Below are 144,119 nucleotides of genomic sequence, written 5' to 3' on the forward strand. Positions count from 1 at the left end.
TCTCCTATTTCCATCATACACTCAAACAACTAATTGTACTTCATTGACACGAGTGAGAGTTATGTGTTTTGTACACCTTTCATCATAAATTCTGAGCACTACTTTCTCTAGTTGTCTAAGAAGGACATGCAGAGAGCAGAGCGAAGCTGTGCTTTGTGTTTGAACTTTATTTGGCTGAAGCTTTATAATCCACATACTGGAGCTTGTTTGCACAGTTTGGCTTTAAATCAGTCCAACTCAGCGCTAATAATATTCTGTCTGAAGGGCATTGCTGTGTTTCCCAAGCAGGAGCTTTATCACTGCTCTATAGCCCAGTCCTGAATACTGACTGAGGCAAGGCTACCACAAACATGTCCCCACACTGCACTGTCTGGAACATTCAACCAGCATACAAAGACATTTGACTAAAAATGTTTTTAACATCAGCCTACTGTAGCAGACCTGGGTATTTGTGCTGAGCTTGATTTGGTTTGCCCGATACAATGGAAACAATGGAATAGTCCCCAAAGTGCAAACGCCAAGATAAATCAAGCGCATCTCCAATACTTTTAAGTATTTCACCTAGGCCAGGTCTGACCCAGGTCTGGCATCTTTCAGTGATGTTGATGCTCTACAGCAGTATTTTGAGAGATTGCATTTGTGGTAGAGTGCATGTCAGTGGAAGACTATCACATTTACGGTATGTGAAATAATCAAACTTTCTCAGTGGGGGGTTCAGCAAATGGGTCAGGGTGAGCACATGCTTGTATGTGTGTGTGTGTTTGTACGTCCGGCAATGAGTGTGCATGCGCATGCGTACCTTGTTTATCAAGTTCTCTCCCCTCTCTGTTTGTGTGTGTGTGTATGTGCATGTGTGCGCGCAAGTGTGCTGCATACGTGTGTGCCTAATATGTGTGTGAACTACATCCATGTCTGTGTGTGTGTGTGTGTGTGTATGTGTGGTGCTCTTATCACAGCGGCCAGCAGCTGCAGCGTGGCTGAGGCACTTATGTGGGGCAGCTGGACTGGATTAGCTGCCCACTCCCTCTCCCATTCTCTATGCTAGCCCATGGGTCCATGTTGGGCCCCACTCATGCTACCCCCGAGCCCTGCATTTGAGAGCCCAGACTCCCTGGAGGCCGACCAGGCTCGCCCCTGACATGAAGCTGCCTGCGAGGGCCCATTTAGCCGGCAACTGTCGCTCTTTCGGGTTACAGTACACTGATTAATCATGACACGTTTGCTATATCTAGCTTAGCTGTCAAAGAATGCACATCTTCACAGTTTCACATTGTACATCACTCTGTCGTTTAATGACATGTGCCACTCATTCTGACAACCCATTCATCCGTATAGCAGCATACTGTTGTAAACCATAACAATGTACAGTACAACGAACAGCACGTTGTACCATACATAACCCCCCCCCCTTTAAAACCTGGGACTGCTACCACACATAAAAATGTCCATAGGGCAAGAACCTAGAGTGATACCTGTAAGAAAGAAACATTAACCCTTTAACGGAAGAGATAAATAACGACTCTCCAAACTAGCCAGTTCAGTCCATTAACCTGGAGGTTGACTAAGACACCTAACAGCGTCTAAGCATGAAAGGAGGTTAAGTAGTCCCCCAAATGAGCAGGGCAAGTTCGTGCCCTCATAGGCCATTCTTCAGCCGCCGCCGCTTATGGCTCTGGCCCTTGGGGAGCCCACAAAGGCTGTGGCTTGGGTGGTATTGGTGGAGGAGGTCCATCAGGGGGCGTCTCTGGCCTGTATGTCAGTTTTGTGGGCATTTGTATTCCCTGAGGGGCAGAGACTTTTCTGAGGCGGCTGGCGTGCCAGTGAGATCCATTGCTCAGCATGAAGGTGGCGGGCCCCAGTTGTTGACTGACCTGCAACGGGTCCGACCAGAATGAGGCCATTTTGTTGCACCACTGAGGCCATCGGGCTCGGACCCAGTCTGACACTCGGATCCGCATCTTCCCCCTGTGTGCCTTGCCAAAACGCTGTTTCATTGCTCTTTGGTGCCTGGTCACTGCCTGCTTTTCTTGGGTGTGCCTAGTCACCGGTTCTGCTACTCTCTGTGTTCTGATTCTGTCCAGTGGCAGTTCCATCTCACGACCTAGCATGAGAGATGCCGGGGAGGCCTGTGTTGTTGTGTGTTTGCTTGCTCTATAGTGCATTAGCATTTGGTTCAAATCAGTTTGGAACGTGCACCCCTGGACCAGGTGCACTCTGATACCGTTCTTCAGCATTTGGTTGAAGCGTTTCACCCCTCCGTTAGCTTGTAGGTTGATTCCCTTGTTGCTGAGATAGGAGGAGAACTCGACAGAGGTTAGCTGGGGCCCATTGTGATGGTGAGGGGTAGGCCCCACCTTGTGAACAGACTGTCTGTGACAGTTCCGACAGGAACCACTTCTGGCCACTTAGAGTTGAGGTCATATGCCACCACCAAGAAGCGCTGATGGTGAGGGACTGCGTGCCCATGGATCTCGCCACAGACGTCCAGCTGGATGTGCTCACAGGGGCGGGACGGCCACACGAGAGGCTGCAAAGGGGGTGGGGCGGACTTTCCTGTTTTCACACTGAGGATGCATGCACACAATCCCAGACCAGGGCTTCAATGCGTGGACAATGCCTGGCCACCACACAAGGTCTCGACATCGCTGCTTGACCTTCACTATGCACAAGTGAACCTTGTGCGCCATTGATAGAACACGCGCACGCAGGCAACTTGGGACCACAGTGCAAAACCCTCAAGAGACAGACTTCTTCCCAGGAAGAAAGTTCGTGCTTCACCCTGGCGAAAGTCGTCAGCTCTTCTGACACACGTGCTGGCAATCCAGTGCGTATGAAGGTGCGCAGGGTAGACAGTGTGGGATCCAGTTCCGATGCTTGCTTCAGCTCATCCAGTGAGATGGCTGACTGAAGGGGAACGTAGAGCATTTGTACAAGCTCTGTTTTGTTGTCGCCTGACAAGACGGTCGGAATAGGAGCGTCAAAGGAGCATGAAAGGAGGTCTCCCACCACGTTATCCCTCTCCGGAGTGAACTTCAGCTGACAGTCATACTGTCTGAGGCGAGCAGCCAATCTGTGCAGCCAAAGTGGCTTGTGACCAGTTCCTGATGCTGAGAGTAGCATTGTGAGGGACTGGTGGTCGGTTCGGAGCGTGAACAGCCGGCCGTATAGGTAGAGGTGCCACCTTTCGCACGCCCAGACACAGGCCAGTGCTTCTCGTTCGCCCACTGAGTACTGTTGTTCAGTGGGGCTCAGGGCCCTTGAAGCGAAGGCGACGGGCCTTTCAATGCCATTCTGCAGCTGTGAGAGGACAGATCCTAATGCTCCAGCTGAGGCGTCACAGGTGACAATGGTGGGGCAGACGGGGTCAAAGTGAGCCAAGACTGGGGCTGTGGTAAGCTGGCTCCTCAGTGAGCGGACAGCGTCTGAGCAGGCTGCTGTCCAGGCCCATGGATCGTCCATCTTGAGGAGCTGGCGAAAGGGCGCTGTGGTCTGAGAGTAGTGGGGCAGAAACCGGAGGTAGTAGGCTGTCATGCCCAAGAATGAGGCCACTTGAGAGGCTGAGGTCGGTTCCGGGATGCGGAGGACGGCTTCAATGTTCGACATGAGTGGGGCAATGCCTTCGGCCGACAGGCGGAACCCCACAAACTCGACGGCTGGAGCTGCAAAGCTGCACTTTCCACCGTTCAGGGTCAGGTTGTTCCGCAGTAGAGCACTGAATACTCGGTGGAGTCAATGGTCATGGATGTGGAGGTCAGGGCTGTGGACCATGATGTCGTCCAGATAGACTGCCACCCCAGGGATTCCAGTGAGGATGGTGCTCATCACCTTCTGGAAGCAGCTGGGGCGGAGCTAAGTCCAAAAGGCATGCTTGTGTATCTGAACACAGCATGTGTGACAAAGGCTGTGAGGTCTCTGCTGGCTGGGTGGAGGGGCACCTGAAGATAACCCTGATGCAGGTCGAGCTTCATGAAGACTGTGGAGCCATGAAATTGTGCGGTCGTTGTAGTGAGCCTGCTCGGGCTGAAGCTACTTTGTGAGAATGGCTGGGGAGTTGTCTGTTAGCATAGTAGAGCATTTCAAAGCAGCTTCAACCCGGAGTGCTTTTTTAATAGCTCCATCAAGTTGTAAATTATTTTGTTTCCAAAAGCAGTTTCGCCCTTGTTTTTCACATAACGTCCCCTCTATCAGCTGATCCCTGATGACCTCGTCAAGAGCTAGCCTAATCCCTTAGATTAGCCACGTAGCTTTGAATGGACTCACCTGGGCGTTGGTGTCTTTTCCGTAGCCGGTAGCGTCGAGGAGCACTCGCTCTTTCCCGCCAAAGGGGTTCTGTAGGAGGCTGACTGCAGCGGTGAATGTAGGAGCCGATCCAAGCGCTCTGAAAATCCTCTGTCCCTCTGTACTGAGGCAGTGACGGAGCAGTGCTGTCATCTGCTTGTCGGAGATTGTAGAAAAGTCCATAGCTTCGAGATAAGTGTTAACTTTCAAGCCACTTATGCCACGGGACTGGAGGTTTGCCAGGCACGGCGAGGAATGGCGCTGGTGGTGGTAAGCTGAATTCAGCCATCTTCGCCGCCAATGTTATATCTAGCTTAGGTGTCAAAGAACGCACATCTGCACAGTTTCACATTTTACATTACTGTCGTTTAATGACATGTGCCACTCATTCTGACAACCCATTCATCCGTAAAGCAGCACAATGTTGTAAACCATAACAGCGTACAGTACGACGAACAGCACGTCGTACCATACATAACAACATTATGTCATGGTGCCATTGTTGACACATTGTACAGTTACAGTATCACAATCCAGACTTGTGGGGCTTATATGTAGCCAGTGTATAGCTACCTGGAAATGGGTGGCAATTATTTTTACTTTGATGCTATTTCCTTCATCCAGACTTGTGAAAGTTCTGTGAGTGAAGACATGGCGAGAAGGCATGGTCGTCGGAGCAAGCAGAGCAGGTGTGTCAGTACTATTTGGGATGTACATGCTTCGTGTATGTAGAAGTGCCACAGCAGGGGAACTTCAGTCAGCTTCCTTTGATTATTTAATTCTCCCTTTTGACATAATAAGGTGACTTATCTAAATTCGGGTACTGTACAGTCTACAGTATGAGATCTCCACTATGGCTCCGACTCCAAAGGGTTGCTTACAGGCATATAGCAATATGAGTCAAATCTGTGTCACTGAAAAGGTGCACTCAAATTAAGCCGGTCCAAGGTACCATATGCTCGCACAGTAATCACCAGCAAGAAAGCGAACGAACCAATAAACAGACTAAATAGAGATGTTGCAGGAATTTTCATCTCACAGAAGATGAAAGTAAGGGTCAAATGCACCCTTGATGGGTGTTGAAGAGCTCTGTTCCAGATAATATGCACTCTTCCATAATGTTTTCCACATTTTAATTGGAAAGCACCACGGCATCATCAAATTGAGCGTAATACAGCCACAGAATGTCAATAGTGTGCTTGACAGATAAAAAAGCCCCAGACTCCCATTTCATTTTTTCTTTCACCTTTATTTAACCAGGGAGGCAAGTTGAGAACAAGTTCTCATTTACATTTGCGACCTGGCCAAGATAAAGCAAAGCAGTTTGACACATACAACAACAGAGTTACACATGGAGTAAAACAAACATACAGTCAATAATACAGTAGAAAAATAAGTCTATATACAATGTGAGCAAATGAGGTGAGATAAGGGAGGTAAAGGCAAAGTATAAACAATATAGCAAGTAAAACACTGGAATGGTAGATTTGCAGTGGAAGAAAGTGCAAAGTAGTAGTAGTAATGGGGTGCAAAGGAGCAAAACAAATAAATAAATACAGTAGGGGAAGAGGGAGTTGTTTGGGCTAAATTAGAGATGGGCTATGTACAGGTGCAGTAATCTGTGAGCTGCTCTGACAGCTGGTGCTCAAAGCTAGTGAGGGAGATAAGTGTTTCCAGTTTGAGATTTTTGTAGTTCATTCCAGTCATTGGCAGCAGAGAACTGGAAGGAGAGGTGGCCGAAGGAGGAATTGGCTTTGGGGTTGACCAGTGAGATATACCTGCTGGAGCGCGTGCTACAGGTGGGTGCTGCTATGGTGACCAGCGAGCTGAGATAAGGGGGGACTTTACCTAGCAGGGTCTTGTAGATGACCTGGAGCCAGTGGGTTTGGCGACGAGTATGAAGCGAGGGCCAGCCAACGAGAGTGTACAGGTCACAGTGGTGGGTAGTATATGGAGCTTTGGTGACAAAGCGGATGGCACTGTGATAGACCGCATCCAATTGACTGAGTAGGGTATTGGAGGCTATTTTGTAAATGACATCGCCGAAGTCGAGGATCGGTAGGATGGTCAGTTTTACGAGGGTATGTTTGGCAGCATGAGTGAAGGATGCTTTGTTGCGAAATAGGAAGCAAATTCTAGATTTAACTTTCAGGGAGCGTTTGACAGTGATGAGCGGAGGTCGTTTGACCCCTGACCCATTACGGATGCAGGCAATGAGGCAGTGATCGCTGAGATCTTGGTTGACAACAGCAGAGGTGTATTTAGAGGGCAAGTTGGTTAGGATGATATCTATGAGGGTGCCCGTGTTTATGGCTTTGGGGTGGTACCTGGTAGGTTCATTGATAATTTGTGTGAGATTGAGGGCATCAAGCTTAGATTGTAGGATGGCTGGGGTGTTAAGCATGTCCCAGTTTAGATCACCTAGCAGCACGAGCTCTGAAGATGGATGGAGGGCAATCAGTTCACATATGGTGTCCAGAGCACAGCTGGGGGCAGAGGGTGGTCTATATAGCTGATGTAGCTGAGAAACCCTATGGCTTCACATTACACTCGGGTGGGAAGTCGAGATTTCCAGCCGCCATTAGAATACTTAATTGAGAAATTACTTTGTCTGAAGTTTCTCAAGTAATGAATTGCTTAATCTACATCTGTTTACTTTGAGCTATTCCTGCTTGAAAATAAAAAGTCTGTGTCTCAAACTCCATTAATCTTTTAATGATTCGTCCATCGCCAGTGCTTGCAGTGTTTATAATGTATTAAGGTGCGGGAATGATGTACAGAACCAGTCAAAAGTTTGGACACACCTACTCAAGGATTTTTCTTTATTTTTTCTATTTTCTACATTGTAGAATAATAGTGAAGACATCAACATTATGAAATAACACATATGGAATCATGTAGTAACCAAAAAAGGTGTTAAAGACATCCAAATATATTTTATATTTTAGATTCTTCAAAGTAGCCAACCTTTACCTTGATGACAGCTTTGCACACTCTTGGCATTCTCTCAACCAGCTTCATGAGGTAGTCACCTGGAATGCATTTCAACTAACAGGTGTGCCTTGTTAAAAGTTAATTTGTGGAATTTCTTTCCTTCTTAATGCGTTTGAGCCAATCCGTTGTGTTGTGACAAGGTATGGGTGGTATACAAAATATAGCCCTATTTGGTAAAAGACCAAGTCCATATTATGGCAAGAACAGCTCAAATAAGCAAAGGTCAGTCAGTCCGGAACATTTCAATAACTTTGAAAGATTCTTCAAGTGCAGTCGCAAAAACCATCAAGCGCTGTGATGAAACTGGCTCTCATGAGGACTGCCATAGGAAAGGAAGACCCAGACGTACCTCTGCTGTAGAGGACAAGTTAATTAAAGTTACCAGCCTCTGAAATTGCAGCCCAAATAGATGCTTCACAGAGTTCAAGTAACAGACACATCTCAACATCAACTGTTCAGAGGAGACTGCGTGAATCAGGCCTTCATGGGTGAATTGCTGCAAAAAACACTACTAAAGGACAGCAATAATAAGAAGAGACTTGCTCGTACCAAGAAATACGAGCAATGGACATTAGACCGGTGGAAATGTGTCCTTTGGTCTGATGAGTCCAAATCTGAGATTTTTGGTTCCAATCGCTGTGTCTTTGTGAGACGTGGAGTAGGTAAACAGATGATTTCCACATGTGTGGTTCCCACCGTGACGCATGGAGGAGGTGGTGTGATGGTGTGGGGGTGCGTTGCTGGTGACACTGTCTGTGATTTATTTAGAATTCAAGGCACACTTAACCAGCATGGCTACTGATACGCCATCCTATCTGTTTTGCACTTAGTGGGACTATCATTTGTTTTTCAACAGGACCTACAGGCTGTGTAAGTGCTATTTGACCAAGAAGAAGAGTGATGGTGCTGCATCAGATGACCTGGCATCCACAGTCACCCGACTTCAATCCAATTGAGATGGTTTGGGATGAGTTGGACCGCAGAGTGAAAGAAAAGCAGCCAATAAGTGCTCAGCATATGTGGAAACTTCTTCAAGACTGTTGGAAAAGCATTCCTCATGAAGCTGGTTGAGAGAATGCCAAAGCTGTCATCAAGGCAAAGGGTGGAAGAATTTAACATCTATTTTGATTTAACACTTTTTTGGTTACCACATGATTCCACATGATTCCATATTTCTTAGTTTTGATAATAATCCTACAATGTATAAAATAATAAAATAAAGAAAAACCCTTGAATGAGTAGGTGTCCAAACTTTTGACTAGTTCTGTATATTTTAGCAATTTTTATGCCAACATTCTATAAGAGTTGCTGGACCTCAAGCAGTAGAAAATGTGAGGTGCTGGTACTCAGTACAGGTGTGTTCCAGCCAAATTCAAGTAGTGTTGATCCCAGATATCTCCTCGCCTCATGTTTTGAAGGAGAAGGTCCCAGTTCCCTCCCCTTGGACCTTCTTGTCCTATGAGTTTTGAGAAGGAGGTAAGGAGAGAAAATGCAAGGTATCGAGGAGATATTAATTGAGAAACAGCCTTTGTTTCTGTTTCCACTTCTTGACCAGAAATGAGACTTTCTGAAAGCAACAGGGTGGTGCGGTGAGTGTACGGGGATGTCAGTTCATATCCACTTCTAATCCCCTGGATGTCTTCTCTCGGTCAGTATTGTTAATTGGGGGAGCTATGCCGACTGGAGTAAGCATAGTGTGTTGCCCAGGAGGAAGACTGTGCAAAGATCTGGGCTGGGCTCATTGGAGGAGAAGGTCAAAGGGGAGGGACCTCTGGCTTTCTCATCCAATGGGTTTTGAGAAGGATGCGAGGAGAGAGGATACGAGAAATATGCAATTGACATTCTCCATCTGTCTCTCACCCTCTTCTACATTCTGAGACAGACACCAATCACTGCAGAGTATTTCCACATGTTTGGTTCCAGATGCAAGCCAAAACCAGCACCTGTCTGAAATGTAAAGAGCCTGAACCAGGTTTAGCTAAACAGATGTGTGTGCTCTACCTAACTAGAGCCAGAATGACATTGTACAAAACAGTGAAAGCAACTGCCTTGATATCAACTAATTACTTACTAAAAAGTAAGTAAGTAAGTAGCCTTGCAAGATCCTTGGCGTGTGTGAGCCGGAACAGCTCATAGGAGCTCCTGTTTCTGTAGCGTGAGGCAGCTTGATGTACAAGTTCACCCTCTGGACAGGACACTAGTCTATTACTTAGTAAGCGTAATGTTAAAGATGATAGTGAAAATCCAACATAATCTTTCCAGTCCTCAAATGCAACCATTTCCGATCGTATTTGATTGTGTCGTATCCCGATCAGATGGTTTGTTTCTTCGTTTTCCAGATTTGTGTAGTTTACAAATGCTTTTTGATGATATTTAGTCAATATAAAAAGGCAAAACTCAATTAGAAATACCTGCATGTGTTTTCAGTTTTGTGACTCCTATTTCCGATTGAGATCCGCAGCCAAGGTACATTCAAGTGGTGTGAACTTTTGTTAGAACACATGCAGGGTGAAATTAGCAATCAAAACACACAGAACAGGCAATCAGTGGACCTTAGACAATCAGCCACTGATATTAGTCATTAAGCGCCTTAGCAACACATATCCTGCTTTAGGCTACTGCTGTTTGCTCAGATACCCAGGCTTCAATCTAATTTCCATGCGCTCTTATTCAAAGGCAAAACCTTAGTTAACATTAATCTTATTACAAAAATAGGAATAAACAGAGGGGGACAGGGTAGGCGGTCTTGCCTATGGGACTCATAGGCTGTGTTTACACAGGCAGCCTAAATCTGATCTTTTGCCGAATTATTGGTCAGATCAGAATTGGGCTGCCTGTGTAAAGCATGAATAGAAAAAGCCCAAACTATGTTTCAGCTGCTTGAAAGTCCATCCTTACCTCGCCTCCTCCTCCGTATCTGCCCTGACTGGAAAATACTTGACAGGAAAAAACAATATAGTTGAAGCTCTTTCACCTGGTCAGTTCTTTCACATCGGAATGTTGAAGGAGAGGAGGCAAGGGAGAGGACTGATTGGGACAGAGCCATGGAGCTGTTGGTGGAGAAAACAAAGCCGTTGCTAGACTGCCCCCTTCTGTTAGGAAAGTACACTGCTGACTTGCTCCAACAAACTATTACATTCAATGGTATGCTGAGTCAGTATATATGACATTTTATCCACTTTACTCCAGTTCAGAAAGATTTGTATTTCCTGTCACTTATACTGAACAAAAATATAAACGCAACATGAAACAATTTCAAAGATTTTACTGAGTTACAGTTTATATAAGGAAATCAGTCAATTTAAAAAAATAAATTAGGCCCTAATCTATGGATTTCACAAGACTGGGAATACAGACACGCATCTGATAAAAAAAAGGTATGGTCATGGATCAGGAAACCAGTCAGTATCTGGTATGACCACCATTTGCCTCATGCACATCTCCTTCACATAGAGTTGATCAGACTGTTTATTGTGGCCTATGGAATGTTGTCCCACTACTCTTCAATGACTTGCGGGAACTGGAACTAGCTGTCGTACACATCGATCCAGAGCATCTCAAACATGTTCAATGGGTGACATGTCTGGTGAGTATGCAGTCCTTGGAAGAACTGGGACGTTTTCAGCTTCCAGGAATTGTGTACAGATCCTTGTGACATGGGGCCGTGCATTATCATGCTGAAACATGAGGTGATGGCTGCGGATGAATGGCACAACAATGGGCCTCAGGATCTCATCACGGTATCTCCGTGCATTCAAATTGTCATTGTGGTGTATTTGAAATGTTATTATTCAGAATAACCAATCATATTTATTCCAAAGAGGGTTATGGTTTGAATGAACAAATAGTAATTGTGTTACTGCCCTCCAACGAGTCCCACCGTACCTTCTCCGCTATGGAATCTGGTTTCAGAGCTGGTCATGGGTGCACCTAAGCCACGCTCAAGGTCCTAAACGACATCATAACCGCCATCGATAAGAGACATTACTGTGCAGCCATATTCATCGACCTGGACAAGGCTTTCGACTCTGTCAATCACCACATTCTTATTGGCAGAGTCGACAGCCTTGGGTTCTCAAATGATTGCCTCGTCTGGTTCACCAACTACTTGTCAGATAGAGTTCAGTGTGTCAAATCAGAGGGCCTGTTGTCCTGACCTCTGGCAGTCTCTCTAGCCACAGGGTTCAATTCTCGGGCCGACTCTCTTCTCTGTATTCATCAATGATGTCGCTCTTGCTGCTGGTGATTCTCTGATCCACCTCTACGCAGACGACACCATTCTGTATACATCTGGCCATTGTTAACACTGTGTTAACAAACTTCCAAACGAGCTTCAAACCCATACAACACTCCTTCCGTGGCCTCCAACTGCTTTTAAATGCTAGTAAAACTAAGTGCATGCTCTTCAACCGATTGCTGCCCCGCACACTCCCGCCCGACTAGCATCACTACTCCGGACGGTTCTGACTTAGAATACGTGGACAACTACAAATACCTAGGTGTCTGGTTAGACTGTAAACTCTCCTTCCAGACTCACATTAAGCATCTCCAATCCAAAACTAAATCTAGAATCGGCTTCCTATATCACAACAAAGCATCATTCACTCATGCTGCCAAACATATCCTTGTAAAACTGACCATCCTACCGATCCTCGACTTTGGTGATGTCATCTATAAAATAGCCTCCAACACTCTACTCAACAAATTGGATGCAGTCTATCACAGTGCCATACGTTTTGTCACCAAAGCCCCATACACTACCCACCACTGAGACCTGTACGCTCTCGTTGGTTGGCCCTCGCTTCATACTCGTCGCCAAACCCACTGGCTACAGGTTATCTACAAGTCTCTGCTAGGTAAAGCCCCGCCTTATCTCAGCTCACTGGTCACCATAGCCGCACCCACTTATAGCACGTGCTCCAACAGGTATATCTCACTGGTCACCCCAAAGCCAATTCCTCGTTTTGTCGCCTTTCCTTCCAGTTCTCTGCTGCCAATGACTGGAACGAACAAAAAAAAAATCACTGAAGCTGGAGACTCATATCTCCCTCACTAGCTTTAAGCACCAGCTGTCAGAGCAGCTCACAGATCACTGCACCTGTACATAGCCCATCTGTAAACAGCCCATCTATCTACCTCATCCCCATACTGTATTTATTTATTTGTTGCTCCTTTGCACCCCAGTATCTCTACTTGCACAATCATCTTCTGCACATCTACCATTCCAGTGTTTAATTGCTATATTGTAATTACTTTGCCACCATGGCCTATTTATTGTCTTAACTAACTAATCTTACCACATTTGCACTCACTGTATATAGACTTTTTGTTTTCTTTTTTCTACTGTATTATTGACTGTATGTTTTGTTTATTCCATGTGTAACTCTGTGTTGTTGTATGTGTCGAATTGCTATGCTTTATCTTGGCCAGGTCGCAGTTGTAAATGAGAACTTGTTCTCAACTAGCCTACCTGGTTAAATAAAGGTGAAATAAAAATATACTTTTTTAAAGTGTGATTGGAGTAGGGTTAGCAGGGTTGAAGCAGCGAATATTCATGTCTATCTGTGTTACCCAGTTGTTGCATCTGGTGAGGTTAGCTTCAAGGAGTTAATGAAAGCGCCAAGAGACTTATTCAAATCAAATCATATTTGTCACATGCATCGAATACAACCTTACCGTGAAATGCTTACTTACAAGCCCTTAACCAACAATGCAGTTCAACAAAATATTTACAAAAATAAAGTAAAAATAAAAAAAGTTACACAATAAAATAACAATAACGAGGCAATATACAGGGGCTACCGGTACCGAGTCAATGTGTGGGTACAGATTAGTCGAGGTAATTTGTACATGTAGGTAGGGGTAAAGTGACTATGCATAGATAATAAAAACAGTGAGTAGCAGCAGTGTAAAAACAAAGGGGGTAAATGTGTGACTGGAGTCTTTAATAGTGTATAGGTCCTGGATGGCAGGAAGCTTGGCCCCGGTGATGTACTGGGACTGAATGCACTACCCTCTGTAGCGCCTTACAGTCAGATGCCGAGCAGTTGCCCTACCAGGCAGTGGTACAACTGGTCAGGATGCTCTCGATGGTGCAGCTGTAGAACATTTTGAGGATCTAGGGATCCATGACTTATCTTTTCAGTCTCCTGAGGGGGAACAGGTGTTGTTGTGCATTCTTCACGATTGTCTTGGTTTGTTTGGACCATGATAGCTTGTTGGTGATGTCGACACCAAGGAATTTGAAATGCTCGACCCGCTCCACTACAACTCTGTGAATCTGAATGGGGGTGTGTTCGGCCCTCCTTTTCCTGTAGTCCACAATCAGCTCCTTTGTATTGCTCATGTTGAGGGAGAGGTTGTTGTCCTGGAACGACACTGCCAGGTCTTTGACCTCCTCCCCGTAGGCTGTCTCATCGTTGTCAGTAATCAGGCCTACCACTGTTGTGTCATCAGCAAACTTAATGATGGTGTTGGAGTCGTGGGTGAACAGGGAGTACAGGAGGGGACTAAGCAAGCACCCCTGAGGGGCCCCATGTTGAGGATCAGTGTGGCAGAAGTGCTGTTGCCTACCCTTACCACCTGGGGGTGGACTGTCAGGAAGTCCAGGATCTAGTTGCAAAGGGAGGTGCTTAGTCCCAGGGTCCTAAGCTTAGTGATGAACTTTGTGGGCAGTATTGTGTTGAACGCTGAGCTATAGTCAGTGAACAGCATTCTCACATAGGTGTTATTTTTGTCCAGGTGGGATTTGGCAGTGTGGAGTGTCGGTTTCCGGGATGATGGTGTTCATGTGAGCCATGACCAGCCTTTCAAAGCACTTGATGTCTACCATTGTGAGTGCTACTGGGTGGTAGTCATTTTGGCAGGTTACCTTCGCTTTCTTGTGCACAGGGACTATGGTGGTCTCTTTGAAACATATAGGTATTATAGACTCGGTCAGGGAGAGGTTGAAAATGTCAGTGAAGACACTTGCCATGTCCTGTTAATCCGCCTGGCCCTGCGACCTTGTGAACGTTGACCTGTTTAAAGGTCTTGCTCACATCAGCTATGGAGAGCATGATCACACAGTCATCTAGAACAGCTGGTGCTCTCATGCATGATTCAGTGTTGCTTGCCTCGATTCGAGCATAAAAGGCATTTAGCTTTCCTGGTAGGCTCGCGTCACTGGGCTGCTCGCGGCTGGGTTTCCCTTTGTAGTCCGTAAAAGTTTGCAAGCCCTGCCACATCCAAGAAGCGTCAGAGTCTGTGTTGAAGGATTCAATCTTAGTCCTGTATTGACGCTTTGCCTGTTTGATGGTTTGTCTAAGGGCGTAGCGGGATTTCTTATAAGCTTCCGGATTAGTGTACCACTTCTTGAAAGCCGCAGCTCTAGCCTTTAGCTCGGTGCAGATGTTGCCTGTAATCCATGGCTTCTGGTTGGGATATGTACGTATGACCTGTGGGGACGACGTCGTCGGTGCACTTATTGATGAAGCCAATGACTGATGTGGTATACTCCTCAATGCAATTGGATGAATCCTGGGAACATATTCCAGTCTGTGCTAGCAAAACAGTCCTGTAGCGTAGCATCCGCGTCATCTGACCACTTCCGTATTGAGCGAATCACTGCTACTTCCTGCTTTAGTTTTTGCTTGTAAGCAAGAATCAGGAGGATAGAATTATGGTCAGATTTTCCAAATGGAGGGCGAGGGAGAGCTTTGTGAGTAAAGGTGGTGTAGAGTTGTTTTCCCTCTGGTTGCACATGTGACATGCTGGTAGAAATTAGGTAAAACGGATTTGTTTGCCTGTATTAATGTCCCCAGCCACTAGGAGCACCTCCTCTGGATGAGCATTTTCTTGTTTGCTTATAGCCTTCTACAGCTCGTTAAGTGCAGTCTTTGTGCCATCATCGGTTTGTAGTGCTAAGTAGACGGCTACGAAAAATATAATTGGTAGATAGTGTGGTCTACAGCTTATCATGAGGTACTCTACCTCAGGTAAGCAATTCCTCGAGGTGTCCTTAGTATCAGACATCGCACAAGAGCTGCTATTGACAAATAGACACACACCCTCTACCCTCATCTTACCAGACGTAGCTGTCCTGTCCTGCCGATGAATGGAAAACCCAGCCAGCTATATATTATCCATGTCGTCGTTCAGCCACGACTCGGTGAAACAAGATATTACCATTTTTAATGTCCAGTTGGTCGGATAGTCTCGAACGGAGATCATCCAGTTTATTCTCCAGTGATTGCACGTTGGCCAATAGAACAGATGGTAGAGGCGGGTTACCCACTCGCCGAGGAATTCTCACAAGGCACCCCGATCTCCGCCCCCTGTATTTCCCTATTTACTTCACGCGAATGATGGGGATTTGGGCCTGGTCTAAGGAGAAGAAGTATATCCTTCGCGTCGGACTCATTGAACAAAAATATCTATGTCCAGTTCAAGGTGAGTAATCGCTGTTCTGATATCCAGAAGTTATTTTAGGTCATAAGAGACGGTAGCAGCAACAGTATATACTAAATAAGTTACAAATAATGCGAAAAAAACACACAAAATAGCCCAGTTGGCCATTCACCACAGATCTACTGCTACAAGGAGTTCCAGTGCAGAGCATACCAGAAGACTGGACATTTGGAGAGGACCTGTCGGGGGAGAGCACCGACAGCAGCAGCAGCAGCTAACAGCTCACTTCCAAAGCAATGTTCTAAAACAGCGCACCCTAATCCAGTGAAGGGGACAGGCTACTTGATGACAGATCAAAATGAGAATACAGAACTTCTACTGCCGGAAGGGAACAGCATAGCCAAAAATAACCAGTCAGGAAGGGACTTGGGAATTTTCACTGTGTGTAGTGATCATGAGTACTGCGACTGTACATGGTCATGGTGAGATGTAACGGGATAACAATGGAGGTAGATACTGGGGCAGCCATGTGTATTATCTCAGAGAAGCTGTTCAACAGCAGGTTTAAAAAGTGTAAACAACAGCCATGTGATGTTTTTAGAAAATACTCAGCTCAGGCTATTCAGTTGTTGGGAAACTGGAGGTTGGGTGTGGGCATCAGGTGTTACCACTAACGCTACTGGTGTCAAAGGGAAACTGGATTCAGCACTTCAAACTAGACTGGTCAAGAGTGAACTATGTGTCATTCCCAGTTGAGCAGCTATGTGAAAAATATGCTGAGGTGTTTCGTGGTGAAATGGGTGTGGTAAAGGGAGTTAAAGCAAAAATCTAATTGTCAGAAAAAGCTGTGCCAAAGTTCTGTAAGGCTAGACCAGTGCCTTATGCACTCACAGAGGGGGTAGACAAACATCTGACAGAGCTAGAAAAACTAAGATTAATCACACCCATTGAATACAGTGAATGGGTAGCACCTATAGTGTGTGTTCCCAAGACCATCAGGGATGTCAGAATATGTCATGACTATAAGGTGACTGTCAATACATGGGTAGATGTTGTTCAGTATCCCCTACCCAAGACCCAGGACTTGTTTGCTACACTAGCAGGGGGTAAACAATTTACTAACCTAGATCTTACACAGGCTTACCAGCAGGTGGAGGTTGATCAAGAGTCAAAACTTTTCTTGACTACAAACACGCAGAAGGGTTTGTATTGGATGAACAGATTGCCTTATGGGATATCTAGTGCTCCTGCTATTTTCCAGCGCATCATGGACCAGGTTTTACAGGGTTTACCTGGGGTGGTGTGTTTTCTGGACAACATTATCATGGGAAAATCAGCAGTGGATCACTGGCAGAACGTAGAAGCAGTGTTTAAAGAGGCTACAGGAGTGTGGGTTAAAAGTAAACAGGAACAAGTGTGCATTTTTTCAGTCAAGTGTCACTTAGATCACAGGATAGATGAGCAGGGTCTGCACCAGGTGCAAGATAAGACAGAGGCCATAGCTAAGGCTCCAGTGCTAGCCAATGTGACAGAGCTCAGAGCATAACTAGCTATGCTTACCTACTATGGCAAGTTCATGGGGAATCTCTCCACTCTCACAAAAGCTATGACAGAGTTCTTACAGAAAGCTAAACCATGGCCTCCCGAGTAGTGCAGTGGTCTAAGGCACTGCATGACCTTCACCTCTCCCAAGCCTGTTTGGGAATTGCAGCAATGAGATAAGATCGTAATCACAAAAATTGGGGAGAAAAGTTGAAAAAAGAAAAAGAAAAGAAAGATAAACCTTGGGTGTGGTCAGAATAATGTCAGCAGGCATTTGAGAAAACTAAGACGCAGCTGTCTTCGTCTTTAGTGTTAGTACACTATGACCCACACTTGTCTGTAGTTTTGGCTTGTGATGCGCACCTTATGAGGTTGGTGCCATCATCGCTCATATGATGCCAGACGGTAGTGAAAGACCAATTGCATATGCTTCACGCACAATCAACAAGACAGAGGTGAAGTATGCTCAAATAGAGAATTCTTTTTTTTTGTGTAGCACCTGTGTGAACAGGAATTCAAGTCTGAAGATGCAGAAGTGGCAGAGAGGGAGGTGATGTCATGTTGGACACTCCTGACCCGTGTTGTCCCCAGTCTCGGCCTTGTTTGGCGCCCTCTGTGTCTTTGGACTCTGTTTCCGGTCAGGTGAGCCTGCTGCAAATCCTTGGCTTGCTGCCCTAGATTTACAAAGGCTACATTTATAGAGGAAAGTTTGTACTTCTTTTTAATCAATGCATCAAAACAAAGAATTGTTTTATACATTTAATTATATATATACAACTAACAAACAGTAGTTTAATATGAATAAACCATTCATTAATGCATTTTCAAATCACTAAGCATATCTTCATGTAGATTACTGATAAAGACACCAACAAACTAGCAGGCTAACTGTTCATATACACTGTGCCTTATGGAAAGTATTCAGACCCCTCGACTTTTTTCACATTTTGTTAGGTCACAGCCTTATTCTAAAACTGATTAAATAAAAAAAATCCCAAATTGTAAGTCAATAATTGGAAATTAAATACCATAAGAGTACCACTAGGTGGCAGTGAAGTATATTGTTGCTGTATTGATGCTGTGACTACAGCTTTTCAATAGTGAAGTGGTTTTCAGCGTCGTCCAAACTAACATTTTGGAGTTATATGTACTTATAAAGCACTCTTTTCCCAAAACAACTGTTTGAAAATATGTGGTTAGATAAGGCGGGGTCACTGGAAATAAAGTATAATGTAACTAAACAATGCATGTTATGTTAAGACTTGAACACATGCATAATAGTAGCCTATCAGGTAAAGGCAACATTTACACCGCAAACATCTCAAGCAATCTTATGTTAATGCTATGACTATAACAAATGAACCTTGTTACTTAGTTGATTTAGAATTGTATTGATCTGATGTTACATCTGTTCATTTTCTGATCATATTGTGTATGATTAAGGCAAACCTATTTACTTATCTATCAAACATTGTCTGCCTGGATTACAACACTTCCTTAAGCAGCAGACCATAAGGACGGATGGAGTTTTCCACAATAGCTCTCTCTTGAACAGGAGATGATCCCTCAGGCACATAAACCAGCCAGTAACTCTCTCTCCGACACTGTTGCCTTTTCTGGGGGTTGATCCTATTCTGTAGCACCACCTTGTAGGTTTTGTTATCTACTTTGGACGTGAATCTCTTGGAGACTTCTCAGCTACGTTAATGTCCGGTGTTGAGTACACTCCTCTTCCGACAGTAGCACCATCTCCATCTTTCCTGATGATGCCCTGGGATCCGTCCATAGCAGGTCCGTGGTAGGACACTGGCCAGGCCTCGTCTCCGGTCCCCAACCATCCATCTCCATCCCTGTATTTGTTCAACACCTTCAGGGCAATGCGGTTCCAGCCACAGGGTCGGACGTACTGCTCCTTTCCCCGAGTAAACACTGCTTCACCATCCTTAACATTTGTAAAGTCGTAGTCATACCGAGAATCAAGAAACTCTTTCAAGTTCACAGAAACAGTGGTTTGTGGAATGGATGCGGCGGATGGGGCATCTGGTAAAGCTAAGGCACCTTTTAAAGACAATGTCCCCAAACTTGGGTACTCCAACTCTAGAAGGCCCTCTTGTACGTGGAACTCCTTTAGTGCGACCACATTGACAAAGTCCTGTGGGGTTAGTGAAAGTGTTCCCGCGGTGGTTGATTCCACTTTGCAACCTGAGACAGCAGACAGAGCCTCCAAGATGAGATTTACGTTTGGCATGGTGAGAGTTAGAAATCTTGAAAACATTTACGGTAAGAAGACTTCACAGAGAGCAGAAAAATCCTTCCTGTGTGTGATCAGACACGAAGGCGTCTGCTCTTGTAATTTCACTTATACATAGAATGTGCTGTGAAATGTAATTTTTACTTTCACTTTCTGTTGCAGTGACTGGAAAAACAAGATTGCGTACGGTAAACGTACATTGACTGTACAAAACATTAGGAACACCTTCCTAATATTGACTTGCACCCCCTTTTGCCCTCAGAACAGCCTCAATTCGTTGGGATGTGGAATCTACGGGGTGTCGGTCGCGTTCCACAGGGATGCTGGCCCATGTTGACTCCAATGCTTCCCACAGTTGTGTCGGGTTGGCTGGATGTCCTTTGGGTGGTGGACCGTTCTTGATACACACGGGAAACTGTTGTCGTGAAAACCCCAGCAGAGTAGCAGTTCTAACCCGTTCAAATGCAGTTAAATATTTTGTCTTGTCCATTCACATTCTGAACTGCACACATACACAATCCATGTCTCAAGGCTTAGAAATCCTTCTTTAACCTGTCTCTTCCCCTTCATGTACACTTATTGAAGTGGATTTGGCAGGTGACCGCAATAAGGGATCGTGACTTTCGCCTGGATTCACCTGGTCGGTCTATGGCGTGGTCTCGTGTGGCTCAGTTGGTAGAGCATGGTGTTTGCAACGCCAGGGTTGTGGGTTCGATTCCCACGGGGGACCTAGTACGGGAAAGAATGTATGAAATGTATGCATTCACTACTGTAAGTCGCTCTGGATAAGCGCGTCTGCTAAATGACTAAAATTTTAAAATGTAAATGTAGAGAAGGAGGCTCTTGGAATCGTATTTGGGGTGATGAAGTTCCATGATTACCTCTATGGTCGCAAGTTTACATTACTGACAGACTATTGGCCTCTTGTAAAAACACTTGGACCAAAAACAGGAGTACCAGCCATAGCAGCAGCTAGACTACAGAGGTGGGTGCTTATATTGGCTGCATATTAGTATGACATAGAGTACAAGTCTTCTCAGCAACATGCAAATGGGTTGTCTAGGCTCCCTATGACAGAGCAGGGTTCAGAGAGCAATCTAAACTACAGTGTCATTTTTGGATGTACTACCTATTTCAACTAAAGACATAGCCCGGGAAATGACCACGGACCAGGTTCTAGCTAAGGTGGAGAGCTTCACGGTTACAGGGTGGCCTAACAACATTACAGACTCAGAAATAAAGCCTTTTTGGGTAAGAAGGGATGAGCTCACAGTGGAAAGTGATTGCGTATTATGGGGCCTGAGAGCTGTAGTGCCAGCGACTTTACAGAGTAATGAAGGAGTTACATGAGAACCACTGAGAAATGGTAAAAATGAAAGCTCTTGCAAGAAGCCATTCCATTTTTGGTGGCCCAGGTTAGACTTAGAGGACATGGTAAAGAGTTGTCAGATGTGTCCGTTTAATAGACATATGCTAAAAGCTGCACCAGTGCATCCTTGGAAATGGCCTGAGAACCACTGGCAGCGCATTCATATAGATTTCACACAAAAGGGGAAATTCCTAGTAGTGATAGATGCATACTCTCCCTGACCAGAAGTAAAGTGTATCGATAATACTTCAGCTACAGCCACTGTAGAGGCAGAGAGAGAAATGGGTACCTGGAGTGATGAAAAAGGTACTTGGTCCTATAACTTATCTTGTACAGATTAAGGGGAAACTGTCTCAGAAACATGATCAAATGATTGTGCAACATCATTGAAAGACTAATGTGTCAGATTGGAACATCTCTGGTTGGGACTGGGACATTGCAACTGTGCCAGACAAACATTCGGAGCCATAGATTGTGCCAGGCCTTGAGCCTGAGTGCCCAGACCTTCGTGAGAGGCCTAAGAGGTTGAGAAGGCCCCCTGAGAGATTGACCCTGTAACCAGGAGAGTGATCCTGCAACATTCTAAATGGGTTGTAGAATTGTTATTGTTAGACAGATGATGTTCAATAAAAATGTTGTTTTTGTGTTAAAGGGAAGTTGAGCATTTCTGGGGAGGAGTGTGGTGTATTGGAAACATTATTATTCAGAATAAATGATCATATTAATTCCAAAGAGCGTTATGGTTTGAATGAACAAATCGTCATTGGGTTAATGCCCCTCAAAGAGTGTGATTGGTTAATAAGGGGCAAGGGAGTCACCTGGGAAGGCAGAAGCAGCAAAGAGTGATGGCTAGTTGTGTTACCTGTGTGAATGTGAAATAAACATATGCGTTGTTTTACAAATTAGCAAAGCCTTGGAGTCATCAGTAAAGAACCCAGCACCTAAGATGCAACAGCCATTGATAAAATGCAATTGTGTTCATTGTCCGTAGCTCATGCCTACCCATACTATAACCCCATGCCACCATGGGGCACTCTGTTGATGTCAGCAAACCATTCGTCCACACAATGACAGACACGTGGTCTGAGGTTCTGAGGCCGGTTGAACGTACTGCCAAATTCTCTAAAATGACGTTGGATGCGGCTTATGGTAAAGAAATTAACATTCACTTCTCTGGCAACAGTTCTGGTGGACATCCTTGCAGTCGGCATGCCAATTGCATGTTCCCTCAAAACTTGAGACATCTGTAGCATTGTGTTGTGTTACAAAACTGCACATTTTAGAGTGCCCTTTTATTATCCCCAGCACAAGGTTCAGTCGTGTAATGATCACTATGTTTAACTAATCCGTTTCTTGATATGCCACACATGTCATGTGGATGGATTATCTTGGCAAAGGAGAAATGCTTACTGACAGGGATATACAAAAAATTGTGCACAAAATCTGATAGAAATAAGCATGTTGTGCGTATGAAACGTGTATGGGTTATTTTATTTCAGCTCATCAAACATGGGACAACATTTTACATGTTTTGTTCATATTTTTGTTCAGTGTAGTTCTGAAATAACCAACCTAACGACTTGGAATGGGCAGGGCAGGCCACGGTGTGTCATTTGTTTATTACAAGATTATGGAATTGTCAATCCCCTGAAGCATTCTTACATTTGAGGTCTGTAATAAGCACACTCTCGGCAGCAGGTGTCCATCATGGTAACCCAGGGGGCTGAGAGACGACATCCTTCACAGGTGCTCAGACACTCATATCAAGAAATGTCAGGTTTAATGCAGACCACCAAAGGTTGATATCAGCACATGGCAAACTGCACTTATTGGAAAAGAATATCCAGATAACCTCATTGAAATAAATTACGCATTTCTCTTGTGGTACTTTTCAGTCACCATATACAATGGTCAGCGGCCTTCCCACCCTTTATTCCTCTGCTGGCTTTTATTTGAAGCAAGCCTGGACGTTTAGATGATACCAAGACCAGATGCTGTGGGAAGTAGTGCTGGAGGGCTAGAAGGGCATAACTAATGATGTATATAAACCCTGGTATACTTTAAGGGCTTGTAAGTAAGCATTTCATGGTAGTCTACACTTGTTGTATTCTGCGCATGTGGCAAATAAAGTTTGATTTGATTTGATTTGAGATAAAGGAGAGAAGTGGCAGAGGAGAAAGGACAGAAGAGACAGGAGAGGAGTGATGGAGAGGAGAGGAGCGATAGAGACAGAGGACATAATTTAACATCCTTATGACTTTGCCCAATGACGGATGAGATCCACACCAATATATATGTAGACATCCGACTAGGTTTCTTTTATTACAGTATGGGTGATGTCATTTTATGTAATGGATGGGAAGGTTTTCTGTAAGGTTTTATAAACTAGACAATGCATACAATGTCTTCTAAAGCCTGATGACATCCAAGTTGTTACATAGGCCACAATGTCACAGCGCATGTGTTTTGTATGCATTGTCTATTTAAAAACATTATGGCAAACCATACAGCATGTAAAACGTCCTGATGTAATGTTTGTACTGACTCAAACCGTATGAGACTGCGTTGTGCAGGAGATGAGGCCTCCTTTGACCTGAGCGTTGTCATTAGCCCCGTGCTGAAGGAGGGCAGCCTCTCCTTCCAGCAGGTCCTGGATGCCTGTGTCTTCCTCCTGTTGCCGTCAAAGTTCTTCTTGGTGGGGATACACACAGACAGATAGATGTGTCATTAAAATGTATGAGAAGAATTTTACGTAAAAAGTCATCATTATACATATTGCACAGTAGGCTACTGATTCTTTAAAAAAGTTGTCACACTCTAATGAAGGAATTAGAAAATTCCATCCCTGTTTACGTGAGTAGCTAGTGGAGTGTGAAGGGTTGTCTTTCTTGAAGCTAAAGGTGCAGTAGTGGTGGCAGCATTGCTTCAGGGGTCAGGAGACTGGAACACACAGGAGGACCTCAGGTAAGTGGCATGTGAACATAAACAGTAGATGACACTCACGTATGGAAAAAAGTATGGAGAAAAAAACTCCCCTCTTGCAGGGCCCCCGTGTGGGTGGCGTCCTGCCATTGTCTCTGTTGCCTCCATTCTTATTGCAGATAAGATTCCAGCCAATTACAGGACAAAAGGTGGGTAGGGCTGCCACACTGCATCCAAGTCAGGTCACCTGAATATAATGAAAGCTACCAAAACACAGCACACCCAGTGGCAAACAATAACATTAACACTGGAGCAGTATTGATAATTCATAGTTCAATTCACACTCAATGTCCAATAACTACTCACTCTGTCATGTTGAATAGTTATGTTGCAGCTGTGACAGTCCCACCTAGATCCATACACTAAGTAGTCCTGCAGAAGGGAGAGGGAAAGGGCATTTGAAAGAAATTATAAATTGGTTTGAAGCCCACTCACCACATCAAGGCACAGGCCACAAGTGGGTTGTTAGTGGACAATGTTAGTTAAGAACATAAACGCGGTAAAGAGATCAATGGAACGCAGGATTCAGTCATTGGTGCACATTCAACAAATCAAATGTGACAACGTGGATATTACTTTTCTCCTCTAATTTTTAACATGTTTCCAGTTTGTCTCCTACTGACCTCAAGTCATGCTTGAGTGTTCTGGGAGATTCCATCACAGTGTAGTTCTGTTCAGGAACATAAGGAGGTGTCCTGCACGGCATAACCATGATAGATAAAGTCTGACACCATACCTTCCTCAGATACATCCACATTTTTGTCATTTAGCAGACACTCTTATCCAGAGCATGCATTATAATTATTGTTTTTTTTCTCCATACTGGTCCCCTGTGGGAATCGAACCCACAACCCTGGCGTTGCAAGGGTCATGCTCTACCAACTAGGGCCTTGTGACCACTTTTGTAGATGAGCTGGGAAGGAGAAAATGATGGGCACAGCAGTACGGGAGAGGCCGACTCTTCCCATGTCATCACGGAGAAAACACTCATCTTCAAAGTTATGGGCGCAGAGTTGAGTTACGGGTGGGTTCCCAATCCATCCACCTGACATTTTCTACCCACTGCTGCAGCTTTGGCCCGCAATGAAACAGAAACCTGTGGAAAAAGATGATGTATTTAATAGTAGGCTAGAAAAGGAAGTTGCATAGCAGTTTCTCTTTATACTAAACATCTCACAAAGGCCAGCAAATTAAACAGATAGTGAAATGGTTACCAGTACACTGAACAAAAATATAAACGCAACATGTAATGTGTTAGTCCCATGTTTCATAAGCTGAAATATAAGATACCAGAAATTTGCCAAATGCACAAAAATGGATTTCTCTCAAATTGTGGGCACACATTTCAAATCAAATCAAATTTTATTGGTCACATACACATGGTTAGCATATGTTAATGCTAGTGTAGCGAAATGCTTGTGCTTCTAGTTCCGACCATGCAGTAATATCTAACAAGTTATCTAACAATTTCACAACAACTACCTTATACACACAAGTGTAAAGGAATGAATAAGAATATGTACATAAAAATATATGGATGAGCGATGGCCGAACGGCATAGGCAGGATGCAGTAGATGGTACAGAGTACAGTGTATACATATGAGATGAGTAATGTAGGGTATGTAAACATTATATAAACTCTGGCATTGTTTAAAGTGATACATTTATTACATCCAATTTTTAATTATTAAAGTGGCTAGAGATTTGAGTCAGTATGTTGGCAGCAGCCACTCAATGTTAGTGATGGCTGTTTAACAGTCTGATGGCCTTGAGATAGAAGCTGTTTTTCAGTCTCTTGGTCCCAGCTTTGATGCACCTGTACTGACCTCACCTTCTGGATGATAGCCGGGTGAACAGGCAGTGGCTCGGGTGGTTGTTGTCCTTGATGATCTTCTTGGCCTCCCTGTGACATCGGGTGGTGTAGGTGTCTTGGAGGGCAGGTAGTTTGCCCCCGGTGATGCGTTGTGCAGACCTAACTACCCCTTGGAGAGCCTTGCGGTTGTGGGAGGAGCAGTTGCCGTACCAGGCGGTGATACAGCCCGACAGGATGCTCTCGATTGTGCATCTGTAAAAGTTTGTGAGTGTTTTTGGTGACAAGCCAAATTTCTTCAGCCTACTGAGGTTGAAGAGGTGCTGTTGCGCCTTCTTCACCACGCTGTCTGTGTGGGTAGACTATTTCAGTTTGTCCGTGATGTGTACACTGAGAAACTTATATCTTTCCACCCTCTCCACTACTGTGCCGTCGATGTGGATAGGGGGGTGCTCCCTCTGCTGTTTCCTGAAGTCCACGATCATCTCCTTTTTTTTGTTGAAATTGAGTGTGAGGTTATTTTCCTGACACCACACTCCGAGGGCCCTCACCTCCTCCCTGTAGGCCGTCTCGTTGTTGTTGGTAATCAAGCCTACCACTGTGGAGTCGTCTGCAAACTTGATGATTGAGTTGGAGGCGTGCATGGCCACGCAGTCATGGGTGAAGCGGGAGTACAGGAGAGGACTGAGAACACACCCTTGTGGGGCCCGGGTGTTGAGGATCAGCGGGGTGGAGATGTTGTTTCCTACCCTCACCACATGGGGGGCGGCCCGTCAGAAAGTCCAGGACCCAGTTGCACAGGGCGGGGTCGAGACCCAGGGTCTCAAGCTTAATGACGAGTTTGGATGGTATTGTGGCGTTAAATGCTGAGCTGTAGTCGATGAACAGCATTCTTACATAGGTATTCCTCTTGTCCAGATGGGTTAGGGCAGTGTGCAGTGTGGATGCGATTGCGTCGTCTGTGGACCTATTGGGGCGGTAAGCAAATTGGAGTGGGTCTAGGGTGTCAGGTAGGGTGGAGGTGATATGATCCTTGACTAGTCTCTCAAAGCACTTCATGATGACGGAAGTGAGTGCTACGGGGCAATAGTCATTCAGCTCAGTTACCTTAGCTTTCTTGGGAACAGGAACAATGGTGGCCCTTTTGAAGCATGTGGGAACAGCAGACTGGGATAGGGATTGATTAAATATGTCCATAAACACACCAGACAGCTGGTATGCGCATGCTCTGAGGACGCGGCTAGGGATGCCATCTGGTCCGGCAGTCTTGCGAGGGTTAACACATTTAACTTTTTAGTTACAGGGCAGCATTCGGAAATTCTGATGAATAACGTGCCCAGATTAAACTGCCTGCTACTCAGGCCCAGAAGGTAGGATATGCATATTAGATTAGTAGTAGATTTGGATAGAGAACACTCTGAAGTTTCTAAAAGTGTTTGAATGATGTCTGTGAGTATAACAGAACTCATATGGCAGGCAAAAACCTGAGACAAAATCCAACCAGGAGGTGGTTTGTAGATTTTCAGCTGATTGCCTTTCCAAACTACAGTATCTGTGGGGTCATTTTGCACTTCCTAAGGCTTCCACTAGATGTCAACAGTCTTTAGAACCTTGTTTCATGCTTCTACTGTTACTGGGGAGAGAATAAGAGCTGTCTCAAGCCTGAGACCAACGAGTTGTTTACTGTGCCGGCCCGCAGGCGCGCCGTTCCTTCTTTTTCCTCTGTAATGAATACGCTATTGTCCGGTTGGAATATTATCGAAGATTTATGTTTAAAAGATCCTAAGGATTGATTGTAAACATCGTTTGACACGTTTCTACGAACAGTAATGGAACTGTTTGACTTTTTGTCTCAGGTTTTGCGCTCGCGCATTATGCCTTTGGATTAGTGATCTGAACGCGCAAACAAAACGGAGGTATTTGGACATAAATATGTAGTTTATCGAACAAAACAAACATTTCTTGTGGAAGTGGGAGTCCTGGGAGTGTATTCCGACGAAGATCAGCAAAGGTAAGTGAAGATTTATAATACTATTTCTGAGTTTAGTTGACTCCAGAACTTGGCGGGTAACTGTATAGCTTGCTTTGATGGCTGAGCTCTGTACTCAGAATATTGAACAAAACGTTCACCGGACGTTTTGGGAGGCAAAACATTTCTGAACATCATGTGCCAATGTAAAATGGGGTTTATGGATGTAAATATGAACTTTATCAAACAAAACATACATTTATTGTGTAACATTGAGTCCTGGGAGTGTCATCTGATGAAGATCATCAAAGGTTAGTGATTCATTTTAGCTGTATTTCTGGTTTTTGTGACACCTCTCCTTGATTGGAAAATGGCTATGTGGTTTTTCTTGTTTAGGCGCTGTCCTAACATAATCTAATGTTATGCTTTCGCTGTAAAGCCTTTTTGAAATCGGACAATGTGGTTGGATTAACGAGAATATTATCTTTAAAATGGGATATAATAGTTGTATGTTTGAGAAATTTGAATTATTAGCATCCCACATGACCCAGAGAGGTTAAATGTTTTACTCACATTGCCTGCGGTGAAGGAGAGTCCACAGGTTTTAGTAGCGGGCCGTGTCGGTGGCACTGTATTGTCCTCAAAGCGAGCAAAGAAGTTGTTTAGTTTGTCTGGGAGCAAGACATCGGGGTCCGCAATGGGGCTGGTTTTCTTTTTGTAGTCTGTGATTGACTGTAGGCCCTGCCACATTCCTCTTGTGTCTGAGCCGTTGAATTGCGACTCTACTTTGTCTCTATACTGACGCTTAGCTTGTTTGATTGCCTTGCGGAGGGAATAGCTACACTGTTTGTATTCGGTCATGTTTCCGGTCACCTTGCCCTGATTAAAAGCAGTGGTTCGCGCTTTCAGTTTTGCGGGAATGTTGCCATCAATATTGTTCTCACTTTATATAAACAACATTGGTGATGATGTCAGATATTGTAAATTCCATTTATATGCAGATGACACAGTGATGTACTCTATTGCTCCAACAGCGGACCAAGCTGTAATGCAGTTGGAGTCTGATTTTAGGATACTACCAGGGGTCTCTTTTACAGCTTAAACTTGTTTTAAACGCTAAGAAAACAAATGTCATATTTTTTTCTAGGTCTAAACTCTCAGTTAGAAACACTTTTGTAATCACTAGCTTGGATGGTACTCAAATCAAACAGGTCTCTGCATATAAATATTTAGGGATATGGTTAGATGATAGGCTTTCTTTTAAAAAACATGTTACTGAATTGGGAAAAAAGCTCAAATTCAAGATAGGGTTCCTTTACAGAAACAGGGCTTGTCTGTCCTCTGTAAATAGAAAACAAATTGTGCAGGCTACTTTTATGTCCGTTTTAGATTATGGTGATATTATCTATATGCATGCATCGGCAAACACATTAAAACCACTGGATACTATTTACCATTGTGCACTCAGGTTTATCACGGGTGATAGTTACCAAACTCATCACTGTATCTTATATCAACATGTGGGTTGGGCCTCTCTATCTGTGAGGCGAGAGCAACATGCTCTCTTGTTTATTTATAAAGCACTTCTTTTAAAATTACCTCCTTATATTTCATCATTAATTTCCATTAGATATACTAATTTTAAAATCAGATCACAGATGTGGATTACATTAGAGAATCCTGCGGTCTCCACAGAGTTGGGTAGGACTGCCTTCAGTTCCTTTGCACCTTATTTATGGAACAAACTGCAGATCCAACTGAAGTTAGACACTCTGGTGTCCCTTGCCCATTTCAAAAATGTTATGGAGGATCAATATGATGTTGTCTGTGATTGTTTCTGTTGAATTGTGTCTTTGTTGTATGTTTGAAATGTTCTTGTCTGTATGCCTAAAACTGTACATGTCAACATTGTTTACACGGGGCACAGCCGTAAAAGAGATCCAGGTCTCAGTCTGTTTTCCCTCTTACATCTAGATGTGTCACTAGCGGAACGCCTCGCCAATATCCAATGATAGAGCGTGGCGCGAATTACAAACACCTCAGAAATCCCAAAACTTCAATTTCTCAAACATATGACTATTTTACACCCTTTTAAAGACAAGACTCTCCTTTATCTAACCACATTGTCCGATTTCAAAAAGGCTTTACAACGAAAGCAAAACATTAGATTATGTCAGGAGAGTACCCAGCCAGAAATAATCACACACCCATTTTTCAAGCTAGCATATAATGTCACAAAAACCAAAACCACAGCTAAATGCAGCACTAACCTTTGATGATCTTCATCAGATGACACTCCTATGACATTATGTTATGCAATACATGCATGTTTTGTTCAATCAAGTTCATATTTATATCAAAAACCAGCTTTTTACATTAGCATGTTTTGTTCAGAACTAGCATATCCACCGAAAACTTCCGGTGAATTTACTAAATTACTCACGATAAACGTTCACGTAACAATTATTTTAAGAATTATAGATACAGAACTCCTTTATGCAATCGCGGTGTCCGATTTTAAAATAGCTTTTCGGTGAAAGCACATTTTGCAATATTCTGAGTAGATAGCCCGGCCATCATGGCTAGCTATTTTGACACCCACCAAGTTTGGCACTCACCAAACTCAGATTTACTATAAGAAAAATTGGATTACCTTTGCTGTTCTTCGTCAGAATGTACTCCCAGGACTTCCACTTCCACACCCAATGTTGTTTTGGTTCCAAATAATCCATAGTTATATCCAAATAGCTGCGTTTTGTTCTTGCGTTCAAGACACTATCCGAAGGGTGACGCGCCGGTGCATATCGTGCCAAAAGATTTCAAAATATTCCATTACCGTACTTCAAAGCATGTCAAACGCTGTTTAAAATCCATTTTTATGCGATTTTTCTCGTAAAATAGCGATAATATTCCAACCGGGAGACCTTGTTTTCGTTCAATCACTGAAAATAGAAAATGGAGTCTTCACATACACGCGCGCACGCCAGTGTCATTGTTCTCAGAATTACCACTTTCCAAAACCCCTACTGTTTTTCGCCCAGGGACTGCAGAGTCATCATTCCCCATTCTGGCGCCTTCTGAGAGCCTATGGGAGCCTTAGAAAATGTCACGTTACAGCAGAGATCCTCTATTTTCGATAAAGAGGCTATAGAAGGACAAGAAATGGTCAGACAGGGCACTTCCCATATAGAATCTTCTCAGGTTTTGGCCTGCCATATGAGTTCTGTTATACTCACAGGCACCATTCAAACAGTTTTAGAAACTTTAGGGTGTTTTCTATCCAAATCAAATAATTATATGCATATTCTAGTTTCTGGGCAGGAGTAATAACCAGATTAAATCGGGTACGTTTTTTATCCGGCCGTGAAAATACTGCCCCCTATCCTAAACAGGTTAAAATAAAGATTTATAAAAAATAAAAATATATATATTTTTTTTAAATCCACGGTTTATGGTTGGAGAAGGTTTTAATAGTCGCTGTTGGTACAACATCACCGATGCACTTGCTAATAAACTCGCTCACCGAATCAGCGTATACATCAATGTTGTTGTTCGAAGCTATCCGGAACATATCCCAGTCCACGTGATGGAAGCAATCTTGAAGCGTGGAATCAGATTTGTCGGACCAGCGTTGAACAGACCTGAGCATGCGCGTTTCTGTTTTAGTTTCTGTCTATAGGCTGGGAGCAACAAAATGGAGTCATGATCAGATTTGCAGAAAGTAGGGCGAGGGATGGCTTTGTATGCGTCGCGGAAGTTAGAGCAACAATGATCCAGATATTTCCCAGCCCCGGTCGCGCATTCGATATGCTGATAAAATTTAGGGAGCCTTGTTTTCAGATTAGCCTTGTTAAAATCCCCAGCTACAATAAATGCAACCTCAGGATATGTGGTTTCCAGTTTGCATAGTCCAATGAAGTTCTTTCAGGGCCATCGAGGTGTCTGCTTGGGGGGGATGTGCACGACTGTGATTTTAATCGAAGATAATTCTCTTGGCAGATAATGCGGTCGGCATTTGATTGTAAAGAATTCTAGGTCAGGTGAACAAAAGGACTTGAGTTCCTGTATGTTGTTATGATCACACCACGACTCGTTAATCATAAGGCATACACCCCTGCCCTTCTTCTTACCATAGAGATGTTTGTTTCTGTCTGTGCGATGCGTGAAGAAACCAGGTGGCTGTACCGACCGCTACGTCTGCCCCTTCTGCGGTGCCATTGTTTTGGGTCGCCTGCTGGGATCCGATACATTGTCCTGGGTGGTGGACCAAACAGAGGATCCACTTCGGGAAAGTCGTATTTCTGGTCGTAATGTTGGTAAGTTGACGTTGCTCCTTTATCCAATAGTTCCTCCCGGCTGTATGTAATAGACTTAAGATTTCCTGGGGTAACAGTGTAAGAAATAATACATAAAAAAACAAAATACTGCATTGTTTCCTAAGAACGCGAAGCGAGGCGATCATCTCTGTCAGCGCTGGAATTTGTTTACATCCCTGTAAGTGAGTATTTCCCCTTTGTCAAGATAATCCATCAACCTGACAGGTGTGGCATATCAAGAAGCTGATTAAACAGCATGATCATTACACAGGTGCAGCAGAGGAATAAAGGCCAGTATGGCCGCTGACCATTTATCTCCATGGGATTATCTGGAAGTTCTTTTCCAATAAGTGCAGTTTGCCATGTGCTGATATCAACCTTTGGTGGTCTGCATTAAACTTGACATTTGTTGATATGAGTGTCTGAGCATCTGTGAAGGATGTCCTCTTTCCACCCCCTGGGTTACCATGAGGGCAGCCAGGCTGACTGGCCATCTGCTGCCAAGAGTGTGCTTATTACACGGAACCCAAACCGGCTGCGTGGGTGCGCCATCGTGCATAAATGTATTTTGTCCCCCACAGCAAACGCGATCACTACACGCAGGTTAAAATATCAAAACAAACTCTGAGCCAATGACATTAATTTGGGGACAGGTCGAAAAGCATTAAACATTTATGGCAATTTAGCTAGTTAGCTTGCACTTGTTAGCTAATTTGTCCTATTTAGCTAGCTTGCTGTTGCTAGCTAATTTGTCCTGAGATATAAACATTGAGTTGTTATTTTACCTGAAATGCACAAGGTCCTCTACTCCGCCAATTCATCCACACATAAAACGGTCAACCAAATCATTTCTGGTCATCGCTCTTCCTTCCAGGCTTTTCTTCTCTTGACTTTATATGGCGATTGGCAACTTTCATAAATTAGGTGCATTGACCTCGTTCGTCTTTCAGTCACCCACGTGGGTATAACCAATGAGGATATGGCACGTGGGTACCTGCTTCTATAAACCAATGAGGAGATGGGAGAGGCAGGACTTGCAGCACGATCTGCGTCAGAAATAGAACTGATTTCTATTTTAGCCCTTGGCAACGCAGACACTCGTTGGCGCGTGCGAGCAGTGTGGGTGCAATAATAGAATAACATAGATTTCTAAAATGATTTTGCAACGCTCAGTGTGGTCAGCCTGTTACAGACCTCTAATGTAGGAATGCTACAGGGGACTGACTATTCCATAACCTTTTAATGAACAAATGAAACACCGTGGCCTGCCCTGTCAATTCCAGGTCGTTATGTTGGTTATTTCAGAACTATACTGAACACAATATAAACACAACATGTAAAGTGTTGGTCCCATGTTTCATGAGCTGAAATAAAAGATCCCAGAAAGGTTTCATATGCACACATTTTTGTTTACATCCCTGTTATTAAGCATTTTTCCTTTGCCAAGATATGCCACACATGTCAGTTGGATGGATTATCAAGAAGCTGATTAATTAAACATAATGATCATTACACAGGTGCACCTTGTGCTGGGGCCAATAACAGGTCACTCTAAAATGTGCAGTTTTGTCACACAACACAATGCCACAGATGTCTCAAGTTTTGAGGGAGCATGCAATTGGCATGCTGACTGCAGGAATGTACACCAGGGCTGTTGCCAGAGAATGTAATGTTAATTTCTCTACCATAAGCCACTTCCAATGTTGTTTTAGAGAATTTAGCACTACGTTCAACCGGTCTCACAACCGCAGGCCACGTGTATGGCTTCGTATGGGAGAGCATTTTTTTATGTCAATGTTGTGAACAGAGTGCCCAATGGTGGCGGTGGGGTTATGGTATGGGCAGGGACAAACTATGGACAACGAATACAATTGCATTTTATCGATGGCAGTTTGAATGCAAAGAGATACCGTAATGAGATTCTGAGGCCTATTGTTGTGCTGTCATCTCATGTCATGTTTCAGCATGATAAAGCACGGCTCCATGTCGCAAAGATCTGTACACAATTCCTGGAAGCTGAAAATGTCCTAGTTTTTCCATGGCCTGTGTACTCACCAGACGTCACTCAGTGAGCATGACTGGAATGCTCTTGATCGACGTGTACAACAGAGTATTCCAGTTCCCGCCAATATCCAGCAACTTCGCACAGCCATTGAAGAGGATTGGGACAACATTCCACAGGCCACAATCAACAGCCTGATCAACTCTATACGAAAGAGATGTGTCATGCTGCATGAGGCAAATGGAGGTCACACCAGATACTGACTGGTTTTCTGTTCCACGGTACGGTATCTGCGAGCCCCACCCTGATCAAAGTTGCCCTCTTCATTTCGGCCCGCGAGACATTTTTTAAATGTATTAAATATTATTATATTTGAGTTACGATTTTGGCCTAAAATTACTCATTCCATGATATACAAACAACCTCCAATAGATGGCACTGTAGTCTAGCTGTAACCAGGGCCTCGGACTTGTACGACAGGGTGTCTGCCTGCTTGGAAAAAATGAATCTACCGTGGAGTAAACTGACAAACGTCACAACAGATGGATCCCCAACTCTAACCGGTAAGAACAATGGGCTACTAAAAAGATTACAAGACAAAGTAAAATATGAATGCCCGGACTCGGAGGAAATTATATTTTTCCATTTTATCATTCATCAGGAAGCCCTGTGTAAAAGTGTGTTGAAGCTCGAAAATGTTGTCAAAGTTGTCGTGAAAGTTGATAATATTATACAGGCAAGGGGGCTTAACCATGGTCAATTCATTCATCTGCTCAATGACACAGAGACCAGGACTTGTTATCTAACTAAAATGTGTGCTGGCTAAGCCTGGGAATATTGGTATGAGAGGGGAGATTGGTACGTTCCTGGATACGGTTGGTAAATCTGACGACTTCTCCGAGTTACAAGACGCAGAATGGCTGGTCAACTTGGCTTTCGGTGTGGACATACTGCGACATCTGAACGATCTAAACGTGAAGCGCCAGGGAAAGGGTGTTTTTGTGCATTAACTATATTCCAACGTGAAAGGGTTCAAGGTCAAACATATGTTGTTCTCCAGACAAATGAGCAACAGGTCTCTCGCTCATTTCCCGACACTGGCAGCACTGAAAATCTCCACACCGCGGTGCTACACTGACATACAGTAGCACATTGAGCGACTTGCGTGCTAAATTCTCCCGCCGCTTCTCAGACTTTGGCAAGATTGAGACTGAGCTGGAGCTTGTATCATGCCCCCTGTCTTTCGACAGCGAGAAAGCACCACTAGCCACACAACTAGAGCTCATCGACATTTTGTGGCTCACTGAATGAAACACAGTTTCCCAAAATGAAAATATTTTTTGTGCGTGAACAAACTTTCTCCATCATGAACTTCAACAAATCATGTCACAGGTCAAATTTAACAAATTACCACTTGTAAGCTGTTCTGAGGATCTCTACGTAAAAAAATACAAAAATTACACTTTGATGCCCTTTCCAAGAGAGGTGGACAGACCCATTCCTCACATTAAGACCGTAATCACCAAGAGTGGGGTAGGCCAGGCTTATGTTTTCTTTCCGTGTTTTCAATAGTTTTAGGCTATGTTTCACACCCTGATCTGTTTCACCTGTCTTTGTTCTTGTCTCTGCCCCCCTCCAGGTGTCGCACATCTTCCCCGTTATCCCCAGTGTACTTATACCTGTGTTCTCTGTTTGTCTGTTGCCAATTGGTTTTGTTTCGGCAAGCCTATCAGCGGTTTTTCTGTGCGCCTGTCTTTCTCTAGTTCCTGTTTTCTAGCTTTCCCGGTTTTGACCGTTCTGCCTGCCCTGACCCTGAGTCTGCCTGCCGTTCTGTACCTTGTCACACCCGCTAGTTCAGGATGATGGGAGACACTGTTTCTGGGTTACGAATTTGAAAAATATTTTAGAGCAGTTTTTCATGCATATGGCTGAAAAAAATTTTTTAGGCCCTATCCAGCATGCAGCTAGTTCAGTATGACAGGAGACACCGTTTCTGGGTTAGGAATTTGAAACATATTTTTGAACAGTTTTTCATGCACATGGCCGAAAATCTTTTTTCTGCCGCTATTTCAGCATGATGGGAGTCACCGTTTCTGGGTTACGAAATAGAAACATATTTTGAGCAGTTTTTCATGCATATGGCTGAAAATAATATTTTAGGCCTTATCCAATCTTTTTTTCTGCCGCTATTTCAGCATGAAACCGTTTCTGGGTTTCTGGGTTACGTCACCATTTCTGGGTTACGAAAAAGAAACATATTTTTGAGCAGTTTTTCATGCATATGGCCGAAAATCTTTTTTCTGCCGCTATTTCAGCATGATGGGAGTCACCGTTTCTGGGTTACGAAATAGAAACATATTTTGAGCAGTTTTTCATGCATATGGCTGAAAATAATATTTTAGGCCTTATCCAGCATGCAGCTAGTTCAGCATGATGGGAGACATCGTTTCTGGGTTAGGAATTTGACATATATTTTTGAAAAGTTTTTCATAAATATGGACAAATCATTTTTATACCCTGTCCAGCATTCCGCTAGTTCAGCAAGACGTGAGACACCGTTTCTGGGTTAGGAATTTGAAACATATTTTTGAACAGTTTTTCATGCACATGGCCGAAAATCTTTTTTCTGCCGCTATTTCAGCATGATGGGAGTCACCGTTTCTGGGTTACGAAATAGAAACATATTTTGAGCAGTTTGTCATGCATATGGCTGAAAATAATATTTTAGGCCTTATCCAGCATGCAGCTAGTTCAGCATGACGGGAGACATCGTTTCTGGGTTAGGAATTTGAAATATATTTTTGAAAAGTTTTTCATAAATATGGACAAATCATTTTTATACCGTGTCCAGCATGCCGCTAGTTCAGCATGACGTGAGACACCGTTTCTGGGATACGAATTTGAAACATATTTACATTTGTTATTCATAAATATTACCAAATCGTTTTTTAGGCCCTATCCAGCATGCCGCTAGTTCAGCATGACGGGAGACACCGTTTCTGCATGATGAATTTGAAAAATATTTTGAGCGGTTTTTCATGGACATGAACAATTTTTTTAGGGCCTATCCAGCATGCTGCATGACAGGAGACACCATTTCTGGGTTACGAATTTGAAACATATTTTTGAGCAGTTTTTCATGCACATGGCCGAAAATTATATTTTAGGCCCTATCCAGCATGCTGCTAGTTCAGCATGATGGGAGACACCGTTTCTGGGTTATGAATTTGAAACATCTGTTTGAACAGCGTTTCATGCACTTGGCCAGATTTCTTTTTTTTAGGCCCTATCCAGCATGCCACTAGTTCAGCATTACTGGAGACACCGTTTCTGGGTTATGAATTTGAAACATATTTTAAGCATTTCTTCATGGAAATGGCCCCCCAAATTTTGGGGGCGTATCCAGCATCCAGCTAGTTCAGCATGACGGGAGACAGCATTTAAGGGTTACGAATTAGATTTTTTTTTTAGCAATTTTTTATTAAACCGGAGCCATGGAGAAAAAAGGGAGAGAGAGAGAGAGAGAGACAAAAAGCAAGCAGCTGTAGGCTATTAGGGAGCAGAAGATGCTAGGTGTGTGTGTGTGTGTGTGTGTGTGTGTGTGTGTGTGTGTGTGTGTGTGTGTGTGTGTGAGAATGGGTGAGTAAGACACGGGATGCTCAGAACACCATGAGCCTCAGAGAAGGCATGGAGGGAGAGACTGCAACCACTGTTATCTCTCGCTAGACTAACTTCTTGCTAGTTATTTATCAATACCATGCAATTTTTTTTGACTATATCAAACAGAGAGAAGCTAGCTAACTAAGCTAATCGAGACTAGTCATAACATTACTGCACTTCTCACTGTCCTACAGTTTGCCTACACATAACACTCAGATTATAGCGTAAATAGCAGCCTACCTATTTTTTGGTCATTGTAGCCTTTCTTTCTCATTTCACTTTTAATTCTGTCATTTTAATACCATATTCCATTGATTAGATATCCCCTAACATTCTTGCTACACAAGCATAGCAGCAATGCAATTCTCTCTCTCTGCTGGAAATGCAAGGTTTGCATCATGCAGCCCTTATGTTTTGAAGACATTCCCAGGTTTATAGGCCTATCACAACTAAATACATTTTGGATTTTATTGGGATGGCTATACTGCATGGATTTATAAAATATTTTCAATTGTAGATGTTCCAAAGTTGCGCTAAACATGTTTATGTTAATTAACGGTCAATAACCTTGAGACCGGCAGTCCTAAATATTTCAAAAATCCTTCAGTAAACCTTAAACCTCAACTAAATGTTGTAATGAATAATGTGGAAATTGAGCAAGATAAGGAGACTAAACTGCTTGGTTTGTAAACTGTCATGGTCAAAAGATATTGTTGCAATGGTAGCTAAAATGGGGAGACACCGATCAAATCAAATCAAATCAAATTTATTTATATAGCCCTTCGTACATCAGCTGAAATCTCAAAGTGCTGTACAGAAACCCAGCCTAAAACCCCAAACATGATGTTTCATGTGAACATGAAGCCAATCCAGTGGTCTGAAAATTGGTGGGAGCTATGCTCCGTCTGCCCTGCTTGAATATTGTCTGTAGACCCCTTAAAAGCTCACACAGACACACAAACAGAGAGTGGAAATATTTGTATTATTTTTATATACTGACCAGTTTATTAGGTACACCACCCAGTTCACAAAAATGGATCGCTGCTACAGACAGTGGTTTGCTATATAAAGCAGGCAGACAGGCATCAAGGCATCCAGTTACTGTTCGATTGAAAGTTAGAAAAGACAAAACAAGTGACCTAAGCAACTTTGAGCGTGGTATGATCGTCGGTGCCAGGCACGCCGTATCCAGTATGTTGGAAACATCCACCCTCCTGGGCTTTTCATGCACAATGTCTAGGGTTTACCGAGAATGGTGTGACAAACAAAAAACATCCAGTCAGCGGCAGTCCTGTGGGCAAAAACAGCTTGTTGATGAGAGAGGTCGAAGGAGAATGGCAACAATCATGCAAGCTAAAAGGCTGGCCACAAACAGACAAATAATGGCATCTCGGAATGCACAACTCGTTGATCCTTGTCACGGATGGGCTAACGCAGCAGACGACCACACCGGGTTCCTCTCCTATCAGCTAAAATCAAGAAGCGGCTACAATAGGCAGGCGATCACCAACACTGGACAATTGAGGAGTGGAAAAACATGGTCCGATGAATCCCAGTTCCTTTTGCATCATGCTGATAGCAGAGGCAGGATTTGGCATAAGCAGCATGAGTCCTTGCATCCGTCCTGCCTGGTGTCAACAGTACAGGCTGGTGGCAGTGGTGTACTGGTGCGGGGAATGTTTTCCTGGCACATGTTAACCTAATTTTATTACCTTGTGCAATGCTCCCCTCATAAAAAATCCAGTTTGACAAAACAAACCATACAACTAATATCTATGCCAAACTCACTGAAGGCCAGCATCCCGGAGTCGCCTCTTCACTGTTGACGTTGAGACTGGTGTTTTGCAGGTACTATTTAATGAAGCTGCTGGTTGAGGACTTGTGAGGCGTCTCTTTCTCAAACTAGACACTAATGTACTTGTCCTCTTGCTCAGTTGTGCACCGGGGCCTCACACTCCTCTTTCTATTCTGGTTAGGGCTAGTTTGCGCTGTTCTGTGAAGGGAGTAGCACACAGAGAAGTACCAGATCTTCAGTTTCTTGGCAATTTCTCGCATGGAATAGCCTTCCTTTCTCAGAACAAGAATAGACTGATGAGTTTCAGAAAAGTCTTTGTTTCTGACCATTTTGCACCTGTAATCGAACCGACAAATGCTGATGCTCCAGCTACTCAACTAGTCTAAAGAAGGCCAGTTGTATTGCTTCTTTAAAAGAACAACAGTTTTAAGCTGTGCTAACATAATTGGAAAAGGATTTTCTAATGATCAATTAGCATTTTAAAATGATAAACTTGGATTAGCTAACACAACGTGCCATTGGAACACAGGAGTGATGGTTGCTGATAATGGGCCTCTGTACACCTATGTAGATATTCCATAAAAAAAATCTTCAGTTTCCAGCTACAATAGTCATTTACATCATTAACAATGTCTACAATGTATTTCTGATCAATTTGGTGTTATTTTAATGGACAAAAAATGTGCTTTTCTTTCAAAAACAAGGACATTTCTAAGTGACCCCAAACGTTTGAACAGTAATGTATATGCTTCAGTAAGATTGGCTTTTTAACGTTCATAGTAATGGTTATCAACTGTACTGCAGGGATGAAACGTAAGTCGCACAAAATAGAGGTTGTGGTGGCAGCTGCAGAGAAGTATTTGGGTGTACGAGATTTGATGTTTGAAGTGTTACAGGGTGTGTTGAGTGGTGGTGTTCCATTCTTTAGATAGGGTTAGATGGTAGGCTATTTGTTGATTTATTTTCCTTTTTTCAAGTAAAGTATAAATCAAATAACATTTTATTGGTCACATATTTAAGAGATGTTATTGCGGGTGTAGAGAAATGCCTGTGTTCCTAGCTCCAATAGTGTAGTAGTATCTAACAATTCACAACAATACACAAATCTAAAAAGTAAAAGAATGTAATTAAGAAATATATAAATATTAGGACGAGTACTGTTGGAGTGGCATTGACTAAAATACAGTAGAATAGAATACAGAATATACATGAGTAAAGCAGTATGTAAACATTATTAAAGTGACTAGTGTTCCATTATTAAAGTGGCCAGTGATTCCATGTCTATGTATATAGGGCAGCAGCCTCTAAGGTGCAGGGTTGAGTAACTGGGTGGTAGCCAGCTAGTGATGGCTATTTAACAGTCTGATGGCCTTGAGATAGAAGCTGTTTTTTAGTCTCTCTGTCCCAGCTTTGATGCACCTGTACTGACCTCGCCTTCTGGATGACTATGCATAGTCACTTCGCTCCCCACATACTTGTACAGATTACCTCAACTAGCCTGTACCCCTGCACACTGACTCGTACCGGTGCCCCTGTATATAGCCTCGTTATTGTTATTCTTATTGTGTTACGTTTTATTATGACTTTTTTATTTTAGCCTACTTGGTAAATATTTTCTTCTTCTTGAACTGCACTGTTGGTTAAGGGCTTGTAAGTAAGCATTTCACGGTAAAGTCTACACTTGTTGTATTCGGCGCATGTGGCAAATAAAGTTTGATTTGATAGCGGGGTGAATAGGCCGTGGCTTGAGAGTTTGATGTCCTTGATAAGTTATACTCCAGTCTAGTTGGCGGTAATGCAAAATTTATTGGATGCCAACCGCCAATAATTCTCATCGAAGAAGACAAATTCAGTTAGGTCCCTTCCAGTTTTGTTTGCTCCCGTTTAAGAAACGTTTTGCAACAGAATTGGCGTAATGAATAGGCTACGCCAGTTATTTTGGTTTCTGTATTTTACATTCAGCACACAAGAGCAGGCTGTAGTAGTAAATACAATGCTGGAAAAGTGTACAAGCGATTGTAGGCCTATTCTATCTACAAGAGCTAAAGAGGAATTATTAGAAATAATACTGCAGAAAATAGCTTATAGGCCTACCCAATTATTTTACACAGTGAAATATATCACATTTTTAAATCTGATTGATATGAAATGACATGCAGCCTAGGATAAACATATCGCTCGAAAACTGAGAACTCGTAGGCATAGTCTACACATAGTCCAGCCATCCTCATGGACTGTTGTCATCCTCATTCGGTAGCAACTCCTCCAACACCTGTTTTAATACATTCACTTTTCTTCACATTGAGAAACCATCTCCTTTCGACTCCAAAATTCCATGGAACTTTTTTTTCCCCGAGCTGTGGTACTTGCGTAATTGTTTAACTCCATGCTTGTTGTTGTGATAAACCAGTTTTTTTGTGATAGACAAAACAATTACAAAAAAATTACTTCAGGTCGGAATCATGCCAGTAAAATTCAGGTCAGAAAGTCAGAGCTCGAGAAAGATGCCTGAGTTTCCGACTTTGAATTCCAAGTTGGATGACCATTCAAAATGATTTTCGCAGTTGCGCACATTTTACCCGAGTTCCCACTTGTTTTGAATGCACATAAGTCCGAGATTTCCAAGTTCTCAGTTGTTTTGAATTGCTGCATTTCTACCACTGTTCTTGTTGCGCGCTAGCTCCCTATATCTTCACGACAAGCGCCATTTGATTGGCCAGATACTCTACACACCAAGAACAAAGAGGGACTGATCGAACAGCCAATGAAAAAGTAAAATTCAAAATGCTGGCAAATACTGACATTTAATCAATTACAAATTGCATGGCCATCCCTTGGACAAAAACATAATAAATACTAAACCCTCCCCCTGAATGAAATTGAAAAACCATGACCCTGCCCCATTTTCCTCCAGGAAACAATCTCTGTACATTTTGACTGGTCCCTTACTCAGTCCTGCCCCCCCCCCCCCTTATCAAAATGAGCATCCCCAAAATTTGGTAGGGAAAACTGTACCAAGAGATGACCTACCTTTTCACAATGTAGTTACAATACAATATGTTAAATACACAGTCGAGATCCTTTATTAAAGGCTTTACATTTGTCAGTCCATTTTGTAGACTAAGCAAGGCCTAGTATCAATTCAGACGGCGAAATTTAAAGGCCACATTTGCAGAGACTGCATTCACGGCAAATGTTGCATACATCGGCTCAATCGGAAATCATAATTATCGCACGATAATGTGGATCTTCTGTTGTCCGGATTTAATCTAGCCCTAAGTGTGGCAATGCCCCTCTTGTCCCTATGAAAGGGTCAACCCAGTAAGGTTTTCCACAGACTGCTGGGGCATGCTTGGCATTTAAATGCATTAAAGGTATTAATGGAAACAACTGTCATTTAACACACAGCGCTTTGTTCAAGTTAATGCAGCTTACTTGGCTCTGATTAGATAACAGTGTCATGCTCTACAGAAGTAAAGTGAGCGAGTAGTGTCTGTAAAACATTAACATTGTCCCATTTGACCTATGTTGATACCTGACATACTGTATTCATTCCTCTGAAACTTTTTTCTTAGCTATCAGTTCTACACAAATACAGTGGTATCACATTCTACAATAGCAACATATCAGTACTACTGAATATAAGTTTGCTATATCCAATCGATGAAATAGAAGGCATTAGCTGCAAAGCATAAATTGCTTAATCCCAGGAATCCCAGGACCCTGGGAATATTTTGGCAAGAAAAACAAGCAGACCAGAAGTGAAATCAAAATGTCAAGCTGACACCCAAGAATGGTGAAAGAGACTGAAAAAGATGGGATTACCAACATATCTACAGTACCCCGTGCTTCATGATAGTCAACATTAGTCTTTATTATTATTGTAAATCAGACTCAACTCTCCAAAAGTTCCCTGGCCAACCCAACTCTTTGGAAGCGTGGTTTGGGCAGAGGCGGGAGGGGTTCCACTGGTTACACTCAAGTTTAAAAGACATGTCATCCACTCAATCATCTCAAAACTTTCATAGGTCTGCATTAAAATGTTGACTATCTCACAGGTTCTCTTCAATCTGAAGCTACCAGACTTGAAGTAGCATACATTTTGATTAAAATAAGTGATTGGTTATCATCATAATTTAGATACATGTGTAAATAGGAGAAATGCACCACAGACTTAATAGTGGGGGTGATTTTTTTATGGGATTCACTGGCATAGTCACGAGCTAATGGTTCAAAATGAATAAAAAACAGTAAGAGTAATAAAACTTAATATAAAAAGGTTGATATCGTGTAATATTTTTCGGTAAAAAACAACGAATTTGCCAGCAAATAATGAGGTTAAGAGCCAACGGAAAAGCAAGGACAAAAACTAGGACAAAGATACACACACATTCTCTCATAGAAACCATACACTCTCACGTACACATAGACACTTCCTGGATGAGGGATGACAGTTTCCTGTGTGGAAGGACTCGGTGATGTGGCACGCTGTGAATGGCCATGGGGGGACTGAAGGTCGAATAATGGTTGATTGAACATAGCCCCATATCCCTCTCTTCCATCCAATCTGTCTTTCTCCCTCGCTCTGTCTGTCTAGTCTTCTCCTGCTTTCATTCCTCTGACAGATCCCTCATTCCGCATCTGAAAAAAGCAGAGGAAAAACCATACATTATATCCCTGCAACATGTAAAAATGCATCCAATCACACATTTTCCAGACATTCCATGAAAGCAACATACATTTTTGTTAAAATATGATTTTAAGCCATAGCAAAACACATTTAGTGTACAGTCTTGTATGACAACTACTGCAATAGCTTATACAGTATGTTGAGAGGGGCTAGGGTCAACTTGTCGTATCCGGTGTGCCGTGTGATCGTAAGCATGCTCCCAGCAATTCTCCTCTTTTCTCTCTCTGTCTCCCCTTCCCGGAGGGCCTGAGACCCTAGGACGGCAGCTGACGACACCCTGGCCCGATAATTGCTGGCTGTGCCTGTCCCCAGTCCACCTGGTCGTGCTGCCAATCCTGTGCTGTTGATCTGACAGCAGTTGTGGACTGCCTGGCCTGACCACACTGGACATGCTCGTAAGGTAGCCTTGCGAGGTGGCAAGTACAGTAGCATAGTGGTTAGAGATGCAAGCCAGCAACAGGAGGGTTGCCAGTTCTAATCCCAAGTCCGATGGGAAAAATCGGTCAGGAAGTGAGCTGTTAACCAGGGGGTTGTTGGTATCAAATCCTAGATGATATCACATGTCATTGTGCCCTTGAGCAAGACACTTAGGACTCTATTCAATCCACATCGCAGAAGTTTATCTTTACAGTGTGATTGCCTTTAAATTTCAATGTTTCTGCTTTAGAGGAGACTGCATTCACGGTAAATGCTGCATATGTCGGCTCAATCGGAAATTCCCTTTAAAATGATATTGCGGAATGTGTAACGCTTCAGCTTTACAGATTGAATAGAGCCCTTTGTATTTATTCTGGAACCCCATTAGCTGCTGCCAAGGCAGTTACTCTTCCTGGGGTCTGGCAAAATTAAAGCAGTTATACAATTTTAAAAACATTACATTCATAACAGATTTCACAACACACTAAGTGTGTGCCCTAAGGCCCCTACTCCACTACCACATATCTACAACACAAAATCCATGTGTACGTGTGTATGTTATCGTGTGTGTATGCATGTGTTTCACAGTCCCCGCTGTTCCATAAGGTGTATTTTTATTTTATCTGCTTCTACTGCTTGCATCAGTTACCTGATGTGGAATAGAGTTCCATGTAGTCATGGCTCCATGTAGTACTGTGCACCTCCCATAGTCTGTTTTGGACTTGGGGACTGTGAAGAGACCTCTGATGGCATGTCTTGTGGGGTATGCACGGGTGTCTGAGCTGTGTGCCAGTAGTCAATACCTCTCACAAATACAAGTAGCGATGAAGTCAATCTCTCCTCCACTTTGAGCCAGGAGAGATTGACATGCATATTATTAATGTTTGCGCTCTGTGTGAATCCAAGGGCCAGCCGTGCTGCCCTGTTCTGAGCCAATTGAGTTGTGGCATCTGACCACACAACTCAACAGTAGCCCAGATGCGACAAAACTAGAGCCTGTAGGACCTGCCTTGTTGATAGTGCTGTTAAGGTGGTAGAGCAGCACTTTATTATGGACAGACTTCTCCCCATCTTAGCTACTGTTGTGTCAATATGTTTTGACCATGACAGTTTACAATCCAGGGTTACTCCAAGCAGTTGTCACCTCAACTTGCTCAATTTCCACATTATTTATTACAAGATTTAGTGAATGATTTGTCCCAAATACAATGCTTTTAGTTTTAGAAATATTTTAGGACTTACTTATTCCTTGCCCCCCATTCTGAAACTAACTGCAGCTCTTTGTTAAGTGTTGCAGTCATTTCAGTCGCTCAAGTAGCTGACATTTATAGTTTTATTTATTTATTTTACCTTTATTTAACTAGGCAAGCCAGTTAAGAACAAATTCTTATTTTCAATGACGGCCTAGGAACAGTGGGTTAACTGCCTTGTTCAGGTGCAGAACAACAGATTTTTACCTTGTCACCTCTGGGATTCTATCTATTCCATACTCACTTTACGGAATTCAAAATTACAATTCCCTTAACCCCCTACAACAACTACTCAATGAGCTCTGTGGTATTGCAGCCCCCTGCTCCGTACCTCTGTCTTTCGGAGGGGTTAGAATGACAATTGGACAAAAAATCTGAGCCACCCCCCCCAACTCATGCTGCTACCTGGTCCCGGACCCCCTGCTGATCGAGCTCACCTGGTCGTGCTGCCTCCCTCCTGGCAGTGTTCAGGGATCTACACTAACTTTTTCCATGGGTGGCTCCAGCACATGATTTGGTGGGACCATTATTTCATTTTTGACCTGGCCTGTGTCCCATAATGTGCCTGCATTCCAAGCTAATAATGACTAGACATCTTTTAAATTAGCATGTCCTTGTGTTACATTCATTTAGACATGATTGTGGGCTACAGGAAAAGGAGGACCGAGCATGCCCCCATTCTCATCGACGGGGCTGTAGTGGTGCAGGTTGAGAGCTTCAAGTTCCTTGGTGTCCACATCACCAACAAACTAACATGGTCCAAGCACACCAAGACAATTGTGAAGAGGGCACGACCAAACCGATTCCCCCTCAGGAGACTGAAAAGATTTGGCATGGGTCCACAGATCCTCAAAAGGTTCTACAGCTGCACCATCAAGAGCATCCTGACTGGTTGCATCACTGCCTGGTATGGCAACTGGTCGGCCTCCGACCGCAAGGCACTACAGAGGGTAGTGCGTACGGCCCAGTACATCACTGGGGCCAAGCTTCCTGCCATCCAGGACCTCTATACCAGGCTATGTCAGAGGAAGGCCCTAAAAATTTTCAAAAGACTCCAGCCACCCTAGTCATAGACTGTTCTCTCTGCTACCGCACGGCAAGCAGTACCGGAGCGCCAAGTCTAGGTCCAAAAGGCTTCTTAACAGCTTCTACCCACAAGACTACTGAACATCTAATCAAATGGCTACCCAGACTATGTGCATTGCCCCCCCCCGCCCCTCTTTTACGCTGCTGCTACTCTCTGTTATTATCTATGCATAGTCACTTTAATTACTCTACCTACATGTACATATTACCTCGACTAACCGGTGCCCCCGAACATTAACTCTGTACCGGTACCCCTTGTATATAGCCTCGCTATTGTTATTTTACTGCTGCGCTTTAATTATTTGTTACTTTTATTTATTTTTTATGTATTTTTCTTAAAACTGCATTGTTGGTTAAGGGCTTGTAAGTAAGCATTTCACTGTAAGGTCTACAACACCTGTTGTATTCGGCGCATGTGACAAAGAAAACATTCGATTTGATAGACTTAAAATTAAAGGGCAAGATGTATTTACTGCAGATTTCAAAGTGCCATGTGTACTTTTCTGCTAAATCCATTAGGAGGGCAAAAAACAAAAACAATACTTGATACCAAAACAATATCACATAAAAAAAAGGACTGATTTCTCCCAGTTTTTTCAGGTTTTCGATCTCAAAATAAAAAAGTATTTGTTGTTGAAAAAAAAAAAAAAGTCCACAAAAATGCTTATACCACATCAGGGGACCATTTTTCTTAGGTCTGGAATACATTTGTTTTGTGTAATTACCGTTCAATTCAGGTGCACTCCAACCAGCCAGTTGTGTTTGGCTAGTAGTGTTTCTGTAGCCATAGGCAGTATGTGATTTAAAGTTCAGGGAAGCAAATTTTCCCCATAAAAAGGCTTATTCCTACTGTGATGTGTAGTTTGGATAGTCATAATTTAGGCTTATAATATAACTCAATTACAGAAAAGATTGTTCAATGTGTGGCTTAGCGCATTGTGGTGTAGAGGCCTAGGCTATATCAGATATGTTTCTTGGCATTTTATAAACACAATTCATGCAATTCCTAGACTTGTCATGATACCAGTATCGCAATAATACGATACCTGATTTTCCATGAAAAAACTAACAAAAAAAAACAAAGCAGACTTAACTCTTTTGTCTTATATATAAAAAAAGACTTTATGTAAGATATTGTATGCTATAGCTTGGAAATGAAAACAAATGTGATCCTGGGAGACAACATAAGGCTGCTTGTGGCTTCCCTGTGGCTCAGTTGGTAGAGCATGGTGTTTGCAATGCCAGCATGGTGTTTGCAATGCCAGGGTTGTGGGTTCAATTCCCACGGGGGGCCAGTATGAAAGAAATTATAATAATGTATGAAATGTATGCATTCACTACTGTAAGTCGCTCTGGATAAGAGCATCTGCTAAATGACTAAAATGTAAATGCTTGTTTCCAACATTTGGACTGTTTTCCTCAGGAAATGTAGTCTGCTTCATGTTTTGTTTCCTTGCCAAGATACCTCTGACTATCGCAATACTGGTATCGAGACAACCCTCAATTACTCTACTACACTTTACATGACTGGAGACACAAAAAATACAGGGTTGCCTACTCTGCTGACAGTGTTAGACAGACAAATAAAAACGTTGTCTAGGCCTATGAGAAGGGAAGACACAAATAGCCTACAATATTACATCCATTTAACTTAGAGGAAATTGTCCAAAAACAAGCTTTCAAGTGGCACTGATCCAACAATGATAAAGAGTGAATATGTGCACTCACCGCGGATATGGCCAACGGTCTCCGCTGGTACCAATAAAATAGGCTACACTGTTCAATCAATTAAGCTGAGCATTTTGATAACTATAAAAGACAGATTAAAGTCTTTTCATTTCATCTCTTTACACCAATAGCCATTTGCTTTCCAAACTATGACGAAATATTGCAATACGCCTTGGTTGGGCCTCTACTTTTCACTGACAGTCGCAACTCAACAATCATATGTAGTATTTGCCGCTGTAGTGACGTGACTATCATTAATGTGATGACTTATCAAAACAATGAAGTATGTTTAATTATTACGTGATTAAATTAATCATGAAATAAATCACAGAAATACACAGTATAGGTTGAATTGATTACTAACATAATGCAATGAAAAGCCCCTAGTGGACTAACCTGATATGATGGCTTGTTACAGAATGAAAAGGGAGGGGCATGTAAGGAGAGGGAGAGAGAGTGTCAACTTATTGTACATACATGTGAAAGCTATGCTCATGGGAATATGAATACTTTGCACATGAACGACCACTCATTTGAAAAGAATTGCAACGTAAATATTTTTACGCGTGTATGTCTGTCATCTCTCTGTTGAAATCGCGCGGTCCGTCTGTGGAAACCAGAAGTCTCTGGTTTGTCCAACAGAGGTCACCATGTCCTTTGTAGTTTCAGCTTCTTGGTCTCGGAGTGTCTGTCAGAATGGATCCTCCAGAGGTTTATCATGCGGTGTTCAGAGAGGCTTGTTAGGTCCTTTAGAGGTACTTACGGTGGTAAAAGGAAATTGTTCGTCTATCGTCTTCGGTCTAGTTTCCTATGCTATCAGTACTTAAACAGCTGCAGACTGAATGTTCCTGTGTAGTCTTCATCTTCTTCACCCCTGAGAGCTTCAGAGGGTCTTACCATTTTCTGGTCTTGTATTTTTTAACCACTTCGTAAAGTGTGGACCAAATCCTCACGTTCTCTGGTTTCAATGGTTGATTATCCAGGGTACAGCTAGGACCACTTTCCACACCGGCAGCAACCCGGCATGTTTTGGTCCAATGTAAATTTAATTAGCAGTCCTTTTATGCCCTTGCCTTGGAGGGCGGTTCCATCATGTTGCCACAATGTCTGTGCCGTGGTTACTGACTTGTCAAAAGTCTATATGAAAAATAATTCTCATTTAGAAGGCTACAATCACATTTCATCTTCTCACAAATTGTTTCATATTTAAATCATACGTTTTTACAACATTTAGATGTAACTGACATACATTGTGAAAGCTCTTAAAGTTACAATGTTTCCGTTATAAAGTCTTTAATGATATCACCAAACAGTAAATGATCTGATAAGATCGTTCTTTAAGTCCCTCCCAACCATTTCCCACGTTCTTTGTGTTTTCCCACTTTTGGATGTTGGCGTTTTGGCAGGAAGAATCTCTTTGTAACAAAAGGGTTCTTTCCCCTCAATACTGCATGGCCAGGGAGAGAAAGTCCCTGCAAAGTATTTACGACCGTCATAAAACTGGCCAACTCCCCCAGGAGAGGGGGGTCTTGAAACCTTTGGTTAGCCGGCACTTTTTATCTCTATCCAAGAGGGCAAGTCATGACACCGTGCTCGCTGTCCAAATTGTGGGCACTCCGACTGTTGGCAATGACATTTTAAAAAATCCACAGCAATTTTCTTAAAGAAGCTGAAGCATGCTTTTTGGTGTAGAAGCCTATTTTGAATGATTTTCTTTATTTTTGTATAGGCAGGAGTAGACTAATTAGGCTACATAATTTTGGAAATTTTATTCAATTTACTTTAGGGGAAGCTTAGCTTATGGAAGCGGTGCCTATGTCTGTAGTGCACTCGTGATTGAGTTCTTAAAACAAATGGCCACTAGATGCAAATAATCATGATTCGGCCAGGTAGGCATAGGCTACTTTTTAATTGCCTTTCCATCTACCCAAAGACAGTTAGGCTATCATTAGCATCGCTAATGGCTACACAAAGCGGTAGACCAGTGGAGGCTCCACAGAGGAGGAAGGGGAGGACTATCCTCATGGAATTTCATAAACATAAAAATTGTAAAACATTTAAAAAGTTATCCTTTTTAGAGAAAACTATATTAAATATAATCACGTCACCAAATAACTGATTAAAACACTATTTTGCAAAGTAGGTCCACAGTACCCTCAACAGCACTCTGTAGGGTAGTACCATGGTGTAGCCGGAGGACAGCTAGCTTCCGTTCTCCTCTGGGTACATTGACTTCAATACAAAACCTAGGAGGCTCTTGGTTCTCATTCCCTTCCATAGATTTACACAGTAATTATGACAACTTCCGGAGGACGTTCTCCAGCCTATCAGTGCTCTTACAGCGTGAACTGAAATGTTGTCCACCCAATCAAAGGATCAGAGAATTAATCTGGTACTGAAAGCATAAACTACAGCTAGGTAGAACTGCAGTGTATAACATTTGGTGAGTAGATGACTCAAAGAGAAAAAACAAAATAGTTGAACAGTTCTGAAGAAATACATTTCTTCCAAAATGAAGGAGAAGCAAGAGTGTCTTTTCTTCAATCAAATGTATTTATAAGCCCTTTTTACATCAGCCGATGTCACAAAGTGCTGTACAGAAACCCAGCCTAAAACCCCAAACAGCAAGCAATGCAGAAAAACTCCCTAGAAAGGACGGAACCTAGGAAGAAACCTAGAGAGAAACCAGACTGAGGGGTGGCCAGTCCTCTTCTGGCTGTGCCGGGTGGAGATTATAATAGTACATGGCCAAGATGTTCAAACGTTCATAGACCAGCTGGGTCAGATAATAATAACCACAGTGGTTGTAGAGGGTGCAACAGGTCAGCACCTCAGGATTAAATGTCAGTTGGCTTTTCATAGCCGATCATCCAGAGTTAGAGACAGCAGGTGCGGTAGAGAGAGTCCAAAACAGCAGGTCTGGGACAAGGTAGCACTTCCGGTGTTTAACTTTCACTTAGTTAGCAAATGCAGCTAGCTAGTTTAGCCTACTGAAACACCCTGCTCAAACAAAGGGATGCTATTTTAGCTAGGTGGCTATGACTTTCCAACAACACTTGCACTCTTCCAAGTCAAGGTAAGCTTTTGGTATTACTAAATTATTGCCACCGGGGCCCGGCGGTGTAACTGCTTACACTAACATTACTGCATGATTGTAGCTGGTTTACAAACACATTAGTTATATTAGCCAGTACTTAAAATACTTTAAAGTATTTTAAGTACACCCATTTTTCAAGCTAGCATATAATGTCACAAAAACCCAAACCACAGCTAAATGCAGCACTAACCTTTTATGATCTTCATCAGATGACACACCTAGGACATTGTGTTATACAATACATGCATGTCTGTTCAATCAAGTTCATATTTATATCAAAAAACAGCTTTTTACATTAGCATGTGATGTTCAGAAAAAGCATAACCCCTGCAAACTTCCGGGGAATTTACTAACAGTTTGCTAAATTACTCACGATAAACGTTCACAAAAAGCATAACAATTATTTTAAGAATTATAGATACATTACTCCTCTATGCACTCGATATGTCCGATTTTAAAATAGCTTTTCGGATGAAGCACATTTTGCAATAATCTAAGTACATAGCCCGGCATCACAGGGCTAGCTATTTAGACACCCACCCAGGTCAGCCTCCACCAAAATCACATTTCCTATAAGAAAAATGTTCTTACCTTGCTTGTTCTCCGTCAGAATACACTGCCAGGACTTCTACTTCAATAACAAATGTTGGTTTGGTCCCAAATAATCCATCGTTATATCCAAACAGCGACGTTTTGTTCGTGAGTTCTAGACACTATCAGAATGCAACATCACGGTCTCGCGCATGGCGCATTGGCGTGACAAAAAATTTCTAAATATTCCATTACCGTACTTTGAAGCATGTTGGGGATAGGGGACAGTATTGAGAATTTTGGAAAAAATGTGTGCCCATTTTTAACTGCCTCCTACACCAACTCAGAAGCTAGAATATGCATATTATTGTTCAGGTTTGGATAGAAAACACCCTAAAGTTTCTAAAACTGTTTGAATGGTGTCTGTGAGTATAACAGAAATCCTATGGCAGGCAAACATCTGAGAAGGTTTCATGCAGGAAGTGGCCTGTCTGACAAGGAGTCGTTCTTCTTGCCTCTGTTTATTGAAGAGTAAGGATCTTAGCTGTAACGTGACAATTCCTAGGGCTCCAATAGGCTCTCAGAACCTGGGAAAAACCTGAACGATGACGAGGCAGCCTCAGGCTGAAACAGATTATTGCCTTTTCCAAGTGTCCCATTAGGTGACAATGGAATGAGGCGCGTGCGCGATTCGACCCCGTGGAGTATTTTCATTCGGTTGTTTAGCTTATTGCAGATTCCCGGTCGGAATATTATCGCTTTTCTACGAGATAAATGGCATAAAAATTGATTTTAAACAGCGGTTGACATGCTTCGAAGTACGGTAATGGAATATTTAGAATTTTTTTGTCACGTTCTGCGCCATGCTCGTGACCGTGATTTACCATTGGGATAGTGTCTAGAACGCAAGAACAAAACGTCGCTGATGGAACATAACGATGGATTATTTGGGACCAAACCTACATTTGTTATTGAAGTAGAAGTCCTGGGAGTGCATTCTGACGAAGAACAGGAAAGGTAAGACCATTTTTCTTATAGGAAATATGATTTTGGTGAAGGCTAATCTTGCCGGGTGTCTAAATAGCTAGCCCGTGATGGCTGGGCTATGTACTTAGAATATCGCAAAATGTGCTTCATCCGAAAAGCTATTTTAAAATCGGACATATCGAGTGCATAGAGGAGTAATGTATCTATAATTCTTAAAATAATTATGCTTTTTGTGAACGTTTATCGTGAGTAATTTAGCAAACTGTTAGTAAATTCCCCGGAAGTTTGCGGGGGGTATGCTTTTTCTGAACGTCACATGCTAATGTAAAAAGCTGGTTTTTGATATAAATATGAACTTGATTGAACAGACATGCATGTATTGTATAACATAATGTCCTAGGTGTGTCATCTGATGAAGATCATAAAAGGTTAGTGCTGCATTTAGCTGTGGTTTGGGTTTTTGTGACATTATATGCTAGCTTGAAAAATGGGTGTCTGATTATTTCTGGCTGGGCACTCTCCTGACATAATCTAATGTTTTGCTTTCGTTGTAAAGCCTTTTTGAAATCGGACAGTGTGGTTAGATTAACGAGAGTCTTGTCTTTAAATAGCTGTAAAATAGTCATATGTTTGAGAAATTGAAGTAATAGTATTTCTAACGATTCAAAAATCGCGCCACTGGATTCAAGTGGCTGTTACGTAGGTGGGACAAATTCGTCCCACCTGCGCCAGAGAGGTTAAGGAATGAAACACTAGTCACTTTAATAATGTTTACATATCTGGCATTACTCATATGTATATACTGTATATCTTAGTACGTTCCGCTCTAACATCGCTTGTCCATATTTACAGTTGAAGTCGGAAGTTCACATACACTTAGGTTGGAGTCGTTAAAACTTGTTTTCCAACCACTTCACAAATTTCTTGTTAAAACCTCTTGGGGCCACCCCTTCCCGTTGTGATCCCTGTGACGGGATTGCTTGACAAGATACATGGCACGAAATTCAAAACAGCAAAAATCTAATAATTTAAATTTCTCAAACAATCAACTATTTTACACCATTTCAAAGAGGCTTTACGGCGAAAGCATAAAGTTAGATTATGTTAGGACAGTACATAGACAAAACATTACACACAGCCATTTTCAAAGCAAGAATATATGTCACAAAAACCAAAACCACAGCTAAATGCAGCACTAACCTTTGGTGATCTTCATCAGATGACAATCCTTGGACATTATGTTAGACAATACATGCATTTTTTGTTCAATCAAGTTCATATTTATATCCAAAAACAGCATTTTACATCGGCGCGTGACGTTGAGAAAATGTATCTCCCCCAAAACTGCCGGTGAATTTACAAAAATACTCATTATAAAACGTGGATAAAATATTAAACTGTTATTCAAAGAATAATAGATGAACATCTCCTGAATGCAACCGCATTGACAGATTTCAAAATAACTTTACTGGGAAAGCACACTTTGCAATAATCTGAGTACTCTGCTCAGAAAAATACACTACGCAATACAGATAGCCGCCATGTTGGAATCATCTAAAATCATAAATAACATTAGAAATATTCACTTACCTTTAATAATCTTCAACAGAAGGCACTTCCGGGAATCCCAGGTCCACAACAAATGTTTTTTTCGATCAAGTTCATAATTTATGTCCAAATAATGTTTTTCCATGTTGTTAGCGCGTTCAGTAGGCTACTCAAAATGTAGGGCGCGGGAGGGAAAAGTCACGATGAAAAGTCAAAAAGAATATCTATTTACATTTGTTCAAACATGTCAAACATTGTTTAGCATCAATCTTTAGAGCCATTTTAACGTGAAACGTCAGTAATATTTCAACCGGACCTTTCCTGTGTCTTGAAAAACGTTTGGAACACAAGGTCTCATCTCACATGAACGCGCAATAATGAAGTGACGTCATCCCAGGGACATCAACTTCCCTTCCTTCTCATCCGGTCTCTGTTCATCATAGACGCTTCAAACAACTTTATAAAGACTGTTGACATCTAGTGGAAGCCTTAGGAAGTGCAAAAGTAATCCTTTGTCACTGTGTGTTCCATTGGCAATGACTCGAAAATAGTACAGCCACAAGATTTTCATTTCCTGCTTGTATTTTTCTCAGGTTCTTGCCTGCCGTATGAGTTCTGTTACACTTACAGACACCATTCAAACAGTTGTAGAAACTTCAGAGTGTTTTCTATCCAAATCTACTAATAATATGCATATTCTAGTCTACTAATAATATGCATATTCGAGTAACCTTTTCAAATTGGGTACGTTTTTCATCCAGCCGTGAAAATACTGCCCCCTAGCCCCAACAGGTTTTAACAAACTATAGTTTTGGCAAGTCTGTTAGGATATCTACTTTGTGTATGACACAAGTCATTTTTCCACCAATTTTTTACAGACAGATTACTTCACTGTATCACAATTCCAGTGGGTCAGAAGTTTACAAACACTAAGTTGACTGTGCCTTTAAACAGCTTGGAAAATTCCAGAAAATGTCATGGCTTTAGAAGCTTCTGATAGGCTAATTGACATCATCTGAGTCAATTGCAGGTGTACCTGTGGATGTATTTCAAGGCCTACCTTCAAACTCGATGCCTCTTCTTGACATCATGGGAAAATCAAAAGAATTCAGCCAAGACCTCAGAAAAAGAATTGTAGACCTGCACAAGTCTGGTTCATCCTTGGGAGCAATTTCCAAACACCTGAAGGTACCATGTTCATCTGTACAAACAATAGTACGCAAGAATAAACACTATGGGACCACGCAGCCGCCATACCGCTCAGGAAGGAGACGCGTTCTGTCTCCTAGAGATGAACGTATTTGCTGCAAAAAGTGCAAATCAATCCCAGAACAACAGCAAAGGACCTTGTGAAGATACTGGAGGAAACAGGTACAGAAGTATCTATATGCACAGTAAAATGAGTCCTATATTGACGTAACCTGAAAGGCCGCTCAGCAAGGAAGAAGCCACTGCTCCAAAACCGCCATAAAAAAAGACAGACTACGGTTTGCAACTGCACATGGGGACAAAGATCATACTTTTGGGAGAAATGTCCTCTGGTCTGATGAAACAAAAATATAAATGTTTGGCCATGACCATCGTTATGTTTGGAGGAAAAGGGGAGAAGCTTGCAAGCCGAAGAACACCATCCCAACCGTGAAGCACAGGGGTGGCAGCATCATGTTGTGGGGTGCTTTGCTGCAGGAGGGACTGGTGCACTTCACAAAATAGATGGCATCATGAGGCAGGACAATTATGTGGATATATTGAAGCAACATCTCAAGTTAAAAGCCATTTGCGACCAAGTTAAAAGCTTGGTCGCAAATGGGTCTTCCATATGGACAATGACCCCAAGCATACTTCCAAAGTTGTGTCAAAATGGCTTAAGGACAACGAAGTCAAGGTATTGGAGTGGCCATCACAAAGCACTGACCTCAATCCCATAGAAAATTTGTGGGCAGAACTGAAAAAGTGTGCGAGCAAGGAGGCCTACAAACCTGACTCAGTTACACCAGCTCTGTAAGGAGGAATGGGCCAAATTTCACCCAACTTATTGTGGGAAGCTTGTGGAAGGCTACCCAAAATATTTGACCCAAGTTAAACAATTTAAAGGCAATGTTACAAAATACTAATTGAGTGTATGTAAACTTCTGACCCACTGGGAATGTTAATGAAAGAAATAAAAGCTGAAATCACTCTCCTATTATTCTGACATTTCACATTCTTAAAATAAAGTGGTGATCCTAACTGACCCAAGACAGGGACTTTTTACTAGGATTAAATGTCAGGAATTGTGAAAAACTGATATTAAATGTATTTGGCTAAGGTGTATATAAACTTCCGACTTCAACTGTATCTACAGTACTAAATCCATGTGTATGTATAGTGCATATGTTATCGTGTGTGTGTGTGCACCAATGTTTGTGTTGCTTCACAGTCCCTGCTGTTCCATAAGGTGTTTTTTGTAATCTAATTTTACTGCTTGCTTCAGGTACTTGATGTGGAATAGAGTTCCATGTAGTCATGGAGTTTAAATGTATTTGGCTAAGGTGTATGTAAACTTCCAAATTCAACTGTATATCGTCTTAATTCATTCCTAATTAGATGTGTGTATTGGGTATATGTTGTGTCATTTGTTAGATATTAGTTCTTAGATATTACTGCACTGTCGGAGCTAGAAGCGCAAGCATTTCGCTACACCAACAATAACATCTGCTAATTACGTGTTATATGACCAATAAAATTTGATAATTGACCTTTAATTAACAAAACACATTTAGCATCTCTTGGCTTCCACAAAAAAAGGTCTAATAAATCCATGTAATATAGCCTACACAATAAATCCATTATTTCTTTTAGACAGTTTTAAAGAAGCAGGATATGAAGAAAATGTAGTCTATTTCAGGAGAAAAGAATAGCATACTCTGAGTTGTCCTTACGTTTGGTCCTGATGTGGCTATGCCAAATGGCTGTGGGCTACATTTGCTAAATAAACTCCACTGAACAAAGCTGAATAAAATATTAATCATTATCTCCAAACGATTTGAGTGCGCACATGCGGCTATTCTATGTTGAGCGGTTAACAAATAAATAGTTACTCTTATGCTTAGACTTATTAATGTAACTTTAGTTCCTCAAACGTTGGGCTATATGTTCTGATTTTTAATACATTTTAAGGTTGTATGATGAGACTAATGATGATTTCAAAAAAGCCACTTGAAAGGCGTGAGCTCTGCTTTGTTTTCTGTGCAGGCTGTGCACACTCCAATAGTCTGTCATTCACAATTTGACAAGCACTTCACAATGAGTCGAATTTCACGGCGACATCCCCTTCGTGGCTCTAATGCACTCTAAAAAAAACAAATCCATGCGTTTTGCGTCCGGAGTGCTACGTTGTCCCCTTCTCCCCGAGTGTGCTGTGAAATCCGAAGCCTCTCTCAGTCACACGGCTCTCCGTCACGTGATCTGGCCTTTCTCACAGACTACAAGTTAAGATCGACACATCGGGTACACAACTGCGTGCTTCCTTATCCAATTTTGAGGTGCATATTGAAGATATTGGAAGAACTTTCCACATTTACTTTTCGTCAGCGAAAAAGAGGAGTAGGCCGAACGAACAGCAAAAGCACTAGCCTATGTCAATCTACTATCCCCCATAGTACAAAGGTCAACCTATTCTATTCTGTGCCAGAACTAAATATTCCATCCCCAGTCGTGGGATGCGATAGATCTCAAATGAATACAACCACCAGCATAAAAAAAAACAGTTTCATGCAATGTGGCTGACGCAACAGATCAGAACGTTTATCTTAAAACGTTGATAAAATATGAGGCTACTTCTTCACATTTTACACTCAGCAATGCGCACATGGAAGTAGGCTATAAGCGCAAATGTTTCATTAGCGGGGGATAATTTTTATTTTATTTTATCTAAAGTGACCCCAAATGCAATTATGCATGTAACGCTTTTATTATAAAGGTGCATTTTTGTGGTCAAAATGATCTTCCCCAAACTTAAAACTCACACGCTGCTCATATATGTCAGTTAGGCTCTACACCCCTTGTAAAGTGGATTCATGGGCTTAATTTTAAGGAGTTATTTGGCCACTTTAGTTGTGATACAAACCTCATTAAATCATATAGGCCTATGGTCTCACAGGTGGTGTGTGACTTTGATTCGAACAAGTCAAAAAAAGGCATTGTTTCTTATGCTGGGCATCATTCAAAAGTGATTATAATTCACAAGTGACAGGCTAATATTGTCAACCATCAGACTTTTCTTGATTTAATCTTGTCTTTACATAAACTAAATAATATGTGTGAAATTTGTTTTGATTTAGAATGGACCATTATCATGCACCTGTATCGAAACAGGGGCAGCTGGAAAAAAATACATCTATGTACTTAAATAGCGTTTGGAGGATGCATTTCCCCGTGGCAGCCAGGTAGGCTATACTCCTGTTGGAAATAAGAAATTTGCTTAATATTAGGAAAGTTGAGAAATAAATTTAGTAGGCCTAGCCTATAGAAAACTGATGGGATCCTCTTTTTATTAGCGGCCATCACTCGGTTTTCTCCCACAATTGCATAGCCTATAGAAATGTTACGCAACATGACCTCATGAAGTGTTTGATTAGATTTTCAATTTCATTGATGTCAGAGTGATTAGAGGGACATTAGAGTGTGGAGTACCAGGCAGTTAGCAAGTTTGGCAGGCTACTAATGACAAGCAGCGCTTGGAAAAGCCTAATTACTGTGACTAAACGGTCATGTGGAATTTGACAGCCTTCATGACCAGTGACCGCTAGTGTTGCGGTAATACGGTCACCGCAACAGCCCTAGTTACATACAGCTGATGTGTTGTGCATTGAAGTCCACAAGCGAAGAGAAGGAATATAACGTGGCTGTTATGAGTGAACTCTGTTTACGCGCGATCAGGGGTGTATTCATTCTGCCGATTCTGTTGAAAAACATTTCTTCAAAAGAAAGTAAACGGAACAAAACGGGGATAAACATACCTGAATTTGTCCAATAGAAACTTGTTTGCAACTGTTGGACTAATGATTACACCCCATATCAGCTAGATGCAGGCAAATGTGTGCAAGGCGGTATTGAATGTCACGGTTGGTCACCTCAAATTTGTCTCTCGAACTGTATACTTCTATGTTTTAAACTTTCATTCATAGGCTAGGTTGTAACAACCTCATGATGGGAAAATGTAAGTATCATGTAGTAGCCTAAACCTATCGCTGTTACATTGAACTGGGTGAATGGAATATGAATGAGAGTCATCCAATATGCTGTAATAGGAATAAGGCCATGGTCATGAAAATAAAATCATCCTCCCTCATCTTAAACAGCACTGTCCGCCACTGTGGTAGACATATAGGCCCCACGTGCACCGCACACACAGAGACGGGCATTCCAGTGGCGTTGTTGCCTCTGGAAAGATAGTTTATTTTTGGTCAATTGCAAATTACTGTTTCAATAAATCATTAAAAAAAGCTAATTGTGAGCCAAAAACTAACGTGATTAGGTCAAAACATTTTTTAAATTAATAGAAAAATCAATCAATCACTGGCACCCTTGAGACCAATAAAAACTGTGTGTCGCACTGCCAAGTCAAACAGCTGCAAATGTGACTGACTGGTCGCAGTATCAAACCCTGATGTTTGACATTTGCCAGAAAGAGCTTCCCTCTCTAAAACGGTTAAAGCAACAACAACAAAAATCCAATGACTGGTTTGTATAAACCTGCTCTGCCTCTATGACCTCAATGTTGCAATTTACAAATGCTATTATCCTTGTACCATAGAGTGAACAGTGTCCTGACAAGACAGCAACTTCTCTGAGTAAGGAAAAATCATGCATCAGCATCATTGATATGTAAAGTGCATTCATAAAGTATTCAGACCCCTTTACTTTTTCTACATTTTGTTACGTTACCGCCTTATTCTAAAATGTATTAAATAGTTGTTTTTTCTCAATCTACACACAATACCCCATAATGACAAAGCAAAAACTTGTATAGACATTTTTGAAAATGTATAAAAATCCTGAAATATGACATTTACATAAGAATTCAGACCCTTTACTCAGCACTTTGTTGAAGCACCTTTAGCAGCAATTACAGCGTTGAGCCTTCTTGGGTATGACGCTACAAGCTTGGCACACTGGTATATGGGGAGTTTCTCCCATTGTCCTCTGCAGATCCTCTCAAGATCTGTCATGTTGGATGGGGAGAGTCGCTGCAAAGCTATTTTCAGGTCTCTCCAGAGATTTTTATTTATTTTATTTCACATTTATTTAACCAGGTAGGCTAGTTGAGAATAAGTTTCCATTTGCAACTGCGACCTGGCCAAGATAAAGCATAGCAATTCGACACATACAACAACAGAGTTACACATGGAATAAACAAAACATACAGTCAATAATACAGTAGAACAAAAGAAAACAAAAAGTCTATATGAGTGAAGGATGCTTTGTTGCGATATAGGAAGCCGATTCTAGATTTAATTTTGGATTGGAGATGCTTAATGTGAGTCTGGAAGGAGAGTTTACAGTCTAACCAGACACCCAGGTATTTGTAGTGTCCACGTATTCTAAGTCAGAGCCGTCCAGAGTAGTGATGCTGAACGGGCGAGCAGGTGCGGGCAGTGATCGATTGAATAGCATGCATTTAGTTTTACTTGCATTTAAGAGCAATTGGAGGCCACGGAAGGAGAGTTGTATGGCATTGAAGCTCGTCTGGAGGTTATCTAACACAGTGTCCAAAGAGGGGCCAGAAGTATACAGAATGGTGTCGTCTGCATAGAGGTGGATCAGAGAATCACCAGCAGCAAGAGCAACATCATTCATGTATACAGAGAAGAGAGTCGGCCAGAGAATTGAACCCTGTGGCACACCCATAGAGACTGCCAGAGGTCCGGACAACAGGCCCTCCGATTTGACACACTGAACTATCAGAGAAGTAGTTGGTAACCCAGGCGAGGCAATCATTTGAGAAACCAAGGCTGTTGAGTCTGAGGCTGAGGTGCACCCATGACCAGCTCTGAAACCAGATTGCATAGCGGAGAAGGTACGGTGGGATTCGAAATGGTCGGTAATCTGTTTGTTAACTTGGCTTTCGAAGACCTTAGAAAGACAGGGTAGGATAGATATAGGTCTGTAGCAGTTTGGGTCTAGAGTGTCATCCCCTTTGAAGAGGGGGATGACCACGGCAGCTTTCCAATCTTTGGGAATCTCAGACGATACGAAAGAGAGGTTGAACAGGCTAGTGTTGCAACAATTTCGGCAGATCATTTTAGAAAGAGAGGGTCCAGATTGTCTAGCCCGGCTGATTTGTATGGGTCCAGATTTTGCAGCTCTTTCAGAACATCAGCCATTTGGATTTGGGTGAAGGAGAAATGGTGGGGGCTTTGGCAGGTTGCTGTGGAGGGTGCCGGGCAGTTGACCGGGGTAGGGGCAGCCAGGTGGAAAGCATGGCCAGCCGTAGAGAAATGCTTATTGAAATTCTCAATTATAGTGGATTTATCGGTGGTAACAGTGTTTCCTAGCCTCAGAGCAGTGGGCAGCTGGGAGGTGCTGCTCTTATTCTCCATGGACTTTGAGTTAGTACTACAGGATGCAAATTTCTGTTTGAAAAAGCTAGCCTTAGCTTTTCTAACTGCCTGTGTATATTTGTTCCTAACTTCCCTGAAAAGTTCCATATCACGGGGGCTAATCGATGCTAATGCAGAACGCCACAGGATGTTTTTGTGCTGGTCAAGGGCAAACAGGTCTGGAGTGAACCAAGGACTATATCTATTTCTAGTTCTACATTTTTTGAGTGGGCCATGCTTATTTAAGATGGTGAGGAAGGCACTTTTAAAGAATAGCCAGGCATTATCTACTGACGGGATGAGGTCAATGTCATTCCAGGATACCCGGGCCAGGTCGATTAGAAAGGCCTGCTCGCAGAAGTGTTTTAGGGAGCGTTTGACAGTGATGAGGGGTGGTCGTTTGGTCGCAGACTCATTACGGATGCAGGCAATGAGGCAGTGATCGCTGAGATCTTGATTGAAAACAGCAGAGGTGTATTTGGAGGGCGAGTTAGTTAGGATGACATCTATAAGGGTCCCCGTGTTTACGGACTTGGGGTTGTACCTGGTAAATTCATTGATAATTTGTGTGAGATTGAGGGCATCAAGCTCAGACTGTAGGATGCCCGGGGTGTTAAGCATGTCCCAGTTTAGGTCACCTCGTAGCACAAGCTCAGAAGATAGTTGGGGGGCAATCAATTCACATATGGTATCGAGGGCACAGCTGGGGGCAGAGGGAGGTCTATAGCAAGCGGCAACAGTGAGAGACTTGTTTCTGGAAAGGTGAATTTTTAGAAGTAGAAGCTCAAATTGTTTGGGTGCAGACTTGGATAGTAATACAGAACTCTGCAGGCTATCTTTGCAGTAGATTGCAACACCGCCCCCTTTGGCAGTTCTATCTTGGCGGAAAATGTTATAGTTGGCGATGGAGATTCACACATGGCTAAGACATCCGGGTTGGCAGAGTGTGCTAAAGCAGTGAGTAAAACAAACTTAGGGAGTAGGCTTCTAATGTTAACATGCATGAAACCAAGGCTTTTACGGTCACAGAAGTCAACAAATGAGAGCACCTGGGGAGTGGGAGTGGAGCTAAGCACTGCAGGACCTGGATTAACTTCCACATCACCAGAGGAACAGAGGAGAAGTAGGATAAGGGTACAGCTAAAGGCTATACGAACTGGCCATCTAGCACGTTCGGGACAGAGAGTAAAAGGAGCAGGTTTCTGGGCACGATAGCATAGATTCAAGGCATAGTGTACAGACAAAGGTAAGGTAGGATGTGAGTACATTGGAGGTAAACCTAGGCATTGAGTAATGATTAGAGAGATATAGTCTCTAGAGACGTTTAAACCAGGTGATGTCATCGCATATGTAGGAGGTGGAACAACATGGTTGGTTAACCTCTCTAGGGCAGGTGGCACCAAATCGTCCCACCTACGTAACAGCCAGTTGAATCCTGTGGCGCGATATTCAAATACCTTAGAAATGCTATTACTTCAATTTCTCAAACATATGACTATTTTACAGCATTTTAAAGACAAGACTCTCGTTAATCTAACCACACTGTCCGATTTCAAAAAGGCTTTACAACGAAAGCAAAACATTAGATTATGTCAGCAGAGTACCCAGCCAGAAATAATCAGACACCCATTTTTCAAGCTAGCATATGTCACAAAAACCCAGAAGACAGCTAAATGCAGCACTAACCTTTGATGATCTTCATCAGATGACACACCTAGGACATTATGTTATACAATACATGCATGTTTTGTTCAATCAAGTTCATATTTATATCAAAAAACAGCTTTTTACATTAGCATGTGACGTTCAGAACTAGCATACCCCCCGCAAACTTCCGGCGAATTTACTAACAATTTACTAAATTACTCACGATAAACATTCACAAAAAGCATAAATTATTTTAAGAATTATAGATACAGAACTCCTCTATGCACTCGATATGTCCGATTTTAAAATAGCTTTTAGGTGAAAGCACCTTTTGCAATATTCTAAGTAGATAGCCCGGCGTCACAGGGCTAGCTATTTAGACACCCAGCAAGTTTAGCCTTCACCAAACTCCGATTTACTATTAGAAAAGTTTGATTACCTTTCCTGTTCTTCGTCAGAATGCACTCCCAGGACTTCTACTTCAATAACAAATGTTGGTTTGGTCCCAAATAATCCATAGTTATGTTCCAACAGCGGCGTTTTGTTCGTGCGTTCAAGACACTATCCGAATGGTAAATAAGGGACATGCGCACGGCGCATTTCGTGACAAAATATTTCATTACCGTACTTCGAAGCATGTCAACCGCTGTTTAAAATCAATTTTTATGCCATTTTTCTCGTAAAAAAAGCGATAATATTCCGACCGGGAATTAGGTAAACAGACGAAAGAAAATACAGCATGGGGTCGACTCGGGCACGCGCCTAAGCCCTTTGTCCTCTGATCGGCCACTTGGCAAAGGCGATAATGTGTTTCAGCCTGGGGCTGCCTCGATATCGTTCAGCTTTTTCCCGGGCTCTGCGAGCCTATGGGAGCCGTAGGAAGTGTCACGTTACAGCTAAGATCCTAAATGTTCAATAAACAGAGCCAAGAACAACACCACCTTGTCAGACAGGCCACTTCCTGCATGAAATCTTCTCAGGTTTTTGCCTGCCATATGAGTTCTGTTATACTCACAGACACCATTCAAACAGTTTTAGAAACTTTAGGGTGTTTTCTATCCAAAGCCAATAATTATATGCATATTCTAGTTACTGGGCAGGAGTAGTAACCAGATTAAATCGGGTACGTTTTTTATCCGGCCGTGTAAATACTGCCCCCTAGCCCTAACAGGTTAAGGCATATTGAGCAGGGCTAGAAGCTCTATAGTGAAATAAGACAGTAATCACTAACCAGGACAGTAATGGACGAGGCATATTGATATTAGAGAGAGGCATGCGTAGCCAAGTGAACAGATGGCCGATCAGGTTCAAGTCCAGGCTCTGGCTGGGCCACTCAAGGACATTGAGACTTGTCACAAAGACACCCCTGCGTTGTCTTGGCTGCATGCTTTGGTTTGTTGTCCTGTTGGAAAGTGAACCTTCGCCCCTAGTCTGAGGTTCTAAGCGCTCTAGAGCAGGTTTTTAATCAAGGATCTCTCTGTACTTTGCTCTGTTCATCTTTGCCTCGAAGAAATAGTCTGGACAAAAATCTGGTTGCTAATTATTTTTCGATGCTAAGCAATCAAAGAATGGTTGCAATGAAGGCTGGCTAACATTCTTGTCACTTGCTAGCTAACAAGCTGTCGACAGCAAACAAAGATGTTAAAACTTCTTAGGGCTAGGGGGCAGTATTGAGAATTTTGAAAAAAATATGTGCCCATTTTTTAACTGCCTCCTACACCAACTCAGAAGCTAGAATATGCATATTATTGTTCAGGTTTAGATAAACACTCTGAATTTTCTAAAACTGTTTGAATGGTGTCTGTAAGTATAACAGAACTCATATGGCAGTCAAAACCCTGAGACAAATTCTGACAGGAAGTGGATACCTGATGTGTTGAATTACCTTTAAGCCTATGCCATTGAAACACACAGGGGCTTATTAATCTTTGAGCACTTCCTATGGCTTCCACTAGATGTCACCAGTCTTTACAAAGTGTTTTGAGTCTTATACTGTGAGATCTGACCGAACAAGAGCCATGGAACGGTGGTGGCCGATTAGACTCTGGCGCGCGAGTTCATGTTGGGTACTCTCGTTCCAATACGTTTTAAAAGAGAATGCAATCATCCGCCTTGAATATTATTCATGTTCTGGTTAAAAAAGGCACTAATGATTTATGCTATACAACGTTTGACATGTTTGAACGAACGTAAATATTTTTTCCCCCCTCGTTCATGAAGTGAAGTCCAGCGGGCATAGATCATGTGCTAACAACACGGAGCTTTTTGGACATAAATTATGAGCTTTTTCGAACAAAACTACATTCGTTATGGACCTGGGATTCCTTGAAGAGAATCAAAGGTAATGGATTATTTACATAGTATTTTCGATTTTAGATCTCTCCAACATGGCGGTTAGTCTGTATCGCAAAGCGTATTTTTCTGGGCGCAGTGCTCAGATTATTGCAAAGTGTGATTTCCCAGTAAGGTTATTTTTAAATCTGGCAATCCGGTTGCGTTCAAGAGATGTAAATCTATAATTCTTTGAATGACAATATAATATTTTACCAATGTTTTCGAATAGTAATTATTTAATTTGTTGTGCTGATTGACTGGCGGTTATTGGAGGGAAACGATTTCCTGAACATCAACGCCATAGTAAAACGCTGTTTTTGGATATAAATATGAACTTGATAGAACTAAAAATGCATGTATTGTCTAACATAATGTCCTAGGAGTGTCATCTGATGGAGATTGTCAAAGGTTAGTGCATAATTTTAGCTGGTTTTCTGCTTTTGGTGACGCCTGTCTTTGAATTGACAAAACATTACACACAGCTATTGTCAATGTACTCTCCTAACATAATCTAACTTTATGCTTTCGCCGTAAAGCCTTTTTGAAATCGGACAACGTGGTTAGATTAAGGAGATGTTTATCTTTCAAAGGGTGTAAGATAGTTGTATGTTTGAGAAATTTGAATTATGACATTTAATTGTTTTCAAATTTGGCCCTCTTGATATTTCACCTGTTGTTGATAGGGTGTACCAGGGGTGGCACGCTTGCGTCCCACATAGCCTCTAGAGGTTAAACTCTCCAGCTGAAATGACAGCAAACTATCTGCATCTGTTTGTTTTAGCCGTTTTCTATTGACATCTCTTTGGATATAGACAGTGCATTTGGAAAGTATTCAGCCACCTTGACTTTCCACATTTTGTTACGTTACAGCCTTATTCTAAAATTAATTAAAATATATATGTTTTTTTCCTCATCAATCTACACATAATACCCCACAATGACAAAGCGAACAGTTTATTTCATTTTGGCAAATGTATTAAAAATAAAAGGTGTGCCTTACTTACATAAGTATTCAGACCCTTTGCTATGAGACTTGAGATTGAGCTCAGGTGCATCCTGTTTCCATTGATCATCCTTAAGATGTTTCTACAATTTGATTGGAGTCCACCTGTGGTAAATTCAAATAATTGGACATGATTTGGAAAGGCACACACCTGTCTATATAAGGTCCCACAGTTGACTGTGCATGTCAGAGCAAAAACCAAGCCATGAAGTTGAAGGAATTGTCCGTAGAGCTCCATGACACAATTGTCTCGAGGCACAGATCTGGGGAAGGGTACCAAAACATTCTGCAGAATTGAAGGTCCCCAAGAACACAGTGGCCTCCATCATTCTTAAATGGAAGAAGTTTGGAACCACCAAGACACTTCCTAGAGCTGGCCGCCCAGCCAAACTAAGCAATCGAGGGAGAAGGGCTTTGGTGACTCTGACAGAGCTCCAGAGTTCCTCTGTGGAGATGAGAGAACCTTCCAGAAAGACAACCAATCTCTGCAGCCCTTTATGGTAGAGTGGCCACATGGAAGCCACTCCTTAGTAAAAGGCACATGACAGCCCGCTTGGAGTTTGCCAAAAGGCACCTAAAGAAGGGAAAGGGGCATACCTAGTCTGTTGTCCAACTGAAAGTATTGAACTGAAATGTGTCTTCCGCATTTAACTGAACCCCTCTGAATCAGAGGAGCGGGGGGCTGCCTTAATCGACATCCACGTCTTCGGCGCCAAGGGAACAGTGGGTTAACTGCCTTGCTCAGGGGCAGAACGACAGATTTTTACCTTGTCAGCTCGGGGATTCGATCCAGCAACCTTCCGTTTACTGGCTCAACGCTCTAATCACTAGGCTACCTGCCAGACCATGAGAAACAAGATTCTCTGGTCTGATGAATTCAAGATTTAACTTTTTGGCCTGAATACCATGTGTCACATCTGGAGGAAACCTGGCACCATCCCTACGGTGAAGCATGGTGGTGGCAGTATCATGCCTGTGGGGATGTTTTCCAGTGGCAGAGACTGGGACACTAGGCAGGATCGAGGCAAAGATGAACAGAGCAAAGTAGAAAGAGATTCTTGATGAAAACCTGCTCCAGAGTGCTCAGGACCTCAGACTGGGGCGAAGGTTCTCCTTCCAACAGGACAACGCAGGAGAGGCTTCAGGACAAGTCTCTGAATGTCCTTGAGTGGCCCAGCCAGAGCCCGGACTTGAACCTGACAGAACAACTCTGGAGATACCTGAAAATAGCTGAGCAGCGACACTCCCCATCCAACCTGACAGAGCTTGAGAGGATCTGCAGAGAATAGGAGAAACTCCCTAAATACAGGCGTGCCAAGCTGATAGCGTCATACCTCCCCCCCGCCCCCTCCTCCCTCTCTGCGGATGACTTTGTCAACCATTTTGAAAAGAAGGTTGACGACATCCGATCCTCGTTTGTTAAGTCAAACGACACCGCTGGTCCTGCTCACATTGCCCTACCCTATGCTTTGACCTCTTTCTCCCCTCTCTCTCCAGATGAAATCTTGCGACTTGTGACGGCCGGCCACCCAACAACCTGCCCGCTTGACCCTATCCCCTCCTCTCTTCCCCAGACCATTTGCGGAGACCTTCTCCCTTACTTCACCTCGCTCATCAACTCATCCTTGACCGCTGGCTACGTCCCTTCCATCTTCAAGAGAGCGAGAGTTGCACCCCTTCTCAAAAAACCTACACTCGATCCCTCCGTCTCCGCACCACGTGCTCTCACCACTGGTGTCCCCCAGGGCTCAGTTCTAGGCCCTCTACTATTCTCGCTATACACCAAGTCACTTGGCTCTGTCATATCCTCACATGGTCTCTCCTATCATTGCTACGCAGACGACACACAATTCATCTTCTCCTTTCCCCCTTCTGATAACCAGGTGGCGAATCGCATCTCTGCATGTCTGGCAGACATATCAGTGTGGATGACGGATCCCCACGTCAAGCTGAACCTCGGCAAGACGGAGCTGCTCTTCCTCCCGGGGAAGGACTGTCCGTTCCATGATCTCGCCATCACGGTTGACAACTCCATTGTGTTCTCCTCCCAGAGTGCTAAGAGCCTTGGCGTGACCCTGGACAACACCCTGTCGTTCTCCGCTAACATCAAGGTGGTGGCCCGATCCTGTAGGTTCATGCTCTACAACATTCGCAGAGTACGACCCTGCCTTACACAGGAAGCGGCGCAGGTCCTAATCCAGGCACTTGTCATCTCCCGTCTGGATTACTGCAACTCGCTGTTGGCGGGGCTCCCTGCCTGTGCCATTAAACCCTTACAACTCATCCAGAACGCCGCAGCCTGTCTGGTGTTCAACCTTCCCAAGTTCTCTCACGTCACCCCGCTCCTCCGCACACTCCACTGGCTTCCAGTTGAAGCTCGCATCTGCTACAAGACCATGGTGCTTGCCTACGGAGCTGTGAGGGGAACGGCACCTCCGTAACTTCAGGCTCTGATCAGTCCCTACACCCAAAGAAGGGCACTGCGTTCATCCACCTCTGGCCTGCTCGCCTCCCTACCTCTGCGGAAGCACAGTTCCCGCTCAGCCCAGTCAAAACTGTTCGCTGCTCTGGCACCCCAATGGTGGAACAAGCTCCCTCATGACGCCAGGACAGCGGAGTCAATCACCACCTTCCGGAGACACCTGAAACCCCACCTCTTTAAGGAATACCTGGGATAGGATTAAGTAATCCTTCTAACCCTCCCCCCCAAAAAAATATATAGATGTACTATTGTAAAGTGCTTGTTCCACTGGATATCATAAGGTGAATGCACCAATTTGTAAGTCGCTCTGGTTAAGAGCGTCTGCTAATTGACGTAAATGTAAGACTCGAGGCTGTACTCACTGTCAAAGGTGCTTCAACAAAGTACTTTGTAAAGGGTGTGAAATGTAATTATGATATTTCCGTTTTAATAAACTTTCAAAAATATCAACCTGTTTTTGCTTTGTCATTATGGGGTACTGTATGTAGATTGATGGGAAAAAAACAATTTAATCAATTTTAGAATAAGGCTGTTAGGTAACAAAATGTGGAAAAAGTCAAGAGGTCTGAATACTTTCCGAATGCACTATGTATTTTTTGTCACACAACTATTTTTTAAGTGAGATTTCCAATGCACTTTTTGTCTCTATATGGTTATATATGTGCCATTTACAAGAGTAAAGGTATCAATGAGTAGAACTCCTCTAAAGTAAATAGTACCGCTCCTTTTTCACAAGTGCATTAACACCAAATTGAACACAATTGGAGACTGTACAGGTAATAGTAAGGACTGTTTAGCAGTCAGAAAAGGGTGCCCAATATTCATTCAATATCAGGGTTTATGAATGCATACCTGGTCCAGCTCTCTCTGTGTCTCCTCCTCCATCCGGCGGATGTCATCCATGGTTAGATTCACCCAACGGTCTAGCCAGCAGAAGAGCTGCCGATGGAAATTAGTGAAGAGGCGCTTCTCTTGCTGCTCCAGGAGGGGGAGGGATGGAGGGCAGAAGAGGGGATATGAGAGGTTGGTGAGAGAGGGGGACATATTCTTATGGAACTCTTTTTCTAATTGTCATTGCAGTGATCTTAAAGTGACTAGGTACAAACCAGCCTAATGACGACCTTTTACCCTACTGTCTTCACCTGTCAAGTTCTTTCCAATCAGTGCAGATGAAAGGGAGGAGACAATGAGAGGATGTGATTTTAAGCAATCGAGAGAGCTTAGAGCAGGGGTTCTCAACCTTTCTTACACAAGCAAGGCCCCACATTAGAATTTTCTTATTGACCAATCCTAAATCTAGTAGGGCATGTCAATCTGCTTTACATATATATAAAAAAAAGATAATTGGAATGTACTACCACAAAGAGATCATGCAGGACAATTGATTTTTTGGTTGGGATCTTTGAGGGCTCTCTCTCTGGTAGGGATATGCATTTTACAGTAGATCAGAAACGGTACTTAAAACAAATATAAAAACACATTTAAATATGTTGTTCTTGAAGAAAAAAATGGAATTATTCAAGTAAAACTCTCGCTGCCTGACTAAATGGATGGTTATATAGACTGGAGCAGTTACTCTGAAAATCCTAACATGTCTTTCTATTGTGAATACATGTTTGTCATAACTTTTTGACAATTCATACAAATTGCTGTTAAACCCAAACCCAGACAGAAGTTGGCTCTTAATCCAATTCTGAGACATTCACCTGCATTTATCTTGCTCCATGTTATACCAGCACTGATGTATGTGCCATTTGGAATGTTGAGTGAAATACTGTTTTATCACATACATTGTCAATTTGAACAATTTAACCCATTAACACATTTGGGAAATGTTTGTATTGTACAGCAGTATACAATAAAACCCTCCTCCCCCTGTTGAGAACCAAACAACTACTCCAGAGTAGAGCAGAGGTGTAAATGTGGATACCTTTCCTTAACCATGTGACTTTTTTGTGGTATTTAGGCAGTGACATGGTCAAATAATATCACAGAAAGGAATTTTGGGTTGCTGCTATCATGTAGACTCACCTCACACAGATAGATGGTTCGAGTTAATATACACTCTAAACTACAATACAGGATCATCAGAATTAAACAATAAATACATGTGTATACACATACAGTGGGGGAAAAAAGTATTTGATCCCCTGCTGATTTTGTACGTTTGCCCACTTACAAAGAAATGATCAGTCTATAATTTTAATGGTAGGTTTATTTGAACAGTGAGACAGAATAACAACAAAAAAATCCAGAAAAACACATCAAAATTAGGGAAATAAGTATTTGACCCCTCTGCAAAACATGACTTAGTACTTGGTGGCAAAACCCTTGTTGGCAATCACAGAGGTCAGACGTTTCTTATAGTTGGCCACCAGGTTTGCACACATCTCAGGAGGGATTTTGTCCCACTCCTCTTTGCAGATCTTCTCCAAGTCATTAAGGTTTCGAGGCTGACGTTTGGCAACTCGAACCTTCAGCTCCCTCCACAGATTTTCTATGGGATTAAGGTCTGGAGACTCCAGGACTTTAATGTGCTTCTTCTTGAGCCACTCCTTTGTTGCCTTGGCCGTGTATTTTGGGTCATTGTCATGCTGGAATACCCATCCACGACCCATTTTCAATGCCCTGGCTGAGGGAAGGAGGTTCTCACCCAAGATTTGACAGTACATGGCCCCGTCAAATGATGCGGTCTAAGTTTTCTTCTCCCCTTAGCAGAAAAACGCCCCCAAAGCATAATGTTTACACCTCCATGTTTGACGGTGGAGATGGTATTCTTGGGGTCATAGGCAGCATTCCTCCTCCTCCAAACACGGCAAGTTGAATTGATGCCAAAGAGCTCCATTTTGGTCTCATCTGACCACAACACTATCACCAGTTGTCCTCTGAATCATTCAGATGTTCATTGGCAAACTTCAGACAGGCATGTATATGTATTCTTGAGCAGGGGGACCTTGCGGGCGCTGCAGGATTTCAGTCCTTCACGGCGTAGTGTGTTACCAATTGTTTTCTTGGTGACTATGGTCCCAGCTGCCTTGAGATCATTGACAAGATCCTCCCGTGTAGTTCAGGGCTGATTCCTCACCGTTCTCATGATCATTGCAACCCCACGAGGTGAGATCTTGCATGGAGCCCCAGGCCGAGGGATATTGACAGATCTTTTGTGTTTCTTCCATTTGCGAATAATCGCACCAAATGTTGTCACCTTCTCGCCAAGCAGCGAGAAGGCACATTGTGCCTTTTTACAGCCTGGTACTGGGTTACCTTTATAGACTCCCTTGAAGCTTGTGTGCATCGCAGAGCAACACAACCGACACCTTCGTGTTCATGAATCTCCCCTTACACTATTGGTGACAGTTGGTTTTGTGAGAAGACCTCTTCAAAATAATGACGTCTGCGACAGACTTCAGAGGACTGCCGTAAAGCTCTTGGTTATAGATGTGGCCATAAGCCAAAATCCATTGGCGGATGGTGTTGGTACTATTTGAGTATTTAAAACCTTTGTTATCTGAATTATTCATTTTAACTTAGATTGGCTTACCCCGGCCTCAGACCATTTTAAGAATATTTGTCTTGACTTTAACCTGACTCAACTGATTGCAAAACCCGCAGGGATGAATGTAAAAAAATCCAGCAAACGCCTCACTGATTGGGGGCTATCTGTCAGAATTAGGTCAAAAGTACTTGTTCAGCGGTGTCTTTGCTAATTATCCCAGTGATCACTGTCCTATAAAAGCAGCTCCGGTCCTTCGTTAAATTGCAGAAAACAAATTATTCAGTCAACACTCATTCCGGTTATTGGCTATGGCAATATCATCTATATACAAATGCAGCTGCCACTGTATTGAAGCCATTGGATGCAGTTGATCATAGCGCATTGCGCTTTATTACAGGTGATAAGTTCAGTACACATCATTGGATTTTGTATCAGAAAGTAGTCTGGCTCCCTTTCAAGTCTTGTAGATCGATGTTTTGCATTATTTTTGTTTATAAAGCCCTCAGGTATAAGCTTCCGCTATACCTTACCTCATTCTAAACCTTCAGACGTACAAGTTACCAGACCCGGATTCAGGGATGTCTAACCCTGGAAATCTTTTCAATCTCCATTGAGTAAGGTAAATCTGCTTTTCATTTTTTTGTGCCTCATGTGGAATGATTTCCAAAACTCCCTAAAGTTGGTGCCTCTATGTCAATTCAGGCAGATGTTACAGGACCTGTTTACTCAAGGATGTGTTTGATTCATATGATTGTGTTTTACTTTTCATGTTTGCGTTTCATGTATTGTGTCATTTTATGTGTATAGTGTTGGAATGGGCTAAATTTGAACATTGAGATATTAAATGAATGATAGGAAGTGAAAGAGACTTGGTTTTATGTCAGAAGTTAATGGTTCTCTGAAGAAAGACAGATGGCTTCGGAATGTGTTGGGTGGACGAGAGGAGAGCAATGTGTGAAACAGGGGAGACAGATGGACATCTGTGAATTAGATGAAGGAGGGGTTGAGGTCAGGAGGGGAGGACAGATTCTCTTAAGGGAGTAATAAAGGTGTGGTATCCTGTTACCCTCTTTACTCTCTTCCTGTAGAACCATAAAATGTAAGGATTGGAGAAAAGGAGGAGAGTTTTAAGTGGAGGTATATAACTGTGATGGTGAGAATTGTTTTGCTGTCTGAATACAGCTGTACAGAAACTTTGGGGAGAATTAAACTTGGTTAAAGCTTATCTAGTGTCCATGAGTTATTTACTCAAAAAATAAGAACCTAACAATAGTGTAATTGTTGTTTATTGATGTGTTCTTGCAGAGCTCATCTGCAAAAGAGACCGTGGTCCCAGCATGACTCCCTGGCTAAATAAAGGTTAAATATATACCACCAGTGACCAACATTTTCAGTCGCAATTTGCTTTCATCTCATGTAATGATTTTCATGATATTGATCATTCTAAGCTAACTTTAATACGCAAAAGTTGCAATGTAAAAGCTAAGGTTCAGATAGTAGCTAACATTAGCATTCAGCTAACTAGTAGTTAATAATATATGATGTTAGAAGGATGCAGAAATGATTTTGTTTAGCTTGCTACATAGCAATGTGTAATAAAAATAACACTGATAACTTTACTGTATTAGGCTAATCCTACTTGTTGAAGCTTATGTTGTTAGCTAGCTAGCAGTAGCTGATGTGTGATATTGTTTTGTAATTGAGTTTACGGATGAGAAAATAAACCCTTTAATTGTCTGCACATGAGTTTCAGGTTCCTTGGTGTCCACATCACCAACAAACTATCATGGTCCAAACACATCAAGACAGTTGTGAAGAGGGCACGACAACACCTTTACCCCCTTAGGAAACTGAAAAGATTTGGCATGGGTCCCCAGATCCTCAAAAAGTTATACAGCTGCACCATCGAGAGCATCCTGACCGGTTGCATCACCGCCTAGTACGGAAACTGCTCGGCAAATGACCTTAAGACGCTACAGAGGGTACTGTGTACGGCCCAGTACATCAATGGGGCCAAGCTTCCTGACATCCAGGACCTATATACTAGGCAGTGTCAGAGGAAGGCCCACCCGGACTATTTACATTGACACACCGCCCTTTGTTTTTACACTGCTGCTACTCGCTGGTTATTATCTATGCATAGTCACTTTACAAATTACCTCGACTACCACCGCACATTATATGGCGCCGGAAGGGATGGGCTCATAACCAACCATGCCATTTCGCATTGTTTGTACATAATTTTGCTGCTACCGTATTGTTATTTTACTGCTGCTCTTTAATTATTTTATAAATGATTTTTTGTGGTATTTTTCTTAAAACTGCATTGTTGGTTAAGGGCTTGTAAGTAAGCATTTCACTGTTGTATTCGGCGCATGTGACAAATAAAATTTGATTTGCTTGTGAATTGTTGCATTATTGAGGAGTGAAATATGGTTTAGTTGCATTATTAAACAGTGTAAAAATGTTTAACATTAAAAAAGTTGTTGGCAAAAGTGGCGCAGTGGTCTAAGGCACTGCGTAGCGTGTGCCACTAGAGATCCTGGTTCGATCCCAGGCTATGTCACAGCCGACCGGGAGACCCATGTGGCGGCGCACAATTGGCCCAGCGTCGTCCAGGTTAGGGGAGGGTTAGGCTGGCAGGGATGTTCTTGTCTCATCGCGCACTAGCGACTCCTGTGGCGGGCCAGGCGCAATGCACGCTGACAGTCGCCAGGTGTATGGTGTTTCCTCCAACACATTAGTGCGGCTGGCTTCCGAGTTAAGCAGGCATTGTGTCAAGAAGCAGCGTAGCTTGGCTGGGTTGTGTTTCGGAGGACGCAGGGGTCTCGACATTGGCTTCTCCCGAGTCCGTACGGGAGTTGCAGAGATGGGACAAGACTGACTACCAATTGGGGAGAAAAAGGGGTAAAAAAATACATGTAAAAAAAAAGTCAAAATACAAAATAAAAACAAACAAGTTGTGAGCAAAGTTCAATAGTTTGTTAAATGCATGCTTACTGGCTACTGTGATGTTCACTGTAAATTTGAGCTGCGCAGCAAGAATCTTGTGTTGCCAAGCCACATCCAAAGAAAAGGTTGTAATTTCAATAGAAAAGTTTAAAATCTGGGGATCTGCAAAGAAGACGGTGCAGCAACAAGTCTAGTGAATGTAATGATGCTCTTAGCTCTTCTAAGCTCTTACCTTGTGAATAAAGTTCTCCACTCGTCCCTGCAGCCCCCACCAGCGGAAATGCACCGTTACAAGCTTATAGGCAGTCATATAGGGACAGTTACTGTTGTGGAGCTCCTTCTACACAGTAAAAGAGAGAGTGAATAGACAAACAAGGGGAAGAATGAGAGAGGCAAAGGATACCCAGAATTAACATGTAAATCACTTTTCTATTCAAAGCTAGATTGGGAAAACAAATACACTCCTTTTACTTTGAAAATGTCACGCTGCCTTTATGATACATAAAATCGATGGTAAAATATGGTAAATTAAAACAGAACAAGTGTAATTTCAGACATGCCTTCCATCCTGGTCCCAGGGGTCCTCTTCCAGTTTTCTCAGAATGGAAGATGGCTGGGTCTTCCTCTGGTTTATAGTCCTACATATGAAAACAGAGAAAAAGTATTTCATATGTATACATTTTACATATAGACTACAGTATGCATAGAATAAGGAATTAGACAAGAACCTTCTTATGGTATAAAAAGTAAAACATTTTGGTCAGGGAGTTAATCAAACTATTATTTACTCAAATAAGTATTTATCTGCACTGTATGTTTATTAGCTAGCCAGCCAGTTTTAGAAGAATGATTCCATTCCTATTAATCCTGAAGAGTCTATTGACACACACGTGTCAATCTAAGTAACATAAAACAAGTCCCATCAAAATCCTTCAGTTTATGCTAGAGATATTTGTTTTTCGCATGCGCTACGTCTCAATCCACCGCATCAGCCTATGTCGGCCTTCCGCATCTGCGGTGGAAGATGGCCGACCTATAGCGGTGTTTGTCAGACCATGGGTCTTCTGACAAAATCATCTGTAGCGTCCAAACAGTCTACAAACTAAACTACGTCCACTCTATGGAAAGATGAGACCCCTTCAAGCCCCACGGAACTCGTCTGAAGGTAACCCATACAAATAAATGGAAATATGAAGGTAGTTTAAGTGCGAACAAAAATAATGGGGTTAAATGTGTGCAAAAAGATATAAGAAAGCTCAGGAAATATTACATCTCCTAGATATAGGACAGACACTTCAAAACCATATGATTTATTTTTTGACTGTCTTCTTGCCATTTATGAATGTGTTATTCAATGCGCTTCTATGGACTACAGTAGTAAAGGCCAAATTCATAATTTTTGTTATACCTAAAAGGGTCCTAAAAGTCTAGATCAAATAGTTAAATGATCCATGGTATGAATAGGGCTGTTACGGGTCATGACCGCAGTCAAATTCCGCATGACAATTTTCTCATGGCTTCTGGAAGGAAATGCTGTCGGAATGCTCAACAGATGTCGCTCATTCAGCCGACAAACTTTCAACCGGTTCTCCCCAATAAGCAACGAGTCGGAGTCAGAGGCCGAGCCTTCTCTGGACTCTCCTCCACAAGTTACGGGGTCTGAGCCGCCAAAGCCTCCCACCCTAGTCCTTAGCGACTCCATTACCCGCAGTATCAGACTTAAAAAGAATCATCCAGCGATCATATACTGTTTACCAGGGAGCAGGGCTACCGACGTAAAGGCTAATCTGAAGATGGTGCTGGCTAATACCCCGACTACACCGAACACGTTGCAAAATAAATGTAGGAATATGTTATTCAATTATAGCGCGTGCCAACGAGCGTCTGCGTTGCCAAGGGCTAAAATAGAAGTCATTCCTATTTCTGATGCAGATCGTGCTGCAAGTCCTGCCTCTCCCATCTCCTCATTGGTTTATAGAAGCAGGTACCCACGTGCCATCTCCTCATTGGTTATACCCACGTGGGTGATTGAAAGACGAACTGTTTTGCCGGTTGTCGTGGTAATACTATGAAAGTGTAGATGCCAGTCATCATATAAGTTCAAAGATGAAAAGGCCTGGAAGGAGGAGAGACGACTAGAAACGATTCGGTTGACCGTTTTATGTGTGGATGAATTGTCGGAGTAGAGGACCGTGTGCATTTCAGGTAAAATAACAACTCAATGTTTATATCCCAGGACAAATTAGCTAGCAACAGCAAGCTAGCTAAATTGGACAAATTAGCTAGCAAGTGCAAGCTAACTAGCCATACATGTTTAATGCTTTTCGACCTGTCCCCAAATGAATGTCATTGGTTCAGAGTTTGTTTTGTTGTGTTTGTTGTAGGGGGACAAAATCAATTTATGCACGATGGCGCACGCGCAGCCCGTTTGGGTTCCGTGTAAGGCTAAAACTGGTGAATGTACCGAGTATAGGGATATTGTTATCCACGTCGGCACCAACGATGTTAGGATGAAACAGTCAGATGTCACCAAGCGCAACATAGCTTATGCGTGTAAATCAGCTAGAAAGATGTGTTGGCATCGAGTAATTGTCTCTGGCCCCCTCCCAGTTAGGGGGAGTGATGAGCTCTACAGCTGAGTCTCACAACTCAATCGCTGGTTGAAAACTGTTTTCTGCCCCTCCCAAAAGATAGAATTTGTAGATAATTGTCCCTCTTTCTAGGACTCACCCACAAACAAGACCAAGCCTGGCCTGCTGAGGAGTGACGGACTCCATCCTAGCTGGAGGGGTGCTCTCATCTTATCTATGAACAGACAGGGCTCCAACTCCTCTAGCTCCACAATGAGATAGCTAGCCTGTCAGCTTAGTGGAGTCTGTCACTAGCAGTCAGTGTAGTCAGCTCAGCTATCCCCATTGAGACCGTGTCTGTTCCTCGATCAAGGTGGGGCAAAACTAAACATGGCGGTGTTCGCTTTAGCAATCTCACAGGAATAAAAGACCTCCTCCATTCCTGGCATTATTGAAAGAGATTGTGATATCTTACATCTCAAAACAGGGCCAATAATGTTAGATCCCTCACTTCCAAGGCAGTTATAGTCAATGAACTAATCACTGATCATAATCTTGATGTGATTGGCCTGACTGAAACATGGCTTAAGGCTGATGAATTTACTGTGTTAAATGAGGCCTCTCCTCCTGGTTACACTAGTGACCATATCCCCCACGCATCCCGCAAAGGCGGAGTTGTTTGCGATAGCAAATTTCAATTTACAAAAAATACTATTTTCATCTTTTGAGATTCTAGTCAGCCTACTCAATCACTTTTTATAGCTACTGTTTACAGGTGTCCTGGGATGTACACAGCATTCCTCACCGAGTTCCCTGAATTCCTAAATTGGACCTTGTAGTCATGGCAGAAAATATTGACATTTTTGGTGACTTTAATATTCACATGGAAAAGTCCACAGACCCACTCCAAAAGGCTTTTGGAGGCATCATCAACTCAGTGGGTTTTGTCCAACATGTCTCTGGACCTACTTACTGCCACAGTCATACTCTGGACCCAGTTTTGTCCCGTGGAATAAATATTGTGGATCTTAATGTTTTATCTCATAATCCTAGACTATCGGACCACCAATTTATTACGTTGGCAATCGCAACAAATAATCTGCCTAGACCCCAACCAAGGCTCATCAAAAGCCATGCTATAAATTCCCAGACAACCCAAGGATTCCTAGATGCCCTTCCAGACTCCCTCGACCTACCCAGGGACATCGGATAACAAAAATCAGTTAACCACCTGAGGAACTAAATGTAAACTTGCGTAATACCCTAGATGCAGTCGCACCCCTAAAAACATTTGTCATAAGAAACTAGCTCCCTGGTATACAGAAAATTCCCAGGCCTGAAACAAAACTTCCAGAAAATTTTTACAGAAACGGCGCTCTCCCAAACTACCAATTTTGAGACTAGCTTGGAAAGACAGTACCGTGCAATATCGAAGAGCCCTCACTGCGGCTCGATCATCCTATTTTTCCAACTTAATTGAGGAGAATAAGAACAATCGAAAATGTATTTTTAATACTGTTGCAAAGCTAACTAAAAAGCAATCCCCAAGAGAGGATGGCTTTCACTTCAGCAGTGATAAATTCATGAACTTCTTTGACAAAAAGATCATGATCATTAGAATACAAATTACAGACTCCTCTTTAAATCTGTGCATTTCTCCAAAGCTCAGTTGTCCTGAATCTGCACAACACTGCCAGGACCTAGGATCAAGTTAAATAAAAAACTTTTCGGCCTCTCTCGAATCTCCCATGCCTCTCAATTTTTTTTGAAAAAGCTGTTGCGCAGCAACTCTGTGCCTCCCTGAAGACAAACAATATATGAAACGCTTCTGTCTGGTTTTAGACCCCATCATAGCACTGAGACTGCACTCGTGAAGGTGGTAAATTACATTTTAATGGTGTCTGACCAAGGCTCTGCATCTGTCCTTGTGCTCCTAGACCTTAGTGCTGCTTTTGACACCATCGATCACAACATTCTTTTGAGAGATTGGAAACCCAAATTGGTCTACACGGACAAGTTCTGGCCTGGTTTAGATCTTATCTGTAGGAAAGATATCAGTTTGTCTCTGTGGATGGGTTGTCCTCTGACAAATCAACTGTACGTTTCGGTGTTCCTTAAGGTTCTGTTTTAGGACTAATATTGTTTCACTATATATATTTTACCTCTTGGTGATGTCAACCGGAAACATAATGTTAACTTTCACTGCTGTGCGGACGATACACAGCTGTACATTTTGATGAAACATGGTGAAGCACCAAAATTGCCCTCCCTGGAAGCCTGTGTTTCAGACATAAGGAAGTGGATGGCGGCAAATGTTTTACTTTTAATCTCGGACAAAACAGAGATGCTAGTTCTAGGTCCTAAGAAACAAGAGATTTTCTGTTGGATCTGACAATCTTGATGGTTGTACTGTCTCAAATAAAACTAATGAAGGACCTCGGCGTTACTCTGGACCCTGCTCTCTCTTTTGATGAACATATCAAGACTATTTCAAGGACAGCTTTTTCCATCTTAGTAACATTGCAAAAATCTGAAACTTTGTCCAAAAATGATGCAGAAAAGTTAATCCATGCTTTTGTCACTTCTAGATTAGACTACTGCAATGATCTACTTTCCAGCTACCCGGATAAAGCACTAAATAAACTTCAGTTAGTGCTAAACACGACTGCTAGAATTTTGACTAGAACCAAAAGAATTTATCATATTACTCCAGTGCTAGCCTCTCAATACTGGCTTCCTGTAAAGGCTAGGGCTGATTAAGGTTTTACTGCTAACCTACAAAGCATTACATGGACTTGCTCCTACCTATCTCTCCGATTTGGTCCTGCCGTACATACTTACACGTAGGCTACGAACACGAAACGAAGGCCTCATTGTCCCTAGAATATCTAAGCAAACAGCTGGAGGCAGGGCTTTCTCCTATAGAGCTACATTTTTATGGAATGGTCTGCCTATCCATGTGAGAAACACAGACTCGGTCTCAACCTTGAAGTCCTGTGGTCCCGTGTGGCTCAGTTGGTAGAGCATGGTGTTTGCAACACCAGGGTTGTGGGTTCGATTCCCACGGGGGACCAGTAAGGGGGAAAAAAAAGAAAACGTATGAAATGTATGCATTCACTGCTGTAAGTCGCTCTGGATAAGAGCGTCTGCTAAATGACTAAAATGTAAATCTTTATTGAAGACTCATCTCTTCAGTAGGTCCTATGATTGAGTGCAGTCTGGCCCAGGGGTGTGAAGGTGAACGGAAAGCCTGGCCGGTTCCCCTCCCTCCACCAGGATTCTCTGCTTCTAACCCTATTACAGGGGCTGAGTCACAAGCTTATTGGTGCTCTTCCATCCTGTCCCTAGGAGGGTGTGTCACTTGAGTGGGTTGAGTCACTGACATGATGATCTTCATCTCCGGGTTTGGCGCCCCCCTCGGTTTCGTGCCGTGGGGGAGAGCTTCGTGGCCTACACTCAGCCTTGTCTCTGGGTAGTAAGTTGGTGGTTGAAGATATCCCTGTAGTGGTGTGAGGGCCGTGCTTTGGCAGAGTGGGTGGGGTTATATCCTGCCTGGTTGGCCCTGTCCGGGGGTATCGTCAGATGGGGCCACAGTGTCTCCTAACCCCTCCTGTCTCAGCCTCCAGTATTTATGCTGCAATAGCTTGTGTCGGTGGGCTAGGGTCAGTCTTACGTCTGGAGTATTTCTCCTGTACTATCCAGTGTCCTGTGTGAATTTAAGTATGCTCCCTCTAATATATTCTCTCTCCCCCTCCCTCCCTCTCTCTCCTCCCGGAGGACCTGAGCCCTGGGACCATGCCTCAGGACTACCTGGCCTGATGACCCCTTGCTGTCCCTAGTCCACCTGGTCATGCTGCTGCTCCAGTTTCAACTGTTCTGCCTGTGGCTACTCTGATCTGTTCACCGGACATGCTACCTTGTCCGGACCTGCTGTTTCGACTCTCTCTCTACCGCACCTGCTGTCTCTAAATCTGAAAGCTCGGCTATGAAAAGCCAATTTCCTGAGGTGCTGACCTGCTACACCCTCTACAACAACTGTGATGATGATGATTATTATTATTATTATTTTGATTATAATAATAATACCACCCTGCTGGTCATCTATGAACGTTTGAACATCCTGGCCATGTATTGCTATAATCTCAACCCGGCACAGCCAGAAGAGGACTGGCCACCCCTCAGCCGGGTTCCTCTCTAAGTTTCTTCCTCGGTTCCTGCCTTTCTGGGGAGTTTTTCCTAGCCAAGAGTGTGCAAAGCTGTCATCAAGGCAAAGGGTGGCTACTTTGAAGAATCTCAAATATAAAAAATATTTCGATTTGTTTAACACTTTTTTGGTTACTACATGATTCCATATCTGTTATTTCAGTTTTTATGTCTTCACTACCATTCTACAATGTAGAAAATAGTAAAAATAAAGAAAAACCCTTGAATGAGTAGGTTTTCTAAAACTTTTGACCGGTAGTGTATATTATTCGTAGCCGTCTATTTACCACCACAAACTGATGCCGGCACTAATACAGCTCGTTGAGTGCGGTCTAAGGCCATAAGCAAACAAGAAAATGCACCTCCTGAAGCAGCGCTCCTAGTGGCCTCGGACTTTAATGCAGGCAAACCTAATTTCTACCAGCATGTCATATATTCAACCAGAGAGAAAAACATAACTAACTTCTAACTTTACTCCATACACAGAGACGCATACAAAGCTCTCTCTCACCCTCCATTTGGCAAATCTGACCATAATTATATCCTACTGATTCCTGTTTACAAGCAAAAACGAAAGCAGGAAAGTAATTTGTTACTTTTTTATTTGATTGTATTACGTTAGTTTATTTAGTAAATCTTTTCTCAACTCTATTTCTTGAACTGCATCGTTGGTTAAGGGAATGTAAGTAAGCATTTCAGGGTAAGGTCTGTGACAAATAATAATGTGATTTAAACGTCCTTGAGTGGCCCAGCCAGAGCCCGGACTTGAACCCGATCTAATATCTCTGTAGAGACCTGCAAATAGCTGTGCAGTGACGCTTCCCATCCAACCTGACAGAGCTTGAGAGGATCTGCAAATACAGGTGTGCCAAGCTTGTAGCGTCATATCCAAGAATTGAGGCTGTAATCGCTGCCAAAGGTGCTTCAACAAAGTACTGAGTAAAGGGTCTGAATACTTATGTAAATGTTTTGTTTTTTTTTACATTTTTTGTCATTTAGCAGACGCTCTTATCCAGAGTGACTTACAGTAGTGAATGCATACATTTCATAATTTTTTTCTCCGTACTGGTCCCCCATGGGTCTTATTTCACTATCGCATCACACAACTGTCCCAGACTATGTTTAGGATTATTACTTCTCGCACAGAACAGGTAAACCTTTGTACTATGGGAGATAGTAGATTGACATAGGCAGACAATGACATATGTCATTTTACTATCCCTCATAGTGCAAAAGTTGATAGCGTAGTGCTTCTGCTGTTCTTTAGGCTTACTCATCTTGTTGGCTGACGAAAAGTAAATGTTCTTCCAATATCTTCAACATGCACCTCGGAATTGAATAAGGACACGCGCAGTTGCGTCCATGATGTGTCAGTCTTCACTTGTAGTCTGTGAGAAAGACCCAATCACGTGACAGGCATTGGTTACTAAGAATTGAGCTATCTGAAAGAGCCATGTGAGTGAAAGGTGCTTCGGAGCACACAGCCAGGAGAAGGGAACTATAATTATTATATTCAGCCCAAGGGCACAATGGCCACTGGCTGCAAATGGCATGAATTTTATTATAGGGGGCAGTACGGCCAAACAAAAAGGATGCCATCGTGAAATTCGAGGCATTATCAAGTGCTTGTCAAATTGTGAATGAGAGACTGATGAAGTGTGTGCAGCCTGCGCAAATAAAGAGCCATGACTTCGTGACTTTTTTCAAATCATCATTAGTCACATCATGCATCATTACAATGTATTAAAATTCCAAACATATAGCCCAAAGTTTTTAGCACAACTAAAGTTGCATAAATAAGCATTTAGGCAGACCTGTTTCTTTGTTAACTGTACACAATGTGTGCCCTCCCTCAAATCCTTTGGAAAAAATATATTTCCATTTTATTCAGCTATGTTCAATTGTATTCTTCATACTATAAAATAATGCCACAGAATTCAAAGCAAATCTTATCTTCTAAATTAACTAATGAAGCCCACAGCCATATGGCATAGCCAGATCAGGGCCTAACATAAGGACAACTCAGTATGCTATTCGGTTCTTCTGAAATAGACTACATTTTCTTCATATCATGTTTCTTTAGACCCGTCTAAAATAAATGGATTTATTGTGATGGTGTAAGCTATAGATGCTAAATGTGTTTATGTAAATTAGGTCAATTACCGTGAGACCGGCAGTTATTGGCTTGACAATCTCCGGCTGACAGAATTTCATGACCGCCACAGCCCTAGGTATGAACAGCTTAAAATAATTCAATTTGTTAGCGTATGGTTTCCTATGCGTTGTTGAGTTCAGCTTTCTACTTCACAGGAGAGCCATTTGAATGTAGACTTTATTTGAAATCTAAATGTGTTTTTTTTGCCAGAAATGCCTTCTCGAACATATGAACTTTTATGTGTCTGAATAACAAACTTGTATGCCATCTGTAAATACAAATACATTTTTTTTTGTAAACCATTTCGGGTCCGTTCGTAAATTCAGTCTGGCTATGTACTCCGCTTTCAGAGCACTCTCGACTGAGTTTGCCAGAGCGCAGAATAACTGATGAATTTACGAACGCGCAACACCCGTTGAATATGGCCGATGTCAGTAAACGTCGGCAAAAATGCGTAATTAAATTGTTGCCAGCAGCACAGTTAAGTGTCACCAACATATTCTGGATAACATGAAACAGGCTGACCAGTGGGGTGTTCTCTCATTATGTGTCTGTTAGTAGCTAGCAAGCTAACCAATGTTCGCTTGGGTGCTTGACAGCCGTTGTGAGGTCATCGGCCAGAGCGTCTGGTGTGCGCTCTGAACGCAAAACGCTCTGAATTTACGAACGGACAATCTGACAGCACAGTTGCAGTCACCAACACTCTGGATAACATAACAGCCGAACCAGCTCTGCTAGGGCGAGTAATGTCCAGTGAGCTGTTCTTTCTCTCACTTAGATGTCTGGAAGTAGCTAGCAAGTTAGCTTGGGTGTTTGACTGCTGCTGTTTGTACATTCAGATCAACCCTTAAAGAGATGGGTGGGGCTAAAGCTTAAGAGGGTGTGAATGATGCTGAATGGGTGTAGACAAAGGGCTCTCCAATAATAGTACCAAAACATTCAAAGGCCATTTTCTCAAAAGTGAATTTACAAGTTTATCAACTTTCAAAACAAAATGACTTTCCCATTGTTCCTCAACTGTAGTGTATGATATGCAATTTTGTAGCTCAGTCTCTACTTTTATCCAATGTAAAAAATACAATTTCAAATTTTGCTACATAAGACCGATTTCAGCTGGTCGGTCACATATGGTCTGCTTACATATACATTAGAGGCTATTTATGCATAAAATGTCTATAAAACCAGTATAAACTGTATTTATGATATGACTATTGTCGTGGAAAATTGCAAGATTGTTATAATGCTTGTATTGCATTATAATGGTTGTTTTATTTGACAGAATAGAGTACTCTGTTAACTATTGTGTGTGTGTTTTACTGAGGATGAGCCTCTATGAGATAGCACTGACAGAGGAGATTTGCGATGTCTTTGGGTAATAAAGCATTCCAGAGAACATAAGCTAATGGTTCTGTTCTATACCGTACTAGGGTGAGACGGTTCCAGTTTGGAGTAGGAGGACCAGACACTAGTCTATACAATGAAAACGGTTGACACAGCAGTTGCTGTCTGCTATGTTTTATAGATATCTTTCATACAAATCTTAACCTTGTGACCATTCTATGTATCTGTTGTTCGTCATGTACGTTGAGAGGGGTGTATCTTGGCTATAAAAGATCTTTGTACTTTTGTGTTGTCACTTTCAAATGGTTCATTAGAGATAGCGCATCATTGAAAGTCAAGTGCTTTTGCAAAGCTCTTATTATTAAAGATGTAGTTTAAGTATAACTCTGACTGGTGTGTGAAGTTTGTCTCTCTCCTCATTTGGTAATGCAGAAATTAGCCACCACACTATGTTAGGTTGACTAAGTCTATTACACAATTTCTGATCACATGCCTTACTTTTATTTGCATCACCTATGCATCTACTGCAATTCATTCCAATAAGACTGGTTTGGATTTCTCCCTGACCACAATGGCTGCCATTTTCAACTCATTTCCAGGGGCATTTTGTTGCCCTCGTCATTGAAAATGTTTCATGAATTTTATAGGGCATTTTTGCCCTGAGCCCTGGTCAAATTCCTGACCTGGATCAGCGGATATAGTCAGGTCCAAAAGCATTGGCACCCTTGATAAAGATGAGCAAGACTATAAAATAAATACTTAACTATATTGTATGCCCAAAGAAAAGATGAAATAATAATTGTATACCAATACAATTGCTCAGATAAATATATTACTTGTTAGACAGTTTTTTTCCTCAAAAAGGGGTAAAAATTATTTGCACCTGCCTCGAGTGGCGCAGCGGTCTAAGGCACTGCATCGCAGTTACTACAGACCCGGGTTCATTCCCGGGCTGTGCCACAACCGTCCGTGGTCGGGAGTCCTATAGCACAATTAGCCCAGCGTCGTCCGGGTTAGGTGACGTGTCGGCCGGTGGGGATTTACTTGGTTCATCGCTTCAGCGTCTCCTTGTGGTGGGCTGGGTGCCTGCAGGCTGACCCCGATCGCCAGATAAACTGTGTTTCCTCCGACACATTGGTGCAGCTGGCTTCCAGGTAAAGCTGGCTAATGTTAAGGAAAGCGGTTAGGCGGGTCATGTTTTGGAGGACGCATGACCCTTCGCCTCTCCCATGCCCATTGGAGATTTGCAGCGATGAGACAAGATCGAAAATTGGGGAGAAGGGGGTAAAAAAACAAAAATAAAATGAAAAAAATAAAGCATTAGCACTTTTCAATATCTCACGTTTCAATGACAATGGAAGGAATCCTAGATCATTCATCCATACAGAATCTTTTCAGTTACTTGATATCCTTTGTCTGTGCTTACGGACTGCCCTCCTCAATTCAAGGTACAGGTTTTCAATGGGGTTCGAGTCCGGAGACTGAGATAGCCATTGCAAAATAATTGTTTTTCTTATTTGTGGATTTTGATGCGTGCTTGGGGTTATCGTCTTGCTGGAAGATCCACTTGTGGCCAAGTTTTTGCCTCCTGGCAGAGGCAACCAGGTTTTTGGTTAAAATGTCCAGAGGGCTATTCCACGTATGTAGCTAGATGTATCCAGGCTAGCTTCAGTTAGCAGGAAAGCACACCCAGAACATGATGCTGCCACCCCCGTGCTTCACGGTTGGGATGGTGTTTTTCGGGGGTGCAAGCCTCCCCCTTTTTCCTCCAAACATAACGATGGTCATTATGGCCAAACAGTTCTATTTTTGCTTCATCAGACCAGATGACATTTCTACCAAAAGTATGATCTTTGTCCCCATGTGCATTTGCAAACCGTAGTCTGGCTTTTTTATGGCGGTTTTGGAGCAGCGGCTTCTTCCTTGCTAAGCGGCCTTTCAGGTTATGTCGATATAGGACTCATTTTACTGTGGATATAGATACTTTTGTACCCGTTTCTTCCAGCATCTTCACAAGGTCCTTTGCTGTTGTTCTGGGATTGATTTGCACTTTTTGCAGCAAATACGTTCATCTCTAGGAGACGGACGCGTCTTCATCCTGAGCGGTATGACGGCTGCATGGTCCCATTGTTTGTACAGATGAACGTGGTACCTTCATGCGTTTGGAAATTGCTTCCAAGGATGAACCAGACTTGTGGAGGTCACATTGTTTTTTTTCTGAGGTCTTGGCTGGTTTCTTTTGATTTTCCCATGATGTTAACCTCATGGCTACGGGGCAGTATTTTCACGGCTGGATAAAAAACGTACCCGATTTAATCTGATTATTAGTCCTGCCCAGAAACTAGAATATGCATATAATTATTAGCTTTGGAGAGAAAACACTCCACAGTTTCTGAAACTGTTTGAATGGTGTCTGTGAGTATAACAGAACTCCTATGGCAGGCAAAAACCTGAGATGCTTCTGTTCAGGAAGTACCCTGTTTGAACATTTCTTGCCCTTGTTGATTCTCTCTATCTATTACAAGGGATCTCTGCTGTTACGTGACACTTCCCACGTCTCCAATGAAGTCTCAGAGCCCGGGAAAAACAGGAATGACGTAATTCAAAGCCCTGGCTGAAGCACACGAGAGCAAAAGCTGAGTGGTCACTCAGTGGACTAAGCCTTACGCTCGCGACCCGCCCCGCCCCCGGCTTTCGGTTTTTCCCTCAGTATACAGACAGGCAGATTCCCGGTCGGAATATTATCGCTTTTCTACGAGATAAATTGCATAAAAATTGGTTTTAAACAGCGGTTGACATGCTTCGAAGTACGGTAATGGAATATTTAGAATTTTTTTGTCAAATTCTGCGTCATGCTCGTGGCCGAGATTTAGCGTTGGGATAGTGTCTAGAACGCACGAACAAAACGTCTTGATGGAACATAACGATGGATTATTTGGGACCAAACCTACATTTGTTATTGAAGTAGAAGTCCTGGCAGTGTATTCTGACGAAGAACAAGCAAGGTAAGAACATTTTTCTTATAGGAAATGTGATTTTGGTGAAGGCTAAACTGTTTGGGTGTCTAAATAGCTAGCCCTGTGATGCCGGGCTATGTACTTAGATTATTGCAAAATGTGCTTCATCCGAAAAGCTATTTTAAAAATCGGACATATCGAGTGCATAGAGGAGTTCTGTATCTATAATTCTTAAAATAATTGTTATGCTTTTTGTGAACGTTTATCGTGAGTAATTTAGTAAAATCACCGGAAGTGTTCGGTGGGAATGCTAGTTCTGAACGTCACATGCTAATGTAAAAAGCTGGTTTTTGATATAAATATGAACTTGATTGAACAGACATGCATGTATTGTATAACATAATGTCCTAGGTGTGTCATCTGATGAAGATCATAAAAGGTTAGTGCTGCATTTAGCTATGGTTTGGGTTTATGTGACATGATATGCTAGCTTGAAAAATGGGTGTCTGATTATTTCTGGCTGGGTACTCTGCTGTCATAATCTAATGTTTTGCTTTCGCTGTAAAGCCTTTTTGAAATCGGACAGTGTGGTTAGATAAAGGAGAGACTTGTCTTTAACCTGTCTGGGCTAGGGGGCAGTATTGAGAATTTTGGAAAAAATATGTTCCCATTTTTAACTGCCTCCTACACCAACTCAGAAGCTAGAATATGCATATTATTGTTCAGGTTTGGATAGAAAACACTCTGAATTTTCTAAAACTGTTTGAATGGTGTCTGTGAGTATAACAGAACTCCTATGGCAGGCAAAAACCTGACAAGGTTTCAAGCAGGAAGTACCCTGTCTGACAAGGAGTCGTGCGTCTTGCATCTTTTTATTGAAAAGTAAGGATCTTAGCTGTAACGTGACAATTCCCAGGGCTCCAATAGGCTCTCAGAGCCCGCGAAAAACCTGAAGGTTTACGAGGGAGCCTCAGGTTGAAACAGATTATCGCCTTTTGTAAGTGGCTGCTCCGAGGACCTTTGAATGATGCGCGTGCATGAGTCGATTCTGAGGAGAAATTTTATTCGGCTGTTTAGGCTCAATGCATACTCCCGGTCGGAATATTATCACTTCTCTACGACATAAATGGCATAAAAATTGGTTTTAAACAGCGGTTGACATGCTTCGAAGTACGGTAATGGAATATTTAGACATTTTTGACACGCCAATGCGCCATGCGCGGGACCGTGAAGAAGCATTCTAGAACTCACGAACAAAACGTCGCTGTTTGGATATAACGATGGATTATTTGGGACCAAACCAACATTTGTTATTGAAGTAGAAGTCCTGGCAGTGTATTCTGATGAAGAACAAGCAAGGTAAGAACATTTTTCTTATAGGAAATGTGATTTTGGTGGAGGCTGACCTGGGTGGGTATCTAAATAGCTAGCCCTGTAATGCCGGGCTATGTACTTAGATTATTGCAAAATGTGCTTCATCCGAAAAGCTATTTTAAAATCGGACATATCGAGTGCATAGAGGAGTAATGTATCTATAATTCTTAAAATAATTGTTATGCTTTTTGTGAACGTTTATCGTGAGTAATTTAGCAAACTGTTAGTAAATTCAACGGAAGTTTGCCGGGGGTTATGCGTTTTCTGAACGTCACATGCTAATGCAAAAAGCTGTTTTTTGATATAAATATGAACTTGATTAAACAGACATGCATGTATTGTATAACACAATGTCCTAGGTGTGTCATCTGATGAAGATCATCAAAGGTTAGTGCTGCATTTAGCTGTGGTTTGGGTTTGTGTGACATTATATGCTAGCTTGAAAAATGGCTGTCTGATTTTTTCTGGCTGGGCACTCTGCTGACATAATCTAATGTTTTGCTTTCGTTGTAAAGCCTTTTTGAAATCGGACAGTGGGGTTAGATTAACGAGATTCTTGTCTTTAAATAGCTGTAAAATAGTCATATGTTTGAGAAATTGAAGTAATAGTATTTCTAACGATTCAAAAATCGCGCCACTGGAATTTCAGTAGCTGTTACGTAGGTGGGACGAAATCGTCCCACATACCCGAGAGAGGTTAAATAGCTGTAAAATAGTCATATGTTTGAAAAATGGAAGTTTTCGGATTTTAGAGGAGTTTGTATTTCGCGCCCAACCCATCATTGGATATTGGAGCAGACGTTCCGCTAGCGGAACGTGTAGATGTAAGAGGTTAACCCCTCTAGGGCAGGTGGCACCAAATCGTCCCACCTACGTAACAGCCAGTTGAATCCTGTGGCGCGATATTCAAATACCTTAGAAATGCTATTACTTCAATTTCTCAAACATATGACTATTTTACAGCATTACATATGCATATTCTAGTTACTGGGCAGGAGTAGTAACCAGATTAAATCTGGTACGTTTTTTATCCGGCCGTGTAAATACTGCCCCCTAGCCCTAACAGGTTAAGCAAAGAGGCACTGAGTTTGAAGGTAGGCCTTGAATTACATCCACAGGTACACCTCCAATTGACTCAGATGATGTCAATTAGCCTATCAGAAGCTTCTAAAGCCATGACATCATTTTCTGGAATTTTCCAAGCTGTTTAAAGGCACAGTCAACTTAGTGTATATGTAAACTTCTGACCCACTGGAATTGTGATACAATGAATTATAAGTGAAATAATCTGTCTGTAAACAATTGTTGGAAAAATGACTTGTGTCATGCACAAAGTAGATGTCCTTACCGACTTGACAAAACTATAGTTTGTTAACAAGAAATTTGTGGAGTGGTTGCAAAATGAGTTTTAATGACTCCAACCTAAGTGTATGTAAACTTCAACTGTATATACCCAGTACAAAAAATGTTTGTGTGTGTGTATATGCTTTTGTGTGTGTGTGTGTATTAGAGGTCGACCGATTAATCGGAATGGCCGATTAATTAGGGCCGATTTCAAGTTTTCATAACAATCGGAAATCGGTATTTTTGGACGCCGATTTGGCCGATTTATTTTTTTAGACCTTTATTTAACTAGGCAAGTCAGTTAAGAACACATTCTCATTTTCAATGACGGCCTAGGAACGGTGGGTTAACTGCCTTGTTCAGGGGCAGAACGACAGATTTTTACCTTGTCAGCTCAGGGATTCAATCTTGCAACCTTACGGTTAACTAGTCCAACGGTCTAACCACCTGCTTTACGTTGCACTCCACGAGGTTACGCGAATGCAGTAAGAAGCTAAGGTAAGTTGCTATAGCTAGCATTAAACTTATCTTATAAAAAACAATCAATCAATCATAATCACTAGCTAACTACACATGGTTGATGATATTACTAGTTTATCTAGCCTGTCCTGCGTTGCATATAATCGCTTCGGTACACGTTGCTCCAACCATAAACATCAATGCCTTTCTTATAATCAATACACAAGTATATATTTTTAAACCTGCATATTTAGTTAATATTGCCTGCTAACATGAATTTCTTTTAACTAGGGAAAATGTGTCACTTCTCTTGCAAACAGAGTCAGGGTATATGCAGCAGTTTGGGCCGCCTGGCTTGTTGCGAACTGTGAAGACTATTTCTTCCTAACAAAGACAGCCTACTTCGCCAAACGGGGATGATTTAACAAAAGTGCATTTGCGAAAAAAGCACAATCGTTGCATAACTGTACCTAACCATAAACATCAATGCCTTTCTTAAAATCAATACACAGAAGTATATACTTTTAAACCTGCATATTTAGCTAAATGAAATCCAGGTTAGCAGGCAATATTAACCAGGTGAAATTGTGTCATTTTGCGTTCATTGCACGCAGTCAGGGTATATTTAACACTTTGGGTAATTTGTCAGAATTTTACGTAATTATGACATAACACTGAAGGTTGTGCAATGTAACAGGAATAACGTTTTGTTTTCGAGATGATAGTTTCCGGATTCGACCATATTAATGACCTACGGCTCGTGTTTCTGTGTGTTATTATGTTATAATTAAGTCTATGATTTGATAGAGCAGTCTGAGCGATGGTAGGCAGCAGCAGGCTCGTAAGCATTCATTCAAAACAGCACTTTCGTGCGTTTTGCCAGTAGCCCTTCACAATGCATTGCGCTGTTTATGACTTCAAGCCTATCAACTCCCAAGATTAGGCTGGTGTAACCCATGTGAAATGGCTCGCTAGTTAGCCGGGTGCGCGCTAATAGCGTTTCAAACGTCACTCGCTCTGAGATTTAGAGTAGTTTTTTCCCTTCCTCTACATGGGTAACGCTGCTTCGAGGGTGGCTGCTGTCGATGTGTTCCTGGTTCGAGCCCAGGTAGGAGCGAGGAGAGGGACGGAAGCTATACTGTTACACTGGCAATACTAAAGTGCCTACAAGAACATCCAATAGTCAAAGGTATATGAAATACAAATCATATAGAGAGAAATAGTCCTATAATTCCTATAATAACTACAACCTAAAACATCTTACCTGGGAATATTGAAGACTCATGTTAAAAGGAACCACCAGCTTTCATATGTTCTCATGTTCTGAGAAAGGAACTTAACCTCTCTAGGGTAGGGGGCAGTATTTTCACAACCGGATAAAAAACGTACCCGATTTAATCTGGTTATTACTACTGCCCAGAAACTAGAATATGCATATAATTGTTTGATTTGGATAGAAAACACCCTAAAGTTACTAAAACTGTTTGAATGGTGTCTGTGAGTGAGTATAACAGAACTCATATGGCAGGCCAAAACCTGAGAAGATTCTGTACAGGAAGTGCCCTCTCTGACCATTTCTTGGCCTTCAATACTATCTTTAACGAAAACAGAGGATCTCTGCTGTAACGTGACACTTTCTAAGGCTCCCATAGGCTCTCAGAAGGCGCCAGAACGTTGAATGATGACTTTGCAGCCCCTGGCTGAAAAACAGTAGCGCATTTGGATAGTGGTCGATCTGAGAACAATGAGACGGGTGCGCGCGTGCATGTGAAGAGGCCATTTTACATTTTCAGTCTTTGAACGAAAAAGACGTCTCCCGGTCGGAATATTATCGCTATTTTACGAGAAAAATCGCATAAAAATTGATTTTAAACAGCGTTTGACATGCTTCGAAGTACAGTAATGGAATATTTTGAATTTTTTTGTCACGATACGCGTCCGCGCGTCACCGTTCGGATAGTGTCTTGAACGCAAGAACAAAACAGAGGATATTTGAACATAACTATGGATTATTTTGAACCAAAACAACATTTGTGGATGAAGTAGAAGTCCTGGGAGTGCATTCTGACGAAGAACAGCAAAGGTAATCCAATTTTTCTTATAGTAATTCTGAGTTTAGTGAACGCCAAACTTGGTGGGTGTCAAATTAGCTAGCCCGTGATGGCGAGCTATCTACTCAGAATATTGCAAAATGTGCTTTTGCCGAAAAGCTATTTTAAAATCGGACATAGCGATTGCATAAAGGAGTTCTGTATCTATAATTCTTAAAATAATTGTTATGTTTTTTATGAATGTTTATCGTGAGTAATTTAGTAAATTCACCGGAGGTTTTCGGTATGTTTGCTAGTTCTGAACGTCACATGCTAATGTAAAAAGCTGTTTTTTTATATAAATATGAACTTGATTGAACAAAACATGCATGTATTGTATAACATAATGTCCTAGGAGTGTCATCTGATGAAGATCATCAAAGGTTAGTGCTGCATTTAGCTGTGGTTTTGGTTTTTGTGACATTATATGCTAGCTTGAAAAATGGGTGTGTGATTATTTATGGCTGGGTACTCTCCTGACATAATCTAATGTTTTGCTTTCGTTGTAAAGCCTTTTTGAAATCGGACAATGTGGTTAGATTAACGAGAGTCTTGTCTTTAAAATGGTGTAAAATAGTCATATGTTTGAGAAATTGAAGTAATAGCATTTCTAAGGTATTTGAATATCGCGCCACTCGATTCCACTGGCTGTTGACTAGGTGGGACGATTTCGTCCCACATACCCTAGAGAGGTTAAACGTTAGCTTTTTTACATGGCACATATTGCACTTTTACTTTCTTCTCCAACACCTTGTTTTTGCATTATTTAAACCAAATTGAACATGTTTCATTATTTATTTGAGGCTAATTTGATTTTCTTGATGTATTATATTAAGTTAAAATAAGTGTTCATTCAGTATTGTTGTAATTGTCATTATTACAAATAAAACAATATTTTTTAAACCGGCCGATTATTCGGCATCGGCCTTTTTTGGTCCTCCAATAATCGGTATCGGCATTGAAAAAGCATAAATTGGTCGACCTCTAGTGTGTATGCACCTATGTTTGTGTTGCTTCACAGACCCTGCTGTTCCATAAGGTGTTTTTTAAATCTAATTTTACTGCTTGCATGAGTTACTTGATTTGGAATACAGTTCCATGCAGTCATGGCTCTATTAAGTACTGTGTGCCTTCCATAGTCAGTTCTAGACTTGAGGACTGTGAAAAGACCTTGTGGTATGTCTTGAGTGAACATGGAGTATAGGAGGTGACTCAGCATGCATCCCTGAGGGGCCCCCGTGCATGGGTGGTAAGGGTAGGCAACAACACATCTGCTACACTGGCTACACTGATGCGCTACACGGGGGCCCCTGAGGGGTGCATGCTCGGTCCCCTCCTGTACTCCCTGTTCACTCACGACTCCAACACCATCATTAAGTTTGCCGATGACACAACAGCAGTAGGCCTGATCACTGACAACGATGAGACAGCCTACAGGGAGGAGGTCAGAGACCTGGCCGTGTGGTGCCAGGACAACAACCTCCCCCTCAACGTGATCAAGACAAAAGATATGATTGTCGACTACAGGAAAAGGAGGAAAGAGCACGCCCCCGTTCTCATCGACAGGGCAGTAGTGGAGCAGGTTGAGAGCTTCAAGTTCCTTGGTGTCCACATCACCAACAAACTATCATGGTCCAAGCACACCAAGACAGTTGTGAAGAGGGCACGACAAAGCCTATTCCCCTCAGGAGACTGAAAAGATTTGACATGGGTCCTCAGATCCTCAAAAAGTTCTACAACTGCATGGTGAGCATCACTGGAGCCAAGCTTCCAGCCATCCAGGACCTCTATACCAGGTGCTGTCAGAGGAAGGCCCTAAAAATGGTCAAAGACTCCAGCCACCATAGACTGGTCTCTCTGCTACCAAGCTGTACCGCTCACCAAGTCTAGGTCCAAAATGCTTCTTAACAGCTTCTACCCCCAAGCCATAAGACTCCTGAACAGCTAATCAAATGGCTACGCAGACTATTTGCATTGCCCCCCCCCTCTTTTACACTGTTGCTACTCTGTTTATCATTTATGCATAGTCACTTTAACTCTACCAACATGTACATATTGCCTCAATTATCTCAACTAACCAGAGTCCCCACACATTGTACCAGTACCCCTGTATATAGCCTTACTATTGTTATGTTACAGCTGCGCTTGAATTATTTGTTTTATTTTTTACATAACCAACAATGTAGTTAAGAAAAATAAGTGTTAAGGGCTTGTAAGTAGGCATTTCACTGTAAGGTCTACCTACACCTGTTGTATTCGGCGCATGTGACAAATAACATTTGATATTGCACGTCCGCCTGTGGCTTGTAACTGCGCGTGCAGTTAGCAAGTGGCTAGTCAAAAACACTTCATTGAGGCAATGCTGAAACATCAATCCAGGTTTGAGCGAGTGACAACTTCTCTTTGATGTTGATTTCGGCAAAAAAAATAATTGTATCTAGCAAATTCAGCAGGCTATGATGTGAAAAAGGCTATTAGAAGTGTCATCTTTCTTTTATTACTTATCGTTATTGGCTTATCAATGCACATGGCACTTTTTTCCTCCCACTCCTATAGATAAAATCATTTTAGAATGTCAGAAGTTTTACTGTGCGTGAACTTTCAAATGTATCCTGTCATTACTATGTAATTTGATATTAAAAAAAGAATGTACACAAAAAACAAAAAAATCCCAAAATAAATAAATTCAGTCATCTTCTTCAAATTAAGGGGATGATGACGCAATGTTTATGAGAGTGAGGGATTCTGATCAGTGTCGCAGTTCATACACTTCATTCAGGATTAATGGAATTAACCTGCCCCGGAGCAGGTTAGTTCTGAAGCATTCGTTGCCATAGAAATGTACCTGGCTAAAAGATGAGCCAGTTTTGTGGTACCAGTTACCCCGAATTTTGTATTTGGATTTATTAGGGATCCCCATTAGCTCATCACAATCCCCGCTGTTTGGTGCACAAATTTGTTTACATTCCTGTTAGTGAGCATTTCTCCTTTGCCAAAATAATCCATCCACTTGACAGGTGTGGCATATCAAGAAGCTGATTAAACAGCATGATCATTACACAGGTGCACCTTGTGCTGGGGACAATAAAAGGCCCTTCTAAAATGTGTACTTTGGTTACACCACACATTGTAGTGCTGACTGCAGGATGTCCACCTCAGCTGTTGCCAGAGAATTGAATGTTAATTTCTCTACCATAAGCCAACTCCGTTGTTTTAGAGAACTTGGCAATACGTCCAACCGGCCGCACAACCGCAGACCACGTGTATGGCGTTGTGTGGGCGAGCGGTTTGCTTATGTAAATGTTGTGGAGTAATAATGCTATATGATGTACTGTTCTAGTTTTTGCTTTATGTGTAATGTAAGTGCCTTAATGTGTTTGGACCCCAGGAAGAGTAGCTGCTGCCATTGCAGCAAGCTAACGGGAATTCCTAATAAATAGAAAAACAAATGTAACCTAATTTTTTAAGTGATTTGTTTGACAATCAGGTGAAAACATCATGACTGGCTGAGTTCATGCAACATTAAAAAAGGTAATACATTTTTACAGTACATTTTTTTATTCCATATCTACTATAAAAAGCATTTAAAAAATGAGGTCCATTGAAGAAAATGTACCCCCCTATGTAAATCAAAGGCCCATCCAAATGATTAGTTATGGCGCTGGCCCTGAACCCCATTGAAAACTTGTGGTTTGCATTGAAGAGGACAATCCATAAGCGCAGACGAAGTATATCAAGGATCTGGAAAGATATTGTATGGATGGTCTAAGATCACTCACATTTCTTTTCTTTTTTTAAGGATCAGTGCTGTTATCCTCGCAAGGTTAGGTAATGAAAGGTACTTAAAAACCGGGGTGCCAATAATTTCAACTCTTATTTTTTGGGAAAAAAATATATTACTTGTTAAACAAAATCTCTTTATCTGAGCAACAGAATTAGGTACAAAATAATTATTATTTATTTGATAGTCGTTTTTGCACACCTTTATCAAAGGAGCCAATAATTTTAAACCTGAGTGTACACTACCGGTCAAAAGTTTTAGAAGACCTACTCATTCAAGTTTTTACATTTTTTTCTACATTGTTGAATAATGGTGAAGACAGCAAAACTATGAAATAACACATATGGAATCATGTAGTAACCAAAAAAAGTGTTAAAACAAATCAAGATATATTTGAGATTCTTCAAAGTAGCCACCCTTTGCCATGATGACAACTTTGCACACTCTTGGCATTCTCTCAACCAGCTTCATGAGATAGTCACCTGGAATGCATTTCAATTAAAAGTTGTGCCTGTTAATTTGTGGAATTTCTTACCTTCTTAATGCGTTTGAGCCAATCAGCTGTGTTGTGACAAGGTAGGGGGTATACAGAAGATAGCCTCTTTTGGTAAAAGACCAAGCCCTATTTGGTAAAAGACCAAGTCCATATTATGGCAAGAACAGCTCAAATAAGCAAAGAGAAATGACAGTCCATTACTTTAAGACATGGTCGGAACATTTCAAGAATTTTGAAAGTTTCTCAAAGTGCAGTCGCAAAAACCATCAAGCGCTATGATGAAACTGGCTCTCATGAGGCCCGCCACAAGAATGGAAGACCCAGAGTTACCACAGCTGCAGAGGATACGTTCATTAGTTACCATCCTCAGAAATTGCAGCCCAAATAAATGCTTCACAGAGTTCAAGTAACAGACACATCAACTGTTCAGAGGAGACTGTGTGAATCAGGCCTTCATGGTCGAATTCCTGCAAAGAAACCACTACTAAAAGGACACCATTAAGAAGAAAACTTGCTTGGGCCAAGAAACACGAGCAATGGACATTAGACCGATGGAAAATTTGTCCTTTGGTCTGGAGTCCAAATTTGAGATTTTTGGTTCCAACCGCCGTGTCTTCGTGAGATACGGTATGGGTGAACGGATGATCTCCGCATGTGTATTTCCCCACGTAAAGCATAGAGGAGTGTTTTGGTGTGGGGGTGCTTTGCTGGTGAGACTGTGATTTATTTAGAATTCAAGGCACACTTAACCAGCATGGCTACCAAAGCATTCTGCAGCGATACATCATCACATCTCTGCTTGCACTTAGTGGGACTATCATTTGTTTTTCAACAGGACAATGACCCAACACACCTCCAGGCTGTGTAAGGGCTATTTTACCAAGAAGGAGAGTGATGGAGTGCTGCATCAGATGGCCTGGTCTCCACAATCCGCCGACCTCAACCAAATTGAGATGGTTTGGGATTAGTCGGACCGCAGAGTGAAGGAAAAGCAGCCAACAAGTGGTCAGCATGTGGGAACTCCTGGAAAAGCATTCCAGGTGAAACTGGTTGAGAGAATGCCAAGAGTGTGCAAAGCTGTCATCAAGGCAAAGGTTGGCTATTTGAAGAATCTCAAATATATTTTGATTTGTTTAACACCGTTTTGCTTACTACATGATTCCATAGTTTTGATGTCCTTACGATTATTCTACAATGTAAAACATATAAAAAATAAAGAAAAACCTTTGAATGAGTCAGTGTTCTAAAACTTTTGACCAGTAGTGTATATACACACGATCTTGACTTTCAACAGCAAGGTCTGAAACAAAGCTCCAGGACAAGAATTTCAGAGGAGCAGAAGGCCGTTGTCGTGATAACCCTGAAAAAGCCAAGTTTTCTACTATGCACTCGAATGGTAAGACAAAGTGCCCCTGACACATGAATATTGCACCTCTGTTGGTGTTCAAACGAGACATTCTTCAGTTTAATTGTGCTGCCCAAACTCAGTTTCTACTTCCATCAACTAGGGATGTAAAACAACTGTTTACTGTTGGGTGATTATCTTCATCTCACTTTAGCCTAAATGAAATGACATAATTTTTTTTAATGATAGCTAAACTTAAATTTGTCTCATCTTTACTGTTGATTGACTTACAGGTACAAGAAGAAGGGCTTTGAATGTGGATGGGTTTTCATAAAAAAGATCCACATATTAAATATAAATATTTTATACATTTGACAGCAGCTCTCAGGTTTAAGATCCTTGCAGCTATACATTGTTCATTTACAAAATCATGACATCAAAAACAAACAGAACAAGAGATTTGATGTTTTTGGGTTGAGATTAGGTAAGACAGTGGTCCTAGCCTCATTATGTCATTTTCAACAATTAAGGAATGCATTTAATTTCTAGAAGTTACAAATCAGCAACAGGACATTTTATGGTTTTAAAAATCAATTTTCAACAGAAATAATTCATTTTCTCTAGAGGGGGTCTCTAAAATGAACTTACCACATCATCAACTTGTGATCGGTCAGCGATGTCAATTGGAACAACCTCAGCCTCCTCCCATTCCTCTGGGGAAAGACCATGGGGCTTCAAAGAGAAAGTGAGGGGGACTTATACTGTTAACACGTTTCCACTGGTGTAATAACAGATTAGGAAAAAAAAGTGACATTACATATACCTTGATAAATGCAACAGAGTTTATTATCTCTGCATAAATTCATGCAGAATATATTGGTAAAGACATTGCAAATCGAGAAGATTCTGAATTTCAGAATGATATTTAGTTTTATTATTGCCCAATCCCAATACTGTGTTAAGTCCGCATTAGTGTAATAATTACTGGAAAAAAATATGTTGCGAAATTCTCACATTTTCTGTGGTCCCCATGTCTAGTTTGTGCCAGGTCTCAATCTTAATGAAAAAGTCATCCTTCATGTATTCATTCTGCGAAAAGAAAAATAAGTAAAAATGTCTGCATAATGTATACACGCACACTGTAAACAAAAATAAGGTATTATAAATGAAAAACACTTACGGTCACAACTGCATGATCCCAGATTTAGAGCAAGATGAACAAGGTAGATAGGGGAAAAAGAGAAAAGAAATAAGAAGATAGGTGATAATAGAACATTAAGGATGTTCCTACTAAAATGTTACCACCACAGTATAATTAGCCACACATACAAATCCAAGCTATAAATCAAATACAAGTTATTTTTAAAGCTAGATACACCAAAGTTGGTGAACATATTCTTACTATATTGCCGTGCTTCTAAAAATCAAGTTAGATTGGATCGTGCCCATCTCTCCCATTAATTTGGGATTGAGGTTTACAGCGGGATCTAAACTCAGCAAAAAAGAAACGTCCCTTTTTCAGGACCCTGTCTTTCAAAGAATTCGTAAAAATCCAAATAACTTCACAGATCTTCATAGTAAAGGGTTTAAACACTGTTTCCCATGCTTGTTCAATGAACCATGAACAATTAATGAACATGCACCTGTCAAACGGTCGTTAAGACACTAACAGCTTACAGACGGTAGGCAATTAAGGTCACAGTTATGAAAACCTAGGACACTAAAGAGACTCTGAAAAACATCAAAAGAAAGATGCCCAGGGTCCCTGCTCATCTGCGTGAACATGCCTAAGGCATGCTGCAAACAGGCATGAGGACTGCAGATGTAGCCAGGGCAATAAATTGCAATGTCCGTACTGTGAGACGCCTAAGACAGCGCTACAGGGAGACAGGACGGACAGCTGATCGTCCTCGCAGTGGCAGACCACGTGTAACAACACCTGCACAGGATCGGTATATCCGAATATCACACCTGCGGGACAGGTACAGGATGGCAACAACAAATGCCCGAGTTACACCAGGAACGCACAATCTCTCCATCAATGCTCAGACTGTCCGCAATAGGCTGAGAGAGGCTGGACTGAGGGCTTTTAGGCCTGCTGTAAGGCAGGTCCTCACCAGACATCACCGGCAACAACGTCGCCTATGCGCACAAACCCACCGTCGCTGGACCAGACAGGACTGGCAAAAAGTGCTCTTCACTGACGAGTTGCGGTTGTGTCTCACCGGGGGGGATGGTCAGATTCGCCTTTATCGCCGAAGGAATGAGCGTTACACCGAGGCCTGAACTCTGGAGCGGGATTGATTTGTAGGTGGAGGGTCCGTCATGTTCTGGGGCAGTGTGTTACAGCATCATCGGACTGAGCTTGTGGTCATTGCAGGCAATCTCAACGCTGTGCATTACAGGGAAGACATCCTCCTCCCTCATGTGGTACCCTTCCTGCAGGCTCATCCTGACATGACCCTCCAGCATGACAATGCCACCAGCCATACTGCTCGTTCTGTGCGTGATTTCCTGCAAGACAGGTATGTCAGTGTTCTGCCATGGCCAGCGAAGAGCCCGGATCTCAATCCCATTGAGCACGTCTGGGACCTGTTGGATTGGAGGGTGAGGGCTAGGGCCATTCCCCGACATAAATGTCCGGGAACTTGCAGGTGCCTTGGTGGAAGAGTGGGGTAACATTTCACAGCAAGAACTGGCAAATCTGGTGCAGTCCATGAGGAGGAGATGCACTGTAGTACTTAATGCAGCTGGTGGCCACACCAGATACTGACTGTTACTTCTGATTTTGACCCCTCCCCCCTTTGTTCAGGGATACATTATTCCATTTGTTAGTCACATGTCTGTGGAACTTGTTCAGTTTATGTCTCAGTTGTTGAATCTTATGTTCATACAAATATTTACACATGTTAAGTTTGCTGAAAATAAACGCAGTTGACAGTGAAAGGATGTTTCTTTTTTTGCTGAGTTTAGATAACAGTATGTAGTTAGTAATTCAAAAATCATGTTAAACACTATTAAACACTATTAAACACTATTTTACTCCTGAACTTATTTAGGCTTGGAATAACAAAGGTGTTGTATACTTATTGACACATGACATTTCAGCTTTTTATTTAATTAATTTGTTTTAAAAAATCCACTTATACATTATGGGTATTGTGTGTAGGCCAGTGACAATCAATTTTAAATACAGGCTATAACAACAAAATGTGGAGAAAGTTGAGGAATGTGAACACTTTCTGAAGGCACTGTATAAGCTAACTCACTACAGCCCGTTCCTCATCAGACTGTCACTGCTCCATCATGTGTGTGCCACACAGACACTTTAGTCCTGCATCGGGTCGGATACCCACAGTTCCCCGCGGGTGATCAGCAAAAAAAAGAATCCACTGGTTAGTGGAATGAAAACATTCCCGCAATTACATTGCGGGCCGAAAACATTTTAAATCAAGATAATGAACCTTAACCTAGGAGCTTGATGTACTTCCTTTCTGTGAGCGGCAAGGCAGACATAAGGCTATTAGCCACACACGCATTGAGTTTGTGTGGAGCCGGGAACTGTCACTTATTTATGTGATGCTAAAACTTTCTATTTTGGCCACGCAGAGAGCTTATGGTCTCTTCCCACATGAGAATACGACACATTGCCAAGTTTACTTTCCCTGAATAGCCTAGCTCACATGAAAATTGCTAACATAGGCCGAACCAGAGAAATAAAAAGGTTATAAGGGAATATAGGCTACAACATTGTGGCGAGTGAAAGTGAAATCCCCAGTTTGGAAGGACAACAACAACACGGTAGATGGAGACAGCCTGCACAAAGTGCAAGCAGGTAGGCCTATTTGTCTTGATAAGTGAATTATTACATTCATTCAGGCTTTCGTTCATTAGACCATATAGTGTAAACTACACCTGCATATAGTGTAAACTACACCGTGCTTCTACACCTGCATTGCTTGCTGTTTGGGGTTTTAGGCTGGGTTTCTGTACAGGACTTTGAAGATATCAGCTGATGTAAGAAGGGCTATATAAATACATTTAATTTGATTTGATTTAAACCGGTTCATCTGGTAAAAGTTTGAGTAGTCTACTAAATAAATATAGCCTATTTCCGCAGACTATATTAGATTTATTCAAGTTTGAATTAAGCCTAAACTATTTGATTATCTAAACAATATTGAATGTAAGGGTAGGCCTATTGTTTTGTTATGTCAATTATAGGCTTTCATTAGGTAAGAAGGCTAATTAGAAGGCTATTTTTCTCAAAGTGATTTGAGTGATGCATCACATTGTGAAAAGTTTGTTCTTAATTCATGGCATGGTTTCCTTTTATGCAAATGTTGAATAGACAGGCAGACAAGTTTATTCAAGCAAGAAAGAAGAATAGTAGTAATAATTATTATTATAATAAAGCCTACTACTATGGAGTCATATAAACAATTAAACAAATTGATGTTATATGACGGGTAACGGATCAGCTCTCGGAATAATTCTATGGGTCAGGTTGCGAATAAAAATCTGTCCCGATGTCTGGTATCGGGCTCGGAATTGATGTGGCCGGCGTGGAACAGGCGCAACTCCAAAACACTGACCAGTGCAGGACTCCAACATACACACCTGTTCCACGCTGAAGCTCCACCATAAAGGAATACTAGAAAATATCTGCCTGCACTTAGCCTCTGCCCAGGCTTTCAAAAACATTATGCTTAGTCATGATTCATCCAGTTGGTGCATTCGATTTTGAGCTATAGAAAAACTTTTGTTAAAGCAGTTTGTTTTTTACACATTTTTGGGGTTACGATACCATCTCATATCACAATGTTTTATGCGTACATAATCACGATAGGACAAAGGTTGACGTTGCCCAAACCTATAGATGACTGCTTTTTTCGAGAAGAAATTGTGACCACAGAATCTGGGAAAACCAGATGCTATGAATATTATTCACGAGATAACTTGAGCTGGAAACTCAATCAAACCACACACACACACACACACACACACACACACACACACACACACACACACAGAGTCCTGAACACTCACTGGTGCGACAATAGGGGTAGGCATTCCAAGCTTTCTCGTGGAAGACAAGGGCTCCCTCTGGAGCAAACATCTGGATGAAACTGGGTACCTTGCTGTAACAGTGAGAGGATAGAATGGATTCATTCATGCAACAAAAACAGTTATGAGTTATTGTTTAAATGTCCTCCAAGTAGGGTTCTTATACTTTCAACACAGGTGGAAGGAATCAACACAATCAGTAAATTAAAAAAAATATGGTCGCTAATAGTAAAAGTAATTGAAAGTTCTACATACTCAACTAGCTAGCTACCCTCTGACTGAAGCCATTTTCCAGTGACAATGGTTTGTTCTGTATTGGGATTTCCATCAAACCATTTTTATGCAAAGTTCTCTTGTACCCAAAAACTTACTTGAACTGCAAAGCATGTATTGGGGACCAGTGTTTATCACCGTTTGAGGTATGGAAAGCCCAGCTCACCCTTTTATGATATGGTTTTCTAGGTCTACAAGTTGACAAAAAAAGCTACTCATAATAGGTTGTGTTCAATACACTGCAACTGTTACAAAAGGGGGGAAGTGATCAGTTCTCTCTGGCTACAGATTTGCATTTTGACAGACAGGCAGACAGGCAAAATGTATGATTACACTTTAACCCGGCGCTTAGTGGAGACCGGTTTTTATTTATTTTTATAAAATGAGAAAAAATATGCCCGGCAATTGACATGGTTGGATTGAATTAGAGTACCGTAATTTCCGGACTATTGAGCGCACCTGAATATAAGCCGCAACCACTGAATTTAAAAGATATATATTATTTTGAACATAAATAAGCCGCACATGTCTATAAGCCGCAACACCTCGGCCGTCTGCTCTCTGTGTGTTGACCCAGCCTTCGAGCTCATTTTCTAGTTCCGGCCATCTGCTTTTCTTCTCTCTGAAAGCTTTAGTTGTCTTTTTGCATGGAGTCAATTCCTCACGCTGCTGTTTCCAACGACTCATTAAGACCAAGCTCCCGTGCAGCAGCTCTATTTCCTTTTCCAACAACCAGATCAATCGCCTTCAACTTGAAAGCTGCATCATATGCATTTCTCCGTGTCTTTGCCATGATGAGGGTGACAAAATGACTACCGTAATCAGAATGATGGAAAGTTTGAGAGCGCTCGATTTAATCTAAACAGGAAACAAAAAAGTTGTTTGACCTTAACCCGTTCGGCAATTTCATTGGTCTAATGAAAGCTTCATGCCGCCAAAAAACTGAGCACGTTACAGAATGTGTTTTTTTGGAGAAAATAAAAATTGAAAGCGGGAAAAATCCATATATTAGCCGCGTCATTGTTTAAGCCGCGAGGTTCAAAGCGTGGGAAAAAAGTTGCAGTTTATAGTCCGGAAATTACGGTAGGCCTAATAATCACATGGATGATGTTAAGCCAAGTGATATACAGATAAGTGTTTATTTTGGCAGTTGAGTAAATGAGGGATACAAAAGTATATTGAAAGCAGGTGCTTCCACACAGGTGTGGTTCCTGAGTCAATTAAACAATTAACATCTCATTATGATTAGGGTCATGTATTAAAATGCCCAGTTGCCCATTATTTTTGGCAACCGTGGCTAGAAGAGATCACTGTGACTTTAAAAGAGGGGTCTCAAAGGAGCATAGGGGGTTTAAAGGGTGTGTGTGTCTAAGTCACCAGATCCTAACCCAATTTAACTTTTAGCCTGCGATAGAGTTTTTCTACCACCATCAAAACACCAAATGATAGAATTTATCCAGGAATAATGGTGTTGCATCCCTCCTATAGAGTTCCAGACACCTGTAGAATCTATGCAAGGGACAATGAAGCTGTTCTGGCGGCTCGTGGTGGCCAAATGCCCTATTAAGACACTTTCTGTTGGCGTTTCCTTTATTTTGGCAGTTACCTGTATATAACGTGCATGATGCAGTGGAAATTGTGATCTATATACACTGCTCCAAAAAATAAAGGGAACACTAAAATAACATCCTAGATCTGAATGAATGAAATAATCTTATTAAATACTTTTTTCTTTACATAGTTGAATGTGCTGACAACAAAATCACGCAAAAATAATCAATGGCAATTTATCAACCCATGGAGGTCTGGATTTGGAGTCACACTCAAAATTAAAATGGAAAACCACACTACATGCTGATCCAACTTTGATGTAATGTCCTTAAAACAAGTCAAAATGAGGCTCAGTAGTGTGTGTGGCCTCCACGTGCCTGTATGAACTCCCTACAACGCCTGGGCATGCCATGCTCCTGATGAAGTGGCGGATGGTCTCCTGAGGGATATCCTCCCAGACCTGGACTAAAGCATCCTCCAACTCCTCGATAGCCTGTGGTGCAACGTGGCGTTGGTGGATGGAGCGAGACATGATGTCCCAGATGTCCTCAATTGGATTCAGGTCTGGGGAACGGGCGGGCCAGTCCATAGCATCAATGCCTTCCTCTTGCAGGAACTGCTGACACACTCCAGCCACATTAGGTCTAGCATTGTCTTGCATTAGGAGGAACCCAGGGCCAACTGCACCAGCATATGGTCTCACAAGGGGTCTGAGGATCTCATCTCGGTACCTAATGTCAGTCAGGCTACCTCTGGCGAGCACATGGAGGGCTGTGCGGCCCCCCAAAGAAATGCCACCCCACACCATGACTGACCCACCGCCAAACCGGTCATGCTGGAGGATGTTGCAGGCAGCAGAACGTTCTCCACGGCGTCTCCAGACTCTGTCACGTCTGTCACATGTGCTCAGTGTGAACCTGCTTTCATCTGTGAAGAGCACAGGGCGCCAGTGGAGAATTTGCCAATCTTGGTGTTCTCTGGTAAATGCCAAACGTCCTGCACGGTGTTGGGCTGTAAGCACAACCCCCACCTGTGGACGTCGGGCCCTCATACCACCCTCATGGAGTCTGTTTCTGACCGTTTGAGCAGACACATGCACATTTGTGGCCTGCTGGAGGTCATTTTGCAGGGCTCTGGCAGTGCTCCTCCTGCTCCTCCTTGCACAAAGGAGGAGGTAGCGGTCCTGCTGCTGGGTTGTTGCCCTCCTACGGCCTCCTCCACGTCTCCTGATGTACTGGCTTGTCTCCTGGTAGCGCCTCCATGCTCTGGACACTACGCTGACAGACACAGCAAACCTTCTTGCCACAGCTCGCATTGATGTGCCATCCTGGATGAGCTGCACTACCTGAGCCACTTGTGTGGGTTGTAGACTCCGTCTCATGCTACCACTAGAGTGAAAGCACCGCCAGCATTCAAAAGTGACCAAAACATCAGCCAGGAAGCATAGGAACTGAGATATATATTGTATATATTGTCAGTCAGTGTTGCTTCCTAAGTGGACAGTTTGATTTCACAGAAGTGTGATTGACTTGGAGTTACATTGTGTTGTAAGTGTTCCCTTTATTTTTTTGAACAGTATATTTTAATGGAATTAGCAAAGTCAATTTAGAGTCATGTGGTGCTTTGTTGTGTTGGCCTACCAGCGAAGAAAAGCTGAATAAATTACAGAGCTTGGTAATTTCCAATAAGTAGTATGGGTGGGGCTCTGTCTGTGAGTTTGTTTGAAACATGATATGGTGGTTACCACTTTATTATATATCCCTTAACCATACTCTCATCATGTACACTTTCCACTTCCAATCTGTGAAATGTTGGCTAGAGAGATATCGGAGTGGGCACGTTTAACCATTTATTAGAAAACGTTCACATGTACGCTTTACAATCATTCAACAAGTGTATTGAAAACTAATTAATCTTAAAAATTATAAAATGTTCAATTCCAATACCCTATTTCACTAGTCTAGAACGTCAACTACTTCTAAACAAATATATTTTGTAAATGACCCTGCTATCTTAGATTATCCAAAATGATCGTTGTACAATGCCAAAACTGAACTGTTTCACTCCATTTTTGTTGCTCTGATTGTAAAAATGCTTAGGTTAGCCTAATGTTTTCTTGCTCACCTAATAGGAAAATGTTAATACAGATTGCTACGCTTCAAAAAAATAAAATACATTAAATCCCTACCTGTTGAGTAGTATTTATCTCCCTAGCAGAATGCATCTCACAGCGTTTTTTCCACTTTGAAGTAGGCTAATAGTGAAGTTGGCTCATTGCATGTAATAGAAAAAAAGGACAGCAAATGTGTAGGCCAGATCCACCAGATGTATTTACCTGTGTATGTGGTAGATCTTGTGCGTGTATTGGCCTTTCTCTCCATCCTTTTCATATGGTTCATTTCGAAGCACTTCAATACCCTCTCCTCCTCCAGTGTTATTCTTGCTAGCCTCAGCAACAGAGAACAGCTGGCCGACCTGGTACTGTAAATGAGTGAAGACGTTACATAAGTATGCATGTGTAGCTAATGTAGCCAGCTTCCCACCAGCTTAATCAGTTCACAGCATGAGAAATAAAGACACGGAAGTTGGTATTCGATATGGTAGATGCTGAATTACACTGAACAAAAATGTAACATGCAACAATTTCAAAGATTTTACTGAGTTAGAGTGAACAAGTTAACTGAAATACATTCATTAGGCCCTAATCTATGGATTTCACATGACTGGGAATACAGATATGCATCAGTTGGTCACAGATACCTTAACAAAAAGGTTGGGGTGTGGATCAGAAAACAAGTCAGTATCTGGCATAACCAGCATTTGCTTCATGCAGCGCAACATCTCCTTACTTAACCCTATTTTTTATTGCAGTGTCATGTACACGTTTAAAGTTGTGTTTAAATACAAAACAAAACTGACAATTCAACTTTCATAAGTTACATACCAATAAAATATTTTAATTTATTTTAAAAAGACTAGCCTGCTGGCCTTACTGAGTCGAAAGGAACATTAGTCCGAGCTATTCAGGAGGGATATCACATCTGGCACAAATTGTCGATCTGTTTTTCCTGCAGAGGGGTGCCCTATACCTGTGCCCAGAGGGGAGTAGTTCAAAGTCCGGGTACAGGGGGTGGCTTGGGTCTAAAATGATTGTGAGCCTTGGAGGGCCCTGACCTTAAAGATCTCATCCAGGCCTGCCTGTTTGACTCCAAGTACCTTGCTTGCTGTGGTGATAATCCTTCTCAGCATATTTCTCTGGTTGACAGTGGCATTGCCAAACCAACAAACAATACAAAAACTTAAAATACTCTCAATGAAAGATTTGTAAAACAGAGATTTGTAAAATCTCCTTCGCTTAGGGCTCTATTTTTGGCTGCCATACGCACATTAGTTTGCAATTACATTATGTACAAACAAATTTTCAGCCCTAATGTAAATGCCCCACAGTGCAAGGTAAATGCACCTGTCTAACAACAGCTCACTTGCACTGTCGTGGGAGGGGGCAATATTTGAGATGTGTCCTTAAAAACATGAGCAAAAGTGACAATTTCATGCAGCACTAATGGGAAGTTAAGACTCACAAAAAGCAGGTCTTAGCAGTAATGCAGTTGATGACGGCATGGATTTTGAGAGCAGAAGTGCAGCCTATCCAGCCATGAAGCACAGCGAGTGCCCATTGGAGATCAAAATCAAATCAAATGTATTGTTCACATACACATATTTAGCAATGTTAATGCGGGTGCAGCAAAATGCTTGTGTCCCTAGCTCCAACAGTGCAGTAGTATCTAACAATTCACAACACACAAATCTAAATGTAAAAGAATGGAATTAAGAAATATCTCAATATTAGGACGCGCAATGTCTTAGTGGCAGTAGAATACAGTATGAGTAAAGCCGCATGTAAACATTAAAAGTGACTAGTGTTCCATTATTAAAGTGGATTTTATGCAGGTGAATCTCACATTTAGAACTATTGGATTCCCCCCCCCATTTCATTTAATTAAGAACCAAGCATAGCCTACCCTCCCCTTAATCAAGGCTGGTTTAGCAGCATCATATAGGTGTCTTTTTATCCTGGTCATTAGCCAACTAGCCTATGAACAAATGAGTTTTACCGAGCGTGCTTTGAAATATTTGGAGGTTTTTGTCCTCATGCCTTTTCATTATTCAAAATTGACATACCTGCATACTTCATTTAGCTTGTTTGAGTAGGCTTTCCATCCCTATTTTCAAAGATGGCCCCTCGTCCGATTACCAAAGACACGCACGCACCTCCGAACTATTCAAACCTCAAAGGCAATGATACAATTGACAGGAGCCTAGTTTGTATATAGACGTATGAATGTAATGCATAAAGACATTTAGGCCAACGTGTTCACCCATGCCATGGAAGGAGACAAGAGATTTATGATATCATGCTTCTGACCCGATCCTAATTAGAAAGTGTTGGTTTAAAAAAATTAGTACGAATATTCACCATCCATGGGTTTATTGTGATAAAGTAGGCTGCTACATGGCTCGAATGCAATGCAATTTCATCTGCTATTTCTGGAGTGCAAATATTACATCGGTAAGATGGTTCCATAATGTTTATAACCATTACATTTGCGAGTAGTAAAACGGTGAGTGGACATGTCCCCTTTATATTGGCTCTTTATCCTGCTACTGTGAGAAAAGGGAGACATTACACTGCCTGTAAATGTATTTAGATGTATCCTACTTAAAACATGTTGTAATTTAGTTTTCATTCGAATTATACAGTCTTTTTAGGCTTTATCAATAGCCTAGTGAATTTAAATCTTGCTTTTGACTACATTTGGCATGTCCATGTCCAGACTGCAATTAACAGTAGGCCTAGACCCTATATCAGTGAAAATGCCATAGCCTATTTAACAATGTATGTCCATACTGAAGCAATGCAATTAGAACTACAGCTGAAGTCGGAAGTTTACATAAACCTTAGCCAACTATATTTAAACTCCATTTTTCACAATTCCTGACATATAATCCTAGTAAAAATTCCCTGTCTTAGGGTCAGTTAGGATCACCACTTTATTTTAAGAATGTGAAACGTCCAAATAATAGTAGCGAGAATGATTTATTTCAGCTTTTATTTCTTTCATCACATTCCCAGTGGGTTAGAAGTTTAAATACTCTCAATTAGTATTTGGTAGCATTGCCTTTAAATTGTTTAACTTGGGTCAAACGTTTTGAGTAGCCTTCCAAAAGCTTCCCACAATAAGATGGGTGAATTGTGGCCCATTCCTGCTGACAGAGCTGGTGTAACTGAGTCAGGTTTGTAGGCCGCCTTGCTCGCACACACTTTTTCAGTTCTGCCACTCCAATACCTTGACTATGTTGTCCTTAAGCCATTTTGACACAACTTTGGAAGTATGCTTGGGGTCATTGTCCATTTGGAAGACCCATTTGCAATCATGCTTTAACTTCCTGACGTCTTGAGATGTTGCTTCAGTACATCCTCATAATTTTCCTCCCTCCTGCAGTAAAGCACCCCCACAACATGATGCTGCCACCCAGTGCTTCACGTTGGGATGATGTTCTTCGGCTTGCAAGCCTCCCCCGTTTTCCTCCAAACATAACGATGGTCAATATGGCCAAACAGTTCTATTTTTGTTTCTCCAAAAAGTACGATCTTTGTCCCCATGTGCAGTTGCAAACCGTAGTCTGGCTTTTTTATGCCGGTTTTGGAGCAGTGGCTTCTTCCTTGCTGAGCGACCTTTCAGTTTGTCGATATAGGACTTGTTTTACTGTGGATATAGATACTTCTGTACCCGTTTCCTCCAGCATTTTCACAAGGTCCTTTGCTGTTGTTCTGGGATTGATTTGCACTTTTCGCAACAAAGTCATCTCCAGGAGACAGAACGAGTCTCCTTCCTGAGCGGTATGACGGCTGCGTGGGCCCATAGTGTTTATACTTGCGTACTATTCTTTGTACAGATGAACGTGGTACCTTCAGGTGTTTGGAGATTGCTCCCAAGGATGAACCAGACCTGTGGCGGTCTACAATTTTTTTTCTGAGGACCTGGCTCATTTCCCCATGATGTGAATTATAAGTTAAATAATCTGTCTAAACAATTGTTGGAAAAATTACCTGTCATGCACAAAGTAGATGTCCTAACCGACTTGCCAAAAATATAGTTTGTTAACAAGAAATTTGTGGAGTGGTTGAAAAACGAGTTTTAATGACTCCAACCTAAGTGTATGTAAACTTCCGGCTTCAACTGTATAATAGAGATTCTAGAAACCATCAGCCAATCACACACACACACCATCAAAGCGGAGCAGTCATGAATGACCGATAGCCTTTGTGTTATGTAAGTTGATTGCAGCCTTAAGGAGGAGTGCTGCATTAGTCAGTCCATGTAAACTTCTGACTTCAACTGTATGTGGACTGCAACCAAGTTCAACATATTTTGCAAATATGGAGCAGGCTATTTAACAAACTAGGCTACAATGAACTAACATTCAAATTGGAGTTGAAGACAACGCAATACATAAAAGATCGTAAACATACAACTTGAGTCAACCACATATGTGACTCACCACCTGGATTCGGTCTTATTTAGCAAAATTTGAAATTGTATTTTTTACATTGGATAAAAGTAGAGTCAGAGCTACAAAATGGTATATCATACACTTTAATAATGTTTCCATATCTTGCATTTCTCATCTCATATGTATATAGTGTATTTTATACCATCTACTGCATCTTGAAGATGCCACTCAGTCATTGCTCTTCCATATATTTATGTACAGATGAAGTCGAAAGTTTACAGACACTTAGGTTGGAGCCATTAAAACTCGTTTTTCAACCACTCCACAAATTTCTTGTTAATAAATTAATAGTTTTGGCAAGTCAGTTAGGACATCTACTTTGTGCATGACAAGTAATTTTTTCAACAATAACAGAAAGATTATTTAACTTATAATTCACTGTGTCACAATTCCAGTGGGTCAGAAGTTTACATACACTAAGTTGACTGTGCCTTTAAACAGCTTGGAAAATTCCAGAAAATGATGTCATGGCTTTAGAAACTTCTGATCGGCGAATTTACATCATCTGAGTCAATTGTAGGTGTACCTGTTGATGTATTTCAAGGCCTACCTTCAAAATCAGAGCCTCTTTGCGTGACATCATGGGAAAATCAAAAGAAATCAGCCACAACCTCAGAAAAAAAAATTGTAGACCTCCACAAGTCTGGTTCATCCTTGGGAGCAATTTCCAAACGCCTGAAGGTACCACGTTCATCTGTACAAACAATAGTACGTAAGTATAAACACCATGGGACCACACAGCCGACATACCGCTCAGGAAGGAGGTGCGTTCTGTCTCCTAGAGATGAACGTACATTGGTGCGAAAAGTGCAAATCAATCCCAGAACAGCAAAGGACCTTGTGAAGATGCTGGAGGAAACAGGTATGAAAGTATCTCTATCCACAGTAAAACGAGTCCCATATTGACAAACTGAAAGGCCGCTCAGCAAGGAAGAAGCCACTGCTCCAAAACCGCCATAAAAAAGCCAGACTACGGTTTGCAACAGCACATGGGGACAAAGACCGTACTTTTGGAAAAATGTCCTCTGGTCTGATGAAACAAAAATACAACTGTTTGGCCATAATGACCATCGTTATGATTGGAGGGAAAATGGGTAGGCTTGCAAGCCGAAGAATACCATCCCAACCGTGAAGCACTGGGGTGGCAGCATCATGTTGATGAAGTGCTTTGCACTTCATAAAATAGATGGCATCATGAGGCAGGAAAATGATGTGGATATATTGAAGCAACATCTCAAGACATCATTCAGGAAGTTAAAGCTTGGTCGCAAATGGGTCTTCCAAATGGACAGTGACCCCAAGCATACTTCCAAAGTTGTGTTAAAATGGCTTAAGGACAACATAGTCAAGGTATTGGAATGGCCATCACAAAGTCCTGACCTCAATCCTATAGAAAATGTGTGGGCAGAACTGAAAAAAGCGTGTGCGAGCTTATTATTGTGGGAAGCTTGTGGAAGGCTACCCGAAACATTTGACCCAAGTTAAACAATTTAAAGGCAATGCTACCGAATACTAATTGAGTGTATGTAAACTTCTGACCCACAGGGAATGTGATGAAAGAAACAAAAGCTGAAATAAATCACTCTACTATTATTCTGATTTTAAATGCATTTGGCTAAGGTGTATGTAAACTTCCGACTTCAACTGTACATATTCTTATTCCATTCCTTTACTTACTTTTTGCGTATTGGGTAGTTGTTGTGGAATTGTTAGAATACTTGTTAGATATTACTGCTCTGTCAGAACTAGAAGCACAAGCATTTTGCTACACTCACAATAACATCTGCCAAATGTGTATGTGACCAATGGGAAAGTAATTCTGCTTTTAAAGTTGATCAACTTGTAAACTAACTTTTGGAGAAAACGGCCTTTGAATGTTTCGTATCTTGTGAAGAGCTTTTTGTCTACACCCATTCAGCATCGTTCACACCCTCTTAAGCTTTAGCCCCACCCATCTCATTTCGCCCGCGGAGGGCACACTTCACGCTCTGGCCGATGATCGGATAACATGAAAACAGCCTAACCAGCTCTCCTGGCAACAATTTCATTACGCTTTTTTTGCAGACGTTTACTGACACTGGCCATATTCAATGGGTGTTGTACACACGTCACGTAACTTTCGCTAATGAGCCAGCCAGCTAACGTTAGCTTAAACAACAATGAACAGTGCCAACAATGCCACAGTGCTGGAAGCTAACCAACCAGGTTCAATGTTAGCTAGCTAACATTAGGCTCTCATTAGCTAGCTAACAGTACACTTTAGCTTGAAATGAAACCACTGTCAAAATTAGAAGTGTAATATCTGAAAATGTAGCTAGCTAACGTTAGACTATCTTACCTGTATTACATCATCATGCATGATGGACGCGTCTCCCTGTCAGGAATGCCATACCACGGTTGCCCTTAGTTTGAAGATGTAATCCGGAGACAGGTGTTCTCTCCATCTCTTTAGCTATCATACTAGTTCCACTGATTTCAAAACTTGATCCTCCAGAAAGTGGAGAGCAACACTTCCACTACAAAATAAAAAAAATTAAAAGCCACGTTCGACAGGATACCAACACAGACTGACGAGCTCAAATATACAGAAGCCTTCTAAATGGCAGACCAATCCAAACTCATCTCTTAGCATGTCCAGCGACTCATTATCTCAGCCAATCATGGCTAGTGGGAAGGTTCCTACCTTTTTTCTGTGGCTTAACCAACAAGGCTTGTAATTTAACAATTTTATTCGTATTTACAGATGGCATGCAAGTTTGTTATTTAGACACGTGAAAGTTCACATGTTCGAGAAGGCATTTCTGACCACAAAAAAAAAAACATTGATAAAACACATTTTATTACGTTCAAACGGCTCTCCTGTGAAGTCGTGACTTGCGACATATGGCTAGTTTCCTGAATTGGGTCACATATTTAGCCAAGAAGCACATTCTGATTGGCGAGTGAGGGGCAAGCCTCGACACACCCAAAACTGGTTTATTCATCAAAACCCAGCCCTATCAAATCAAATTGTATTGGTCACATACACATGATTAGCACATGTTATTGTGAGTGTAGCTTAATTCTTGTGCTTCTAGTTCCGACAGTGCAGCAATATCTAACAAGTAATCTAAGCATAAGTTTCCTAAGAACTAGAAGCAAGGTGACCCTCTCTGTCGGCGACATCTTGGTAATTCGCGCCACTGCCAGCAACTTCGCCGGTGAAAATAGCAAAACTATTTAACCCCCCCAAACCTACAGCGCTACCGCTTAGATTTACCACTGCATTAGGTTTGTTAAAATAGAGGCCATAGAGTTCATCAGGCTGTTTGTGGCCTGTGGAATGTTCTTCCACTCTTCAATTGCTGTGTCCTATGATTAAGTGTAGTCTGGCCCAGGAGTGTGAAGGTGAACGGAAAGGCTGGAGCAACGAACCGCCCTTGCTGTCTCTGCCTTGCCGGTTCCCCTCTTTCCACTGGGATTCTCTGCCTCTAACCCTATTACAGGGGCTGAGTCACTGACTTACTGGTGTTCTTCCATGCCGTCCATGGGAGGGGTGCGTCACTTGAGTGGGTTGAGTCACTGACGTGGTCTTCCTGTCTGGGTTGGCGCCCCCCCTTTGGGTTGTGCCATGGCGGACATTTTTGTGGGCTATACTCGGCCTTGTCTTCGGACGGTAAGTTGGTGGTTGTAGACATCCCTCTAGTGGTGTGGGGGCTGTGCTTTGGCAAAGTGGGTGGGGTTATATCCTGCCTGTTTGGCCCTGTCCGGGGGTATCATCGGATGGGGCCACAGTGTCTTCTGATCCCTCCTGTCTCAGCCTCCAGTATTTATGCTGCAGTAGTTTATGTGCAGGGGGGCTAGGGTCAGTCTGTTACATCTGGAGTATTCTCTTGTCTTATCCGGTGTCCTGTGTGAATTTAAATATGCTCTCTCTAATTCTCTCTTTCTCTCTTTCTCTCGGAGGACCTGAGCCCTAGGACCATGCCTCGGGACTACCTGGCATGATGACTCCTTGCTGTCCCCAGTCCACCTGGCCATGCTGCTGCTCCAGTTTCAACTGTTCTGCCTGCAGCTACGGAACCCTGACCTGTTCACCGGACGTGCTTGTTGCACCCTCGACAACTACAATGATTATTATTATTTGACCATGCTGGTCATTTATGAACATTTTAACATCTTGACCATGTTCTGTTATAATATCCACCCGGCACAGCCAGAAGTAGACTGGCCACCCCTCATAGCCTGGTTCCTCTCTAGGTTTCTTCCTAGGTTTTTGGCCTTTCTAGGGAGTTTTTCCTAGGGAGTTTTTCCTAGTCACCGTGCTTCTTTCACATGCATTGCTTGCCGTTTGGGGTTTTAGGCTGGGTTTCTGTACAGCACTTTGAGATTTCAGCTGATGTACGAAGGGATATATAAATACATTAGATTTGATTTGTGTGAAGATGTTGGATATTGGCAGGAACTGGAACACGCTGTCGTACACGGCAATCCAGAGCATCCCAAACATGCTCAAAGGGTGACATGTCTGGTGAGTATACAGGCCATTGAAGAACTGGGACATTTTAAGCTTCTAGGAATTGTGTAGAGATCCTTGCGACATGGGGCTGTGTATTATGTTGAAAAATTAGGTGATTGTGGTGGATAAATAGCATGACAATGGCCCTCAGGATCTCGTCACGGTGTCTGTGCATTCAAATTGCCATCGATAAAATGAAATTGTGTTCATTGTCCGTAGCTTATGCCTGCCCATACCATAACCCCACTGCCACCATGGGGCACTCTGGTCACAACGTTGACATTAGTAAATCACTCGCCCACACGATGTCATCTGCCCAGTACAGTTGAAACCGGGATTCACCCATGAAAAGCACACTTCACCAGCATGCCAGTGGCCATCGAAAGTGAGCATTTGCCCACTGAAGTCGATTATGACGCCAAACTGCAGTCAGGTCAAGACCCTGGCTAGGACGACGAGCATGCAGATGAGATTCCCTGAGACGTTTTCTGACAGTTTGTGCATAAAATTCTTTGGTTGTGCAAACCCACAGTTTCATCAGCTATCCAGGTGGCTGGTCTCAGACGACCCCGCAGGTGAAGAAGATGGATGTGGAGGTCCTGGGCTGGCATGGTTACACGTGGTCTGCGGTTGTGAGACCAGTTGGACGTACTGCCAAATTCTCTAAAACATTGGAGGCCGTGCTTATGGTAGAGAAATTAACATTTAATTCCCTGGCAACAGCTCTGTTGGACATTCGTGCAGTCAGCATGCCAAATGCTCACTCCCTCAAAACATCTGTGGCCTTGTGTTGTGTGACAAAACTGCATCTTTTAGAGGCTTTTTATTGTCCCCAGCACAAGGTGCACCTGTATAATTGTCATGCTGTTTAATCAGATTCTTGATATGCCACACCTGTCAGGTGGATGGATTATCTTGGCAAAGTTGAAATGCTCACTAACAGGGATCTAAACAAATGTGTGCACAAATTTGCGAGAGAACTTTTTGTACCTATGGAAACATTTTGGGATCTTATTTCAGCTCATGAAACATGGACCCAACACTTCACATGTTGCGGTTATATTTTTGTTCAGTTAATGTGTTTGGCTAAACGAATAATTTAAACCATGCTCTTACCTCTTCAACTGAACAGGGCAACAGCACTTGGCTATCAAGAGATGGAGGATAAAGAAAGAGGGGCATACAAGTCAATACAATTGGCTAAGTAGTTATTGTGTTAACATTAAGAGTTTACTCAACTCCACGATATGTTGAGTAAAGTCGGCTATGCGGACCATATAGTATGGTATCATCAGCTCGTGCTATGGTAGATTACATTCCATACGTTAGCATCGCCGCTAGCTAGAACAACCAAGGAGAGGTTCGAAATTGGCTATCCGAAGAGCCGCTATCGCGTTAGCTATCAAGAGACAGTGGCTAGCTAACGTTAGCTATATTTCTGCACTAAGTAACGTCAGCTAGCTAGCTATCACCGATCATTCAACATTTCTGAAAACCTGTCAACGGCTCAAGGAGTGCCACATTGTAGTGATATCTAGCTAGGTATGTCCCACAATTGCGAGTTACATTAGCTAGTCTAATAGACAGCCAGTATTATCGAACACAAACATTGACATAGCTTAACTAACTAGCTGAAGCTGGGAGGCTACACTAGTAGCTAGCAAGCCGCTAACGTTACCTCTAACCAAATCACTGCTTCAAATTCCTCCTTGCATTAGCAATGTTATGCATTAAATAACACATTTGTACATATTGTGCTAACGATTAAGAGTCATGATGGACGCTATGATATAAATAGAATTAGCGTACATAATGTACTTACTATTCCTTTATGAGTACCATCCCGAACGTGGACTGAACTGCTTCTTCTTTAAATTTGTATTTGCGGATCACAACTAAGGCGCATATACCGCCCCCTACAGTACTGTATGGCTCCTTGTACATCGCCGCGGGCCGAACAATGGCTCGCTTGTGGGCGTACTGGCAGCGTATAGCAGCTTTTCGATTGTGCGTAAAGAATTCCGCATAACAAGTTTGTATGAAGGTCTGGTTATTAAATGGGTAAATAGTCTAATCCATATTCACAGATAACGTTAAAAAGTAATATGCTCTAAACCGCTCTGGTGACAAACAAACTTTGCTGCCCTGTTTCCAATCGTCCTCATGGCTGGGTGAACCTATTCAAGTAAGTAAATACTTTTCAAAAATGTTAAAACAAACTATGTATTATTAGCTAACTAGCTACAATGCAGGCTAACTCAAATGAGCTAGCTAGCTTAATCCTAGTAAAAAATATCCTGTCTTAGGTCAGTTAGGATCACTTTATTTTAAGAATGTGAAACGTCCAAATAATAGTAGAGAGAATTATTTATTTCAGCTTTTATTACTTTCATCACATTCCCAGTGGTTCAGAAGTTTACATACACTCAATTAGTATTTGGTAGCAATGCCTTTAAATTGTTTAACTTGGGTCAAACGTTTTGAGTAGCCTTCCACAAGCTTCCCACAATAAGTTGGGTGAATTTTGGCCCATTCCTCCTGACAGAGCTGGTGTAACTGAGTCAGGTTTGTAGGCCTCCTTGCTCGCACACACTTTTTCAGTTCTGCCCACACATTTTCTATAGGATTGAGGTCAGGGCTTTGTGATGGCCAATCCAATACCTTTGTTGTCCTTAAGCCATTTTGCCACAACTTTGGAAGTATGCTTGTGGTCATTGTCCATTTGGAAGATCCATTTGCGACCAAGCTTTAACTTCCTGACTGATGTCTTGAGATGTTGCTTCAATACATCCACGTAATTTTCCTGCCTCATGATGCCATCTATTTTGTGTAGTGCACCAGTCCCTCCTGCAGCAAAGCACCCCCACAACATGATGCTGCCACCCCCATGCTTCACGGTTGGGATGGTGTTCTTCGGCTTGCAAGCGTCCCCAGTTTTCCTCCAAACATAACGATGGTCATTATGGCCAAAAAGTTCTATTTTTGTTTCTTCAGACCAGAGGAAAGTACGATCTTTATCCCCATGTGCAGTTGCAAACTGTCGTCTGGCTTTTTTATGGCGGTTTTGGAGCAGTGGCTTTTTTTCTTGCTGAGCGGCCTTTCAGGTTATGTCGATATATGACTCGTTTTACTGTGGATATAGATACTTTTGTACCTGTTTCCTCCAGCATCTTCACAAGGTCCTTTGCTGTTGTTCTGGGATTTATTTGCACTTTTTGCACAAGTGCGTTCATCTCTAGGAGACAGAACACGTCTCCTTCCTGAGCTGTATGACTGCTGCGTGGTCCCATGGTGTTTATACTTGCGTACTATTGTTTGTACAGATGAACGTGGTACCTTCAGGCATTTGGGAATTGCTTCGAAGGTTGAGCCAGACTTGTGGAGGTCTACAATTTTGTTTCTGAGGTCTTGGCTGATTTCTTTTGATTTTCCCATGATGTCAAGAAAAGAGGCACTGAGTTTGAAGGTAGGCCTTGAAATACATCCACAGGTACACCTCAAATTGACTCAAATGATGTAAGTTAGCCTATCAGAAGCTTCTAAAGCCATGACATCCTTTCTGGAATTTTCCAAGCTGTTTAAAGGCACATTCAACTTAGTGTATGTAAACTTCTAACCCACTGGATTTGATACAGTGAATTATAAGTGAAATAATCTGTCTGTAAACAATTGTTGGAAAAATTACTTGTGTCATGCACAAAGTAGATGTCCTAACCGACTTACCAAAACAAAAGTTAACAAGAAATTTGTGGAGTGGTTGAAAAACAAGTTTTCATGACTCCAACCTAAGTGCATGTAAACTTCCGACTTCAACTGTAACTTCATATTAGCTAGCTATCTTGATGTATTTATTACTGTAAATAAACAAACACCAAATGCATTTGTAGGTACAGCCATGGAGGAGGGTGAAAGGATAGCAGCCCCAACTGCCAGTGAGAGAATAGGCTATGCTAGATAGGGCAGGTACTTTCGTGTAGTTCCTGTCCCTAGAAGTGAGGATGGAGACAATAGCAACATAATATTCAGTGTGGTGTAATTTGACTAATGAAGTCTGTTTCTTGTGAGGTTTTCTGTCCTCAGATAAAGAGAGCTATGAAAGCCAGTCTACATATGAAGAGGTCCCAATGAAGAGCAGTGGTTCTCAGTCCTGGGGACTCAAAGGGGTGCACATTTTTGTTTTTGCCTTAGCCCTGCACAGCTGATTCAAATGATCAACTCATGATCAAGCTTCAAGTGGTATTTATGTATTCATTTGTGACGCTATCCTTGATATGATCCTATTATTGTCACTTGTCACGTGTGTTATTGAACATGTGTGCCCATGCATCTTTCAATTCAATGATGTGATGTAAAAGTCTAACAATTGTTTTCCATATTCCAACAGATACCTTGTAACTGGAGATTCCTTCAAAACAATTGCCTATAGTTAACGTGTAGGGCACTGCAAGGTTGGGTGACCAGGGCCATCTGGGACTGCCTCCTGGAGGAATTCAGGTGTGTGAAGGCTACCTTTGTTCTACATAACTTCATGAGGATGGACACGAGGACCAGGAGGGGATCTGCAGCTCACTGCCGTGTGCCAGAGGAGAAGTCTGCTGCGCTGCACGATGTCTCAAGGATGGGGTCCAACAATGCAGCAAGAGAGTCAAGCTGTGTGCTGGAGATCTTCACCTCCTACTTCTCGAAGAGGGTGCTGTTCCCTGGCAACACCATAGACTACACTATGCACAACCAAAGACTCTTTTAACCTGATATGGATAGGGGGCAGTATTTTCACGGCCGGATGAAAAACTTACCCGATTTTAACTGGTTACTACTCTTGCCCAGAAACGAGAATATGCATATTACTAGTAAATTTGGATAGAAAACACTCTGAAGTTTCTGGGCAAGAGTAGTAACCAGAGTAGTAACTGCCATTCTACTTTTCAGGTGAGGGTGCTGTTTAGGTAAGGGTGTGATGTCTGTACAAAAACAACAGGCTCTTTTAAGAGTCATGCATATTGAAAAATGTAGACACCCTATAACCCACACCTACACACTTGTGTATCAATCTGATTGATGGAGTGTGTTCTGCAGTAAGCAGGCGCAGGTGTATTACTGTGACTCCTTCCACTTTCAAAGAATAGGCAAGAGGACCAACCTTGGAGAATAGTAAGAGATTTCATTATTTATATTTACACCACCGTTCAAAAGTTTGGGGTCACTTAGGCATTTCCTTGTTTTTGAAAGAAAAGCGTTTTTTTTGTCCATTTAAAATAACATAAAATTGATCAGAAATACAGTGTAGACATTGTTAATGTTGTAAATGACTATTGTAGCTGGAAACGGCAGATTTTTTTAAATGGAATATCTACATAGGCGTACAGAGGCCCATTATCAGCAACCATCACTCCTGTGTTCCAATGGCACGTTGTGTTAGCTAATCCAAGTTTATCATTTTAAAAGGCTAATTTATCATTACAAAATTATTTGCAATTATGTTAGCACTGCTGAAAATGTTATACCGATTTAAAGAAGCAATACATCTCACCTTCTTTAGACTAGTTGAGTATCTGGAGCATCAGCATTTGTGGGTTTGATTACATGCTCAAAATGGCCAGAAACAAAGACCTTTCTTCTGAAACTCGTCAGTCTATTCTTGTTCTGAGAAAGGAAGGCTATTCCATGCGAGAAATTGTCAAGAAACTGAAGATTTCGTAAAACCATGTGTACTACTCCCTTCACCGAACATAGCAAACTGTCTCTGACCAAATCAAATTTTATTGGTCACATACACATGGTTAACAGATGTTAAGATAGATAGAACTGCCAAAGGGGGCGGTGTTGCAATCTACTGCAAAGATAGTAATACAGAACTCTGCAGGCTATCCAAGTCTGTACCCAAACAATTTGAGCTTCTACTTCTAAAAATTCACCTTTCCAGAAACAAGTCTCTCACTGTTGCGGCTAGCTATAGACCTCCCTCTGCCCCCAGCTGTGCCCTCGATACCTGTGTGCCACAGGGTTCAATTCTCTGGCCGATTCTCTTCTCTGTATACATCAATGATGTTGCTCTTGCTGCTGGTGATTCTCTGATCCACCTCGACGCAGATGACACCATTCTCTATACTTCTGGCCCCTCTTTGGACACTGTGTTAACTACATTTACATTTAAGTCATTTAGGAGACGCTCTTATCCAGAGCGACTTACAAATTGGTGCATTCACCTTATGATATCCAGTGGAACAACCACTTTACAATAGTGCATCTAAATCTTTTAAGGGGGGGGGGGGTTAGAAGGATTACTTTATCCTATCCTAGGTATTCCTTAAAGAGGTGGGGTTTCAGGTGTCTCCGGAAGGTGGTGATTGACTCCGCTGTCCTGGCGTCGTGAGGGAGCTTGTTCCACCATTGGGGTGGAACGAGCTTCAATGCCATACAACTCTCCTTCTGTGGCCTCCAACTGCTCTTAAGTTCTCTGGGTTAGGTGGGACGTGACCGTCCCACACTATTCAACAGTCAGTGAAATAGCATGGCGCGAAATACAAAACAGCAAAAATCTCATAATTTCATTTTCTCAAACAGTCAACTACAATGTGGTTAGATTAACAAGAGTCTTATCTTTAAAATGGTGTAAACCATTTTAAAGATAAGACTCTTGTTAATCTAACCACATTGTCCGATTTCAAGAAGGCTTTACGGCGAAAGCATACAATTAGATTATGTTAGGACATAAACTTCACAAGAAAATCCACACAGCCATTTTCCAAGCAAGGACATGCATCATAAAAACCAGAAGTACAGCTAAAATATTCACTAACCTTTGATGATCGTCATCAGATGGCACTCATAGGACTTCATGTTATACAATACATGTATGTTTTGCTCGATAAAGTTAATATTTATATCCAAAAACAGCATTTTACATTGGCGCGTGATGTTCATAAAATGTATTCCCACCAAAACCTGAATGTGAATGTGCACATCAATTTACAAAAATACTCATCATAAACGTTGATAAAATTTACAACAGTTATTGAAAGAATTATAGATACGCTGCTCCTTGACGCAACCGCTTTGTCAGATTTCAAAGTAACTTTACGGAGAAAGCACATTTTTCAATATTCTGAGTACAGAGCTCAGCCATCGAAGCAAGCTATACAGCTACACGCCAAGTTCTGGCATCAACAAAACTCTGAATTAATATTATAAATATTCTCTTACCTTTGCTGATCTTCATCAGAATGCACTCCGAGGACTCCCACTTCCACATGAAATTTTATTTTTGTTCGAAATACTCCATATTTATGTCCAAATACCTCCATTTTGTTTGTGCGTTCAGATCACAATACAAAGGCGCATAACGCGCGAGCGCAGTACCAGAGACAAAAAGTAAAATAGTTCCATTACCGTTTGTAGAAACATGTCAAACGTTGTTTACAATCAATCTTTAGGGTATCTTTTACGTAAAAATGTGATAATATTCCAACCGGACAATAGCGTATTCATTCCAGGAGAAAAAGAAGGAGGGGCACGCCAAACGTCCCCGCGCAGTAAACAACTCACTGGTCCCAGGCAGTCCACTCATTGACTGAGCTACTATTTTAACAGGAGAAGGATGAAAAAACTTTCAATGGAAGCCTTAGGAAGTGCAACGTGACCCCACAGACACTAGTTTCGATAGGGATTCAAAAGAACTACAATTCTCAGATCTCCCACTTCCTAGTTGGATTGTTCTCAGGTTTTTCCCTGCCATATGAGTTCTGTTATACACAGACATCATTCAAACAGTTTTAGAAACTTCAGAGTGTTTTCTATCCAAATCTACTAATAATATGCATATATTTGACTCTGAGCCCGAGTATTAGGCAGTTTACTCTGGGCACGCTTTTCATCCGAAATCGAAAATACTGCCCCCTATACCTTGACAGGTTAAACGCAGGTAAAACTAAATGCATGCTATTCAATCGATCACTGCCCGCACCTGCTCGCCCGTCCAGCAGCACTACTCTGGGTGGCTCTGACTTAGAATACGTGGACAACTACAAATACCTGGGTATCTGGTTAGACTGTAAACTCTCCTTCCAGACTCACATTTAAGCATCTCCAATCCAAAATTAAATCTAGAATCGGCTTCCTATATCGCAACAAAGCATCCTTCACTCATGCTGCCAAACACACCCTCGTAAAACTGACCATCCTACCGATCCTCGACTTCGGTGATGTCATCTATAAAATAGCCTCCAACACTCTACTCAACAAATTGGATGCAGTCTATCACAGTGCCATACGTTTTGTCACCAAAGCCCCATACACTACCCACCATTGCGACCTGTACGCTCTCGTTGGTTGGCCCTTGCTTCATACTCGTCGCCAAACCCACTGGCTACAGGTTATCTACAAGTCTCTGCTAGGTAAAGCCCTGCCTTATCTCACCTCACTGGTCACCATAGCAGCACCCACTCGTAGCATGCGCTCCAGCAGGTATATCTCACTGGTCACCCCCAAAGCCAATTCCTCCTTTGGCCGCCTTTCCTTCCAGTTCTCTGCTGCCAATGACTGGAACGAACTAAAAAAATCACTGAAGCTGGAGACTCATATCTCCCTCACTAGCTTTAAGCACCAGCTGTCAGAGCAGCTCACCGATCACTGCACCTGTACATAGATGGGCTGTTTACAGATGGGCTATCTACCTACCTCATCCCCATACTGTATTTATTTATTTATCTTGCTCCTTTGCACCCCAGTATCTCTACTTGCACATTCATCTTCTGCACATCTACCATTCCAGTGTTTAATTGCTATATTGTAATTACTTCGCCACCATGGCCTATTTATTGCCTTAACTTACCTCATTTGCACTCACTGTATATAGGCTTTTTGTTTTCTTTTGTTCTACTGTATTATTGACTGTATGTTTTGTTTATTCCATGTGTAACTGTGTTGTTGTATGTGTCGAATTGCTACGCTTTATCTTGGCCAGGTCGCAGTTGCAAATGAGAACTTGTTCTCAACTAGCCTACCTGGTTAAATAAAGGTGAAATAAAAAATAAATAAATAAAAAGTTAATGCGAGTGTAGCGAAATGCTTGTGCTTCTAGTTCCGACCATGCAGTAATATCTAACAAGTAATCTAACAATATCGCAACAGCTACGTTATACACACAAGTGTAAAGGAATTAATAAGAATATGTACAAATAAATATATGGATGAGCGATGGCCGAACGGCATAGGCAAGATGCAGTAGATGGTATTGAGTACAGTATATACATATGAGTAATGTAGGGTATGTAAACACTATATAAAGTGGCCTTTTTTAAAGTGACTAGTGATACATTTATTACATCTAATTTTAATTATTAAAGTGGCTAGAGATTTGAGTCAGTATGTTGGCAGCAGCCACTCAATGTTAGTGATGGCTTTTAACAGTCTGATGGCCTTGAGATAGAAGCTGTTTTTCAGTCTCTCGGTCCCAGCTTTAATTCACCTGTACTGACCTCGCCTTCTGGATGATAGCGGGGTGAACAGGCAGTGGCTCGTGTGGTTGTTGTCCTTGATGATCTTTTTGGCCTTCCTGTGACATCAGGTGGTGTAAGTGTCCTGGAGGGCAGGAAGTTTGCCCCTGTTGATGTGTTGTGCAGACCTCACTACCCTCTGGAAAGCCTTACGGTTGTGGTTGGAGCAGTTGCTGTACCAGGCGGTGATACTGTCCGACAGGATGCTCTCGAATGTGCATCTGTAAAAGTTTCAGTGTTTTTGGTGACAAGACAAATTTCTTCAGCCTCCTGAGGTTGAAGTGGCGCTGTTGTGCCTCCTGAGGTTGAAGTGGCGCTGTTGCGCCACCTTCACCACGCTGTCTGTGTGGGTGGACAATTTCAGTTTGTCCGCGATGTGTACGCCAAGGAACTTAAAACTTTCCACCTTCTCCACTACTGTCCCGTCGATGTGGATAGGGGGCTGCTCCCTCTGCTGTTTCCTGAAGTCCACGATCATCTCCTTTGTTTTGTTGACGTTGAGTGTGAGGTTATTTTCCTGACACCACACTCCGAGGGCCCTCACCTCCTCCCTGTAGGCCGTTTCGCCGTTGTTGGTAATCAAGCCTACCACTATTGTGTCGTCTGCAAACTTGATGATTGAGTTGGAGGCGTGTATGGCCACGCAGTCATGGGTGAACAGGGAGTACAGGAGAGGGCTGAGAACGCACCCTTGTGGGGCCCCAGTGTTGAGGATCAGCGGGGTGGAGATGTTGTTTCCTACCCTCACCACCTGGGGGCGGCCCGTCAAAGTCCAGGACCCAGTTGCACAGGGCGGGGTCGAGACCCAGAGTTTTGTACTATGGTGTTAAATGCTGAGCTGTAGTCGATGAACAGCATTCTTACATAGATATTCCTCTTGTCCTGATGGGTTAGGGCAGTGTGCAGTGTGATTGCGTCGTCTGTGGACCTATTGGGGCGGTAATCAAATTGGAGTGAGTCTAGGGTGTCAGGTAGAGTGGAGGTGATATGATCCTTGACTAGTCTCTCAAAGCACTTCATGATGACGGAAGTGAGTGCTCCATGGCCAAAGAGGAGTGGGAGGCCCCGGTGCACAACTGAGCAAGAGGACAAGTACATTAGAGTGTACTTAGAGTGTACATTAGAGTGTACTCTAGTTTGAGAAACAGACGCCTCACAAGTCCTCAACTGGCAGCTTCATTAAATAGTACCTGCAAAACACCAGTCTCAACATCAACAGTGAAGAGGCGACTCCGGCATGCTGTCCTTCTCCAGATACAATGGGAAAGAAATTCTACTTTGAAAGTTGATAAACTCGTAACCCCACTTTTGAGAAAATGGCCTTTGAATGTTTCAGTAAACCTACTGTAGAACCTACTGTAGGAGAGCGTCTTTCACACCCTCTTAAGCCTTAGCCCCACCCATCTATTTAAGGATTCACGTGAGGCCATGTGGTAAACACACACTATATCAAATAAAAGTTTGTCACATGCACAGGATACAGAATGTGTAAACGGTACAGTGAAGTGGTTACTTGCAATATCAAAAACAGAAAGTGTCCAGATAAAAATGTCATAATTATTAAATGACGCTTACCCGACACCATTGTCTAAATTGATGGGTCATGTGAAGGAAATGCTATAACCACCCCCCAGCCACATCTAGTCAAGTGGATGGGTCACTATTGTCTAGACAATAAAATAGATGGCCGCAATCACCCCCAGACACACCTGGCAAATTTGATGGGTCATGTAATAATCCTAGACTCTTACATACATGGATGAATGCTTCACGGCAGACTGGAACCATTTAACTCCGTTTTGTTTGTCGCTGCATCTTGTTTGGCAGCGTTGTGTCAGGTCACTCCAGTTCACACTGACCGTGGAGTGTGCAGAAAGTATCCCATTACTTTTTCCAACTGTTGATAGTGTCTGCTAAATTCAGGACATCAATGTTGTTGAGAAAATTAGCTAAACTTTTGTAGTTTGATGGCTAACGTTATCTTTCAAAAACAGCATGGTAGAAAGGATTGTCAACACATACTGAAAAGTTTGTGTTATAGACAGAAGCATGCTACATGGCAGACCAATCCAAAGTCATCTCCCGGTGTGACCAGCCCATCCATTATCTCAGCCTGGCTACCGGGAACGTTCCTGTCTTTTCCGAAGCTAAACCAACTAGGCTTATAATTTAACAATTTGATTTGTATTTATGGATGGAAAACAAGTTTGTTATTAAGGCACATGAAAGTTCACATGATCCAGAAGGCATTTCTGCCAAAAAACGCATTCAAAAAATAAATGTTTCCATTGAAATGCCGCTCCTGTGAAGTAGTGACGTGCAACATACCCCTAGTTTCCTGAAACTAGTCACATATAGGGTTTAACACCAGCAAATCATTCTCATTTATGCACCCCGATACCATGGTTCAGTAACAAATTTAACATTACACCTGGCAGGAAAGTTGCAGCGCCCATCATTGTTTGCTCAATAACCCAAATGTTTTTTCTTAACATTGTTATCAGGAAATATTCCAAAGTCATGGAAATCAGCTCTAGTTGTTGTCCTTTTCGTTTGTTGTCACAGTTTACCATGAGGTGTAAAAAATTACCAAAGAAAATTTGTAGCTAATACTTAAGTAGTTTTCTGACCTGACACTTTTTTGCTGTTACTTGAGTAGTTTCTTAAAAGGGATATTTTTACTTAAGTAAATTACAATCTAATTTACAGTACTTTTACTTAAGTACAAACTTTCAGTACTCTAGCCACCTCTGCAAATGATAGTGCCTTCGGAAATGTAACGGATTGGCAGTCGTGGTGAAGGAATGAGGCACAGGAAGCAGCGAGCACAGGGTAGTGGCGTATTTAATGTAGACTCACTACTGAAACAAAATATTCCCAAACACAGGGGAGAAAGTACACACGGCGTAGAATAGCGCCGACACGAACATGAACCGTTAACATTGAAATAATCCCGCACAACACGGAAGCGGACCAGCTCACATAAATAGCCCCGCTAATTAACCACACTCAACACAGGTGCACAAAACCAAAAAAAGGGAAAACCAAAAAGGGGAATCAGTGGCAGCTAATAGGCCGGTGACGACGACCGCCGAGCGCCACCCGAGCAGGAGGGGGCGCCACCGTCGGTGGGAATCGTGACAGGAAAGTATTCAGACACCTTGACTTTCTCCACATTTTGTTACGTTTCAGCCTTATTCTAAAATGCATTAAATTGTACATTGTACTGTCTACATTCGGTTTGTTGTTTACATTTAAAAGATTTTCATTAAATCGATTTTAATCCGAACTAAAGTTTTGTTGCTAAGGATTCCACGACACGGTTAGCCTTTACGGCTGGGACTGCAAGTTTGTGTTCCTTTTTTTGCGTGGATTCCGCGAGTGCTAGCTGGCTGTACTACAGACACCTGTCGTCATCGTGGGAAAGACTCATTGTTATCTTTTCGTAAAACAACTGGTTGCAGTAAAGAGACAATCTGGGTACTAAGGAGTTCCTGAGGGAAATCGACAAGTACCAACAGCTTTATGCTATGGAGGAACAACATACTCCTTCATGGAAAGATCCGACCACCTCACAAAATAACTTTAACCCGACAAAAAAAAAGAAAAACAGATTCATCTACAGACACGGACGATTTGCTTACCATTGAGGTAGAGGCTAGTGCTCTGGCTGGAATCCATGCAACACTGGAAAAGTTGTGTGAAGAGGTAGCAGGGCTGAGGGGGAGTTTGGACTTCAGCCAGAGTGAAATTCCCACAGTCCAAAGAGAAAACAAGACACTCACAGCCAAGGTAAAAATCCACGATTCCAACATGGATTGTCTACTCAGGGAAAACAGGGTGATGAAGGAGTCACTACTAGACATACAAAGTTGTAGCATGCATGAAAAACTATTTTTTCTGGGATTCCTGAGGATGCATCCAATAATCCAGAGGGCGCGATCAGAGAATTCGTGCAATCTGCCTTGAAACTTCCTATAGAGACTGTAAACAAGGTGGTTTTCCACCGAGTACACAGACTTGGAGCGACAAGACCAAGGGTCCCCGACCGATAATCGCAAAATTTGAACACTACCAACAAAAGGAGATGATCAAAAGCAGAGGAAGGGAGCTTAAAGGGACCACATTTGGTCTCAATGACCAATTTCCAAGGGAGATAAACGAACATCGTAAGAGACTGTATCTGGTACAAAGACTACAAAGGAAGGATGATAGGCATGCCTTTATCATTGTGGACAAACTCTTTATAGATGGACAGCTATTCCAAGACAGCTCCATAACACCGTGGCTGTACTAAATTCTACAGGGACTTCAGGTTACGAAAAAAAGAAGGTATGGGAACTGTAAAATGATCTGAACATTATGAAGTGGATATGAATACACACGTACTCAATTACATGCTTGCTTACACATACGGAATTATACATACACGCGCACACACACACACACACCTGATCTCGCTCTTTCTCTGTTTTCTCTTCTCTCTGTTGTCGAACTGTTTTATAATTTAATGTGTTTATCTTTTTTATGTATTTGTTTATATATGTTTACAACAAGCAAGGGGAAGATATCAGAATAGGGGCATTGGGGAATAACATTGTATGGAATACATTTGTACTGTAGTGAAGCCGTCTCTAGAGTAATGCAAGGTCTCTTTCGATCATGTGAAACGTCAATTGCAATGGAAATGTTGGGATGTGTTTTTCAATTATGTTAAGGTAATTATGACGCAACTATGATGGTGATACGATATGGATTACAATTATCTTCATGAATATCAAGGCTATACGCACTACATGTTACACACATAGACACTCAACCATGCAAATTGGCAGAGTTATTATTTATTTGGACATCACAGATTATAGTCTTACTCTTATACAGACATCGTACACACTCACTATATCACATCCAATATCATACACATCAACCTACTCAGATTTGCTACACACATAGTATCTTGTCAAAATTTTCTAACATCTGTGTCATTGGCTCACAGGCAAACAGACAAGGGAATAAAACAAATATTGCTAGAACCTATTTCTTGAATTCTAAATATCAGACATTTGAAAGCTCTAGTTTTGACCTTCATAATACCTCTGATGGCAGTAACTTTACAAACACTAATTATGGTCAATTTAGACTGAGAATAGTATCTAGTTATGGTAAGGGGTGAAATAAGTATAGCCAGTTATAATTGTAATGGTTTAGCAGATAAAAAGAAAAGATCAGTCTTTAGATGGCTAAAAGAAAAGGAATATAACATATACTGTTTACAGGAAACTCACTCTACATCCTTAGATTAAGTTGCATGGGAAAAAGAATGGGGTGGTGAAATAATTTTCTGTCATGGACAAAGGAACTCAAAGGGTGTGATGATATTAATTAACAGAATTTAAGTAGTCAGGAATGATTCGCAAGGAAGGTGGATCCCTTTGAATATGAAAGTGGATGAAAAAGAGATTTGTCTCATTTAATTTTTATGGTCCAAATCAGGATGATCCACACTTCTTCGAAAACATTTATACCAATTTATTGAACTTACAGGCAACAAACTATCTAATCATTATGGTAGGAGACTATAACACAGTGTTAAGTACCTCAATGGACCGTAAAGGTAATCACTCTACAAACTATCATCACCGTGCCCTTAAGGAAATCTCAAATATTATGGACACATTAGAAATAGTGGATATTTGGAGACTAAAAAACCCCGACCTAGTGAGATATACATGGAGGAGACTTAGTCAAGCTAGTCGTCTTGACTACTTTGTCTCTTTCTCTCTTGCATCAAAGGTTAAAAAAGTTTTAATAGGAGACAGAATGCGATCGGATCATCATCTAATTGGCATTCACATAACTCTTATAGATTTTCCACGTGGACGGGGATATTGGAAATTTAATCAAAGTTTAATGGAGGACAACTTATAGGACAAAATAATTTATAACTGAATTTTTCCAGTATAATATAGGTTCAGCAAATCCCCTTATTGTTTTGGATACCTTTAAATGCACCTTCAGGGGTCATTCAATTCAATATTCATCAATAATAAAAAAGCTGTTTCTGGCTAAAGAGACAAGACTAACAAGGGAAATCCATGAACTAATAGTACAGGTAGATAGCAATAAAAATGATACTACAGAGATACAAAATATGTTAGAGGAAAAACAAGAAGAACTTGAGGAACTTATTCAAGAACGATCTAATGTAATCTATTACAAAAATAAAGCAAACTGGATGGAATATGGAGAAAAATGCACAAAATTCTTCCTGAATCCAATACAGGAACGCTAACAAAAAGAATTTGCAGAAACTCGTTACTGAAGACGGAGTCGTCTATGATTCTCTGAATGATATTTTAAAAGAGGAAGCTAATTATTTTAGGCAGATGTTCTCTTTTCTGTCTCATCCTTTCCCACTGAAAGAAGATTATGGTAAGGAATTCTTTCCAAATAATATAAAAAATGGAAAATTAACAAAATGTACAGAAAGATCAGTGCGAAGGCCAAATTACAGAGGAATAACTTTTTGAGGCTATTAAATCCATTCAGTCTGGAAAAACCCCAGGGCTTGATGGCATACCGGTAGAGGTATACCAAGTCTTTTTTGATATACTAAAAGCTCCATTGTTAGATTCTTTTAACTACTCCTATAGAAATGGTTATTTGTCAGGTACTCAGCAGGAAGGTCTGATTTTTCTATTATTAAAACAAGACCCATATGGCAAATATAAAGACTCAGTCTATCTAAAAAACTGGAGGCCTCTTACACTTCAATGTTGTGATGCAAAAATACTAGCAAAATGCATAGCACTCAGAATTAAAAGGGTTTTACCAGGTATTGTTCATCCTGATCAAACAGGTTTTTTACATGGAAGATACATTGGAGATAATATACGCCAACTACTAGAAATAATAGAACATCATGAAACATATAAGAAGCCAGGAATGGTATTTGTAGCGGATTTTGAAAAGGCATATTATAAAGTAAGACTGGATTTTATTTATAAATGCCTGGATTTTTTCAAGCTCAGTAATTCTCTTATAAAATGGGTAAAAATAATGTATAGCAACCCCAGGTGTAAAATAGTAAATAATGGCTACTTCTCAGAGTTTTTAATTGTCAAGAGGAGTTAAACAAGGGTGTCCACTGTCACCATATCTATTTGTTATGGCCATCGAAATGCTAGCTATTAAAATCAGATCCAATAACAACATTAGAGGATTGGAAATCCAATGCTTAAAAACATGTATGCCGATGACTCAAGTTTTATATTAAGTCCGCAAGCTAGATCCCTGCAATGTCTCATTAAAGATCTAGATAACTTTTCTGTACTCTCTGGACTAAAACCTAATTATGATAAGTGTACAATATTACGTATTGGATCCTTAAAAAATACAACTTTTACATTACCCTGCAGTTTACCTATAAAAATGGGCTAATGGTGAAGTAGACATACTTGGTATTCATATCACAAAATATATAAATAAGCTCTCCACAATGAATTTCAATAGAAAACTTGTAAAAATATACAAGATCCTGCAACCATGGAGAGGTAAATTTTATTTTTTATTTTATTTCACCTTTATTTAACCAGGTAGGCAAGTTGAGAACAAGTTCTCATTTACAACTGCGACCTGGCCAAGATAAAGCAAAGCAGTTCTACACATAACAACACAGAGTTACACATGGAGTAAAACAAACATACATTAGAAAAATAAGTCTATATATAGTGTGAGCAAATGAGGTGAGATAAGGGAGGTAAAGGCAATAAATAGGCCATGGTGGCGAAGTAAATACAATATAGCAATTTAAACAATGAAATGGTAGATTTGACAGTAGATGAGTGTGCAAAGTAGAAATACTGGGGTGCAAAGGAGCAAAATAAATAAATACAGTAGGGGAAGGGGTAGTTGTTTGGGCTATTTATAGATGGGCTATGTACAGGTGCAGTGATCTGTGAGCTGCTCTGACAGCTGGTGCTTAAAGCTAGTGAGGGAAAAATTGCCCTGATTAACTCCTTAGTCATATCTCAGTTTACGCACTTACTTATGGCGCTGCCTGCTCCTGATGATTCGTTTTTCAAATCATATGAGCATAAAATATTTCGCTTTATCTGGGATGCTAAACCAGACAAAATAAAGCGTGCCTATCTATATCATGAAAATGAATTGGGTGGGTTGATATTATTAAATATAAAAACACTAAAACGTCTCTCTAAAAGCTTCACTCATTCAAAAGTTTTATTTGAACCCAATCAAGTAGATTGTTTAAAAATTGCCTTTTTGCCTTTGTGCAGATTGCCATGTCTCATTTTCTATTAATTGAAAATGATACTTTTTTCAAAGTATCTCTTTTTCAAACAAGTATTGCAGAGCTGGCTACAATTTCAATTTCATCCCCCTGAAAAGATAGAACAAATATTATGGCTGAACTCAAATGTGCTGGTTGATAAAATACCTGTATTTATGGGAAAGATGTTTGAAAAGTGTATTTTGTTATTAAATTATATTGTAAATTGGAATGGTAGAGTTACAGGGAGGGGAAAAAAGTATTTGATCCCCTGCTGATTTTGTACGTTTGCCCACTGACAAAGAAATGATCAGTCTATAATTTTAATGGTAGGTTTATTTGAACAGTGAAAGACAGAATAACAACAAAAAAATACAGAAAAACGCATGTCAAAAATGTTATAAATTGTTTTGCATTTTAATGAGGGAAATAGTATTTGATCCCTCTGCAAAACATGACTTAGTACTTGGTGGCAAAACCCTTGTTGGCAATCAGAGGTCAGACGTTTCTTGTAGTTGGCCACCAGGTATGCAAATATCTCAGGAGGGATTTTGTCCCACTCCTCTTTGCAGATCTTCTCCAAGTCATTAAGGTTTTGAGGCTGACGTTTGGCAACTTGAACCTTCCGCTCCCTCCACAGATTGTCTATGGGATTAAGGTCTGGAGACTGGCTAGGCCACTCCAGGACCTTAATGTGCTTCTTCTTGAGCCACTCCTTTGTTGCCTTGGCCGTGTGTTTTGGGTCATTGTCATGCTGGAATACCCATCCACGACACATTTTCAATGCCCTGGCTGAAGGAGGTTCTCACCCAAGATTTGACGGTACATGGCCCCGTCCATCGTCCCTTTGATGCTGTGAAGTTGTCCTGTCCCCTTAGCAGAAAAACACCCCCAAAGCATAATGTTTCCACCTCCATGTTTGATGGTGGGGATGGTGTTCTTGGGGTCATAGGCAGCATTCCTCCTCCAAACACGGCGAGTTGAGTTGATGCCAAAGAGCTCCATTTGGGTCTCATCTGACCACAACACTTTCACCCAGTTGTCCTCTGAATCATTCAGATGTTCATTGGCAAACTTCAGATGGGCATGTATATGTGCTTTCTTGAGCAGGGGGACCTTGCAGGCGCTGCAGGATTTCAGTCCTTCACGGCGTAGTGTGTTACCAATTGTTTTCTTGGTGACTATGGTCCCAGCTGTCTTGAGATCATTGACAAGATCCTCCCGTGTAGTTCTGGGCTGATTCCACACCGTTCTCATGATCATTGCAACTCCACGAGGTGAGTTCTTGCATGGAGCCCCAGGCCGAGGGAGATTGACAGTTCTTTTGTGTTTCTTCCATTTGCAAATAATTGCATCAACTGTTGTCACCTTCTCACCAAGCTGCTTGGCGATGGTCTTGTAGCCCATTTCAGCCTTGTGTAGGTCTACAATCTTGTCCCTGACATCCTTGGAGAGCTCTTTGGTCTTGGCCATGGTGGAGAGTTTGGAATCTGATTGATTGATTGATTGATTGCTTCTGTGGACAGGTGTCTTTTATACAGGTAACAAACTGAGATTAGTAGCACTCCCTTTAAGAGTGTGCTCCTAATCCCAGCTCGTTACCTGTATAAAAGACATCTGGGAGCCAGAAATCGTTCTGATTGAGAGGGGGTCAAATACTTATTTCCCTCTTTAAAATGCAAATCAATTTATAACATTTTTGACATGCGTTTTTCTAGATTTTTGTTGTTGTTATTCTGTCTCTCACTGTTCAAATAAACCTACCATTAAAATTAAGTAGGGCTATCTTTAGTATAACCCACTACCTTGTCACAACACAACACAACTGATTTGCTCAAATGCATTAAGAAGAAAATAAATTCCAGAAATGAACTTTTATTAACAAGACACACCTATTTTATGGTCTGGGTTGTGTAATGAGGAGCAACCAGACGCTGCACTTGACACATTTATGAAATGGCTTATTACTAATAAACACGCACCCATTAAGAAAATGACTGTAAAAACTGTTAAATCCCCTTGGATTGATGAGGAATTGAAAAATTGTATGGTTGAGAGGGATGAGGCAAAAGGTATGGCAAATAAGTCTGCCAGCCCAACTGATTGGCAAACGTACTGCAAATTAAGAAATCATGTGACTAAGCTAAAAAAAAATGTATACTATGAAACAAAGATAAAGAATGATAGTAAAATGCTTTGGAGCACCTTAAATGAAATTGAGGAAAAAAGCCAACTCTGCTCCATCATTCATTGAATCAGATGGCTCATTTATCACAAAAGCCACTGATATTGCCAACTACTTTAATGACGTTTTCATTGGCAAGATAAGCAAACTTAGGGATGACATGCCAGCAACAAACGCTGACACTACACATCCAAGTATATCGGACCAAATTATCAAAGACAAGAATTGTACTTTTGAATTCCGTAAAAGTGGAAGAGGTGAAAAAATAATTGTTGTCTATCAACAATGACAAGCCGTCTGACAATCTGGATGGAAAATTACTGAGGATAATAGTGGACGATATTGCCACATCTTCAATTTAAGCCTACTAGAAAGTGTGTGCCCTCAGGCATGGAGGAAACTAAAGTCATTCCGCTACCCAAGAATAGTAAAGCCCCTTTACTGACTCAAATAGCCAACCAATCAGCCTGTTACCAACCCTTAGTAAACTTCTGGAAAAAATTGTGTTTGACCAGATACAATGCTATTTCACAGTAAACAAATTGACAAAAGACTTTCAGCACACATATAGAGAAGGACACTCAACAAGCACAACACTTACATGATTGGCTGAAAGAAAATTATGATAAAATTATTGTGGGGGCTGTCTTGTTAGACTTCAGTGCAGACTTTGACATTATTGATCAGTCTGCTGCTGAAAAAACTTTTGTGTTATGCTTTACACCCCTTGCTATAATGTGGATAAAGAGTTACTTGTCTAACAGAACACAGAGGGTGTTCTTTAATTGAAGCCTCTCCAACAGAATCCAGGTAGAATCAGGAATTCCCCAGGGCAGCTGTTTAGGCCCCTTGCTTTTTTCAATATTTACTAACAACATGCCACGGGCTTTGAGATGCGAATGAATCAACACTATACACGTAAGCTACTACAGTGACTGAAATGACTGCAACACTTAACAAAGAGCTGCAGTTAGTTTCGAAATGGGTGGCAAGGAATAAGTTAGCCCTAAATATTTCCAAAACTAAAAGCATTGTATTTGGGACAAATAATTCACTAAACCCTAAACCTCAACATCTCGTAATGAATGATGTGGAAAGTGAGCAAGTTGAGGTGACTAAACTGCTTGGAGTAACCCTGATTGTAAACTGTCATGGTCAAAACATATTGACACAACAGTAGCTAAGATGGGTAGAAGTGTGTCCATAATAAAGCGCTGCTCTGCCTTCTTAATAGCACTATCAACAAGGCTGGTCCTACACGTTCTAGTTTTGTCGCACCTAGACTACTGTTCAGTAGTGTGGTCCGGTGCCACAAAGAGGAACTTGGGAAAATTGCAGTTGGCTCAGAACAGGGCAGCACGGCTGGCCCTTAAAATTACACGGAGAGCTAACATTAATGACATGCCTATCAATCTCTCATGGCTCAAAGTGGACGAGAGATTGACTTCCTCATTACTTGTTTTTGTAAGAGGTGTTGACAAGCTGAAGGTACCGAGCTCTCTGTTTAAAATACTAGCGCACAGCTCGGACACCCATGCATACCCCACAAGACATGTCACCAAAAGTCTCTTCACAGTCCCCAAGTCCAGAACAGACTATGGGAGGCGCACAGTACTTCAGAGCCATGACTACATGGAACTCTATTCCACATCAGGTAACTGATGCAAGCAGTAGAATCAGATTTAAAAAGCAGGTAAACCTTATGAAACAGCGGGGACTGTGAAGTAACACCAACATAGGCACAGACACATGCTTCCACACACATAACATACACACTATACACACACGCACAAATGGATTTTGCGTTGTAGATACAGTATGTGGTAGTGGAGTATGGGCCTGAGGGCACACACTAAGTGTGTTGTCAATTCTGTAATGAATGTATTGTAATGTTTTTAAAATTGTATAATTGCCTTCCTTTTGCCGGACCCCGGGAAGAGTAGCTGCTGCCTTGGCAGCTAATGGGGATACATAATAAATACAAATACACCTGTTAACTTCTATGGGCTACGTGGGACGCAAGCGTCCCACCTGCGGTACACAGCCAGTGAAATATCAGGGCAGCAAATTCAAAAACAACAAAATGTCATAATTCAACTTTATCAAACATACAACTATTTTACACCATTTTAAAGATACACTTCTCCTTGATGTAACCACATTGTCCGATTTCAAAAAGGCTTTACAGCAAAAGCAAAACATTAGATTATGTCAGGAGAGTACCCAGCCCAAAATAATCACACAGCCATTTTCAAAGCAAGCATTTATGTCACAAAAACCCAACCACAGCTAAATGCAGCACTAACCTTTGATGATCTTCATCAGATGACACTCCTAGGACATTATGTTATACAATACATGCATGTTTTGTTCAATCAAGTTCATATTTATATCAAAAACCAGCTTTTTACATTAGCATGTGATGTTCAGATCTAGCATACCCACCGAAAACTTCCGGTGAATTTACTAAATTACTCATCATAAACGTTGACAAAATACATAACAATTATTTTGAGAATTATAGATACAGAACTCCTTTATGCAAACGCGGTGTCAGATTTTAAAATAGCTTTTCGGCGAAAGCACATTTTGCAATATTCTGAGTACATAGCTCAGCCATCACGGCTAGCTAATTTGACACCCACCAAGATTGGGGCAACCTAAACTCAGAATTACTATTAGAAAAATTGGATTACCTTTGCTGTTCTTCGTCAGAATGCACTCCCAGGACATCTACTTCAACAACAAATGTTGTCTTGGTTCCAAATAATCCATAGTTATATCCAAATACCTCCGTTTTATTCGTGCGTTCAGGTCACTATCTGAAGGGTAACGCGCGAGCGCAAAAAATGTAAAAATATTCCATTACCGTACTTAGAAGCATGTCAAACGCTGTTTAAAATCAATTCTTATGGTATTTTTCTCGAAAAATAGCGATAATATTCCAACCGGGCAACGTTGTATTCTTTCAAAGAGTGAAAGAAAAAAAATGGTGAGGTCTCGTGAACGCGCACTGTCCCCAGGCAGTCCACTTACAAACTCTGCTGCTGTACTTTACCCAGAGACAGGAGACGCGTCACTCTGCTTTCTAAAGGCTTTAGAGAGCCAAGGGAAGCCTTAGAAAGTGTCACGTAACAGCACAGATGCTGTAATTTCGATAGAGATGCAAAAGAAGGACTACAAATTGTCAGACAGGCCACTTCCTGCCTGGAATCTTCTCAGGCTTTGGCCTGCCATATGGGTTCTGTTATACTCACAGACACCATTCAAACAGTTCTAGAAACTTTAGAGTGTTTTCTATCCAAATCTACTATATTATATGCATATTCTAGTTTCTGGGCAAGAGTAGTAACCAGATTATATCGGGTACGTTTTTTATCCGGTCGTGAAAATACTGCCCCCTATCTCAAACAGGTTAATTGAAATGCATTCCAGGTGACTACCTCATGAAGCTGGTTGAGAGAATGCCAAGAGTGTGCAAAGCTGTCATCAAGGCAAAGGGTGGTTACTTTGACTAATCTCAAATTTAAAATATTTGTTTAACACTTTTTTGGTTAGAACATGATTCCATGTGTGTTATTTCATAGTTTTGAGGTCTTCACTATTCTGCAATGTAGAAAATAGTCAAAATTAAAGAAAAACCCTTAAATGAGTAGGTGCTCTAAAACTTGTGACCAGTAGTGTAAGTATTCAGACCCTTTTACTCAGTACTTTGTTGAAGCACCTTTGGCAGCTATTACAGCATAGAGTATTCTTGGATATGACTCTACAAGCTTGGCACACCTGTATTTGGGGAGTTTCTCCCATTCTTCTCTGCAGATCCTCTCTAGTTCTGCGCAGCTATTTTCAGGTCTCTCCAGAGATGTTAGATCGGGTTCAAGTCGGGGCTCTTGCTGGGCCACTCAAGGACATTCAGAGACTTTTCCCGAAGGCACTCCTATGTTGTCCTGGTTGTGTGCTTAGGGTCGTTATCCTGTTGGAAGGTGAACCTTTGCCCCAATCTGAGGTCCTGAGCACTCTAGAGCAGATTTTAATCTGTACTTTGCTCCGGTCATCTTAGCCTCAATCCAGACTAGTCTCCCAGTCCCTGCTGCTGAAAAACATCCCCACAGCATGATACTGCCACCACCATACTTCAACATACGGATGGTGCCAGGTTTCCTCCAGACCTGACGCTTGGCATTCAGGTATCATCAGAACAGATAATCTTGTTTTTCATGGACTGAGAATCCTTTAGGTGCCTTTTGGCAAACTTCAAGCCGGCTGTCATGTGCCTTTTACTGAGGAGTGGCTTCCGTCTGGCCAATCGATCATAAAGGCCTGATTGGTGGAGTGCTGCAGAGATGGTTGTCTTTCTGGAAGTTTCTCCCATCTCCACAGAGGAACTCTGGAGCTCTGTCAAAGTGACCATCAGGTTCTTGGTCACCTCCCTGACCAAGGTCCTTCCATTTAAGAATGATGTAGGCCACTGTGTTCTTGGGGACCTTCAGTGCTGCAAAACATTTTTGGTACCCTTCCCCAGCTCTGTGGCTCGACACAATCCTGTCTCGGAGCTCTACAGACAATTCCTTCGACCCCATGGCTTGGATTTTGCTCTGACATGCACTGTCAACTGTGGGACCTTACATAGACAGGTTTGTGCCTTTCCAAATCATGTTCAATCAATTGAATTTACCACAGGTGGACTACATTCAAGTTGTAGAATCATCTCAAGGATGATCAATGGAAACAGGATGCACCTGAGCTCAATTTTGAGTCCACCATGTTGTGTTAGTTCGCTAAGGGCCATTTCCTAATGTATTAAGTGTGTATGTTTATTCTGTGTTATCATTTAGTTAGCTTGTAAATAAATAATTAAACCAATTTGTGTAATACTGAATCATAAGTAAGGCTGGGGTTTTTGAAGATCCAAGGAGGTTATGACTGTTCAGAATGATGATATGATAAGAGGTTATGATTGGTACGTTGACTGTTTTATGGATGTGATAGATAAAGACCTTTAGAGTATAATCGGAACTCTTTAAACAACCACACTCGTGATGCCCTAAATTCCTATCAGTTAATTGTTACATGATTAATTTAAATCGGGTAACAATTAAACACAGTTAGCTGATTAGATAAATAACAGTCATCAGATTAATAAAGTAAAGTCACGACACCGCCCTAACAATGGGAGTTGTCCTAAAGTTAGCAAGGCTTATTCTGGAGAAATTTTGGCGAGAGAGAGAACTTTCTTAAGTCGCTTCTTCCTCTCTGCCTGATTCCTGCTTGCAACCAAAGTCTTTCAAGCCATGTTCGCCTGTCGTGGAAATTCTTACACAGGGACACTCGAAGTCAAACTTAAATGAATCATTGTTTATTGTCAGCACGCTGGAGAGGTTCCAATCAACTCAATGCACCATAGTACGCATGTCAATCAGGAGCTCTCCCTGGGCAGTCCCAGCAGTTGTCTTATACGGCTAAACACAGACAAGTTATATTTGCATGATTTAGAATAATTCATTAATAATGACCGTTTGGTCTCATTCATGTGACCGACCAATACTGTTTCATAACATGTGACAGACCAACACCTCACGAGGCTTCTTTCTCTCTAAGCTGAGACCTTGAAACATCTTTCGTTTGTTCTCAAAACACGGTCGTTCGTTCTCAAAACACGGTCTGGGTCTACTGCCAAATTGCAGCTACTGATAGGTGATTTGTACAGTCAGCCACTTGCATGAACACAGAAATTGGTTATTAGAACAGCACATGAATAGAACATAGAAATTAGTTATAAGAAAAGCACAATCATTAAAATTCCCATTACACACCCTCGGGTCATTATTGTCATCGGAACAACTTCGTCCTTTTTTAACAGACTAAGAGGGATTTATCTA

General features: G+C 41.9%; 1 protein-coding gene across 2 annotated transcripts; it reads right to left on the reverse strand.

The window, feature by feature from the left end:
* Positions 1-43,206: 43,206 nt before the first annotated feature.
* Positions 43,207-120,221, reverse strand: pitpnbl (phosphatidylinositol transfer protein, beta, like). 2 transcript variants are annotated; one of them, XM_029726960.1, is made up of 11 exons: positions 120,091-120,221; positions 119,385-119,415; positions 109,530-109,675; positions 105,353-105,444; positions 101,484-101,491; positions 101,318-101,392; positions 100,952-101,035; positions 76,749-76,826; positions 76,421-76,528; positions 70,593-70,715; positions 43,207-43,998 (listed from the first exon to the last, which is right to left on the reverse strand). In XM_029726960.1, exons 1-11 carry the CDS (start codon positions 120,210-120,212, stop codon positions 43,951-43,953), a joined length of 915 nt encoding a protein of 304 aa, XP_029582820.1. In that variant the 5' UTR covers positions 120,213-120,221; the 3' UTR covers positions 43,207-43,950. The 2 variants fall into 2 exon arrangements, with proteins under 2 accessions (XP_029582820.1, XP_029582821.1); XM_029726961.1 differs by lacking the exons at positions 119,385-119,415; positions 120,091-120,221 and adding an exon at positions 116,109-116,140.
* Between the last annotated feature and the right edge of the window lie 23,898 nt (positions 120,222-144,119).

Source organism: Salmo trutta, chromosome 32 (assembly GCF_901001165.1).
Source record: "Salmo trutta chromosome 32, fSalTru1.1, whole genome shotgun sequence".
Taxonomy (NCBI): domain Eukaryota; kingdom Metazoa; phylum Chordata; class Actinopteri; order Salmoniformes; family Salmonidae; genus Salmo; species Salmo trutta.

What these genes read in the sequence shown, in the direction of transcription:
- pitpnbl (XM_029726960.1), bottom strand. Translation starts at nt 120,212, where the DNA reads ATGTACAAGGAGCCATACAGTACTGTAGGGGGCGGTATATGCGCCTTA. An exon ending in ATGGTACTCATAAAGGAATA is followed by an intron (nt 119,416 to 120,090) that starts GTAAGTACATTA and finishes ATCTCTTGATAG; the next exon opens with CCAAGTGCTGTTGCCCTGTT. An exon ending in ACATGGGGACCACAGAAAAT is followed by an intron (nt 101,036 to 101,317) that starts GTGAGAATTTCG and finishes TTCTCTTTGAAG; the next exon opens with CCCCATGGTCTTTCCCCAGA.